General features: G+C 42.0%; 10 protein-coding genes across 22 annotated transcripts; 5 read left to right on the top strand and 5 right to left on the bottom strand.

Annotated features, from left to right (window-relative positions):
• Positions 1-7363: 7363 nt before the first annotated feature.
• kdm1a (lysine (K)-specific demethylase 1a) lies at positions 7364-20041 on the bottom strand. 5 transcript variants are annotated; one of them, XM_076107988.1, is made up of 22 exons: positions 19937-20041; positions 19296-19347; positions 18471-18758; positions 17934-18102; positions 17521-17675; positions 17340-17418; positions 17144-17236; positions 16790-16896; positions 16488-16569; positions 16112-16206; positions 15236-15253; positions 14880-15022; positions 14619-14709; positions 13909-14043; positions 12596-12669; positions 11725-11836; positions 11428-11560; positions 11112-11299; positions 10251-10365; positions 9667-9794; positions 8992-9138; positions 7364-8374 (listed from the first exon to the last, which is right to left on the bottom strand). In XM_076107988.1, exons 2-22 carry the CDS (start codon positions 19338-19340, stop codon positions 8174-8176), a joined length of 2598 nt encoding a protein of 865 aa, XP_075964103.1. In that variant the 5' UTR covers positions 19341-19347; positions 19937-20041; the 3' UTR covers positions 7364-8173. The 5 variants fall into 5 exon arrangements, with proteins under 5 accessions (XP_075964103.1, XP_075964105.1, XP_075964104.1 ...); XM_076107990.1 differs by having other exon boundaries at positions 17521-17654; XM_076107989.1 differs by having other exon boundaries at positions 17934-18099.
• A 676-nt stretch (positions 20042-20717) lies between these two features.
• On the top strand, positions 20718-24514 carry tmem30b (transmembrane protein 30B). The gene is made up of 7 exons (XM_076107993.1): positions 20718-20906; positions 21196-21303; positions 21412-21519; positions 21755-21851; positions 21932-22069; positions 22322-22528; positions 23732-24514. The coding sequence occupies exons 1-7, from the start codon at positions 20718-20720 to the stop codon at positions 23908-23910; spliced, it is 1026 nt and encodes a 341-aa protein (XP_075964108.1). The 3' UTR covers positions 23911-24514.
• A 758-nt stretch (positions 24515-25272) lies between these two features.
• Positions 25273-52132, top strand: dync1h1 (dynein, cytoplasmic 1, heavy chain 1). 2 transcript variants are annotated; one of them, XM_076108594.1, is made up of 77 exons: positions 25273-25647; positions 26587-26674; positions 26868-27041; positions 27151-27406; positions 27528-27714; positions 27803-28074; positions 28187-28414; positions 28552-29205; positions 29362-29784; positions 29916-30095; positions 30206-30355; positions 30488-30634; positions 30836-30976; positions 31186-31362; positions 31466-31576; positions 31709-31828; positions 31940-32179; positions 32354-32509; positions 32601-32714; positions 32803-32913; positions 33006-33215; positions 33359-33505; positions 33630-33796; positions 33880-34053; positions 34222-34576; positions 34675-34869; positions 34959-35241; positions 35368-35468; positions 35649-35808; positions 35970-36210; positions 36388-36571; positions 36663-36875; positions 37068-37306; positions 37439-37595; positions 37684-37908; positions 38030-38260; positions 38392-38532; positions 38696-38929; positions 39062-39268; positions 39400-39521; positions 39643-39808; positions 39972-40135; positions 40252-40381; positions 40506-40639; positions 40726-40840; positions 40928-41089; positions 41218-41432; positions 41526-41730; positions 41817-41990; positions 42161-42280; positions 42472-42592; positions 43507-43702; positions 44071-44188; positions 44281-44496; positions 44590-44802; positions 44897-45024; positions 45164-45317; positions 45430-45576; positions 45768-45918; positions 46042-46295; positions 46454-46588; positions 46678-46772; positions 46892-47066; positions 47189-47264; positions 47397-47557; positions 47645-47756; positions 47857-48041; positions 48174-48287; positions 48423-48593; positions 48704-48921; positions 49025-49128; positions 50054-50262; positions 50477-50630; positions 50805-50947; positions 51080-51248; positions 51387-51511; positions 51670-52132. In XM_076108594.1, exons 1-77 carry the CDS (start codon positions 25398-25400, stop codon positions 51796-51798), a joined length of 13923 nt encoding a protein of 4640 aa, XP_075964709.1. In that variant the 5' UTR covers positions 25273-25397; the 3' UTR covers positions 51799-52132. The 2 variants fall into 2 exon arrangements, with proteins under 2 accessions (XP_075964709.1, XP_075964707.1); XM_076108592.1 differs by lacking the exon at positions 43507-43702 and adding an exon at positions 43133-43328.
• Positions 52133-52305: 173 nt separating this feature from the next.
• On the bottom strand, positions 52306-55324 carry LOC142968623 (uncharacterized). The gene is made up of 5 exons (XM_076108595.1): positions 54963-55324; positions 54773-54828; positions 54557-54631; positions 54109-54192; positions 52306-54009 (listed from the first exon to the last, which is right to left on the bottom strand). Exons 2-5 carry the CDS (start codon positions 54797-54799, stop codon positions 53353-53355), a joined length of 843 nt encoding a protein of 280 aa, XP_075964710.1. The 5' UTR covers positions 54800-54828; positions 54963-55324; the 3' UTR covers positions 52306-53352.
• A 1172-nt stretch (positions 55325-56496) lies between these two features.
• On the top strand, positions 56497-62407 carry wdr20a (WD repeat domain 20a). The gene is made up of 4 exons (XM_076108643.1): positions 56497-56780; positions 58341-58523; positions 58789-60141; positions 61305-62407. Exons 1-4 carry the CDS (start codon positions 56517-56519, stop codon positions 61356-61358), a joined length of 1854 nt encoding a protein of 617 aa, XP_075964758.1. The 5' UTR covers positions 56497-56516; the 3' UTR covers positions 61359-62407.
• Positions 62408-62513: 106 nt separating this feature from the next.
• Positions 62514-68079, bottom strand: mok (MOK protein kinase). 2 transcript variants are annotated; one of them, XM_076108644.1, is made up of 12 exons: positions 67669-68079; positions 66712-66826; positions 66267-66356; positions 66103-66173; positions 65899-65977; positions 65773-65821; positions 65502-65680; positions 65117-65218; positions 64825-64998; positions 64505-64664; positions 64204-64401; positions 62514-64024 (listed from the first exon to the last, which is right to left on the bottom strand). In XM_076108644.1, the coding sequence occupies exons 1-12, from the start codon at positions 67853-67855 to the stop codon at positions 63947-63949; spliced, it is 1482 nt and encodes a 493-aa protein (XP_075964759.1). In that variant the 5' UTR covers positions 67856-68079; the 3' UTR covers positions 62514-63946. The 2 variants fall into 2 exon arrangements, with proteins under 2 accessions (XP_075964759.1, XP_075964760.1); XM_076108645.1 differs by lacking the exon at positions 67669-68079 and adding an exon at positions 67264-67378.
• On the top strand, positions 68079-78116 carry nemf (nuclear export mediator factor). Of its 2 annotated transcripts, XM_076108642.1 has the most exons (33): positions 68079-68248; positions 68349-68417; positions 68863-68965; positions 69255-69380; positions 69507-69667; positions 69795-69862; positions 69998-70081; positions 70199-70272; positions 70361-70431; positions 70544-70619; positions 70735-70875; positions 71070-71278; positions 71369-71542; positions 71633-71696; positions 71872-71960; positions 72092-72195; positions 72291-72353; positions 72459-72571; positions 73012-73069; positions 73192-73250; positions 73331-73451; positions 73538-73796; positions 73929-73971; positions 74476-74525; positions 74740-74834; positions 74871-75001; positions 75467-75544; positions 75732-75950; positions 76080-76115; positions 76654-76760; positions 76848-76891; positions 76975-77054; positions 77296-78116. In XM_076108642.1, exons 1-33 carry the CDS (start codon positions 68190-68192, stop codon positions 77371-77373), a joined length of 3306 nt encoding a protein of 1101 aa, XP_075964757.1. In that variant the 5' UTR covers positions 68079-68189; the 3' UTR covers positions 77374-78116. The 2 variants fall into 2 exon arrangements, with proteins under 2 accessions (XP_075964757.1, XP_075964756.1); XM_076108641.1 differs by having other exon boundaries at positions 68087-68248; positions 74740-75001.
• klhdc2 (kelch domain containing 2) lies at positions 77524-82341 on the bottom strand. Of its 3 annotated transcripts, none has more exons than XM_076108646.1 (14): positions 82191-82341; positions 81253-81551; positions 81073-81152; positions 80872-80989; positions 80631-80743; positions 80298-80382; positions 80027-80110; positions 79853-79933; positions 79692-79750; positions 79381-79490; positions 79223-79295; positions 79015-79102; positions 78883-78935; positions 77524-78792 (listed from the first exon to the last, which is right to left on the bottom strand). In XM_076108646.1, the coding sequence occupies exons 1-14, from the start codon at positions 82270-82272 to the stop codon at positions 78669-78671; spliced, it is 1449 nt and encodes a 482-aa protein (XP_075964761.1). In that variant the 5' UTR covers positions 82273-82341; the 3' UTR covers positions 77524-78668. The 3 variants fall into 3 exon arrangements, with proteins under 3 accessions (XP_075964761.1, XP_075964764.1, XP_075964762.1); XM_076108649.1 differs by having other exon boundaries at positions 82146-82278; XM_076108647.1 differs by lacking the exon at positions 82191-82341 and adding an exon at positions 81802-82137.
• Positions 82342-82747: 406 nt separating this feature from the next.
• Positions 82748-87743, bottom strand: pole2 (polymerase (DNA directed), epsilon 2). Its single transcript, XM_076107937.1, has 19 exons — positions 87600-87743; positions 87204-87304; positions 87026-87101; positions 86871-86948; positions 86629-86722; positions 86438-86512; positions 86260-86343; positions 86116-86172; positions 85963-86011; positions 85802-85874; positions 85323-85495; positions 85138-85227; positions 84968-85022; positions 84467-84526; positions 84297-84374; positions 84006-84114; positions 83238-83414; positions 83034-83101; positions 82748-82930 (listed from the first exon to the last, which is right to left on the bottom strand). Exons 1-19 carry the CDS (start codon positions 87668-87670, stop codon positions 82912-82914), a joined length of 1587 nt encoding a protein of 528 aa, XP_075964052.1. The 5' UTR covers positions 87671-87743; the 3' UTR covers positions 82748-82911.
• Positions 87744-87798: 55 nt separating this feature from the next.
• LOC142968162 (kelch domain-containing protein 1) lies at positions 87799-92930 on the top strand. Of its 4 annotated transcripts, none has more exons than XM_076107938.1 (14): positions 87799-87939; positions 88244-88360; positions 88989-89059; positions 89315-89432; positions 89867-89979; positions 90312-90399; positions 90667-90750; positions 90913-90993; positions 91119-91177; positions 91316-91425; positions 91525-91597; positions 91711-91795; positions 92085-92137; positions 92538-92930. In XM_076107938.1, exons 2-14 carry the CDS (start codon positions 88253-88255, stop codon positions 92674-92676), a joined length of 1182 nt encoding a protein of 393 aa, XP_075964053.1. In that variant the 5' UTR covers positions 87799-87939; positions 88244-88252; the 3' UTR covers positions 92677-92930. The 4 variants fall into 4 exon arrangements, with proteins under 4 accessions (XP_075964053.1, XP_075964056.1, XP_075964054.1 ...); XM_076107939.1 differs by having other exon boundaries at positions 87813-87939; positions 88247-88360; XM_076107940.1 differs by having other exon boundaries at positions 87843-87939; positions 88214-88360.
• Positions 92931-118764: the final 25834 nt, after the last annotated feature.

Raw genomic sequence — 118764 nt, 5'->3', positions numbered from 1 at the left:
TTCCTGTTCTGCATTATCCTTTCCCTTTCTGCTCAACCATATCAAGAAAAAAAAGAAAAGTAGTTTGCACGCAGTGAAATGCAATGCACATGTAGAAAAATGAATAATTGGGGGGGATATTGTTTATAACCTCAAACCATGCTACAATTTCCATGGTGCTTTGTTTTACAGCTCTTGCAACTGTCCTCATTCATGTATTTGAGAGCCATAGCAAAAGAGGAGTTTCTGTCTTTACTGAACATTGGACTTCGGATTACCAGCAAACCTGGCCTGGCAAGGTGGACATTTTTTTTTTTTTTTTTGTTTTTTTTCCCAGTGCTGCTGTAAATACTGGTCTATGTGCCAGCCAGTCATAGGAAGACATGAGACTCCTAATCACAAGGAAGTGACAGTTCAGCTTGTATGTGACTGGGTTCGCCGTGCGAATTGTCCCAGCTTATCTCCGTTTCTTATTTCTGTACAGGTGTATTGTTTTGTCACATCCATAAAATATCAACATGCGGTTGGTATGTTGGAGCAATCTCTCACAGGAGGGGTGCCACTGCAACAATGGGTGGGGGTGGGGGGGGGGGGGGGGGTGCCATAAACCAGTATAGTAGTGGCCAGTAATTCAAATAAGGTGTTTTCATTGAGGTGAATGGTGCATATCAAGGACTTTTATTAGGCTCCTGCTGGACTTTAGATCTGACACACAACATTTATCGCAGTACGACAGGCGATGTCGACGTTGATCCTTCCACAAAATATATGAATGTTGCTACTGAATGCAGCTGAGAATGACCGATGGCTTGATGCCCCGATCCAACACGACTGCACTGTTTATCTGACAGGATCAATAACCATAACTGACAGCTTGGGACACGTGAAATCTGTTCAAGAACTTAAAGCGCTCCATCTGGTTCCTCTGCTGTTACGGATCTCAATGCTGTCACAACCTGCTGGGGACGGGATTTCTCAGTTCTCCTGTATCCTACCAGCCGCCATCTAGCTGTAGTATTTATTAGTCTTCATACATGTACAGGTTATTTTGCTGAGAGGTCGTCTGTCGCCGCTTTGTCACTTTACTGTTTATGCAAGCAGGAGATTATATGCAATCAATAAACTGTCCCCCCCCCCCCCCCCTCATGCAATGTTTGTAACGTCAGTCATCATGCTTTACATACAAATCGGTGATAACTCCAAACGTAACTGTTTGTTTACCTTCAGAATGCACATTTTCACTAATATCTACTTTTACTTTTTGCAAGAAATATCTACAGTATGTTCATCTGTGCCTTGAGATAAAGTAAGAGAGAGAGAGAGCGATTATCCCAACAAATTCACACCTGCACCAAATTGTTAGTCATATAAATAACATGCAATACTGATTGTGAGGTTGACTTTTTATTTTCGAGGATTGTTGTGTGGAACATCGGAAAAGTATTTTTGGTTTAAGCGTAAAAAGAGGTTCTTGGAAGGAACTCCCCCCTGAGGATGTCAGAGCAAGGTTCCCTGAGAAAGAGCTAGTTTATTTTTTTTTTTTCAACCCAACTTCAAAGTATCCTTTTTAAAGAGTATAGACCGCACCGCCCAAAAAGCTATGTCCTTTGGATTTGTCTGTCAGGGTTGCAGCCTCAGAGAGGATTGCCATGTGGCCACTTCATGGCCACTGCTGGCTTTAAGGCTGTTCAGAGCTCCTAGTGCGCGCGCCAAGACTTGATGATCATGTAGTCTTTCTCTGTTATTGTTTCTTCTCATTTACCAAGAGGGAAAGCGATCTTTTCCCCCAATCCCTCATCTTCTCAACCGATTTCTAATTTCCCTTTTAATACGTTAGAGAAGTCAAGTGTCCCTCTTTCCTCTCTTTCTCATACTTGCTTCCTTCTCACTTCCTAAAGGGGAGGCCTAGACCTAAACAGCAGTGCTATGTGTTCAGTTATTTTATTGAAGGCGAGAGGCCCGTCACCAGGCTGTGATGGGCAGCGCCGCGGGTAGCTGAAAGGTCAGAGGTCAGAGCTGCATCTAATCCTGTCTGTATGTCTTGACTCGGGGCTTCTAAATACAGGCGAGAGGGAGACCGACAGCTTGGCAGTGATGTCCACTTTAGGGATAATTAAAACAGACGAAGGTATCGAATGTCCAGCTCTGCCTGAGCTCATGCTGCCAGAGATACACGCGGTGTGGTCGTCCATTGGTGTGTGTGTGTGTGTGTGTGTGTTAATATGTCAGCGAGGGCTTCTCGTTTAAAGCTCGACATGTCAACTGCTGTGTTGTAAGCTGCTGCAGATCCCCGAGTAAAAAAACGTGCACGTGTGTTCGTCAGAGTTGGCATGCAGGGCCGGAGATTGTTTCTTTTTTTGAGGCTGACATCACCGTGGTTCAGGATTACTGTATATAGCAACTCGGTGATGCAAGCGCTAACACGAATGCCCTCCTCAACCTTGATCCTGCCTTACTTCCCCCCCGTGTGTCACCCAGCGAATAAGTCCGACAGTTTCACCCGTCCTTACTACAACTATACTGTGCACCCTCTATCATTTGCTCTTTTACTTTCATTCTCCAACCTTTCTTAACCTTCTGTTCCTGAACCTGTGTAACCCCCACCCGCCCCAACTTCGAGAGAGCCTTTGAATCCGGGGTCCCAGGAAGAGCCCAGCTGTTGAAAACTGTAGGTTTTTATGACACGTTGGAGGGTTTCCCTCCCGGAGACCGGCTTCAAAGACAGCAGGGCTTTTTAAAAGGGTTAAGTTGAAACTCCATCCTCTGCTATGCATGATGCCTTTCTTCCTTACAAGCCTCAAAGCACACTAACACCCGACTGTACATCCACTCCGTCCACTGGAATCTAGCTGGACTCTGCGTGCCGGCATAAAGACCGCTTTAGGCTTCGACCTGAATGTGTTTTGGGCTACGATCCGCTGTTATAGGTCCTATTCGTTGCTCCCAGTGGCAAGAGCCTGTATAGTGTTGACAGGGTGGAATGTACTGACTGGTCATCTGGGACTCAAGTGAAGACTTTACAGGTTTCAGAACTTCTACAGCTTTTGTGGCGTGATAAATGGAGGTGTTGTCGGTTCCTCTCCTGCCTGAATGGTGGCAGTTTTGCAGAACATTGCTGAATGAGAGAATCGGTATGATCGCTGCCCCTGGAGCACGATATTTAGGACACGGCTGTGAATGTCGTAATAGAAAATTCCTACAAGGACAAGAAGTGGTTAAACAGCAGTTAGCAGAAATCCTCTTAAACTCTGGTGTTGTAAGTATAAACATCCATTATTTACAAGTCATTGTTTTTTTTTTTTCCCTTTTATTAAGTAGACTAGAATGTACTTAGTGGAGATTGGAGTGGCGAGGCAGAAATGGCTCTCGGGCCGCGAGCAGGCCCTTGTCCTCAAAAGCCTCCATTGTGAAGCCAGGGTCATGGTGTCATTGGGTGGCGTAGGCTGTAATCTGCACTTAACCAGCACTTAACTTTAAGACCTCAAACGACTAATGCCCCTTTAGTCCCCTTTGTCAAAAAAAATGGTGTCCCAGAATTGTATTTTAGTTCCGTTTCAGTCGCGGTTTGCTGAATGTACCACAGTCGGATATGTTGTGTATTTCTGCACCAGCCAAATTAGAGTATTTCCGAATCATCCCACCAGTTAAAGAAAGGAAATTGGTGTGCACTCAGTGAATGAATAATCTTTGAGGTGTGGCACCCTGTTGTGCCTGCATCTCAGCCTTCTAACATTGTGCCAAAATCATTCCACAGTATTTCCAGTTTACAGTTAGAGACGGTGCCAACGCTTCCCCAGACGGTCACCCTGTCTCTAAGATACTGAAATTAAGGGGACATATTCAATTTGAGGGTTTTCTTTTTTGTTTTCTGTCAATTGTGTTTTGATTTCTTTGTTAAACAAAAGATGTCTTATTTTGGAAGCTATATCGGATAGATTTTATTTAAGGAAACTTGTAATTTTGTAAAGTGGGCCTTATTATTGAAATATATTAAGTATTTGTCCATCTTGATTTTAAGAATGATATTTTTTGCAAGATGAATATCTTCTTCCTCATTGTTAATACACTCCTGGAGAGTACTTCTTCCTGTATTTTGTGTTTGTTATTTTAATGCAAGACATTTCTCACGACATGATGGCACACCACGGATCAGAGAGCGAGAGAGAGAACCCAGGGTTGTGTCATAGCCATTGAAAACAGAGCTATGTGTGTTTTATCAGTGCTGAACAGGTTCGCAGTACTGAGTGATTCACCATGTGTCGTCCCGCTTTTATCAGGGACCATTCAGTGCTGCAACCTCTTTGCTGCTCTGTTCTCCCTCGCTCTTTTAAATTCAGGGTTCGTACATCTTTTTGTAAGTGCGTACGTTTTGTAAGTGCTGCCAAAGAAAGAAGCGTGCAGGCCCCGGAAACATACGTATATGTATATGAATATATATATATAGAGATATAAACACACACAAAAAAAACATAATAGGAATCGAATCATGTAACTGGATCTCTTTTACACACATACATGCACAGATACAAGAATATCAGGCCTGTACAATCAACTGTTATTTTTATTTCTGAGTGTTTATAAGTTCATTTTGTTTGCAGAAAAAGGAGACTGACAGACAGAGGTGTCAAACACAAAACTGTATGCAATGAAATCAGATCAAATGGGTTTTTATGGTTTAATATTGCTTCTCAGTGTGTCGGCATTGCCAGATGGACTGTGTGGGGAGGCTTTTTTTTTTTTTTTTTTTTTTCTGTTTTAGACTTAATACATTGTGCATGTTTTAACCGTACTGTGGCTGGCGCACTCTGCATGTAGGTCTCTTGAAGCTGCCAACTGTACAGCAGACCATATGTATTCCAATAAAAATAAAAACCAACCTGTTTGTAACACGTTTCCATGTCGGAACCTGTGTGCGTGCGTAGCTGATCGTGTGTAAAACCCAACCATGTATGTTAATCTCCTTTATGCTTTTCTGCTGAACAAGCTCAGCAAGGTGTGTGTGTGTGTGTGTGTGTGTGTGTGTGTGTGTGTGTGTGTGTGTGTGTGTGTGTGTGTGTGTGTGTGTGTGTGTGTGTGTGTGTGTGTGTGTGTGTGTGTGTGTGTGTGTGTGTGTGTGTGTGTGTGTGTGTGTGTGTGTGTGTGTGTGTGTGTGTGTGTGTGTGTGTGTGTGTGTGTGTGTGTGTGTGTGTGTGTGTGTGTGTGTGTGTGTGTGTGTGTGTGTGTGTGTGTGTGTGTGTGTGTGTGTGTGTGTGTGTGTGTGTGTGTGTGTGTGTGTGTGTGTGTGTGTGTGAGAAACAGCAGCTGACGGTACGCAAAATAAGCAGGCAGACAAATGAGGCACATTTGGTCAAGTACAAAGAGGAAAACCACAAGCTGTTGTGGAATGCAAAGTCAGCACACAACTTTCTCTTAAACAGCTACGCCTCACTTTATGAAAGCCAGCAATTCTGTCCCTGCAACTGAAATTTAAATCATCTACTCTGCACAATGTACTCTGATAAATTTGACTTTTCGTGTGAAAATAATCAACCTCTGATTCTCAAGTTATTGCACTATCCATCTGTAGTGCTTTTTGCATCTCAGGTTGTTGCTTTGTTTGCCTCAAACTGCCAGATAGGTTTCAACATTACCCAGAAGCATTTTGTGAGACTCCAGTGAACAAGCCTGGACGTGTTGAATTTGGTGGGGAGAGTCCTAGAGCAAAATATCAACCTGTTCTGGTTGAAAACAAGTGACTCCTGGTGCTCAGCTGCATTTCATTCCTGGAAGGCAACTGTTGAATGACGTCTAAATTCAAGTTAGCTCAAGATACTTTAGATGCTTGAAAAGAACAAAGCCATCGTTGTCAGTAACAGCTGCGCTTTACCTACTTTAACAAGTTCAAATGTCTGCTGCAAAAAGGCCTATTTTTGAATCTCAAATGCTTGCAGTCTCGAGGCTTCTTTCAGTTAAGAGTACATGGCACAATAAAAATCCTCACTTTTCATTAGAGCTTTGTGGGTTATCGTGTGTCAATACGGATGAGAGTCAGGGGTTAACACTGTCTCCTGCTTGTGTGGTTTAATCTGTCCCAAGTTCAGATGCAGGGAGGTGCTACCCTAACACAGTGCTGCCCGTTTAGACCCTGGTACTCCTGAGCCTCAGTGTCGATGCCTGACCTGAATTAGTGCTGTGAAGTCAACCATGGAAATGACTCAGTGGCACTCCAGGCGAGCGGAGGAGGAGGAAGATGGAGGAGTGGGAGGGAAAAAGAGGCTTCACTGCCTAAAACAGGTGTCCTAGGAAAGACTGAGGGGGATGTTGATTGTGAGAATACATACAAAGGGTGGTTGAGGTCGAGCCTGCAGCTTTGTTGTATGGGAATTTAGGGTAATTTACTAAGTATTAGTACAGCTGGGACTGACAGTGTCGCAGGTATTTGGTCATAAACCAAAGTACTGATGGTGGCCTCAGTGGAAAAGTCAGGGGGATCAGCAAAGTCTGTTGGATTCATCATCTGGGTACCATGAATGTCTGTACAAAGTTTCATGACAATCTATCAAATAGTTTCAGTCTTGAACATTACCCCAAAAAGCCATGCTGCTAGAATGGCTGAAATACTATTCCGACTTCAAATAAAAATATAGTACTATCTATAGTCACTATCTCTGGATTCATTTCAGATCTTATTATGGATGATGTCCAAAACGCTCGTAGCAGCATGTGCCTACAGGAGCCGTTTGTACCGGTGTAAGTGTACATTCCACCCCACACCTATAAATCCCATGAGATGTGCTCAGACACGCCGTGGTCTCTCATTCAAAGGACTTTAATAACTCCCTATTACGCCTTCTGTGTCGCTGCCTCTCTATCAAGTAACCGGTTGATGTGGGCTTGAGGCTATTGTGAAAAATAACCTCACCAGTCAACATTTACACACCGCTCTGAGCCGACGGTTTACCAGGGAGGTGAAAATACCCGAGCGCTGCAGTCCAAACCCCCCAGCTCAAATTACTGTTACACCAAACATCTCCTTTGGTCGCGATAATAATAACCGCATCTCTGGGGGGGGGGGAAGAGAGAGACAGAGGGGCACAGAGCCCTGAAACACAACTCCACAGAAAAGCTCATGGTTGACCATTTTAATCCCCCTCTCATTCATCAGATCCCCCACTACGTGGAGCTGCTGCCAGGGACACACACACACACACACACACACACACACTGCCACAGAGCCTGGGAAGCAGCCAGACCCGCTATGAAGGCGGGTCATTGGAGGGTCAAAGCAGAAGCAGCCGTGTTTACTGTTGTACAAGTACAAAAACACTACACGACCGCAGGCGATAAGACAGGAAGCACTCTGCATACACATATCACTTTCAAGAAGAACACGCTGAATTCAAGATACAATTTCTGTCTTCTTTTAATAACAAAAACAATTGTCAATATAAAAAGAAAGTATGCGATGATGACCATAACAAAATACTTAAACTGCTATGGCAACAAAAACAGTCACAATTCTTTAATCTGTCTTTTTAGCTTTTAATACAAACTATTTCCACTATACTCTCTGCAACCGTAAATAATAGAAAGTAAACTTAAGAGGCATACAGCTACAGTACATAGCAATGCTTTAAGACAAGGCCTTGAGACTGGGCCACTGAGTTTGTCATCCGTCTCATACGATATCTGGCTCTCGGTTCTGTGTACTTTTAGGATTTAAACAAGGGCACATAAATAGATGTTGGGTTTTGCAGGCATGCTCCACAGGGAATCAAATACACTTTATCACTCAACATAATGCCATGCTTCTGTTTTCAAGACCGGGGCGAAAGAAAACAAAATCACACATTTCTAAAGATGAGTTATCACATTACTATGTAACAAAATTGTGATGTATTCGTCTTTCTTTAGCTTCGCCCAGTCTTTGTAGTAAGTTACATCGGTCTCCATATTTAGCTGGAAATGTGAACAGTCCCAAAATAAGTCTGTAGGAACTGTAATGCTCCACTTAAAGGAATCTCAATTTCACATCATACCTAAAGCCAGAAAATGAATTACTTCAGTAAAGGCAATGATGCAAAGTGTTGTCAGGGACTTCCGAGACCTTTCACGTACAGAAATATCAATAGTTTATGGGTAAACTTTTGTATTTTGTCTAACTGCTTTAGTTGGTCCCACAGTCTTGAGTTAGCAGGAACTGGGTGAGGCAATTTCAGACGCTGGGGGTGGGATGAGCCTGTTGAGGGTTGCTGGCAGCTGCGGGAGTGGCCTGTCGGGGAAGTGTGTACATGGCACCCAGGAACTGATCGGCAATGCGTCCGGCTTCGCGGAGCCCACTGAGCAGCGCGCCGTGAACTGTAGCGGGGTAATTCCTGATGGTGTGCTCCCCGGAGAAGAAGAGACGAGGGACAGGCTGAGAGGGAAAAACGGAGAAAACCACATTGATCGATGTTAGATTGTTACAATATAATAAGAAAACATGGGATTGGTGAGAGAGAGAAAAAAGAAGTGTGGTAGTAAAATGCCAGAACTCATCAGTCAACACATAAATATGACCAAATCAGCATGCCGACAAAAAAACATCTGTGCGGAGAACGAACTGCTCTGCTCTGGTTTGGTTTGGTTGAGTACTGTGGGCGGGCTGGGCAGACTTCTCTCCCTCGCTTTCTCACACACACATAAACTGACTAAACTTAAAAAGGTGCCATAAACGGGATTCAGAGCTTTGATATAGCAGCAAAGAACTATTTGCTGTGGAAAGATATGGTGGAGTAATGTTTTCACTCTCCCTCTGTGTGTGTGTGTTGCTTCTCCTCGCTTTGCTTTGTAAGTTAAGGAAGCGTAGCGTCCACCCTCCAGCTCCCCCTCAAGTAAACACCGTTAGCTCTGTCAGCACTGCTGCTGCTGCTGCTTGCACTGTCCGTTAGCGTCGAGCTTAACCCTCTCCATTCTGAGAGCAGTTCGGAGGCAATAGATGTGAATTCCGTGTTGACAACCTTTAAGACTAAAGATCCTGTTTGTGTACTTTACCTGTGAGGCTCCTGGTATGGCGGGGCCCGGTGTGATGGGTTGTGCCATGAGGTCGTAGTCGTTACCCGAAGAACCTGCTGCGACGTACGAGTAGGAGCCCCGAGCCCAGGGGTCCGCACGCCAACGAGTGACCACGGTTTCCTTTGGCTGCCGTGATGACAAACAACAACACATACTTGTGAGGGGTTTCCACGATGATGTTTAGAGGGACCTGTTAACAGTTGGATGGTGAACAGTTCCAACGCTGGCCTCCATGCATGTGATGTTATCCCGTTTGAAACCATAAGCAAATGATTTATAATGACGGGTGGTTTGGGGAACGACTACACATGTGCTCGCTGTGTAAAGTTGTGCTGGTTTTGGGGGTCAATTCAGGAACGGATTTGACATTCCACTCAAAGTACTGGAAAAACCAGAGAAAACACTAATGATGGAGCTTAAAAATAAAACTCAGCACTATTTTTCTGTAAACAACAAACATGATTAAGTTGTATTTGAAAAAAAATCTGCCAGCTATGTGGAATTGTGTGCACACTGAGTTTGAGGGGAAGAAACTATTTGGTACGTGGACTTGGGGTTAAGTTAAAGAATAACTCAAAGTGAAGAAAAACGAGCAAATATCAAACTGAGCAGCGTGTGAGGGGTTTTGTCGTAGATGATTTCACAAGTGTGTACCTGTGGCACAGCGCTGCTTCCAAATATTCCTTTGAGAATAGCCAGGCAGCGCCCGACAATCACGTCATCGCTGATGTTCTCCATGATGCCGGCGGCCTCCCCGGCCATCAGGGCGAGTAGGATCGGGGCTGAAAAGGGAAAAAAAGGCACAATTTGTTACGGAGACCTTTGATGAATGTATTCAGAGACGCAAAGGGCATATATATATATATATATATATATATATATATATATATATATATATATATATATATATATATATATATATATATATATATATATATATATATATATATATATATATATATATATATATATATATATATATATATATATATATATATATATATATATATATATATATATATATATATATATATATATATATATATATATATATATATATATATATATATATATATATATATATATATATATATGCCCTTTATATATGCCCTATATGCCCTATATATGCCCTTATATATATATATATATATATATATATACACACACAATATGGACAGGGGACATATCTCAATACCGAATCACTCTGCAGTGTGAAAATAAAAAGGATCTCCTGTCACCTTTGTAGAGGTTCCAGAAGAGGAAGAGTTCGCCGCGACTTGCTGTGGTGGAGCCGACATGACCAAACAGGTTGACACTGGGATCCCAGAACACGCGGTCAAAACACAACACCACCTTCAGACAGGAAGGAACACAAGATAAAAAAAACATACATCAATCAAAGTGCTGATTGTGATCAAAAGCTCCATGGCCTGTGGTGCACATTTACTGCCATCACTTCATAGTTATGAACGTGTGAATGGTTGAACGCCATCTGCTGGAGACAGAGCTAGTAGCAGATCAGATTGCATAATAATGCAGTATTCTCTTCTGTGCTGCAGTAGAATTAGGAGATAAACTACTCTGCTGCAGATGATGCTCAGCAACAGAGAGCGAGAAAGAGAGAGAGAGCAGGAGCTGGTGGGCCAGGAGTGACGCAGAATGAGAACTCCCGATCCGATGACCAACACACTGGCAAAAAGCACCTTTCATTCGCACGCCATCGAGCTCCGACTGCCTCTCCACGCCGATGCTCTCCACATTGCCCATGCCGCCCGTTTGATCCCGCTCTCTCCATCCTCCGTCTGAGCCCAAATGTAAACCACGTCATGAAATATTGACGAAGCAACGAACACAATGGAATTCGGAAGACTTGTTTTTCAGCCCTCCGCCACTGAAGGTGAAGTTCCGAGCTTCAGGACACTGCAGCAGAAAGGAGGAGTGGGAGGTCTCTCCAAGGAGCATCCTCAGTGCTGCCAGAAGCACACTACATCATTTAAAACCTCACTAACTCATTTCAAGACACTGCACTGGCCCACATTTTCCTGTATTGGGTGGGGGGGGGGTTAGCGTTAAAGTTTGATAAATACTGAGCACCATACCTTGTTGAGGTTGCCAAAGCCCATCCTCTGTATAGCGGACGTCTTCCACTCAGGCAGCGGGGGAACAAACTGCACAGCAGGGGGCTGCTGCTTCAGCACGCCGAGAGGCAAGGTGCACAGCACGGCGTCACACTTGTATATGAAGGTCTGGGTCGTGGAGCGGGTGTTGACTGCTATCACCTCACAGCCTGGAGAGAGAACAGACGAGGGACTGTTTTAACACACATTGTACATCCACATGAACATCAATAGAGGAAAGTGTGGCCAAAAGCGGCAAGAGACACACACACACACACACGAAGTCCTGTGCACGTACCAGAAGCTGTATACCGGACCTGCCGCACTGCTGTGTTTAGTTTGATGTCCAAGCCTTCAGCCAGGGCCACAGGAACACAAGAATAACCATTCCTTACTGTCAGGTGGCTGCCGGTGAACTCAAAGTCATCATCCTGTGAATAAAGTAATAACACAATGAACTTCCTAATGTAATAAAACAGGATGGCAGAGGTATCTCATGGTTAAACTAGCAATAACTTGTTAACATGGGTTTGTAAGAGGCCGTAGGGCCATTGTCGGGACTACATAACATTTCAAAATGGCTTCATGTACATACCTGATCCCAGTGCTTGAGAGAGAGGGTGGAGAGAGGCGTAGCGTTGGCAAACTCCAAGTTGGCAAAGTGCCAGTCCAGGATCTGCCGATCCCTGGATGACAGGTAAACGTCACTGTGGGAAAGAAGAGAGACACGGTGATGTGTACCGACAGCTATTCAGACATCAGAGGCACCGGTTGACTCGCTTAACTCAAAACGTAATAATACACACTTGAACACATGAGTTAAATGGAAACTTGGACAAACTGCCACAGGACATACACAGGTAAACATCTGTTGCTAATGGCCTCAGGGCTCAAACACCGATTATCTGTTATTACCATTAAGGACGGACCATTTGCACTCCAGCACATGAGGCAATATTGCTTCAACAGAGCCAGCCTAGCATACTTTAGCCTGGATAGCTCCTGATTAGAAGAATAAAAAAAAAAAAAAAAAAAAAAAAGAGAGAGAAGTATTCTGGAGATCTGACATCTCAAACTAACGTACTGATCAAATCCAGACCAACTAGTTGCTGCTGCCTCTGTTCCTCGCTGGATTCAAATAAGTGCTTCATGTAGTTATTTATCACACTGAAACATTTCATACCCTGGGACATTTTTAATTTAGGTTCTCAAATATACTAGTTTTACTGACTTTGACCTGCCCAGGGGCACAGCAACCATTAACTAAACAGAAACAAATGTTGATCATAAATTACACGATAGTGTCATATGACATATATACTGTGAAGGTATCTAGCCATAATACATTGTGATTGAACCATTAAACAAAATAATGTTTGCATGCTAAAATAAAAAGATGGGGGAACAACACCTTCATCACTCCCCACTGGTGAACATGACACGGACTCTTCAGACGGATGGGTTACCTGGGTGGATTGGCCTCCAGCTCCTGCAGCTTCTCCTCCAGCTTGACCTGGCTCTCCACCAAGTCATCGTACTCCTACACAGGGACAAGGCAGACAGCAGGAATATTTATCATGATTAAATGTCCAATTTAAACTAATGAGCTAAAACTTAATGAGAAAAGTAATTGAGAAGCAAAACTATTGTTACACTTTTGGCATATTATACATCCTGACAATTAAGATATATTTCAATGTTACTGGTTTATAAATATTTAACTGACAAATAATTCACAGACTGTTTCTGTCAGACTTAAGGAGCTGGTGAAGAACAGGGTGTGTGTGTCCCATGCATACACAAGTGTGTGTGTGTGCGTGTACAGGATACACACCCAGAGGGTTTCAGGTCATGCAGAAAGGAGAAGCAGTCTTGACAGAAAGGGCTGACTCAACCTGTTCATCAGGTCACCACAATAGAACTAAATACAGCAGAGTGCAGAGTCTGGTAATAATACCACCTACCACGACAGGACACGGCTACACCGAGTCAAGTCCAGACATATTTACATCCCAATGACGCCACCAAGCTGACCTGGGAGAATACTACAAATGGCAAGAATACTGGGAAATATCCCAGCTAAAAACATCCTGACACAGCCTTAAAATCGTGTTGTATGGTGTAGTCCAGTATGTCATGAGCACACATACATAATCTTAAATGTTCATTCTGTCTAGCTGAAAGCTTGTGTGTATACACGCAGACACGCAGACCGTGATTCAAAGTCTTGAAGTGTTGTTTTAAGACAGCGGATGGGTAGCAGACAAACACCAGCTGTGTTTAAACCAAATAAAACCTCCTTCTAAAACACACGCATAGGAGTAGTGGAGGTGATTTATCGGAGGCAAAAATAAAAACGTCAGCGCTCACTCTAATAATACATCCAACTGAGGCATTAAACCACTTAAACACAGCCTGTCTAGTTTACTCAGAGAGCACGGCATTAAAGTTCTCTAAGGCATCCACCCTAAAACATCCATCGTCTGTGCTCCGCGTTTCAATACCGTTACAAATGTTTTGATCTTTAGAACAAATACAATGTTTCTGTCCTGCAATTTGTGGCGGTCAACTTTCTGACCTGCAGGTACACCTAATAATCAACAAAGGAAATCTAATAATACTTCAAACTACAGCAACATACACGATGCAATTCCTCAAACCTAGTTGGGAATAGTTAGCTTTTGAACTTAACTAAAGCATTTTTAGGCCCGCAGGTGATGTGTGAGCTCTATTGTAACCTTCTTCTGATCTTTTTCTGAAATAGGGGGTTGTTCCTCACTTTGCAGAGGGTGGTGAGGTCGCGGTTCTTGCTCTTCACCAGGAACTCCGCTGTGATATCTCTCGGTGGTTTGACTTCACTGGCCTCTTTGTACTGCTGATGGAGCTCCTTGACCCGTTCCTTCGTGGTCACCATCTAAAAAGGAGAGGGAGCAAAAGAGAGCAAGGGGGAAATAAGTCATGACATGATGGTGGATGAAAGAAAAAAAAAATGACTCTTTGGGTTGGTTATGATGTTAAGATTTAACCCCCGTAATCAGCTTCTGAAGGTTGCGTGCCTTACTTAGGGTCAGCTTGCCATTCTGCCTTCCCTGCCTGAAACTTTGCAAATCAGCCTGAAAATAAAACCAGTAGTGATCCGGACTGAAGCCTGCTTTTGTTACCACAACGGCCATTTTGGACTGCCAGATCTGTCACGAACTTAACTCAAAGTGTACTCCATCCATAAGCTCTCTTAGTGAATCAAACAAACAAATATAAGTGACAATTTTCTTCAAACTTCGAGCAGCAATTAAATGTTGACCGTCCAGTTTCGGATCGTGTTTCTTCTACAATTAAAAAAAAAATGGAAAATGAGAAGTTCTCCACAACTTTCCAAGATTTCCCTTCGAGTGCTCTTAAAGAAATAGTTCATTGTTTTAGCAAAAACACGCATTTGTGTGTCTTTCCGTAATTTGGACATAAAGATCAATACCATTCACTTGCACTCACCTTATTGAGAAGATCCCTGAGGTCTTCCTGTGTCTTTACAATCTTCTTCCAGTGTTCTATCTGCTCATCTTTCACATGCTTCTCCTGCAGCCTACACACACACACACGCACACGCGCACACACACACACACACACACACACAGAATAATAGGATTAGTGTTTATGCGTCTCTGTATACATCTCTAGTTTGGATACAAACGTGCAGGATGCATCTGTCACCGTCTCCTGTATGTGAGCTCATGTAGTGTACACCGTACTCACTGAATGACCACCTCCAGGGCCTGTCCTAGAGAAACGGGCTTGTTGTTGAGGAAGTTAAAGTCCAGCTGGTGGCTGAGGAAGGAGGTGGCTTCCAGCAATCTGTTGAACTCTTGCTCCACCATCTCATCTTTTTCTTTCGGCACCTGGATACAGAAATCAGACCATTGGACACCAGTCTCAATAACGACAGCAGAATATCACTCGTTTTGTTTTGATTTAGTTGATGGCATTTATACGTCATTACATAATCAGACTGAGTCTATTTCTTCTCTTACTGAGTGAAGTAAAGACACCGATTCACTGATAAAAGCAGAAGAAACATAGATAAGGAATGTATCACATAAATAAATACATACACTTGTGCATCGTTCACCCTTGAGTAGTCCACCAAACGATTAACATGGAGGTTGAGAAGACAAGAGAGAAGGCGGGGGGGGGGGGGGGGGGGGGAAGAGAGAGAGAGAACATATGAAGTAAACACAACTTTAACGTCAAACAGGTTTGCACAAAAGTAAAAACATGGTCATTTAATTTGCCTTTTCCTGCAAAGGAGGAAACCAGTTACACATGATGTGGATGCTTCTAGAGCCCTGCTGGCTGCTCTCTACTTCAATAGAAGTGCCCCGAACATGAACCTAAACATCCTACTACTGTTGCTGCCACTTGACGGACAGCACAGAAATTAGAGGGGAAAACACTGTTTATTTCCAATTTAATGACATTAAGGCTGTATCTGTTTTCTGGTCTGCTTTGCTCTGAAAGGAACTGGAGCGGTTGTTGATGAAACGCATTCAAGCAGTTAAACGAATCCTCCATTCGGTGTACTTTTTGTGGCTTATGGAAAGCCAGATCCCCGCCTCAGGACAACAACGGGGCTTGGAAAACAGCTATAAACCAAAACACATCGCACTTTTATGCCAAGAGGGAACTCTCGTGCATAAGTAAACATCTTCTGTTAAAAGGAAGTAAACAACACAAGGTCCTGGTTTCAAATGTAATGTAATTTGGATACAGCTGTAGCCAGAGGTTAGCCGCAGGTAGATATATATATATATATATATATATATATATATATATATATAAATATAAGCAGAAAAATACTGTAAGTATTTCATTGCTTTAAGGTATCTCTGGATTCTACCTGTTTGTATGAGAAAACCCAGCTTGGCTACGGGAGGATAATAGACAAGAGACAACTCAATTTACTGATCACGGAATGTCATTATACTCACAGCTTGGCCATTGGCTTCATACAGTGGACACTTCTGTTTGATCTTGGCCAGCTCCATGTTAACCTGCTTGCTGATCACTGCCATTGGATTCCCTCCTGAACAAGCGCGCGCACACACACACACACACACACACACACACACACACACACACACACACACACACACACACACACACACACACGATTGACAATGACACAGCACAAACGTGGACAATAACACCCTCTACAGGTCATTTTCAGTAACTTTTAGAATTTCTATGAGAACTTTTTTTTGACTTTGTCAAAAGCAACTCAAGCCTCAAATCTAGGCCGATGATGATGTGTCATGGTTAGACACTAAAGGTTTATAGGATGCTTTGACTTCCGTATTGACTTACCCAGCCCTGTCACCACCATGGCTCCCAGATCAGCGACATAGTTGCCCTTCCTAAATGTGGCCACTCTGCCTCCAACACGGTCCTGCATGGAAAAAAGCAAAGTAAGTTTAGGTCCCTCGATCGGTTATCATCTGAACCCTTAGAAACATCTGTATTGTATAGTGTATATAAAGTGGCACTATTCTCAAAATGCTATCGATTGTAAAAAAAAATTCTAAAATACAGCAAATGGTTTATAGTCATAAAATGTTTATACCAATAGCTGGTTGAGAGAAATGTGGCTGAAATAACAGATGACCTACCCTGGCCTCCAATACTGTAACATCCATGCCGAAGCTTTGCAGCTGCCTGGCTGCAGCTAGACCAGACACACCTCCACCAATGACGATAACCTTTCCGGTCTTCTTAGCTGCAACAACAAACAGGGAGCACATTAACTAGGTATCCTTACACTACCAGGTCAGTGTCGGATTTTGTCCACAAGCCGGAGTAGCTAGTAAATATCCTCAGACAATCACTTCTTTAAACCAGATTTGTTTTCTTGGGATGTAAATCAAAGACATTTTTGTCTTCAATCCAAAGTGGCTTGAAGAATACATAAATTATACCAGATGGGTAGTGTTACTTCACCAGAGCAATGAATGAAGTGAACTTACTTGGTAAAGGCTTGACCCTCTTGTAAATGCCAAAGTTAATGAGCCCGTGCCTCTCTAAGTAGCTGTGTATTCGGTGAACCAGCACAGCATCACCTAAAGAGAGAAAAAGAGCACATACAATCTCAACATCTGCACAACTACAATCTTCTTGTAAAAAAAAAAGAAAAGAAAAATCATGTTTAATTGAATGTCTCACTGTTATATGGAGCTTCAAGCTGCTGTGCTGTGGCCTCAAATGTCAGCTGGATTTTAGGGTTGTCCAGCCAAAGTTGGAGCTGTATGAGGTTAATATGAATTAAGATACACATGTTTAAAACAATGATCCCGAAAGTCCTTCGTTTTGTAATACAAAGTAATGTGTCTACGCTGGCACTTACCGTGCGGTTGCGGATGAAGAGGAAGACCTTCTGAGTCTGCTGGGGACCGCTGATGATGTCAGGGAAGCAGGCGGCCTCCTGTGATGTCATACGGTCATGAGGAAGACGGCTCTGGAAAGCAGCTCCTTCCACACCTAAAAATGAACACACATATTCTATTAATAGCATTGAGTGTGACTTAGGATCAATTTAAAACAAACAGAGAGAGCATTCATGTGCAATTAACAATGGAATTGGGGCAAATGATCAGACTGTGAAAAGACACAGCCTTCAAGTTAGCATAGAAAAATCTCTGTACTCTTCCTTTAAGAAAAGATCAGGCTTTTTGTTACACATTTTAAATTTCTTTCCTCAACCAAAACATCAGTTTCATGTCACTGCTTTGATATGATGCATCGAGTTTTCAGACTGACCAGACGGCTCCTCTGGTTCACTGTCGTTCTCTTCCTCTGGTGGTGGAGGTGGTGGAGGGATGACCTGCTTCCTCTCTTTCTCTGCCTTGGCGTTCCTCTCCTCCTCAGAGTAATATTCGTCCTCCGACAGATTAGCCAGGCTTTCGTCCATCTCGCGGTATTCCACCTGCAGCATTAGGCACAATAAAAGCATCATTAAAACCAGCGTTGCAGTGAATTTGTTGGTGTGCTCCCAGGTAACTTACAGTAGAAGTGCCAAAACCGTTCTGGAGGTAAGAAACACATACCAGGAACATCACGCTGCAAAGACTATGAGACGTTACCTCTGTTGCTAAATTCCACTGGTGCACATATGCAAGTGAGAACCTGTGACTTCAGATAGAGAGCATTATTAAACCTAAAGTTGTATTGATCCTTGAAAGAAAACAAATATTCATTAAAATACAGTGAAATGTCACCATCAGATAAAACTCATATCAGTTTTGGCAGCTTGTTTTCCTCTCTGAGCGAGAGGATTCACAACCCTAAAATATTTACTTTCGCTCGCTTGCGACGACTCGTTCTGCGGACTTCAGCTGCGTCTTGCTCTGCCCCACCAGGGCCTGCTTGATGAGGCAACGGGGCTCCTCCAGGTTCCCCACTAGGGGATGACCTTTCCTTTTTCTTTACATCCAGAGGGCCTGCAGCTGAGGCTGATGGACCAGTCTGGGCATCAGAAACAGGGGCCCTATCGCCTCCCGCTGCTGCCGCAGAAGATGTAGAGGAGGATGAGCCAGCATCTGACTTCTTGCTAGACAGCATCATGGAGGATGTTGGAGGCCTCTCCTGAACAAATAGGGGACAGAAACTTGATGAAACCCATCAAAATGAAACAAACAGCCCAAGGGAAATGGTTGAAATGTGCCTGTTCAAAATAATGTGATCAATGAAAAAAAGATAACAAAATATTCTTAAAAGAAAAGATGGAAATAATGTGTGATGTGTGGGTGCTGAAAAAAAATATATATAAATAAAAAAATGTTTGTGACCTTTGCGGCATTCCCAAATCTGATTGAAAATAATAGTCTACAACAGTTAGAATATAAAAAAAAAAAAAACTTACACCCATGCCAAATGTTAATGTAACTCACTTACAAGTGGTTTTAACACAAAACTCCTAGTAGAAGTAATAGTTTACAACACTTATGTCAACTGGTCACTTTTCTGCTGGGGGCAGTGAAGGCACCTGCAACAAAAGGCTAACAACCACCATACTGTCTAATCACCATAATGTCACATCTACATCACTGAATGATTTACGTAACGTTGAGCTAATTGTGCATGAATGAAGTAGTTTATGAAAATGAGGGCTCCATGCCTAACCTTTTCTTGTTTTACCCATTTCTCCGGGCACCTGGTAATATCCATTCAAACACTAAGAAATGAAGACAGAACCAGAAATATGGTTACGAACAGGTCCAACTTGCTCAAATCATTGTAACAGAACAGCCGGTATGCAATTAACCTTTACTGTGCCGAGATCGCGAGGAGTTCCCGATTGCCACCCTGAACAAATTGACTTATGGTAACGTTAGCTAGCAAGTTCAGTGCAAAGCTAACAGCGGAATGGTAGCTATCAACATTAGCTTGCGGTAGCTAACAGCTAACTAGCTTTGTTCTTGACAGCTAACGTTACTCGCAAACAGGGCGGATGAATGTGATGTTGTATTCATGTCATAAAAGTGCAGCTGAAGCTGTACTGCAAACAAATATTCGATCGCTTTTACATTTATGTCCTTTCAAATGTATATTACGAGACAATGCTATGCTAGTTAACGCCGCTAACAATGAGAACTGGCTAGCACAAACAGTGGCACAGCAGCAGGTGCGACCGAGAGAAAAATAAAGCTCCGGCCTCGCTTTTAAATAGATATGAATTGATGCACTGGCCGAAATGTTAGGCATAGTCTACTACACACGGGATCGGTGTTTAAAACATTGAATATTGAAAATATGAATATTACCTTTCAGTCCTCCTAAAATGTCAACACAAAGACGGCACTGTAGCAGGTCTCCTTTCAATGAACTCGTTCGTGATTGGTAGATCGAAAATGTTACACGACACCACGCTGCGGAACGATTGGTCGAAATAACTGTCAATCAAAAAAAAGTAGGCAGGGATTTAATACTCAAAACTACTGCAGCGGATCTATTTATTTTTGTTTATGCTTATTAATGCAGTGTGTTTCCGATAATTGTTTTTCGGGTAAACTATAAAAGATTTGTGAAGACAAATTGAGTTTTCTTCTGTTGATGTTCGGGATTCATCTTCCGTTTGTGGAGAAACGACAAAGAATTCTGCTTTGCGTCTGCACACAAAGTGACGTCAGGCTGGAAGAAGAACAGGATGGGCAGGTAAAGGTGGGGGCGGACACATAAAGGTGAGCGTCTCTTTCGCGCCTGCTACTCGGGGAAGCATACCGACGTTTTGTTGACTCCTTCGTCTCTCCATTTTCAGCCGACTGCGTAAGTAACTAAAATCCAAATCTTTAATACATCTTTTTGTGCCTCACTTTAACCATTTCCCTTTACCAGAACGTCTGTATGTTTTGCTCTCGGCTAATCTGGGTGTTGTTGGTAGTTGAGATTCAAGGTTTTGGTGTGTGATATGATGCCTTTTTAGGGATTAGCTGGGCTATTCTGTGTTGTAAAAAAGTCTTAAGTGTTGCGGTTGTCTGCAACGTCCTACATTAATTCAATAAGAGTAAACACTTTTAACAATCTATCCAACAGAACAAAAAAAAAATGGTGAAGGAAGAGCAGGGGTTCGACAACCGGCCTGACAACACTGCCTTCACTCAGCAGAGGCTTCCGGCATGGCAGCCCATGCTCTCAGCTGGCATTGTCATCCCAGGATTTGTCCTCATCGGCCTGGCATTCATTGGCATTGGCGTCGGTCTCTTTGTCACCTCACAGAGCATCCAGGTGTTGGAGGTATGACTGTGCAAAAGAGAAAAGAGGAAGAGATGCAGTACAACATGTGTAAACTGGATTAAAGTGAACTAATCTTAAATAAATATTTAAAAAATCTCTGTTTTCAGTGTTGAGATTAAATACATGGTGTACAGTGCACAACTATACACTGCTATCTGCTCGCAGACTTGTCACTTGTAAGCGAAATCATACTGAGTTTAAAGAGGTCTGGTGTCCTTAACACCCGATGGAGACAGGTGTTGTAGCCGTCAATAATTAATAATAACCTTTTTTGTTCTTTCCAACACAGTTTGACTACACTGGGTTTGAGACAGACTCGCGATGCTTCAAGTGCTCCGATTCAGATGGCAAGCCTTGTACGTGCCAGCTGGACTTCACCATTAAAGAGCTATTTAAGGTTACATTGGAGCTTTGCACAGACACAGTCACACACGTACAAATAGTAATGAAGTTGAACTTTCCTCCTACCGCTGACCCTTGCTTGTGATTCTGTTTTCCTCCACAGGGAACTGTGTACTTTTATTATGGTTTGTCCAACTACTTCCAGAACTACAGAAGGTACGGTGTGTCCAAAGATGATGAGCAGCTGTCTGGAGATCTGGATAACTTTAAGGTGAGTTAACAACATAGGATTTTGAACAAAAAATGTCTCTGGTTTTAACTGCCATGGGGAAAACAAAATCCAGATGATCTGAATTGGAATAAAAATACTTAAAAGATATACATTTTGGTACAGAACCTAAAGCTGCATTAGTGGTACTTAATTCCCTTGCCCATCTGTAATACAGACAACAGTGTCAGACTATTTATTTGAGCAATGAAAACACTGTCCTCTGTCTCTCTTGAAGAGTCCCAGTGACACCTGCTCACCCTATGAGTACGAGGATGACCGCAAAACAAAACCAATTGTACCATGTGGATCAGTAGCAAACAGCAAGTTCAATGGTATGTAAGGACATTTAAAATTAAAGTTGAATTAAGGTTATTTGCAGTGTTATGGAAGTATAAAATCTTTTTTTCAATAGATACCTTCAAGTTGTTTCAGAAGGTCAATGGGTCAAATAAGCAGGTGCCCTTCAATGGCAAAGGGATTGCTTGGTGGACAGACTACAACGTCAAATACAGAAACCCCAGCATCTCACCTCTGAAGCACGCATTCAACGGTAGTAACTTACTTTACTGTGTCTGTCTGTCCTGTTTAAGTAGTGCTGTGGCGCATATGATGCAGAATAATTGTCTTGTAATGAGAGGTTCCCAGTCTGCTCAAAACTAATTGGGTGGCCAATAGGATAGGTATTGTGGATGAAAGGAGCAACTTAGTTTAGTACAGTAAATATGGGGTCCTTTCATATTTTGAATAACGTTAATTTCATGTTTGATGAATCATGATAACTGATTAAACGTTTAACTTCCAGGTACTGTGAAGCCTTTATTTTGGCCCAGACCTGCTTACGAGTTGGACACCTCAGACGCTGCTAACAACGGCTTCATCAATCAAGATTTCCTGGTGTGGATGAGGAGGGCGGCCCTGCCAGATTTCAGAAAGCTCTATCGACGAATCGATGAGGGTGATTATAAACAGGGTCTGCCAGCTGGAGACTACGTCCTTGAAATTGCCTACAGTATCCTTTTATACACGTTATAGATTCTGCTTTGATTTCAAGGAAGGCGCTTTGAGGTATGGGCAGTTGTGTTTGTTTAGCACGAGTCCTCAGTTTAAAGATTGCACTAGCCATTTTTCACTCTGACCTTAACCTTTTCTTTCCTTCACATAAATTATCACAGTATAGCTACAATACAAGACAATGGCCAAAGTACCGTCAAGATTCTCATTTGTATGTAAATATGTCCATCAGAGTGAGCAATCGAAAGTCATCATGCCGTGTCAAGTGTTAAATCAAGAAATGCCTGCTGGCAAGAAAGCTGTCAAGTTGGTAATAGTGGACACTTTTTACTTGTTTAAAGCAGCATATACATCTGGTTATGTTTTACACTGGTCCATCCATAAGAGAAGATTTACGAAGCTTCACATCCACATAAAGGGGTCAGCCATTGAATCGGCCGCATGTTTTTTTTTTTTCTCAAGATAAAGGAACAGCAGGTTAGGCTAACTTGTTTAGCCGGTTGGGTGTGGTTCTGTTTTTACCTGCGCAGAGTGAACACAATGACTCAGGTGTTCCTTGTGTTCAGAAAATACCAGGCAAATTCTCCGACGTAAGTAAATATGCTAGGCAAATGATCTTTGAGAATTGATTGCGGTATTTACATAGGCTTTAGAAGGACGGCAAATACATTTTATTTTTATTTTGGCTCCATACCCCTGTGTTTCCAAGTTTAAATCCCTTAACTACATGTAAATTCTCATTGCAATACATCAATTTTAGTTGTTTTGGTGTATTTTTCCTGTTGTTTCAGGCAGCCATCGTTTTCTGTACACATTGGAAATCTATTCATAGAAGATTGATTGATTGGTTCAATTGTTTGTTGTAAAAACTGATTGCTTTGAAAAGTCTGCACTGCAATAAGTCTTTCAAATAATGCCACTCAAATAGATGATGCAGTTCAATAAAATTGCTATCTGATTTTGATATATTGATGAAATGAATGGAGGCCAATGCCCTGAAATAAATCCTTTCAAGTGTACATGATGAGTAGTAAAAAGGTTAAAACATGCAAAACCACTGGCTGTTTAATACAGTATCTTAATGCAGTTTTGTATATTGAATGCTTTAGTGAACATATTGGCACACGATCACTGTTTTATGTCTTTTGTTGTTTTATGTGTTTCCATTTTTGCTATGTATCCTTAACATGTTGTCCTCCAGACTATCCTGTTCTGAGCTTTGGGGGGCAAAAGAAGGTGGTGTTCAGCAACGTGTCCTGGATGGGTGGCAAGAATGACTTCCTGGGCATTGCCTACCTTGTGATTGGTTCAATGTGCATCTTCATGTCCGTAGTCATGCTCATTGTCTATGCTAAATTCAAGTTTCCTGAGGAAGACTGAGTGCCGGGTCATGGACTTTTGTTTTCTGGTGGATCATATACCCTATCAACACAACTTTTTTTTCTCTTTTTTTTCCCCTTTTTGCTCAATGGCATGATGAGAGCATAGTAAGGTGCTCCCACAAAGAGGAATATAGAGCTAGACTCCATATGAACACATGTTATTGTGGACATGAAGATGTATCCTCAGGAGCAGAAATGGCCTGGTGTTATTTTGCAAGACAAGTTTCGACACTGGAGTTTCCCCCTTGTGTGCAAAATAAGATGATTTACAATATCAGTCCATGTAATTGTAAGAACATCCAGGAAATCAGGCTCTCCTCAGTGCAAAAACGTAGCAAAGTCAGCATTGATTGCTAACGGAACAACTGTACGAAGGGTCTTTTCATTTTGTGTTTTTTATCATCACAAAATAAGCTCAATTTAGCTCAGTAATAACATTAAAGCCATACTTGATAAGCCATATGATACTGGACAATAATGTATACTTGATTGTGTGAGTTTTATTAGCTTGTAAATAATGCTGTAAAATGTGGGAATATTAACTCAGGGATCTGGTGGTGAGGCTATGCAAGCTCATGTTTTACTTGTACTGTGGTTTCAGAAATTTTACTTCATGTTGATATTTATTTAATAAAACAACATTAAAACCATTCGTCTGTCTCATTATGACATGTTGGCTCTACAGGCAACATTGCCATGCTATGTTCATTTATAGCCATTTATGCTGGATTCTATGAAAAAGGCAAGTTTTTATCCCTTATCTACTTTCTTTATTATGACTTAAGAGGTCTTTAGTTTTCGTTTTTAGCACTCAAATGATATTCTGCAAGCTTTGTGGCCTTTGTAGGTCTGTCTTCTCAGCTGACTCAAGTCCAGGCTACAGGTACTCTTTTATACCTGGTGGATGTTTAGCTTTATTTAAAAAACATGTAGAATAAATAAACATGTTATAAAATGCATAATAAATATATGCACTAATGCATCCTTTTGTGAAAGCAGGAATCTGCAAAAAGTGCACTGATGTTAATGCTAGTCAAATTGTGACAAAAGTTGTGATTATCTTATTTAAAATATAACTGTTTATTATCACTGAATTAGTAATACCAATAGTAAAGGCTTATAACTTTGTTAATTTCAACTGTGGAGGATTTATAGGATTTATAGCTGCATCATTTGAGGTAACTCCCTTTCTCCCTCTATCTGTCAGACCGTATTTAACAAAATGAGAAAAGAATAGATTTGTTCAACTGCATTGTGGGTATTGTAGTATTCGGTGTGTGTATTCCAGTGAAATACCAAACCCTTGAACCACAAGTACCACAATCCATTGCGCGAATAAACCTGACGGCCACGGGTGTGGCGTTTTGACAGCAGCAGTCAGCGTCTGAACCAACTCGGTCAGCACCACTGCTAGCTACATAACGTGAGCCTCGTTTCTTTGTTCACTTTCACACTGCTAACGGTCGTCTTCGACCACTTCAAACAATGTCCGACGGTGGGGGGACGGAGGAAAACTCCGGCACCATGGAGGTGTCGGCCGTTCAGACGGTCGCCGATACCTCGGTGCTGCAGAAGCATATGAGAAAATTGGTACCGCTGCTCCTGGAAGATGGCGGCGAGGCCCCGGCCGCTCTGGAGTCCGCCCTGGAGGAGAAGAGCGCCGTGGAGCAGATGAGGAAGTTTCTGGCCGATCCCCAAGTTCACACCATCTTGGTCGAGAGAAGTACACTCAAAGGTAACGTTAACGATGTCAGTTAATGTTTAGCTAGCGTGCTATCTTCGCCACACTGGGTGGGGAAGAGACAACCGAGCCAATGACAACACACTTGCATGAAAGTGCTCAATGTTAGCTAACGTTATGATTTTAAGGTGTGATACTGGTTAAGTTGAACTGCAGTTAATGCATATTTTCGTTTTGTGTAGTGTAGAATGAATGTACGTTAGCGTTTTGTGTTAATGTTGAAATACAGGTTATGTATAAACCACATTAAAATGAAGACTGTGACACAGTGCTATTAATAACACAAGCCCCGCTTAAGAAGACCAAGCACCATAACTATCTAAAATTCAAAGATGATGACTCTTTTGTAAGAACTGCAAGTCATGTGCGCCCCTTCTCGGGGTTTTAATCATGTGAACCAGCTTGTGTCAATGAACACAGGATCTTCAGTTTTCCTCCAGGCGAGTTAATCCTGAGCTACAGAGCCGCTTTGCACTCCCTCATGTTTTATGAGTGTTAAACCTTGATCTCTTGATACTGCACATGCTCAGCCTCTGCGTCTGTAGATTTTGGGTTCCCAGTCTATCCAAGAATACTGATGCTGCAATGCAGAGGGTGCAGTTTCCTTTTCCTACAGTCAATGACCTCACTAGTAAAGAAGGGTGGGAACAAAGATGGATGCATGTCAGATTGCACTGTCATCCTAATTTTACGTGGCTTATTATACTCTGATAAACTTGACTACTGTCTGGCATCCAAATCATTTATTTTTAACATTAGAAGCAAAGTTATTTTGTTGGCCTTACTGCTTGGTGCATGATATATTAATGACGTATCTTATCAACTTGATTACAGTGTGGGTGATTTTTTTCAGTGAGGAATATTTCATGATTTCATGAGTTTTCTGTTTACTTGTTCAGATTGAGACTCAGATTTAATTTGTTCTTCACACAGAGGATGTTGGAGATGAAGGAGAAGAGGAGAAGGAATGCATCACCTATAACATCAGCACTGACATACACTATGGGTTGAAGTCCAACAGGTAAGTGATGCATCTAATGCACTGAATTAGTATGAATTACTATGCGATGACAATAAAACGTATATATTGTGCAGCCCTACACTGTACAGAGGTCTGCTTTTTCAGCCATGTGATTTTAATTGATTTGCTGCATAGCACTCAGCTTCCACTTGAGTTCTGTTAACCGATAACTTGGCCTTCCCCTCCCCTGCAGCTTGGCGTTCATCAAGAGGACAATCGTCATTGATGCAGACAAGCCCATTTCCACCCAAGTTCGAGTTCTAACCTTGAGTGAGGATTCTCCCTATGAGACACTCCACTCCTTCATCAGCAATGCTGTTGCTCCTTTCTTCAAGTCCTACATCCGTGAGTCTGGCAAGGCCGACAGGTAATCTTCAAAATGGGTCTTTATATTTGAATAAGAAAAAAACTGGATCAGGAACTCCGCATTGGAGGAATAATGTAACGCACTATCCTCTCTGTCCTACCTTCTCTAGAGATGGGGATAAGATGGCTCCCTCAGTGGAGAAAAAGATTGCCGAGCTGGAGATGGGCCTTCTCCACTTGCAGCAAAACATTGAGATTCCTGAGATCAGCCTGCTCATCCACCCAATCATCTCAAACATCGCCAAGCAGTTCTATGAGCGCGGGGAGAAGCCTAAGGTCACTGACTTTGGCGACAAAGTGGAGGACCCGACCTTCCTAAACCAGCTGCAATCTGGAGTCAACCGCTGGATCAGGGAGATCCAAAAGGTAAGAGGCTTTCCTATATTTCTATCTCAAATTTCATGTCGTGACAGGTATATCAAAAAATACTTTCTCTTAAACTCGCCACTGGGTTTATTTTTTTTCCTCCACCCGCCCTTTTTATCAGGTGACAAAGCTCGACCGTGACCCAGCTTCAGGCACAGCCTTGCAAGAGATCAGTTTCTGGCTGAATCTGGAGAGAGCGCTCAACAGGATCCAGGAGAAGAGAGAGAGCCCCGAGGTTCTGCTTACTCTGGACATCCTCAAACACGGCAAACGTTTCCATGCTACTGTCAGCTTTGATACTGACACTGGTGAGTGACATCCAGTCCAATTTTTCATTACTGGCAGTAATTTGCTATGGTGTGATTAATTGTTTTATCCTTTCTCTGCTTCTTCCAGGTCTGAAACAGGCTGTGGAAACGGTCAATGACTACAATCCTCTGATGAAGGACTTCCCTCTCAATGACCTGCTCTCTGCTTCAGAGCTTGATAAGATCCGCCAGGCCCTGATGGCCATTTTCACTCACTTGAAAAAGATCAGGAACACCAAGTACCCTATCCAGAGAGCACTGCGTCTAGTGGAGGCCATCTCTAGGGACTTGAGCTCCCAGCTCCTCAAGGTGTTGGGCACCAGAAAGCTCATGCATGTCGCCTATGAGGAATTTGAAAAGGTTGGTGTGGTTGGGTATCTAGCACCCCCCCCCCCCCCCAGAAGTACAGTCTTACTTAAGCTACTCAAAACATTCTACGTCTTTCTAAATATCCCTTTAACTTCTGCTACAGGTGATGGTGGCATGCTTCGAGGTGTTCCAGACTTGGGAGGATGAGTATGAGAAACTGCAGGTTCTTCTGAGAGACATTGTGAAGAGAAAGAGAGAGGAGAACCTAAAGATGGTGTGGCGTCTGAGCCCAGCTCACAGGAAGCTCCAGTCACGTCTGGATCACATGAGACGTTTCAGAAGGCAGCACGAGCAGTTGAGGGCCGTCATCGTCCGTGTGCTGAGGCCTCAGGTAAAACACTGTCAGCATCTGTAATGGCCACGCTTGAACTGACCAGCATGTCTTGCCCTCATTTACTTTCATGTCCAGAATAATATTTGGTTTTGTCCACAGTTGATTGAGATTTATTTTTACATTTTTATCCCCAGGTTTCTGCCTTGCCACAACATGCCCCCGGAGAGACAGTTGAGCCTCAAGATATGAAGGTAGCCGGAGTTCTCTTTGATGCCGCTGATGCCAACGCTATCGAGGAGGTCAACCTGGCTTATGAGAACGTCAAAGAGGTCGATGGTCTGGATGTGTCTAAGGAAGGCATGGAAGCCTGGGAAGCAGCCATGAAGCGTTATGACGAACGCATCGACCGCGTTGAGACCCGAATCACTGCCCGCCTGCGTGATCAGCTGGGAACCGCCAAGAACGCCAACGAGATGTTCCGCATCTTCTCCCGCTTCAACGCTCTCTTTGTGCGTCCCCACATCCGCGGTGCCATCCGGGAGTACCAGACGCAGCTCATCCAGCGCGTGAAAGATGACATCGAGTCACTGCACGACAAGTTCAAAGTGCAGTACCCTCAGAGCCAGGCCTGTAAGATGAGCCATGTCCGAGACCTGCCGCCTGTGTCCGGCTCCATCATCTGGGCCAAGCAGATCGACCGTCAGCTGACAGCGTATATGAAGAGAGTCGAGGATGTTCTGGGAAAAGGCTGGGAGAACCATGTGGAAGGGCTGAAGCTGAAGCAGGATGGAGATAGCTTCAGGGCTAAGCTCAACACTCAAGAGATATTTGATGACTGGGCTCGCAAGGTATGAAGCTGATCATAGACATTAATATAGTGTTGCGTTTTTCTCAAATAGTTAAATAAATGTTCTAGTTTTTGCCTCTTACGGTGCAGTTTTCATTGTTTGTCAACAGTTCTCCTGTTTTTAAATATGTGTCACTCCTTTTCTTTTGTAAATCAGGTGCAGCAGCGTAACCTTGGTGTGTCTGGCCGCATCTTCACGATTGAGAGTACCCGTGCCCGTGGACGCACAGGAAACATGCTCAAGCTTAAAGTCAACTTCCTCCCTGAGATCATCACCTTGTCCAAAGAGGTCCGCAACCTCAAGTGGTTGAGCTTCCGTGTTCCTTTGGCCATCGTCAACAAAGCCCACCAAGCTAATCAGCTGTACCCATTTGCCATCTCTTTGATCGAGAGCGTGCGCACCTATGAGCGCACTTGTGAGAAGGTGGAGGAGAGGTTCTCCATCTCCCTGCTGGTGGCTGGGCTTAAGAAAGAGGTTCAGGCTCTTGTTACTGAAGGCATCACTCTGGTCTGGGAGTCCTACAAGCTGGATCCCTATGTTCAGAGGCTGGCTGAGACCGTCTTCAACTTCCAGGAGAAGGTCAGTATCACTATAAAATGGTTATATACAAGTACAGACTCTCCTCAGTAACGTTTTTAGAATGAAACCTTTAATTGTATAATTGCCCCAAATATATATTCTAATGTTGTTTTTTCTGCTGTATTTTTCAGGTGGACGACCTCTTACTGATTGAGGAGAAAATTGATCTTGAGGTTCGCTCTTTAGAGACTTGCATGTTCGAGAACAAGACCTTCTCTGACATTCTCAACCGAGTCCAGAAGGCTGTGGACGACCTTAATCTCCACTCCTATTCCAACCTGCCCATCTGGGTCAACAAGCTCGACATTGAGGTTGGCGCCACAAAGCAATACAAGGATTATTTGATTCAGAATGGAAATACTTTGAACATTTCAGCCTTTGTTTCTTTTTACATGTGGTTGGTCTTTTTCTTTCTTCATAGATTGAACGTATCCTGGGAGTTCGTCTGCAGGCGGGCCTTAAGGCCTGGACCCAGGTGCTCCGTGGCCAGGTAGAGGACAAAGCTGATGTAGATATGGACACAGAAGCTCCACAACTGAGCCACAAACCTGGAGGGGAGCCCAAGATCAAGGTAGCCATTGTGACTGTAGTGACTCTGTGTTGCGTTATGCCATGTTTTGTTTTAATGACGATGTATTTCTTTTAAAATCTTGAGAAACCATGGATTCCTGGACACGGCTCACTATGATATTTCTTTTCCCAGAATGTTGTCCACGAGCTGAGGATTACTAACCAGGTGATCTACCTGAACCCTCCGATTGAAGACTGTCGCTACAAGCTCTACCAGGAGATGTTTGCCTGGAAGATGGTCATCCTTTCTCTTCCCAGGATTCAGAGCCAGAGATACCAGGTAGAGATTTTTGAATGGTTATGGTACTAGGGCTGAGACTACCACTGCAGAAAGCCATGTTAAGAATGCTTGCCTGATTGTCTGTGGTATGTAAACGTAAAAGGGACAAGCTACTTTTAAACAAAGTTATATTTTATTTTAGTTAAAATATGATATATGGAAGGACATATGAATCTTATTGCACTTGTACTTCCCCACCAGGTGGGAGTCCACTACGAGCTGTCAGAGGAGGAGAAGTTCTACAGAAATGCCCTGACCAGGATGCCAGATGGCCCTGCAGCCTTAGAGGAGGCCTACAATGCAGTTGAAGACATTGTAAATGAGGTGGAGCAGTATGTCAAGGTAAGAGAACTTTACAGTGTGTTATCATACTTACGGTTTACTTCCGAAAGTTGGTTACTTTGTTGGAGGAGCTGCTTTAAAGAAATGAAATGCCAAGTAACTGTTTCCTTCCTTGTATACCAGGACTGTCTTTAATATTATAAATGTGCGTAATATACACTGTCATGTACATTAGTTTGTGCTTATCCTTCTCTTTTCTTTGCCACCAGGTGTGGCTACAGTACCAGTGCTTGTGGGACATGCAAGCTGAGAACATCTACAATCGTCTGGGTGAAGACCTCACCAAGTGGCAGGCCTTGCTGGTCCAGATCCGCAAAGCACGTGGAACCTTTGACAACGCAGAGACACGCAAAGATTTTGGACCTGCGGTCATCGACTATGGCAAAGTAATAATGATTGACAATTATAGATGCTTCATTTTGAAAATATTTCTGAAGCAACAATCTCTTAGCAAAAATGAAATGTTCTTTGTTTTGTGCCTGCCAACAGGTTCAGTCCAAGGTGAACTTGAAGTACGACTCCTGGCACAAAGAGGTGCTCAGCAAGTTTGGCCAGATGCTTGGCCAGAACATGCAGGACTTCCATTCCCAGATCTCCAAGGTAATATATAGTAATAATTTAATATAATATGTCTTTTGACCAGGTTAGTAACATAGATTTCCTAGAGACACTGATCGGATGATTATTCTCTGAATTTCTCATAACCTTTTATTTTTCTGTTTCTTTAAAAAGTCCCGTCAAGAACTGGAGCAACACTCTGTGGACACAGCTAGCACCTCAGATGCGGTCAACTTCATAACTTATGTCCAGACCTTGAAGCGCAAGATTAAACAGTTTGAGAAAAATGTGGACGTAAGTACTCTCAAACATTCAGTGTCCTTTCATTTACTCTTCTGTATCACCGCATGCTGCAGGAAATATAGTTCAGGGTTCTAATCGGATTCTCCCTACTTTTACTTGTAGTTGTTCCGTAATGGGCAGCGTTTGCTGGAGAAGCAGAGATTCCAGTTCCCTCCATCTTGGCTCTACATCGACAACATTGAAGGGGAATGGGGTGCCTTCAGTGACATTATGAAGCGCAAGGATACTGCCATCCAACAGCAGGTGGCCAACCTGCAGCTGAAGATCGTCCAGGAGGACAAAGCTGTGGAAAACCGCACTACTGACTTGCTCAGTGAGTGGGAGAAGACCAAACCAGTTGCTGTAAGAGATATTAGATGATCCTATGTGCAGTCAACCCTATTCTGTACTTTCCATACAAAGCACAGCTGTGGAAGCATTTCCTGTTGTGACTGAAATAATTCATCAAATCTTTTTAAACCGCATGACACTGCTTTTTTTTTTTTTTTATGTCTAACTGATTATGTGTTTCACCAGGGTAACCTGCGTCCAGAGGAGGCTCTTCAGTCTCTGACGATCTACGAGGGCAACTTTGGCCGTCTGAAGGTTGAGAGGGAGAAGTGTGCCCGAGCCAAAGAAGCCTTGGAGCTCACTGATACGGGCCTGCTCAGCGGCAGTGAAGAGAGGGTGCAGGTAATGCCAGCAAACATTTCCATAAAAGCATTTTAAAACACCAATCAAAGACAAAGTAACAGGCAGCCTAATCTTTTCTTTTGACTTGTAGGTGGCACTAGAGGAGCTGCATGACCTGAAGGAGGTTTGGTCTGAGCTGTCAAAGGTCTGGGAGCAGATCGACCAGATGAAAGAGCAGCCCTGGGTGTCTGTCCAGCCTCGTAAGGTAACAAATCCACAATAATGGTTGAGATCATGGAATCGCTAGAATGAAATTCTTAGAATATAACTGTTCTGTTGCTGGTGTTTTGTAGCTTCGTCAGAGTCTGGATGGTCTTCTGAACCAGCTGAAGAACTTCCAAGCAAGACTGAGACAGTACGCTTCCTACGAGTTTGTCCAGAGGCTGCTTAAAGGATACCTGAAGGTCTGGCAGATATACTAAGCACACAATTTTAACTTGCAAGAAAATGTGAAAAATGGCTTATTAAATTCTCTACTTATTCCTTTTGTCACCAGGTTAACATGTTGGTGATTGAGCTGAAATCAGAGGCTCTGAAGGACCGCCACTGGAAGCAGCTGATGAAGCGTTTGCATGTAAACTGGGTCCCGTCAGAGCTGACCCTGGGACACATCTGGGATGTGGACCTGCAGAGGAATGAGATGGTGGTGAAGGACGTTCTCCTGGTAGCCCAAGGAGAGATGGCTTTGGAAGAGTTCCTCAAACAGGTGAAGAGAGATGGCCCTGAAGAACTATAGATATATGTATACGTGATGCTGTTAGGGGGCAACTGGCAGTATTTTTTCTATGATTGTAAAAGACTCTGGTTTGTAGTCCTACTCATAATACTTTTGTGGTTTTTGGTCCTCAGATCCGTGAGGTGTGGAACTCGTATGAGCTCGACCTGGTGAACTACCAGAACAAGTGTCGTCTGATAAGAGGCTGGGACGACCTCTTCAACAAAGTCAAAGAACATATCAACAGCGTGTCCGCCATGAAGTTGTCTCCATACTACAAGGTAAACAGAACTACTTTACTGTTACATTTAGAGTAGACAATACCTTAAGATTTTACAAATATGTATGTTTTTTTCTTTTTAACTGCATCAACACCATGCTCTTCTCCTTTTTTTTCCCTCCCAGGTGTTTGAAGAAGATGCGCTGAGCTGGGAGGACAAGCTGAATCGCATCATGGCTCTGTTTGACGTCTGGATTGACGTCCAGCGTCGCTGGGTCTATCTGGAAGGCATCTTCACCGGCAGTGCTGACATCAAACATCTGCTCCCGGTTGAAACTCAAAGATTCCAGAGGTAAACAAAGTACCCTTATTTTTACATTTTACATTATTTATTTCAACTAGAATTGACTAATATGTCTTGTTTTTTTTCCACAGTATTAGCACAGAGTTCTTGGCATTGATGAAGAAGGTGTCAAAGTCTCCTTTAGTGATGGATGTGCTGAACATACAGGGAGTGCAGAGGTCCCTGGAGCGACTGGCTGACCTTCTGGGAAAAATCCAGAAGGCCCTCGGAGAATACCTGGAGAGGGAGAGATCTTCATTCCCCAGGTGAGACAATGATAGGTGATGAAGGGACTGTGCATTGTTGTCAATGTGCATTTTAAACACAAAACTCGTACAGCTCGAACAAGACGTTCACGGTAATGTTAAATATTTGGAATCACTGTAATTTATTCATACAGTCATTTATTAACTATCCTTAATTGATCTTTCCAGGTTCTACTTTGTGGGAGACGAGGACCTGCTTGAAATCATCGGCAACAGCAAGAATGTGGCCAAACTGCAGAAGCACTTCAAGAAGATGTTTGCTGGTGTTTCGAGCATCCTGCTCAACGAAGACAGCACCGTGGTGCTGGGAATCTCCTCCCGCGAGGGTGAGGAGATTGTCTACAAGACACCAGTCTCCATTACAGATCACCCCAAGATCAATGAGTGGCTGACGCTGGTGGAGAAGGAGATGAGGGTGACGCTGGCCAAGCTGTTAGCAGAGTCCGTCACAGAGGTCACATCATTCAACAAAGGCGAAGCCGTTGACCTGAGCCAGTATATCAACTGGATTGATAGTTACCAGGTTGGTATTGAGAGCATTTATTCTACACACAATCAGTTATTCAACATGATGGAAATCAGTTAATGTAATTTCACTTGATCTGTTTCCTCTCTTCACAGGCCCAGCTGGTGGTCCTGTCCACGCAGATTTACTGGTCTGAGAACGTTGAGTCTGCCTTGACCAGTATCTCAGGTGGTGGGGACATTGACGTCATGCAGGTAGTGCTGTCAAATGTGCAGGCCACCCTCAACGTGTTGGCTGACACCGTACTGATGGAGCAGCCTCCACTCCGCAGGAGGAAACTTGAGCACCTGGTTAGAGGCCATTTTCTTGAATATCATTTTTAAAAGAATGTTGTCAAATGAAAAGTGTGTCTGAAATCCCTCTTCTGCTCTTATCTCAGATCACCGAACTGGTGCACCAACGTGATGTGACCAGGACTCTGATCAAGAACAAGATCGACAACCCCAAGTCCTTTGAGTGGCTAAGCCAGATGCGCTTCTATTTTGACCCCAAGCAGACAGATGTCCTGCAACAGCTGTCCATTCAGATGGCCAATGCCAAGTTCAATTATGGCTTTGAGTACTTGGGTGTCCAAGACAAGCTCGTCCAGACCCCGCTCACAGATCGCTGCTATCTCACCATGACCCAGGCTCTGGAGGCCCGCCTTGGAGGGTCACCATTTGGTAAAGAAGATTTTTATTTTTTATTTTTTTGTACCCATAAGAAATGAAGATGTATGTATGTATGTATGTATATATATATTCATGAAATTAAAAAACAATTGACTTGACTGTTTGTTCTCCATCTAGGTCCTGCTGGCACAGGAAAAACTGAGTCAGTGAAAGCTCTTGGTCACCAGCTGGGCCGCTTTGTCCTGGTCTTCAACTGTGATGAGACATTTGACTTCCAGGTACATAACTGCACACTGATTCTTAGGCTTTTTTTTTTTTATAGACAAAACAACAACAACAACAAACATTGAGAGATCAGTGAACCATTTGCACATCGTGTGACTATAAGGATTTAGCTGTTCATGATACTGTTCATTTAACTTAACAAATCTCTTGTTGACTTTCTTCTTCTTTTTTAGGCCATGGGTCGAATCTTTGTGGGTCTGTGCCAGGTGGGAGCATGGGGCTGCTTCGACGAGTTCAATCGTCTGGAGGAGAGAATGCTTTCTGCCGTCTCCCAGCAGGTCCAGTACATCCAGGTGGCCTTGAGGGAGCACAGCAACATCAACAGAGACAGGAGTATGTATACCATTTGTGGAAACAAAGACAATTCCATGAAATAGCTTTATTCATACTCGAATTAAATAATTCATATTGGGACAGCAAACCAGTTTGTCACCATTTGTTAAATTTAACATGAGAACTGCATTGTAAATACGTACGCATCTGTCTACCCTCAGGCGTGCCAGTCACCACAGAGCTCCTGAACAAGCAGGTGAAGGTGAGTCCAGACATGGCCATCTTCATCACCATGAACCCCGGCTACGCTGGCCGATCCAACCTGCCCGACAATCTGAAGAAGCTGTTCCGCAGTTTGGCCATGACCAAGCCCGACCGCCAGCTCATCGCACAGGTCATGCTCTACTCTCAAGGTTTCCGCACAGCTGAGATCCTCGCCAAAAAGATTGTTCCGTTCTTCAAGTATGTACCGTTTCCGAAAAATTAACATAGAGTGGGAGAATTATTAAAAGGTCTTCCCTCTCTAAATTCATCTCATGATCTCTACTTGCATCTGATTTGCTTTTATGTTTTTATTGTGAAGCACTTTGTAACTTTGTTTTGAAAGGCGCTATATAAATAAAGTTATTGTTATTTCAGGCTGTGTGATGAGCAGCTGTCATCCCAGAGTCACTACGATTTTGGCCTCCGAGCTCTCAAGAGCGTGCTTATCAGTGCTGGAAATGTCAAGCGTGAGCGCATCCAGAAGATCAAAAGGGAGAAGCTAGAGCGTGGAGAGGTGGTTGACGAGAACGACATCGCTGAGAACCTTCCCGAACAGGAGGTATAGATATTACACATCGTAGAACTTGAAGTGACGTTAGAATTTAAGAGGCTCAAACGGTTATTTCACTCGGTCTGTCTTGTTCCTGTAGATCCTGATCCAGAGTGTGTGCGAGACCATGGTTCCCAAGCTGGTGGCGGAAGACATCCCTCTTCTGTTCAGCCTGCTGTCGGATGTCTTCCCTGGAGTCCAGTACATGCGTGGAGAGATGACTGCTCTGAGGGAGGAGCTGAAGAAAGTCTGTGCGGAGATGTACCTCACCTATGGAGATGGTGACGATGTGGGCAGCATGTGGGTGGAGAAGGTATGTAGCTCAATTTAATCAACATATATCTTATTGAATGTGCCCATAAATAATAAGTTATACAGCCCTGCCATCTCCTGAGACACAACAGGGCTAGAGCCAGATCCCTGCATTACAGCACAGTATTCAAGGTGTTTGCAAAGTGAGTAGTTACTCTAATTTTCTGAAACTTTATCATTCATCCACTTCCAGGTACTCCAGCTGTTCCAGATCACACAGATCAACCACGGTTTGATGATGGTGGGACCCTCCGGTAGTGGTAAGTCCATGGCATGGAGGGTGCTGCTCAAAGCCCTGGAGAGGCTGGAGGGAATTGAGGGCGTAGCCCACATCATTGACCCCAAGGCCATCAGCAAGGACCACCTGTATGGAACCCTGGACCCCAACACCCGTGAATGGACCGATGGCTTGTTCACACACATCCTCAGAAAGTGAGTTCTGTTACACATTTCATTGTTAAGGGTATAAATCAACTCGGCTAATCTTTATCTTGCTAAATAAGACTCTTTTTTTTTTTCTTTTTTTTTTTTAAATAACTAAAATATTTTTCCCTTCATTTTCAGAATCATTGACAATGTTCGAGGTGAACTGCAAAAGCGTCAGTGGATTATCTTCGATGGTGATGTTGACCCCGAGTGGGTTGAAAATCTCAACTCAGTCCTGGATGACAACAAGCTGCTCACCCTGCCCAACGGAGAGCGTCTCAGCTTGCCTCCAAATGTAAGAGCACAGACCTTCAAACTTTTTCTGTTTTTATTTTAGTCTAAAGCGTCCTGTATTGACCTGGAACTATTCCCCCTCTCTCCAGGTGCGTGTGATGTTTGAAGTACAGAACCTGAAGTATGCCACCCTGGCCACTGTGTCTCGCTGTGGTATGGTCTGGTTCAGTGAGGATGTCCTCAGCACCGACATGATCTTCAACCACTTCCTGGCTCGCATTCGCAGCATCCCATTGGACGAGGGAGAGGATGAAGCTCACCGCCAGAGGAAGGGCACAGAAGACGAGGAAGAGACTGCTTCACCAATGTTGCAGGTAAAAAGTGTTTTCAAAAAACTAGGCCTCTTAAGAAAGGAAAATGGCAGCAGTTCATTCAAGAAGAACATTTGGTGACATTTCTTCTTTACTGATGTCCTGTTGCATGTTCCTACACTAGATTCAGCGTGATGCTGCAGCTGTCCTGCAGCCTTACTTCACCTCCACAGGCATGGTGATCAAGGCCTTAGAGCATGCCTCCAAGTTGGAGCACATCATGGACTTCACCCGCCTGCGCTGCATGGGTTCCCTGTTCTCAATGCTGCACCAGGCCTGCCGTAATGTGGCGCTCTACAACAACAATCATCCTGACTTCCCCATGCCCATTGAACAGTTAGAGAGATACATGCAGGTAATTGTGCTTCCTGCTCTCCATATAACTGAAGAAAGCACACACGTCTTGTTGTTATATCACCTTAATCACTGAAAAAACACGTACATTTTCTTAAAGCTGATGCATTTTGTCTCATTATCTCTATACAGAAGTATCTGATCTACGCTGTGCTGTGGTCCTTTTCTGGTGACGGACGACTGAAGATGAGGGCTGAGCTTGGAGAATATATCCGTCGCATCACCACTGTACCACTCCCCTCTGCTCCCAATGTCCCCATCATTGACTATGAGGTACAGCCTCTTACTGTTCCTACAGATATTGATCGTTCTCTTGAGTAAATTTAAAAGAAAATGTTTGATTCTTCGTACCTGCAAGTCACTGAGAGCAAACCAAAACTACAGCAGTCTTGTAATTTCAGAAGGACCATTGCATCGTATTCTTTGTATTGTGCAGGTGTGCATCTCGGGTGAATGGCAGTCCTGGCAGGGCAAGGTGCCCCAGATTGAGGTCGAGACCCACAAAGTGGCATCCCCTGATGTTGTGGTTCCCACTCTGGACACTGTTCGCCATGAGGCTCTACTTTACACATGGCTGGCAGAGCACAAACCACTGGTGCTGTGTGGACCTCCCGGCTCTGGAAAGACTATGACTCTGTTCAGCGCCCTCAGAGCCTTGCCTGACATGGAGGTGAGAGACTGGATAAAAACGAATTACAGATCTTTAAAATCAGTTTAACCTGAGCTTGTAACTGATTAAACTGATGATAAAACTGATGTAATATTTTGTAATTTCCAAAATGTTCCTCCAAATCTCTACCAGGTTGTGGGTCTGAACTTCTCCAGTGCCACCACCCCAGAGCTGCTGCTGAAGACCTTCGATCATTACTGTGAGTACCGTCGTACCCCCAACGGTGTGGTCCTCTCCCCTGTCCAGCTGGGCAAGTGGCTGGTGTTGTTCTGTGACGAAATCAATCTTCCCGACATGGACAAGTACGGCACACAGAGAGTCATCTCTTTCATCAGACAGGTATGATTTTTATTTTCCCTTGTTGCATTTTGCAGCAACATCCAGGTGTGCAAACTGAAATCATTGCAGCATAAAACTTGGTATCCCTTCTTGTATGTTAACGGCTCCACTGTGGTGTTTCTTCTTTGCAGATGGTGGAACATGGAGGTTTCTACCGCACCTCAGACCAGACTTGGGTCAAATTGGAGAGGATCCAGTTTGTTGGAGCTTGTAATCCTCCCACTGACCCTGGCAGAAAGCCTCTCACACACAGGTGCAGTAACCAGAATGATTAGAACAATAATATAATTGATACCATGATTAAAAAATTATTGTTATAAAAAGTAACATTGCATATGACAAGCCCTAACAGTGGTCATGTGTGCTGTCTCTAGGTTCCTGCGTCACGTTCCTGTGGTGTACGTGGACTATCCAGGCCCCGCCTCTCTAACCCAGATTTATGGAACCTTCAACCGTGCCATGCTGCGCCTCATCCCCTCTCTGCGTACCTATGCTGAGCCTCTGACTGCTGCTATGGTTGAATTCTACACCATGTCTCAGGTAAAGGAAATCACTAAATGCATATAGGAAATACTTATAGTGTCATAGGAAACTAGTGTACAAACAACAGATAAAACGCATCTTTTATTGATCACTTTTCAGTCCTTTCATCACACTATTATATGTTTGCATATCTTTATTCTATCCTTTTTTTTCCTATCAGGAGCGGTTTACCCAGGACACCCAACCTCACTACATCTACTCTCCCAGAGAGATGACCCGCTGGGTGAGGGGTATCTTCGAGGCCCTGCGGCCACTTGAGACTCTGCCTGTGGAGGGGCTCATCCGCATCTGGGCCCATGAAGCTCTCCGTCTCTTCCAGGACAGGTGAGTGAACGTTTCTGAGAGGCTGAAGAATGTCTCGATATGGTCTGATTTAATCTGATAAAATTGAAATGGTATTTAAAGAATGATAATGTGGCACATCTTGAACCTTTATCCAGGCTGGTCGATGATGAAGAGAGAAGGTGGACAGATGAAAACATCGATGTGGTTGCTCTCAAACACTTCCCCAACATTGATAAGGAGAAGGCTCTCAACAGGCCAATCCTCTACAGCAACTGGCTCTCCAAGGTAAACTAGAAACAGGTTGACAAATGCTGTGATAGTGGTAACGATGCTGACATTTTGAGAACTGACCTCAAGTCTTACGCGGTTAGATTTCCATTTTAACTGAGTTCATCGTTTGTGGATGCAGGACTACATCCCGGTGGAGCAGGAGGAGCTGAGGGACTATGTGAAGGCCCGTCTGAAGGTCTTCTATGAAGAGGAGCTGGACGTCCCTCTGGTGCTCTTCAATGAGGTGCTGGACCACGTCCTCAGAATTGACCGGTGAGTAACAGCCTCTGAAGTGATTGACTTCTCATCTGGTGTTAATATATTGGGAGTTAATTTTAAAATTGTATTTCCTCCTCAAGAATCTTCCGTCAGCCTCAGGGCCATCTCCTGTTGATCGGCGTGAGTGGAGCAGGAAAGACGACTCTGTCTCGCTTCGTAGCCTGGATGAACGGACTTAGTGTCTACCAGATCAAGGTTGGTACAACACAGGCAATTGTAGTGATATGGCTCCAAATATCTTCATGTCTGTATTTAATTATATTTTTGTTTGCGTGTTTTCAGGTACACAGGAAATACACTGGCGAGGACTTTGATGAGGACCTGCGTACAGTGCTGCGTCGCTCAGGTTGCAAGAACGAGAAGATTGCCTTCATCATGGATGAGTCCAACGTGTTGGATTCTGGTTTCCTTGAGAGAATGAACACACTGCTGGCCAACGGAGAGGTACCATTCCCACTTGCTGCCATCATGATCGATGACAATACTGTCTTTAGATTTCTATAAAATATCAATTGGTTGTTCACACCTCATTTTGTAGTTCCTGATATGTTAATGTTGCCTGATCTTTTTAGGTTCCTGGGCTGTTCGAGGGAGATGAGTACGCCACCTTGATGACTCAGTGTAAGGAGGGAGCCCAGAAAGAAGGCCTGATGCTCGACACGCACGAGGAGCTGTATAAATGGTTCACTAGCCAGGTTATCAGGAACCTCCATGTTGTTTTCACCATGAATCCTTCATCAGAGGGCCTGAAGGACCGAGCTGCCACATCTCCTGCCCTCTTCAACAGGTACAGAGACGCGTGCTGAACACTAGCCATGAATTAATCAATGCCACCATTACGATGTTAAAATTACAACATGAAAACGTTTCTTTGAATTAGGTGTGTGCTGAACTGGTTTGGAGACTGGTCCACAGAGGCCCTTTATCAGGTGGGTAAGGAGTTCACCAGCAAGATGGATCTGGAGAAACCAAACTACAAGGTGCCAGACTACATGCCCGTCGTCTATGACAAACTGCCCCAGCCACCATCTCACCGCGAGGCTATTGTCAATGGCTGTGTGTTTGTACACACGACCCTTCACCAGGTAGGAATGTTTCCAAGTTTGCAGTTGTGGTGAATGAGGCGGTTGCGTGGTTGTACTTCATATGTTGTTTTTTTGTGTACACGCAGGCTAACAACCGTCTGGCTAAGCGAGGTGGTCACACGATGGCCATCACTCCTCGCCACTACCTGGACTTCATCAACCAGTATGCCAACCTGTTCAACGAGAAACGCAGCGAGTTGGAGGAGCAGCAGATGCACCTCAACGTTGGTCTCCGCAAGATCAAGGAGACTGTAGATCAGGTAAAGTAACTTAGAATTTTAATACATTTAATGTGCCAATTTTATGCCAGCTATTTCTCAAAACCTGAAAAGAGTTGGGTCTCTTAAACAAAAAACAGGATGGTGTGATATTTGTCTGTGCTGCTTGCTCTTGTCTGACTCCCCGCTTGAACGTGTGCCTCCTCATCAAGGTGGAGGAGCTTCGTCGTGACCTGAGAATCAAGAGCCAAGAGTTGGAGGCAAAGAACGCTGCTGCCAATGACAAGCTGAAGAAGATGGTCAAAGACCAGCAGGAGGCGGAAAAGAAAAAGGTACACAGGAAGGACTTTAACTCTTAGCTCGCTTAAAGAAGAAAAAGAAATCGCAATAAAATAATTTCTTCATCTTTTTGAGACGAGCTTAACCCCTTGGTAATGTTTTAACTTGTTGTACAGGGATCCGAGTGGCCGTGCTCATTTATATTGAATCAAACTAAACTATTCTGTTACTATTGTGATTCCAGGTGATGAGCCAGGAGATCCAGGAATCTGTGTACAAGCAGCAGGAGAAGATCAAGGACAAACAACTGAGTGTCAAAGAGGACTTGGACCAAGTGGAGCCTGCTGTTATTGAGGCTCAGAATGGTACAGTGCTATATTCACTCACAGCTGTCTTTATGGTGCATCTGATTTGTTGTCACCGTCTCGTGCTGCAAGGATGGATTGTCATTCTGTTTACGTAACAGTAGAACAATATATATGCTCTACAATACGTGCTATACTACTTTTTTACTTATTTTTATAGGCCAAAAAAGTCAACGGAAGTTAGCTTTGCACTGGTTCCCTCGACCTGCCGGTGGGATTTTTCAATTGGATTTTTGATTATTGCAGAAAATAAGCTCTGTGGCAAACAGACGCTTAAGATATTTACACATTTTGTTCAGCAAGACAACTTTTCTGAATGTTTTTGTCATCTAACCAAAAACTCATTCAAAAAAACACCATCGACTTTGAGACGAGGGAACCGGAAGTGCAAACTTATTTCCATGACTTTGGACTCATTCCTGCAGCACTGAAATACAATGTTATCAAATACTCACTTACTTGATCTCTACCTGCTTCCTCCCTTCAATCACTGCCCCTTCCTTGTCATAATCCGCATCCTTGTTCACCTGATGTTGATAGCTGTTAAGTCCATTAAGAAGCAGCACCTGGTGGAGGTGCGTTCCATGGCCAATCCCCCCGCGGCTGTGAAGCTGGCCCTCGAGTCCATCTGCCTGCTCCTGGGAGAGAGCACCACTGACTGGAAGCAGATCCGTTCCATAATCATGAGGGAGAACTTCATCCCCACTATTGTTAACTTCGAAGCTGATGAGATCAGGTGAAATAATAAAGAATGTATTCTGCAACTGTTCACTAAAGCTCTCTCCCTCTCTGTCTCTGCCTCCCTCTTACTTTTCAACCCTCGAGTCTGTTTCTTTTTGCCCTCTGTGCTCCCCTTTTCCCTCTCCTCTTTTCTACTTACTTCTTTCAAAACGTTCCTCTTTCCACCTAACTAGCGGTGAGTTCTATTAAGCGGCATCACCTAGTAGAAGTGCGGGCTATGACCAATCCTCCAGCTGCAGTCAAGCTGGCCCTGGAGTCTATCTGCCTTATGCTGGGCGAGGAGACCAGTGACTGGAAAAAAATAAGACAAGTTATTATCAAGGACAATTTCATCAGCAGCATAGTCAACTTTTCCTCTGAGGAAATGAGGTACCGGTGTCTGAACGTCTGTCTAGTCTTTAATGGAAGCACACTTTTTTTTTTTTTTTCAATCAGCATATTAATCAAGTGGCACCTGTGATCAGAATTTGATTTTAGGTTTCTTATCGGTTGATTTTTGCTGAATCAGAAAGTGACTATCCTTGTTTTAATGGATGAGGTCATGATTTTGCACTTCTCGCAGTGAAGATGATAGAAATTGCATCCCTTCTCCACCCCAAACAAAACATAAATGATTTCTGTCCAATATTTCATTTCCTGTGATTCATGATCATCGTTCCACACTTTCACATTGAAGTATTCGACTGTGTGAAGCGCTGCTTTATTCTAACTTCTTGGACTGTTTACACTTTATCCAGTGACTCCATCCGGGAGAAGATGAAGAAGAACTACATGTCCAACCCAAGCTACAACTATGACCAAGTCAACAGGGCATCTCTGGCCTGTGGACCGATGGTGAAATGGGCGATTGCTCAGGTAATGAAGCCTAAACAATATGAAAATGAAGATGATTGTTTTTAAAAAGAGGATTCCTTTTTAAAGTGTACCATGTTCTGCCTCTCCCCTAGCTTAATTATGCCGACATGCTGAAGCGCGTGGAGCCTCTGCGTAATGAACTGCAGAAGCTTGAGGATGACGCCACCGACAACAAGACAAAGGCAGAAGAGGTGGAGCAGATGATCAGAGACCTGGAGGCTAGCATCGCTCGCTACAAGGAGGAGTACGCCGTCCTTATCTCCGAGGCCCAGGCCATCAAGGCTGACCTGGCTGCCGTCGAGGCCAAGGTAACTGATCACCAAAGCCCCCTCTCTCTTTTATCCAGTTTAAACTGGAAGTATCTTGCAGCATTTTTCTGAACTCGTGCTCTCTCCTCCCAGGTGAATCGCAGCCACGCCCTGCTGAAGAGTCTGTCAGCTGAGAGGGACCGCTGGGAGAAGACCAGTGAGACCTTCAAGAACCAGATGTCCACCATCGCTGGAGACTGTCTGCTCTCTGCAGCTTTCATTTCCTATGCCGGCTACTTTGAACAACAGATGAGGCAGAACTTGTTCACTACTTGGTCTCACCACCTGCAGCAGGCCAACATTCAGGTAGTTAAAGCTTGGATACACAAGGCCATCGCACCTACATATCCTAGCCTTTTAGTACCTAAAATGTTAATGGCGTAATTCCCCCCCCCCCCAGTTCCGTACTGATATTGCCAGAACTGAGTACCTGTCAAACGCTGACGAGAGGCTCCGCTGGCAAGCCAACTCTCTCCCAGCTGATGACCTCTGCACTGAGAACGCCATCATGCTCAAGAGGTTCAACAGGTCAGTGTCTTTCTCTTCTTCTGGCGATGTTTTTAAGTTTTATTACTGTGGAGAATACCAAGCATTCCTGAACATCAAGTAGCCTTGAGTTGATTTCACTTCCCGTGTTGATCGATTCTCTACCGTTCCCCCTTTCTAGGTACCCGCTAATCATCGATCCATCAGGCCAAGCAACAGAGTTCATAATGAATGAGTACAAAGAACGCAAAATCACCAGAACCAGTTTCCTGGATGATGCCTTCAGGAAGAACCTGGAGAGTGCCTTGCGTTTCGGAAACCCGCTGTTGGTCCAGGTATGAACGGCTACTTCACAGTGCCAACATTTAGTTGTCACTGTTCAAGGCCTATGTATTCATCAAGGATTTGTTTATTTATAGTAATTTATTATTATTTTTGCCCTTTAAGGATGTAGAAAGTTACGACCCTATCCTAAACCCGGTGCTGAACAGAGAGGTGCGCAGGACTGGAGGACGTGTCCTCATCACGCTGGGAGACCAGGACATCGATCTGTCGCCTTCCTTTGTCATCTTCCTTTCCACACGAGACCCAACGGTGTGTAGATCACTTAGGTTTTAACTATGGATAATGTAAGATTATTACATGGTATTTAACCAATGTTAATGCATAGAAATCCATAAACTACGTCTATCATAAAGAAAAACTGCTTTTGTGAAATGGAGCATTTGCCTTGTTAATATGATTCTACCAGGAAGTTAATCTTTGTTGTATGGTGTTTCTTGCAGGTCGAGTTCCCACCAGACTTGTGTTCTCGTGTTACCTTTGTCAACTTCACGGTGACACGCAGCAGCCTTCAGAGCCAGTGTCTCAACGAGGTCCTAAAGGCTGAGAGGCCTGACGTGGACGAGAAACGCTCCGACCTCCTCAAACTGCAGGGTGAGACAGAAAACGTGCTAACACGATGACGGGGCACAGCTGGGGAGGATGATGAGCACTGCATGATGAAGAGTTCAGTGAAATTATAACGGCAATCAACAACTGTCCTTCTGTCTCTTGTAGGTGAGTTCCAACTGCGTCTGCGTCAGCTGGAAAAATCCCTGCTGCAGGCCCTCAATGAGGTTAAAGGCCGCATCCTTGACGACGACACCATCATCACCACGCTGGAGAACTTGAAGAAGGAGGCAGCGGAGGTGACCAGGAAGGTGGAGGAAACTGATATCGTCATGGCAGAAGTGGAGACGGTGTCACAGCAATACCTGTCTCTGTCCTCTGCCTGCAGCAGCATCTACTTCACCATGGAGTCTCTCAACCAGGTCTGGACACATCTTAATTGCTCTTTCCACTCCTTTTTGTTTAGTCTTCTTAATCTAAATCCAAACACGCATGCACACTAAGCTATGCTTCCTAATACTTGTGTACTAGCCAAACAACCATTTAATATACCAATCTTTTTTTTTGTATCTTGCTCCAGATGCACTTCCTGTACCAGTACTCCCTTCACTTTTTCCTGGATACCTACCACACGGTGCTGTATGAGAATCCCAACCTCAAGGGCATCACTGATCATACACAGAGACTCGATGTCATCACTAAGGACCTCTTCCAGGTTGGAAAACAAGAGACTCCTTTTCTTTCGTAATATGATTTGTTATAGACATAATTTGCTCATTTGTTGTTGTTTTTTTTTTTATTCAGGTGGTGTTCAACAGAGCAGCCAGAGGTATGCTGCACCACGACCACATCACTTTTGCCATGCTGCTGGCTAAGATCAGCATTAAAAGCATCACCAGGTGAGATGCCTCTTTACACTAATGTACGACCAGTGGTCGTATCGCACAAAACAAGGTTTCTCATTAATATCAGACGACGTATATCTTCATGATTTTTTTTGTTCTCCATCTCTTTCCAGTGAGCCCTCATATGATGCAGAGTTCCAGCACTTCCTTCGTGGTAAGGAGATTGTTCTGACGGGCATGTCGCTGCCCAAAGTGAAGGGTCTCACCACCGAACAGAGTGAGGACATGGTTCGCCTCAGCCGCCTGCCGGAATTCAGCGACTTGGTGGACAAGGTTCAGGCTGATGAGGTGAGTAATTAAACAGAAGCTGCACGTGAACAAATGTGTATTTATGAGCATACCTCCTAAATAACTTTCTCTTCAATACATACTGCCTCAGTGATCGTCATTGCTTTCTTTTGTTCCTTCAGCAATTCTTCATGTGGCTTGAGAGCAACACTCCAGATCTGGCTGTTCCTTATCTGTGGTCAGAGGAGAAGCAGTCCAGTGAGTATACAGCTGTCATTTTTTTTTTTTTTTTTTTTTTTTTTACATTGACGTCAAGCAGATATTTAATTATTGATTTTAAATGTATATATTCTGCTCTGCTCTTCCCTCTACACCACTGTGCCTGTTCAGCTCCCATTGGCCAGGCAGTGCACCAGCTGTTGCTGATTCAGGCCTTCCGCCCCGACCGTCTGCTGGCTATGTCGCACATTTTTATCTCAAAGGTGCTGGGAGAGACCTTCATGAACATCATCGAGCAGCCGCTTGACCTGGCTAATATCGTGGATAGCGAGGTAGTAACCAATACTTCTTCAATCATTTTCTCTCCTGAGGCGTTGTTGTTGAATCTGTGGCTGACTCTCCGTCTCTTGTGTCTGCAGGTGAAGCCCAGCACTCCTGTGCTGATGTGCTCTGTACCAGGTTATGATGCCAGCGGCCTGGTCAGAGATCTGGCTGCTGAGGAGAACAAACAAATCACCTCCATCTCTATTGGTAAGGAAGGAATAAGCATTGACACGCAAATAGGATCCTGAAGTCAAAAGTTCAGTTGGGATATTGTTGGTAATTGTTTGTGTTCTTACACTGTCCACAGGTTCGGCTGAGGGCTTCAATAAGGCAGACAGAGACATCAACACTGCTGTCAAGTCTGGCAGGTGGGTGATGTTGGAGAATGTCCACTTGGCCCCCGGGTGGCTGATGCAGCTGGAAAAGAAGCTCCACTCCATGCAGCCTCATGCCAGCTTCAGGCTTTTCCTGACAATGGAGATCAACCCCAAGGTAAACCGCATCACTCATAAAAAACATTTCATAATCTTTATAATGAAGCTGTGAGTAAATGATCACTTCTAACCCCAGAGTTCCCGTTTTGTCTTTAACTCCTAAAATCTCATTACTGTGATTTCCCGGCAGGTTCCAGTCAATCTGCTTCGTGCCGGTCGTATCTTTGTGTTTGAGCCTCCTCCTGGTGTCAAGGCCAACATGCTCAGGACCTTCAGCAGCATCCCTGTGGCTCGCATGTGCAAGGTCACTTAATCCAGACCTACCAATGCATAAACTCACACTTTTCCACCAAAAGCTTAATCATGCCCGTCCATGCTGTTTGCACACATCCTCCATACTGCCGTCTTAATTACTCCCCCTCCCCCCATGTTTCTCCAGGCTCCCAATGAGCGTGCTCGTCTCTACTTCCTGCTGGCTTGGTTCCATGCCGTCATCCAGGAACGTCTGCGCTATGCACCACTGGGCTGGTCCAAGAAATATGAGTTTGGAGAGTCTGACCTCCGCTCTGCATGCGACACCATCGACACCTGGCTGGACGACACTGCTAAGGTTGGAGATCCTTTCAGAAATCATATACAGTCCTTTAAATGTGTCTGCGTAAGAATCATTTGATGCCAATATAAACTTATATCAACAAACTATAAAATTCACACACACAGGGTCGTCAAAACATTGCACCAGACAAGATCCCCTGGGCGGCTCTGAAAACCCTGATGGCTCAATCCATCTATGGCGGCCGCATTGACAATGAGTTTGACCAGCGTCTGCTCAACACCTTCATGGATCGCATCTTCACCAAGAGGAGCTTCGACAGCGATTTCAAGCTGGCTCTCAAGGTCGACGGGCACAAGGACATCAAAATGCCCGACGGCATCCGGTCAGTAGTGGCTTTTCTTCAAATTCCTTTGGTTTATTGATATCAAAAGGATGTTTTTCTTGATGAACTTAACCTGTTGAAATATTATTTTGATATGTCACAGGCGTGAGGAGTTCATGCACTGGGTAGAGATGCTTCCCGACACTCAGACTCCATCTTGGCTCGGTTTGCCTAGCAATGCGGAGAAGGTGTTGCTCACCACTCAGGGTACGCCACAGCCGGTCGTCTTCGTCATCTGTTCTGTCACAGTAACTGGACCACAACATATCCTGATTCTTCTTCCACGATCCATGTTTTCACAGGGCAGATTATTAACCATCTCTCTATTCTAGTGTCTTTACTTTTATTTTGACAGGGTGATCTTATATTTTTCCGTCTGCTTTGGGCAGAATACTGTGTGTGTGGTGGCAGAGAATGTTCTATATATCTTCTCATGGGTTCACGTCCCCAGGTAGTATATGGTAGTCATACAGTTCAGCTGTGGAGTTGTAGCCCAGCTGTGGTCATAGCCATCGTACTTTAAAAGGTGCTCTGCCCAAAGGAAGGGTGTGTGTGTCCTCACCCTCCAGCAGCTGTATTTCACAGCCATCATGTCGCTTTGCTGAAGTATTAGCCTCACCCCACCCTCAGATTAAGATTCAAAGCAACCACACTCCTCCCCATCCCCTCAATCACACCCTGCCTCCCCGCTTCGTCCCATTGATTTCCTCTCCAAGCTTCCACGATCCCACCTGCCACAGAATCCCCCCCTTAGACCACCTGTCCCACTTCCTCATCTTTCCTCAACCTCATTCCTACCCCTTAGATTCTCTTGATTGTTTTCATTTCTTTTACAGATCCAGTCAGTCAAGAATGTGGTTAATTTCATCTTTTGGGAACGATGTTGAATGTTACATTTGATGGGAATATTGCCTGAAGCCTTTTGTGTTTTTTGTCCTACCCAGTATAGTCCTTGTTTGTCCGTCACAACTCTTTCTATGATAAAACAAACCTTTCATTAACACACCCTCAAGGTAAGCGGTTGGTGTCTTTGTTCCACTATTAATTTCTTCTCCCCCTACCTTCCCACCACGGCCTTGTCTTCAACCTCCCTCCCCGCTCACTCCCTCCCTCCCTGCGCCCGGCTGCGCAGGCATTGACATGATGGGTAAGATGCTGAAAATGCAGACGTTGGAGGATGAGGATGACCTTGCCTACGAGACAGAGATAAAGGAGCGCACTTCGTCCACATCTGATGCCCAGCCGGCCTGGATGAGGATCCTCCACACCACCGCCTGCAACTGGCTGCAGCTCATGCCTCAAACTGTCAATCCACTCAAACGCACAGTGGAGAACATCAAGGTAATGGCAGAAAATTGAGGAAAGGTGGAGGCATACAACCGCCAGGTGGTAATTCTAGTTTGTTTTATGACTTAATGTAGACTCATGAGGTGAAATGAAATAAGACACAGGTTTGAATTTCAGCAGATAAATATATATATATATATATACTTTCTTTTTGTTGCGCCCTTCTGTATTTGATTTCATATCTTTTGTTAAAACACACAAACACCAGGACCCACTGTTCCGGTTCTTCGAGCGTGAGGTGAAGATGGGCGGCAAGATGCTGCAGGAGGTTCGTCAGGATCTGGCCGATGTGGCGCAAGTGTGCGAGGGCAAGAAGAAGCAGACTAACGACCTGCGCACACTCATCAGCGACCTTGTTAAAGGTAAAACCATCATCTTTAACTGTTCATGTAGTTTTAACTTGTTTTGAAGTCCGATAAATTAATATAGGAAAATCACTGCACACTTAAACACTCCTCTTCGTCGGTCTTGACCAACAAGATGTCTTTGAACAGATTATATTATGACGGAATAAACCTCTTTTTCTTGCTTCCCAGGCATCCTCCCTCGCGGCTGGTGTCGGTACACAGTTCCAGCCGCCATGACTGTGATCCAGTGGGTGGCGGACTTCAGTGAGCGAATCAAACAGCTGCAGCAGATCTCCCAGGGTTCTGCCAGTGGGGGTGCAAAGGAACTGAAGGTACGTTTTGGTTAACTGTTAGTGTACAGCATCAAACAGCTTGTACCGAAATAGTATGTTAGTTTCCTTGAACGTTGACAGAGCCACTCGCAGTACTGGAAATGTTTGCTTTTCTATCTCTTCCTTCTCCAGAGCATCCACGTGTGCCTCGGCAGCCTGTTTGCGCCAGAGGCTTACATTACCGCTACACAGCAGTATGTGGCCCAGGCAAACAGCTGGTCTCTGGAAGAGCTGTGTCTGGAGGTCAATGTCACCACTGCCCAGGGTGACGCGCTGGATGCCTGCAGCTTTGGCATCAAAGGTCAGACAAGCAGGGTTCACACTGATTCTGTAGCGACCTAGTCAAATACTCACAACTGTGACAAATGTGAATCCAGTTTATTGGTACCAATAGAACTTTGTGATCTAATATATTTTCTTGCTCACGTTTTTCTCTCAGGTCTGACGCTGCAGGGAGCTATTTGTGCCAACAACAAGCTGTCTCTGTCCACCTCCATCTCCACTGAGCTGCCTCTCACTCAGCTCCGCTGGATCAAGCAAAGCAGCGCTGAGAAGAAACACATGGTATGAACAAGATATGAACACACACACACAAAACTATTCATCTCTCTAATGAGTAATCTATACAGTCAGAAAATTACAAAAAATATATAGAATGCTGCTGGTAACTTTTCTAATGATTTTGGCGATTAATCACATTTATTTTGTTCTTGTCCTTGCAGGTGACTCTCCCCGTGTACCTGAACTTCACCAGGTCTGACCTCATCTTCACGGTTGACTTTGACATCGCCACCAAGGAAGATCCACACAGCTTCTATGAGCGCGGCGTCGCTGTCCTCTGCACCGAGTAGACGAAACATTGGTCATTCCTGAAGACCCGAGTCTTGATTATTAAACTACACATAATCACTTAAATTCATTACTTATTAATAACAAGTTAAGAAGTAGTTTGTAGCCTGTTGCATTCCAATATAAAACGTAGTTGTCAACATTCATGGAGCAGTGATTAAATAGTAATTCTTAGTGTTTCTGGAAAGTGTTTAAGAAGATCGAGAGAACGTTGTCAGGTGGTAAATGAAAGGGACGAAATGTGGAAAAGGAAAAGTTGAAAGTAAAATGTTTTTATGAAGGAAACTATGTTTTTAGATTGAATAAAGCCTGTTGGAATGAAATTAACTGCAATAACAGTTTCAGAGTGGTCTTTGATGATGAGGTTTTGAGCTATGGGGTACGGAGCATGGGCAGTGTAACGAGCTGCGTTGGTGGGTTCCCGACCTGACAGAAGTTTTTGGTATGCTCGACTGGATGGCGGCCAATAAACAATAGAACGTTTCAAATAAGCATTTGTTAATCTTTTATTTAAGATCTTTTCAATAATTGCACAATTGTAATTGTCAAACATGAAGCAAGCTACTATGACACCCACCCTACGGACGCCTCAATGAAACAAGTTCATCATGATCTGTGATCAGCTAGTGAGCCGTTTGGCAGCTGCAGACCAGATTTTGAGCATGTTGTACCTCAATGATATAAGTGACTTATTTTAATCCTCCTGGACACAAACAAGGAAACTGATTGTCCTAATTAAAATGTCTGACACTTCTTTGAGGAGAATCCCACTCTTCTGACCTCAAGACCTCACGCCACAAACAACTTCTTTCCATCTGCAGTCGGGCTCATTAACAGAGCCCGGGACCCCCACTGACTGTCATTCCCACCGGTCACTTCCCTGCATCCCTTCTATTACACTCGACACTTTTACACTACACTTACATCTCACTTGTTTATAGTCCTGTCATCTGTGATTTTAATATGTTTCTACTTGCACTGATTGTTAAATGTTTGCACCTCCCGTCACGCCAAATTCCTATGTTCATACCATGGCAATAAACTGTTCTGATTCTGAATAATTATGTTCAGCAAACTGAAGTAGTGGACAGCATCACAGAATATACCCGATTTTCAAGAGTTTGCAGAGGAGATGGACATTTCTTGTTAGCCCAGACCACAGCACATATCAGGAGGTGCTCAAACTCCAGTATAGCAGATATGCGTTTAGCTTACATGGACAGAACTCCTTTTGAACGTAGGCTTTTCTTTAATCGGCAGATGGGGAAAATACAGTTTAATTACCAGTGCATAGGTTGTCCATTATGGAGACTAAAGTCTTCCAACAAAAATCACAACTGCTTCAAGACAATCGATACATTATGTGACACATTTGAGACACTCAATAACTGGAGGTACAAATATAAACCCTCAGGTCTCTACACCGTTGTATCGATACATAAGGGGAAAAAAAGTGCATTGCCAAGTAACTACTTATAGTCCTTTCTACCTTAAATCGTTTAAGGCATTGAAAATGACTGCAGTACTTCGGTCTGTCAGTCCACGATTAGATGGCTCTAACATGGTTCAGATGCAGAGTCCCTTTCTTTTTGTTCGTCATCCATGTTAACAACGCGGCGCCTCTTTCTTTGACCCAGCTCCACCACTTCTGTTTCAGAGAAACCCAGCTTTCTCTTGTAAATCGATCTGAGGTTACAGGGGCAGGGGGATGTCTCAGAGGAGCTGTCCAGCATCTGGGACAAACTCCCTTCCACCGGGGTGACAGGTCCAGGGAAGTAGGATGCGGAGGGCCTTGTAGCGTGCAAGCCTGAATCATCAAATTGGCAATGCATTTCTATGTCCGTGGTTTGGCTGTGCATTGTTGAATCATTGGCCATTTCTTCTGTAAGATCTCCACAGCCATCCCTGTCACTATGGGAGGGCATAATGTCACAGACACACAGCTCAGAGTCACTCCCACATTTCATCTGGACATCCAAAAGATGTTGCTGCTGCTCCGTTACGGGGTCTCTCATCCCATTTTTCGCCACTTCTCTGAGGGAAACAGAAGCAGGGTGATGAAGGATAAATCTCCTGCTCCTGCCCGAGAACCGACAGCCTCCTCCTTTTCCACAACCACCTTTTCCCTGCTGCCTCGTTTGCCTGCTGGAGACACCCACATCAATGTTTGACTCGTCAGACTCCTCAGAGCTCCCATCGTATGGATCCAAAAACTATAATCACAAGCACACACGCATTCATTCATAAAAATATAGAACAACAGGATGCTTTTGTGGCAGAAATGGGCGGAATAGACAAAGGACGGTGCTCACCAAAGAATAACTTCCTGCAGGCTTGTGTGTTAACGGCAATGTCCGCCGAAAAGTCCCACTCTCTGGTGTACTGCTCACACATCCCTGCTCAACAAGGAATCAAGTGATTCTTCCATCAACAAGTGATTCATTTAAACTGCTGGAGCCCATTCAATGTCTTCCCCTCCTAAATGATGTTACTGACACCACAAAAGACAAGACTGTGGACGTAGGAAGGTGTATATGTTTGGAGCCAAGATAATGAGCATGTGGAGTCAGTTTCTGGGAGAGAAACTCAATTTGATCCCATTTAAAAAAATAATTCATAGAGATATCCAGTGGAAAATGTCCTACGTTTGGGATTGGGTGCAAACTCTTTTCAAGCCATTTAAAATACATGTATACAATATGTTCACATATGTGCTGATTGTGTGTGTAATGTTCACATTCAGAAATACCATAGCAATACCATAGTGCTGGTGTCCGACCACCTTGGACTGATCTCGGAGTCAGAATCAGTGCTGGACTCCACTTTGCACAACTCCTGACAGAAAACAGAGAGTCACTCCATCCACATCGTATATGTCAAAGCAGGAAAACAGTTAAATGCATGTGATTTAGAGTTGTCAGGGGGACAAAGCACTCTCAATATGGTAAAGAAATGCGGCTAAATGATTTCTCTCACCATATATTTGAAAGCCAGCTGGTCCATGTTGTTGGGCACATGTCTATCCCTGTGATCTAATTAGAGAACAAATATTAATTCGTTGTGCAACAATGCTTTTAACGACACCAAACATACTACATACTACAAATTCAAGTTAGTATTGTAATGTTTTTAATTTTGCAAAAAATATTTATACACATATTGATACCTGGAGTTGTCGTCTTCAGAGTTGTCGTCTTCCACCATATGCCATGACATTTGCCGCAAACTTATTTGCACCGTGATGAAGTAAAAGTAAGTAAAAGATGTGTTGTGTTGTCAGGTTAATGGCCAATTAATCCACCAGCAGAGTGCCAGGTGCCTTTGATATGATGCAGCAAAATGTGGCCACGGGTGAACTGTCTGTCTACACGAGTTCAAAGCGTCACTTAGTTGGCTAATTAAAAGATTTTAACAAAATAATACGTCCGGTGATTTTTTTTTCAAAATAAAACCCGTATTGACCTCGTTGCTTTTGCACTGCGGTCAGGTCAGCAGACACTCGGATCTCCGTGGTCAACCCAGGAGACACTTACATTTTAGTGCGCCTATATGCTGAAATTCACGGTAAACGCCTTCAAATCAGATCGGGAGCGAGCGAAGGACTTTGCAAAGTTAGCGGAAAGATTAACGTGAGAAAACATCCGGTTTTCAAAATAACATGTCTGAGTGGCACCTTGAGGTGGTCCGCTATTAACCTGTGGTGAAATTATTTTGTGACTATGCACCATTTCCTCTTAAATCTCATCTGAAACTAGTCAAATTGTCTCATGAATGTGATTTGAAGTTAGCTCACGAATGAGATTTTGAAGGGCTTTCATTTTGAAACGCTACATCAGAATGTGCTGGTTCTGTCTGAGTGGCACCTTTAGGTGGTCTGCTATTAACCTGAAGTGAAATGATTTTGTAACCATGCACCATCTCCTCTAAAATCTAATCTGAAATTAGACAAATTGTTTCATGAATGAGATTTTGAAGACATTTTGAAGAAATCAAAGAATAAAGACACTTCATGCACAATTTAGGTGTATTTTCCCTTTGACTCACGAGATGCAGGTAACATGTTTTGTACTTAATGTGAATATTATTAATTCAATCTTATTTTCATATATGCAATATGTATATCCACTTTGTTGGCATCATATTCTGAAAACAGGATGTGCGTCTGAAAACCGGATGTTGACTCACGTTAATCTTTCCGCTAACTTTGCAAAGTCCTTCGCTCGCTCCCGATCTATGCCGTTTGAATGCGTTTACCGTGCATTTCAGCATATAGGTGCACTAAAATTCAAGTGTCTGCTGAGTTGGCCACGGATATCTGAGTGTCTGCTGATTTGACCGCTAATGCACGACAACCTAAATGTCAGTTTAAATCATCCTGACCACCTTGTCAGTCTGTTTTTTTATGTGTATTTTGTAAAATGTATTTTAAGAGTTTCTAAATCCACATTAAGCTATAGCTATCAGTTTACCACGAACGCACATATGTATCTTACAGTTGTATAACTTTTCTTTTTCGACATGTAATATAAGTAATATATGGTTTGAAATTCAGTTAATACTGCGATGTTTTAGAAAAGTTCAATGCTGTGGTAAACTTGTTATTCTAAAAGTCGTGTGCTCCTCCACCAGTTCCCCGGCGAACCAGTTGGGGGACCGGGAGAGTCCGCTACGGCCCGTTCCCCCCACCCTGCGTAAGATCCGGCCTGGGGGAGAGGGATGAATGTTAATTTCAAAGATGGCGGCGGAGGGAGGAGGGAAGGAGATGAACGAAATTAAAACTCAGTTCACCACTCGGGAAGGCGTCTATAAACTCCTCACTCACTCCGAATACAGCCGTCCTAACAGGGTGCCTTTCAACTCACAAGGCTCTAACCCCGTCAAGGTCTCCTTCGTGAACGTCAACGACCAGTCGGGCAACGGCGACCGGATCTGTTTCAATGTGGGCCGTGAGCTCTACTTCTACATCTACAAAGGCGTTAGAAAGGTAGCGTGCTAACGCGGCTAATATCAACGGAAACCCGTGATACTGAATGTCAAAAAACCCACCACTGCTGTCCTAGCTGTTAGCTGAACTTCGGGCTTGTGTTGGATGTGTTAAATAACTCTTGACAGGCGCTTGACTTTGAAATTAGCTCGCAGCTAGTTAGCTTAATGCTACGATGAAGCTAACGTTAGCCAACGCAACTAAGCTAACGTTAGCGGCTAACTTAGTCCCGAGGCCAGGGGGCTAATTTCCGTCCCCAGTCTATAGTTGACCGTTTGATTTGATTTAAGTTGTCAGGGTTGTCATTGCTGCTGTACCGGTTAACGTTATAGCGTTAGTTTGTTATGACAGTGACAGTTCGTACGGTGCCACCCGTAACACCTGTCGACGTCTTTTGACTGACAGGTGTCGACAAATCTCAATGTGCCGATTCAGTGTCTGGACAGTCGTTTTGGCTCGTCACCCTTTGACTAATGGCGCTTAGCTTGCTCTGCTTGTAGGGAAATGCTGACGACAAATATGCCAAAAGAGATAACAAGGTGGATATCAGCTGTTGCTGCCCCAAGTTACATTCAACAAGAACAATAAATCATAAAGCAGTCATATATGTTTTGCCACTAACTCGACATCAAGTGGGTTCAGCTAACAGCTGATCATCTGATTTCTAACTTGAATCAATGTGTCATGGCGTTATATTTATTCGCACTGAAACATGTGCATGTCATGTGTTTCATGTTAGAAAAGTTAGAAAAATCACAGAATTTGTAGTAAAATACACAATTGTGTGGTGCAGATACATGGCTACATGTTTTTTTTTTTTCTTCTCATATGTAAAAACTATCAGATCACATCGACCTGTTTATTTTCTTTATGTGTACATACTTTACCTTCTTACTTCGAAGTATCCTTCACCACTCTTGACTAGGCTTATTATCTAACCTTTTTGCTGATATTGTTAACCATCAAAGCACTGTCTTGATATCATACATACTGTACTTTGTCGTAAGAGCTTTGCTTATGACTGTAGTCTTGGTTTTGGATTGTAGACATGGTTTGACATTTGGTCACTCTTGAGGCGAGACAGAACCACTCAATGTCTCATCTAACCACTGACTCATTATCTTCAACGCATTTTTCAATTCTTCCAGTAGTTTAACTGTCAATCATTAACTAATGGAACCGTTATGCTGGTTATCTGCTGTATATACCCATGGTGTGTTGTTCACTGCAGTAAAATAACGTTTACCTGACATTAAAAAACAAACTGTTCATCATACAGAATGATTACTAACATCGATCATCTACAGAGAAAAGCATACCTCTATACTTGTGTCCTTCCTCTTTTTGCTCAGTGACTGTTGGCTATTTGATGTGTTGCTAAAGGACGTACAGAACTATTTTGAGTTCAGATGCCACTTCTTGTAAACTTTGGTTGCAAGATGCTCGACTTAAGAAAACTTTGACCGACTTGAATTAACATTGTCCCTTCAGCCTTTGCCATGCAACAAAGTTAAGTCATTTTAGACATTTTAAGTGTGCATTCACGCTTTCTCTCCTCAGGCTGCTGACTTGAGCAAGCCCATTGACAAGCGCATCTACAAGGGAACGCAGCCCACCTGTCATGACTTCAACCACCTCACGGCCACAGCCGAAAGTGTGTCCTTGCTGGTGGGTTTTTCTGCCGGACAGGTACAGCTCATTGACCCTATCAAGAAGGAGACAAGCAAGCTCTTCAATGAGGAGGTAGGTGACTTGAGGGACGGAGGTTAGATTAACAAGAGTTGTGTGTGAGTAGAGGGAATATTGTCAGATAGAGATCTGCATATTTTTGTCTGCCATTGCAGGTGAAAGCGTATTTGTTGTTGTTGCATCCTGTCAAATCCCACATAGACAAAATTAACTTTCAACGTAGTTTTCTTGATGATACTATGCTGATATTTCTTTTTCTCCCTCCTCTCTCTCCTGCCAACTGCCTCTCAAACCTCAACTGCCCCCCCTCTCCTGCCAGAGACTAATCGATAAGTCCAGAGTAACCTGCGTGAAATGGGTGCCAGGTTCTGAGAGCCTGTTCCTGGTCTCTCATGCCAGCGGGAATATGTACCTGTACAACGTGGAGCATACTTGCGGCACCACGGCGCCACACTACCAGCTGCTGAAACAGGGAGAGAACTACTCTGTACACACCTGTAAGAGTAAATCCACGCGGAACCCTCTCCTTAAATGGACAGTGGGTGAGGGGGCTCTGAACGAGTTTGCCTTCTCTCCAGATGGGAAGTTCCTCGCCTGCGTCAGCCAAGACGGCTTCCTACGAGTCTTCAACTTCGACGCGGTCGAGCTTCACGGCACCATGAAGAGCTACTTTGGCGGCTTGTTGTGCGTGTGCTGGAGCCCCGACGGAAAGTACATAGTTGCGGGCGGAGAGGACGATTTAGTGACCGTGTGGTCGTTTTTGGACTGCAGAGTCATCGCCCGAGGTCACGGGCACAAGTCATGGGTTAGCGTGGTGGCGTTTGACCACTACACCACCAGCGTGGAGGAGAGTGACCCAATGGAGTTCAGTGGCAGCGACGAGGACTTCCAAGATCAGATGATACACTTTGGACGAGACCGGGCCAACAGTACGCAGTCTCGACTCTCCAAGCGCAACTCCACGGACAGCCGGCCTGTTAGTGTCACGTACAGGTTTGGCTCAGTGGGCCAGGACACTCAGCTGTGCCTATGGGACCTCACCGAGGACATCCTTTTCCCCCATCTTCCTCTCTCACGGACACGGACACACACTAACGTGATGAATGCTACCAGCCCCCCTGCGGGTGCTACAATACTCACTAACACCTCTAGTAACACTACTAATGGAAGCAACAGTGGTGCCACTACTCCTGGCATTAACTCCCTCTCTACTGCATTACCACGCTCCAACAGCCTACCCCATTCAGCCAGCACCACAACAACTACGGCAAACAATACCAACAAGGCCGGCAGTGGTGGTGGTGGCGGCGGCATCGGCAGTGGTATTATGGACAGTGCCATTGCTACCGGTGTGAGTAAGTTTGCCACGCTGTCACTCCACGACCGGAAGGAACGCCACCACGAGAAGGACCACAAACGCAATCACAGCATGGGTCACATCAGCAGCAAGAGCAGCGACAAGCTCAACCTGCTGACCAAAACCAAAACGGACCCCGCTAAGACTCTGGGCACGCTGCTGTGCCCGCGCATGGAGGACGTGCCCCTCCTTGAGCCCCTCATCTGTAAAAAGATAGCACACGAGAGACTGACTGTACTCATATTTTTAGAGGACTGTTTAGTGACTGCTTGTCAGGAGGGATTTATTTGCACATGGGCGAGGCCAGGCAAAGTGGTAAGTTCTTTTTAATGTAGGAAATGTGTGGGGGGAAAAGTGTCTTTCAAGCTTAAGCTGTCCTTAAGTCAGTTGATGGGCTGTAACTAATTAATAGCAAGACATATTCTGAAAGCATAAAATATATTTGGAATATCATTTTTAGCTTTTATAAGTCGCATTGTCAATCTCTGCGGGCAGGCGAGTAACATATCGGACTTGTTTAATGTACATCTGCTTTGCTTTCCGATGAAAGACCCATTATGCCTCAGTCTATCCACTGATATGGAAATATTAGTCTGGTTATATAATACACTCTGATAAGGAGGATTTCCTGTGTGGACCTGTGAGGGTGGAAAAAAGACGTTAATCCATATGAAGTGTGTTCATTGGTTCATCATAATCATCCCACAATGCATAGCAGCATAGCCAAGAAGTCATCTGCATACACTTTCACATTTCAGCTTTTAATGCAAAATGCTGTGTATTTGCCCAAAGAATCTCTGCGGTTCCTCACATGCTTTCAGCTTTAACGTGTATACTTCCCTTTATACTTCCCTTTTTGTCTGTTTTGAGAGACTTTGTCGGAACGAGGCACATGATATGTGAGGGATCTGGAACATACAGGCAGTCTGAAGGCGAGTTAGTCAAGAGAGATTGTTACATTAACAGGTAGTCTGTCCTCAAACAGAACACCGACAATGTCATGATATTGAGGAGTACACCAGCAGCTGTAAATGATGGCACCACACAGTGGGAATACATTTGGATAACTACTTAATACAATAAAAGTAGAGTTAAGAGTTCAGTAATAGGAAAGAAGTTCAAACAAACCTAATTGTTTGTGGTTAATAGCTGAAGTGCAACACAATGTAATGCTTAACAGTTTTCCCTGAAAAAAGAAAAGGACAGAAACTTCCCTCGAAGGTCTGGACAAACCAGTTGATAATCTGGTGCTGTACAGTAGAAGTGCCTTCATCAAGCAGACCTTTCAAAGAGTCTTTACACCGTGTGCTCGGCCTCCACTTTGACTGCTCTGCACAGCCTTTTGAAATGCAGGGGACCGGGATGTGGAAAGAAGAGGCTGAGTTTTGATGAGCTAATGTTGCTTGATTTTTTTTTATTTTTTTTGCTACAGTGTGTCAACTTTCCCAATGCAAATCTCCTTGTTTTCCTTTTTCCAGGGTTTATTGTCATCCCAAAACCAAGCCAGCTCTCCCAGTGGAACAGTAGTATAGCCACAATATTTCTGCTGCTAAAGAACCCTGCAACCCAGAGTCTGATGCTGCTCTTCACCCTGCAAGCATTGCAAGTTTTCCTTTTCTTTTATAACCCTCCCCTTCCCCCCCCGATTTTGTTGATGGCTTCTCTGTTTTTCTTTTTGTTTGTTTTGTTTATCACTCACTTGACCTAGAGGAGGAATGAAGCAAGAAAAGGTGTGGTGCAATTGTGGACTATTGCGCTAATGTACTATTGTTCTCTGGAGCTTTAACACATTTTAGATTCTTTCATTTCAAATCACATCAGACTTTTTGTCCCCTCTGGAAATGCAGCTTTGCTTTGTTAGATGTGAACCAGACAATTGTGGCTTGAGGTTAAAGGGATAGTTCATGTCATTTTCATAATCTGTGTGTACTCTTAAACCTCTGTTAGCCTTGTGGTGTAGCCCAGTCCTGGCTCAGGGTTACGTTACCGACTGATTTTGGGATGAACTATCCTTTTACGACCAAGTGCGTAAGCATCTGAAAATGTTTGCATCCATCCACATTCGCCCACCCCTTCTGTCTTTCCTTGAGGAGAATCTCACCATCAACAACTTTGCACTGATTTTGTTATTGTGTTTGTTTTTATAACTTCTCTAATGGAACAAAAGAACGAGGGTTGAGGACTGCCTTGTTGCACTGGGCTTCATCGTCCTCCGTCTTTAAATCTCAATCTATAAAGTTGGATGCTGCAATCATAGTCTTTTTAAAGAAAAACAAATGTTTGCACTTAATTTAGTTTATTAGAAGGAAATGGCTTTACATTTTGGGTGTGCTCAGAACTCACAGATGGCTAATAACAGTAGGTGAAGACAAATGATTAAAACCTTTATCTATTGAGCATTTATTTTAATATTATTTCAGATTAAAATCTGCTTTGTATCATAATGTGCATATTGCAATTAATTGATTTGATGGGGCCCTAAGCAAACTACCATTACTCCGGTGGAAGTTTTGTCATTGATAGTTATATTTCTAAAGCCTAAAGTATACATATTAATAATATTAAAATAATCTTGAATACACCGCTTTCTGTTCCTTTTTTTTGTTCACCCACATGTACTGTATTTACATAACAAAGCTGTAATGCTTTCTGGTGTGGAAATCGCTGACATTGTCAAGGAAGGAGCTGTGAAGTATGGAGTCTTTGAAGCAACGATTGAATCTCAAAACTGATACAAGCTTGCATTATGCCTCAGATTCTCTTAAAAGAAATGTAACAAAAGCCAGATGAAAGAGGTCAGTTAAGAAACAACAGATGGCTCTTTCCTGTTTGACACTATTGTCGTATTAATGTACTTTATTTTTTTGTCATAAACAATCATATTTTTATGCCATGAAGACTTCAGTGACCTGTTTGTTTCAGGAGGTTGTACCACCTTAATGATGACATCATACAAATGACACTTCACTTTTTTTTTAATCTGGTAATCCTTCACAATAACCAACATAATAAAGTGCAGGCAGAGTCAGTCCACTTCACTGAGCTCTCAGCTCTGGATTAGAAGGTACTTCTTTTAAAGCCACAGTGCTTCAATGGGAATAACTGGCTGAGCTACATTCTAAACAAAAACATTTTTTTAGGACTTTCTTATTAAGGCCATATAAAATACAGATCACATACATCATCTAAAAGGAAAAGTTATTTTTCCTTGACTGTTCCAAATCTGTTTTGCTGTTTATTTACATTACAGTTCAATGTGCCTTTAAATTACTTCTCCAAAGGCAATGTTGTGGCTCAGAACGCTTTGTCCCGAGGAGTTCATTCGCAGCATTTGGAAAGAGACTATCACCAGTAAACAGTGCCTAGGAAAAGTATTCAACCCCACCCTTGGTTTATCATGTTTATTGCTCTACAACTTCGAATCCACTTAATATTTATTTAAAAAACCTGGTGTGTCACAGCTAGAGGTGAAAACTTTTAATGTTTTAATTAAATGTGTCGTTCAGTTTGTTGACATTTGTTCTGTTGTGATTTAGTTAATTTATCATTTGTGATTCAAAGTTGTCAAATAAGACCAGACAACCAGAACAAGTCCAAGGGTTGTGACAACTTTTTAAAGGCACCCTGTTGTCCAGGAAGTTGACCATGTTACTCATCAAATATGTTCCATTTCATTCAGAAACCATAAAAAAAGACACGCACAATGGTAAATGTCTTTCCACGTGTCGTATGTTATTGCTTAGCTTGTGTAATAGGCTCAGATTGAAGTATATTTCTTAACCGTTGTAAATATGTAACACCTGACTAGGTCACGTAAAACTGAGGTCATAACTAAACTACACACTCTCAATCCAGCGTTATATTACAGACTCTAATATTGTTTGTTTGTGTAGATATTACATTGAATCGTACCATTGCAGTGAGGGTTGAACAGTGTGATATCTGGTAATATGACAGGCATGGCGGTCTTTGTTGCATTTTTCGTCATGTTTGTGTTGCTTCATAGATTTCAACGTCCGGCCCGTCCAAACATTGTCCTCTCGACAATTTGTTTAACAGTAAAGGTCTATCCAGTTTTTAGAGGACATTTTTAATAATACAATGGAAGTGTTTTTGATTCTCAGTAGCCTCCATGTTTCCTATCCAGAGGTGGAATGTAGAAAGTCTTCAAAGCTGCACGGTGGGACTCATCCCGGGGCTGTGAAGAGAAGAAAATGCCAAATCAAAGCCCTTAAAGAAAGCACTATGAAGGCACTTGTTTAGTTATATTAATGTGACGTACCTCTTGCATTTTTAAAACATCTGATATGCAAGACAAACCTGTCGGCTGATTCAAATATTAAAAGTCAGATGTCTGTGTAGCACTCCTGTGTTTACCTTTGCCAAATGCGACTGGCACTTTTTCAACGTGATGGTTGGCAGAGTGCCTCGGTGGGTGACGGTAAATGCGGGCATAGTGGAGACCGGGAAGGAGATCTGAGGTCCAGGCACAACCATGTTGATCTTGGGTAGCTCTGTAGGAATATGAGGGACGTTCCGTCGGATTAGGGGCTCCGCTACGTGTTTCATGTTGTGCTGGAGAGGGAGGAAGTATCGGATGGTACCAGTTGTATTCATATTCATTTGGACTCATGGGACTTTGGACATTTCACTCCTGCTGACATGAACGTTGACTTACGCTTATTAAAGGGGTTTGCCTTGTGTGTCTTCCCCTCAGCTGTTTGCCGAGTCTGGCTGGGCGCCAGATGTGGTCTAAGGAGTTGTGCTTCCCGCCACTCTCTAGTCCATCCATAGTCCCAGATACTCTCTGAAAAGTCTCGGCTTTCTTCTCTGCCAGCCTGAGAAGAAAGCAAGCAAGATTTCTATTACGAATGACAGGATATGAGTATTTAAAATGAAAGCTCTTTGTCTCCAGTGTGTCTAACCAGCAAACCTGGCAATTGTATCGTCTAAATGTTATTTAATAAGTTGCGAGGTGATTCATTGATTTTGGTTTACCTGATTTCCCTAAAGTACGTGTGCCGCAGAGCTGTTTCTGCAGTAATGCGTTCATCGGGGTCATAGGCGAGCATCTGATAGAGGAGTGACAGAGCTGGAGCCGGGCAGCGAGGGACTAACCGGGAGATACCGCTGCCTTTTTTAGGGGGGAAGTTGAATTGTATCGCTCTAGACCTGCCAGACAAACAAGAAACCAAGAGAAGGCTTTGTTTTCTAAGCACATAAATAATTATATTCACAATTTCTGTCACAAAGACGCTTCAAACAACACATTTTTAGGAGGAACACCTACTGCTTTAACTTTTGGAGGATACTTTGATCTGGTGTCCCCAACACGTCATGGATCTTGGCAACCTGGTCCAACTCATTGGTTCCCGGGAAGAGGGGACTCAAACTGAAACATACAAGTATCTGACTGCCACAACAAAGCTATTTACATAGCATTTGTTTGACATTTGTTTATGCCTCTGGTGGCAGACAGGATCGAACAAATAGAGCGAAGGAAAACTACACGCAGACATTAGTAACATTGTAATTACACATGTAATCAAGGACCACTCTGTGAGATGACTGTGTATAACCTCATAAGAGTATTCCTATCCTGTCTCATTAACTCATGAACGGTTGTTCTATGGGTATTACAGATGAGATGTTGTGCCCTTCCCTTTCAGACGTACCTCATGATCTCAAAGAAGACACAGCCAGCACTCCACATGTCCATCTTTAAGCCATAGTAGCCATCAGTGAGGAGGCACTCTGGGGCTCTGTACCAGCGTGTGGAGATGTACTCTGTATGCGGAGGCTTGGAGTACACGCTCCGACATGAGCCGAAGTCGCCAAGCTTCAGACCGTTTTGCTGCAATTTGTACAAATACATTTTTTTTAAACGTGTATGAAATATATATTTTTACCACTGTTAAAGCACATTGTGATAATGATGCATCTCACTTTGATGAGAATGTTTTCTGGCTTCACATCTCTGTGAAAAATCCCACAGCTGTAAAAAGAAAAAAAAGAGTTAATGTTGTGTTTTTGTTTACTGTTTAAGGTGAACTGAAGTTTTTTCATAACTACCTGTGCATATGTTCAAGTGACTTGCAAAGCTGGTACATGTAGTTCTTTATTGTATTATCAGGCAGTGGTGTTTGTCTTCCTGTAACGGATGAAGAAGCGATATAAGCCCATAATTTACCCAACAGTTTACAGAACCTCTTCATCTTCATGTTCCCGTTCATCCTTATAATTATGTATTGCACTTGTTAATACTTGCAGACTCACCTTGTATGAACTCATAGATGTTCATCTCCATCAGCTCACAAATCAAAGACACAGTTCCAGTTTCTTTGTCACTGAAACATTGTGTTAGATTAATATGCCGCGCCACATGAAACTAGGTTGAGGCAATACAATAACTTTATGATAGACAACACTCTAGTACTCACAAAATCAGTTCATGTAGCTCGATGATATTTGCATGTGGGCTCAGCCTCTTCATTGCCTGGACTTCCCGCAGGTTGTTGGCCTGCTCCAGACTTGATGACCGAGAACAGATGACATTTGCGCTTTTAAATTTGACAGGTGTAAACATGCAGCATTGTTAATTGTAAAGAAAAATAACTGCTGCACTGTAAATGGACAATGTGACAATTTACACAAGAAAAATGGCATATTTAAATTGCAAAGTTAATGCTAAAAACCAGTGCACTGACAACTCAAATTTCAACCACAGACATCTATTGTTACCTCATCACTACAAGTTGAAAGTGAAATAGGACACTTAAGGCATAGGGGGTGTCAATCTTCTGACTGTTACAATAGAGTATGGTAAAATGCCCCAATGATCGCCTATGTACAGGACATGTTGTCCTGTTGTTGCAGTATACATACCTGTTAATTGTCTGCTTCATGGTTTTACATGCGTAGAACTTCCCATCTTTCAGGCTCTGAGTTTTCAACACCTCTGAAAATGTGCCTTCCCCAATTTTCTTGATTGTTTTGTAGCCTGCACAAATAATAAAAAAAAACAAAGCTAAAATGACTGATAAAAGGGAAAGTTAAGCATGAATACACAATTAAAATAATGTTCCACTGCCAGAACTCCACGCTGCCAATGCAATTGAGCTAGTGGCTGACATGTTGTTAATGTTCACCATTTTCGGGAACAACGAGCCAAAATATTAGTTTCACAAAAAAAACAACTAAGCGTAAAACAAATATTAAAATATGATTACAAAGGCTATAACGTCATGTCAAAACCACGTATATGTTCTCAGTTAGGTGGTTAAGAGACACAATAAAGTCCCAGCTAGCTCCTCCAAAGATTAAACAGCTAACAAACATAAGAGAGAAATCTTTGAAGAGAAACTTCCACGATGGACGACCGTCGTGTGTCAGACCTGTCAGCATCACGCTACTCACAGCCGTTAGGTCACAACTTACAATGCATTCCTTTGTGTCTTAGCCGCCGCATGCACCTCGATCACTCATAACATAGCGTATCCGGACAGGACATGTCAACGGTTTTTAAATGTACGTTTTTTTTTGCGCATCGGAGTGTCAAAGGGACACGGAAACTGGCTACACGGGTGTTAGCCTAGCCCCGCTAGCATAGCCCTGTTAGCTGACCGTCGCCTTGGTAACGGAGCACGCCTTCGCCCTCCTCTCTGACCTGAGGAGGAAACGGGAAACTCCGGTTTGAATGTTTCACTCTCTCCCGTCCAACCGCGGAAAACAATGGAGTTTAAAAGCAACAACCATGTTTAAAAAAAAATGTCAGTCAAGCCTTTTATTCGCTGCAGGCCCAGATATTTGACGCGACGTTGTTTTTCCCCCCTTCCCCCTTACCTTTTTTCCAGAGGTGGGTCATGACCGTTAGGTCGGATGTCTTTCCATTGGGCTGCGGATTGTTGTTCTGCATGTCCACATTCAACGTCCCCCTTTTGTTCCGATCCATGTTAGGTGGTGTTTTGCATGCATTTCGAAGGCTTGCCCTGTTTTTTACGCCAATAAGCCAGCTTGAGTAGTGCATCATTAATGCACTTTAAATGCTAAAGAGCCTACCATGAGCATACAAATATCTAGAAACAGTCCCTGCAAGAGCACCACCGGTCCACTGCATTCAGGTCATAGCATAGAAGTTACCAAGCACCAGTGTATCCCACACACAATCAATTCATCCTATTCGCTCATGTCTGGTGTGTGGCAAAGGCGTGGACTTGCTCGTTTTTTGCTCCACGCCGGCTTCCGTAAAAACTCGTCATATGTGCGCATGTGCAGTAATTCACTGCATGTTTTCCTAGCTGGTGTAGCTGCTAGAAATGTGAATTTTCTCAGTGTTTCTAACTGTGGTCAGCCTTTCGGTCACCATGAAAACAAGATTCACCACCCTGGATATCAGGGCAGTTATTGCCGAGATCAATGCTAAGTAGGTGATACGTGTTATGAATCTCAGCCGAGTGGCTAAGCTAACAAGCGTTCATGTTGATGTGTCCACAGATGTTGATCATGCATTTGTTCTTTCACAGCTACATTGGCATGAGAGTGAACAACGTGTATGACATCGACAACAAGACTTATCTCATCCGTCTGCAAAAGTAAGCACAGTTTAAAAAAAAAAAAACTCCACAAGTTTAAGTGTAATGGTGTGTCCCATGTCATAAAGCTCTTCAGTAAAGCAGCAATACCACGATATAAAGATTTATTTATTAAACATAAGAAAGCTGCATTCAAGTTTTTAATTCATTTTAAGTACGGAAGTGTTTTCACAATAGGATTCAAGTAACGTTCTCAAAATAAAAGTTGGAATTATGCAATCGCTGTTATTCATTAGCTCACCATATACTTTGTAATCTGATGTGTCACAAATGTGATGTAAAAAGTACAGTACCTTCCTGAGAAATGTAGTGGAGGTGAAGTATCATGTGTTCAAAATTGTACTCAAGTACAGAACTCAATAAATATACTTATGCTTTACTTGTATAGGTATATTCCACCACTTTCAGGCATCATGTATAACTCTGTGTCGTATCTTTGTCCCAGGCCTGACTGCAAAGCTATTATCCTGATTGAGTCTGGGACTCGGATTCACTCCACAGACTTTGAATGGCCCAAGAACATGATGCCTTCGGGCTTTGCAATGAAAGTAAGAACGTCTTGTTCATTGAAAAAGACTGACCAACCAAAAATCATTACTGTTTAATGTTTCACCATATTGTCGGCTTTTATGATATTTAGATGTATGATTCAAGTGAGATTTCACTGAGAATTCCATTCAAACCATTGTTTCCTTGACATCAACCAGACAAATGTTTTTTTTCCTCTCCCTAAACAGATTTGATATGTCAATATCAGTACACGGTTCCTGTTATTGTGATTTTCCTGTATTTGCTTATTTATGTATTCGTTGTAATAAAACTGAACTTTCTCCGTAGTGTCGAAAACACCTGAGGTCACGGCGGCTGACCCAGGTTAAGCAGCTTGGGATTGACAGGATTGTTGACCTCCAGTTTGGCTCAGATGAGGCTGCCTACCACTTGATTATTGAACTGTATGACAGGGTGAGAAAACATTGTGAGACGCATATATCAAACTTCTGATCTTCTCAGCCTGGATCCAGAACCATGACATTGATACATGTGTTTGCGTGTGTGTGTGTGTGTGTGTGTGTGTATTTGCATCTTCAGGGTAACGTCATTCTCACAGACCATGAGTACACCATCCTGAACCTGCTGAGGTTTCGTACAGCAGAGGCAGAGGCAGAGGCAGAAGATGTTAAGATTGCTGTAAGAGAGCGGTACCCTGTGGAGAGCGCCCGACCCCCTGAACCTCTCTTCAGTTTAGACCGGTAACTACATCTTTATACGTACTTGTTGAGTTTGTGGACTAGATGGACTTCCATCAGAATTCAATAAACATTTATTACTATTTATTTACCAGTGAAACATAATGTTATCCTATCGCTTTTCATGCAGACTTACTGAAATCCTCAGCAAAGCAACAAGTGGAGATCAAGTTAAAAAGGTCCTGAACCCTCACCTTCGTAAGTAGCAAGGCAACAGTTCTGAAATGTTGCCCTGAAACAGACACACTTGAGGTGAAATGTCCTAAAAATATTTGATCATGTAAAATGAACAAACTGAACTTTGTTTTGTGTCTTTTCCAAACACCCCTCCAGCCTATGGAGCCACTCTGATAGAACACAGTTTGATAGAGGCGGGACTGCCGGGCTCTGTCAAAGTTGACACTCAAGTTGATGCAGGTATCGTAGAGAAATAAAGGCTACTGGTTTATGTAGTGGTTCTATTTTACTATTAGATTTTTTTTTATTTGTAATGGTTTTCTGTAAATACAGTATTTGTTCTGACTGCTTTTTCAGTTGCACCTAAAATCCTGGAAGCCCTGCAGATTGCAGAAACGTATATGGAAAAAACAGAAAACTTCAGTGGCAAAGTACGGGACCTTTCATTAGCGGTCTTTACTTTGAGGATCCTGTAATAGATTGTTATACTCACAAAGTCTCTACTCTGTTTAATTCAAGGGCTACATCATTCAAAAGAGTGACAAGAAACCAAGCTTAACTCCTGGCAAACCCAGTGAAGAACTGCTCACGTATGTCCGGTTTTGTTTAACACACTATTTGTGACTATACCCAAGTTTTTCCAGCGTTCTTTTATTTTCACAATATTGTTAATTAATATACGTCAATGATGTCCACTTTCAGATATGATGAATTCCACCCATTCCTCTTTGCCCAGCATGCAAAGAGCCCCTATTTGGAGTTTGATACTTTTGATAAGGTAAACATTGGCAAGACTGCTTATTTATTATTTATTTGATCCTTTCTTCTTTACAATGTGAATTCATACTTCTGCCATGAATGTTATATGAATCCAATGTGATCCTCTCACTCAGGCAGTGGATGAGTTCTATTCTAAGATGGAGAGTCAGAGGATTGACATGAAGGCCTTGCAGCAGGAGAAACAGGCTCTGAAGAAGTTGGACAATGTTAAGAAGGACCACGAGCAGAGATTGGAGGCCTTGCACCAAACCCAGGTCAGTGTTACCGCCAACTTTTAGGTGTGTCTGCTGTAAATGCTGCACAGAATGGCTCCTGCTTTCCTATTTGTATTTGTGAAACATTAATGTTGGTGTTGTTGAGAAGAATTAACTGAAACTTGCAAATAGAAGTTCAGTCGTTTCATCTCAAAATCGCTGAAATGTATGAAATGTGGTCTTGTGATTTGCAGGAGGTGGACAGAATAAAGGGTGAACTGGTGGAGATGAACCTGTTTGTGGTAGAGCGGGCGCTGCAGGTGGTGCGCAGTGCACTGGCGAATCAGGTGGACTGGACTGAGATCGGCATTATCGTCAAAGAGGCGCAAGATGCCGGTGACCCGGTGGCCTGCGCCATCAAGGACCTGAAGCTGCAGACCAACCATATCACCATGCTTTTAAAGTGAGAACTTCTGATACAGAAACTCGAGTCCCACAGACCGCTCTGATTATTGTAACACCATTTGGCTCATGCGTATCTTTTTCCTTCTAGAAATCCATATATTTCTGAGGAAGACCAGGAAGAGGAAGAGAAAAAAGATGTGGTGGAGGAGAAAGGGAAGAAAAACAAAAATAAAGACAAAGGGCAGAACAAGAAGTTGCAAAGGAACAAGCCCACGTTAGTAGATGTGGATATTGGCCTCTCAGCTTATGCCAATGCCAAAAAGTAGGTTGACTTGTATTCCTTTAGACATAGAATTAAGCATCATGTGGTGTTGTTTTTACAGCTGATGGACCCTGTCACTGTGATTTTTAGGTACTATGACTTCAAACGCAGTGCTGAAAAGAAAGAACATAAAACTATTGAAGCAGTAGGCAAGGTAAGAAAGCTGTTTTATTGCAGTTTAAAAGTTATGGCGACAAATAATTGTATGATCAGCAAGGAACATCGTTCAGATCAAAGCAAGTATTTGTGTTTCTAAGGATCATTGTTTATAACCACTGTACTGTATACTGTTAAATGTTCAATGTTCTTCTACTTTCATGTCATTCAAGGCTATGAAATCTGCAGAGAAAAAAACACAGCAAACACTGAAAGAGGTGCAGACTGTGACCACCATTCAGAAGGCCAGGAAAGTCTACTGGTAAGTAACACATAACCATTATGTGCCGAATACATAGTCGGACTCGGATACAGTATGTTTTTTATATTTACATGACTTGCAGTGGAGCCTTTCATCCTCTCAACCTCGTCCTTTTTTCCCTCTTTTGGCAGGTTTGAGAAGTTTTTGTGGTTCATCAGCTCAGAGAATTATCTCATCATCGCAGGAAGGGATCAGCAGCAGAACGAGATAATTGTCAAACGCTACCTCCGTGCGGGTATTGAATGAACTTATATACTTCTACCTTTTAAAAAGTAAGTTGCTTCAAAATGGATCTGGTTTATCCCCTCATTTGTGCCTTTCCTCTGTCAGGTGATATTTATGTTCATGCCGACCTCCATGGAGCGACTAGCTGTGTCATCAAAAACCCCTCAGGTAAACCTGCGCATTTCCAGCCACTATTTCACCTGATGTTTTGTGAACATACTTGATTTTTTACTTGTTCCACTTTGTCTCTGCCCCTCTATCTTCCTGTTGCAGGTGTCCCCATCGCTCCTCGTACCCTGACAGAAGCTGGCACCATGTCTGTGTGCTACAGTGCTGCTTGGGATGCCAAGATCATCACCAGCGCTTGGTGGGTTCATCATCATCAGGTAAATCATCAATATCAGGCAACTGAATTTGCCAGCTCTTCATGTTTATATATATATAAACATATATATATATTTGTACCTCTTACACACTGACTACTGATACCATTTTATGTACTCATAAGTAGTATCTAAAATGCAATGTATTTCTCAGACTGGCCATTATAATTAGACAAAATGATGTATGGGAATGATGTACTCTACCATGTTCCATACTTTTAAAATGAAATGACTGGTTCAAAGGGGTTTCTAAAGCTAGGGGGGAAACAAGGTAGCATATTTGCTGCTAACAAGCCAAGAGGCAAAGAATATTTTCATATGTTTCAGATATCAGGGAAATGAAAAACTACAAGCAGTAAAATGCTTAAATCATGACATTGATATAGTAGAAATATCGGCATTATTTATCATTAATTAGCGTGATATCTTTCATCTGTGTTCAGGTCTCTAAGACGGCTCCCACTGGAGAGTACCTGACCACTGGAAGTTTCATGATCAGAGGTATGACACACTAACATTTAAGGTGTATACATTTTCTAAGGCACCAGAGCAACATCTGAGAAGTGTAACTGCAAATGATGGCATCTAACAGAGGACCTAACATTTGACGTATTTCTCTCCAGGAAAGAAGAACTTTCTGCCCCCCTCTTACTTGATTATGGGCTTCGGATTTCTCTTCAAGGTAAATACCATCGTGAGCTGTGAGTGCATGTTTAATTCTTTGTCTTCAAACAATTAGGTTTCACGCTCGTCTCTGTGCAGGTCGATGAGCAAAGTGTGTTTCGGCACCGCGGGGAGAGAAAAGTGAAGACCGTAGAGGAGGACATGCAGGACGCCACATCTAGAGCTGCCGAGCTGTTCGTGGAGGAAGAAGAGCTGATGGGTAGCAAGACACAACATGAACGACTGGATTTACTGTGTAGGCAACGACTACAATCGGGTGTTGTAGCTAACTCTGTTGCTTTGCAGGTGATGACAGCAGTAATGAAGATCAGGGTGAGGAAAGAGCGATAGGAGATGGAGGGGTGGAAAAGATGATCAAGAAGGTGGTTGGGGGGAATGATGGTGTGAATGGAGAACTGGCCGCTGTTCCTGAGGAGGACAACCTGGAGGCAGAGAAGAGTGGAGAGGAAGACAGCGAGGAGGAAACGGAGATAAAGAATGAGGAGAGTGAAGAATTCAGCTTTCCGGATACAACCATCTCCCTGTCTCATTTACAGCCCAGCAGGTAATATTACCATTACGATGCTGACACTGTAAGAATAAGAAGGTCTTGCCCACCTTTCTACAAACCTAATGGTTCAATCATTGCACAGAACAATGAATGGTACTTAATCAAAGTGTCTCTCCTGATTTCTAGGAATACTCACAACCCTGGTTTCAAAACGGAACGGAGCACTCAGGTAAAACCCTGGACTAACCTTGTATTTCTGTAAACAGCTTTACTTTAAGCAGCACGTCTGTTAATTCCAGCTTGTTATAGGCATAGTTGTGCACTTGACACTGAAACAGGAACCTGTTAAATCTGCACACATTTTAATGTTAAGCTTCCCGTTTCCTTTTCAAATCTCTGGTGATTTCTTCTCTTCTTAGTCATCTGTTGCTCAGAGGGATCTTCGTCTCTTTCTGCCCTTTCAATTGTCAGTCGGGTTGAAAATGATTCAGCGTTTTGTTGCCCATGAACGAAAACATGATTTTTTTTTTGCAAACCCTTCATACAAAATAACATCCATTTGTTAAGAAGACCGTCTACAACCTAAAAGCATGACATACAATTACAACATAAAGAGTAGTCCTCTCAGACCCCAAACGTTTTAGCGGTAGTGTACATTACAACAGTTTCATCTCGGTGATATCATAAAGGCATAACACGTCGTACTCATGTTGATTCATTCATTTCTCTTCAGGTTGAGGTAGACGCACAGGGGAGGAAACACATGACTGCCAAGCAAAGAAGGTAATTAAATACATTAACTTATATTCAACATGTACTTCTTCCTGTTAAGCTCCTACCATAAACCTGAGAGGCTTTCAGCAACAGGTAGTGTTGAGACATTTGGTTGGTTTAAAAAAAAAAAAACGTAACAGGCGTTATGTCGACTTTATTTAATCAATAACTTTCTAATCGTCCAGTTATTGATACAAACAGGTGTTTTTTTCTTTCCCACTAGAGAAGAGAAGAAGAAGAAGCAGAAACCGGAAGGTTGCGACACTGAGGAGAAGACTGAGGAGAAGACTGAGGGGAAGACTGAGGGGAAGACTGAGGGGAAGACTGAGGAGAAGACTGAGGAGAAGACTGAGGAGAAGACTGAGGAGAAGACTGAGGGGAAGACTGAGGGGAAGACTGAGATTTCGTCTGCTGGATCAGCAGTCGACCAGGGATCCAAAGGTGGAGGATGTCCCTCCCAGCCGCAACCGAAGAGAGGTCAAAAGGTAAGAGAGGAGTTTGATAAGATAAGATGTTCTGTTCTTAGGTTGAAATGGAAAACAAAGTCATACAACTTCAGCAGTACAAGTATGAATTTGCAAATCTTTCCTGGAGAGATACAACTTAGAAGAGAACAATAAATTCCCAGACTAAAACATACACTAAAAAACGAATAAAACCAGAGTAAATGTACATGAGATTAGGAGACAAACAACATCAGTATAATTATTAAAAGCACGAGTAGGAACATATCTTTCTTTTCATAATCTGCAGCGAATTGAAGGCTGTAATTTGTTTTATCACCACTCACGAAATGGATGGATACAGTGTCAGTTCTTCTGACAATACCTTACCTATTGTGTTACATGTCATAGTGAGTCTATTTGAAGGATCAATCTTGAACCTTAAATGATCCTATACTTCAATCTGTGTTGTTTTTGTGCGTATATCTTCCCTTGTTGTCACCGCAGAACAAGTTAAAGAAGATCAAAGAGAAGTACAAAGACCAGGATGAAGAGGACAGGGAGCTGATGATGCAGCTGCTCGGGGTGAGGATGAATAAAAAAAAAAACGACTCTCTAAGCAGTCATTACTATGTTCTGTCCAGTGACACTGCCATCACAACCAGCTGTAACATTTTTAGTAGTAACTGCTACTCGGGTCAACACAGTTGTCATGTGCACAGTCGTTGAGGCTGACACCATGAATAACGGTGTAAACGCTTTTCTTCCGCAGTCAGCTGGTTCCACTAAGGAAGAGAAGGATAAGGGGAAGAAAGGAAAGAAGGGGAAGGGGAAAGTCGAACCTGTCAGGAAACCAGCCCCTCAGAAACCACCCCAGAAACCTCGTAATGAGGAGATTGCAGCAAAACAAACAGAGCAGACCGTAGCAGGGGAGGGTGATGAGGAGAGACAGCCTGGAGAGGAGGGAGCTCCTGCTGAACAGGAGGACAAGGTACGTGACACAATGAAGCTCCAATACCAGTGTTGTCTGAAATGTACTGTATGTGTGGTGATGTTAACAAAGTTACCGTTGTATCGTATATGTTTTGTAATCCCTTTTGAATGGTGTTCTGTCCTTCAGGAAGATGATGTGGACCCGGACAACCCCGGTGCAGAGGTGGGTTCTTAAAGTAAACTTGAATAAATAAATACTTCTTATAGTTAATAGAAAAGAAACAATATTCCCTCTACGATATATGTGGAATATTTTAATAATTCAAAGAACATGTGGGGGATAAATGAGTGTTTGTTAAGGGACAGTGTGCAGGATTTAGTGGTGTGGTTACCCCTCCGCTCACTCCTCCCTTCCCAAGCCTGCGGTAGCGCGAGCCACCGAATGCAAAGTCAGATGGCTGCTGGCAGAACCACGGTTTCAATACTCCGGCTCACGTTACCGCAGTCTCACAATTGAGAACTTGAAAGGCTCTTTCCAGAGTGGTGCAACACGGGAGACTCTGTGAAGCCCCGCCCCCTATGTAGATGTGAAGGGCTCATTCTAAGCCAACAAAAACACAACAGTTCTTAGTTTCAGGTGATTATGATGAAAACCTATTTATGAATATTATATTTGGTTCCTGCGAATAGATCCCTCACAACGCAACACTCAGTTTACTACTGCATTAGTTTAACTTTAGTTTTCCTGTGTGCCGCCCCAGGAAGCAGAGGATCTGCTCACCTCTCTGTCGGGCCAGCCTCATCCTGAAGACGTGCTGTTGTTTGCTGTGCCAGTCTGTGCTCCATACACTGCCCTTTCCAACTACAAGTATGTGCAATTAATCTGGTGGTGTTTAAGAGACAAAGGGAAGCTGGCGGTGGCTGAATAAGTATTTTTTTTTTTTTGTAACCACAGACACAAGGTGAAATTGACACCAGGTTCTCAGAAGAAAGGAAAAGGTAAGAATAGTGATCCATTCTAATATTCAGAAAGCCTTTGCTTAATGCTTTAAAAAATTATTGTTATTCTTTGTTTGTACCAGCTGCACGCACTGCAGTTTTCAGCTTCATGAAAGCCAGAGATGCCTCAACCAGAGAGAAAGATCTGTTCCGCAGTGTCAAGGTGAAGAAGCGAACTGGAACTTTTTTTGCCAATTTCTGACATACAGTACTATACTATAATTGTTTAATGACATGCTATAGTACAATCTTTATTTCATTATTTTATAGCAGACTATACTCTTTTTGTGACATCTTATAATATAGCTTCTTTGATGGCATATTATACTGTTTTTATGACATGCTATACTACGACATATATAACAATTAAACTGTATCCCCTCTGATATCATCCTGTGTTGCAGGATACTGATCTATCCAGAAATATCCCAGGCAAAGTTAAAGTGTCTGCTCCAAACCTGCTGGCTGTCAAGAAGAAATAAGAGACGAGTGAACATAGAACTGTGGGACTCTGCCGACTTCATCTAGATTTCAAGCACGAGCGTAACAAGAGCTGATCATCACAGTACAGTCTGAAAATCAATCATTTCAGCTTAGATATTGATTGTATTTGTTGACCAACAAAACACAACTAATGGTATGTGTTTATTCTTTGAGTACGAATGAAAATTATGCATTGTATTCTACAATAAAAAACACCAAAGGGAACATTGTGCAAACCAGGCAAATACAAACAAAGCCCTACTGACATTAGGCATTTCAGTGCAAAGTGGCTCAACATCCAATACACTCAACGTATTTAAGTTATTGATTAAACAAAATTGAAATGCTACCGGAACCACTCATGACAATCTAAAAAGGCTTTAAAGGCCTCTTTCAGAATAAAGAACTCACACATTTCCTCACAAATATATAAATACATTTTTATATAAATAAAAATTAACATTTCTGTGGCTTCAGAGGAGATAGTCTTGAGTAACAAAGCACTAGTTTTAGGTCTGTGAGAGCTTATACTATTCAAGATTTAGTGAACATCTGCATCAAAGATCATGCCAAACGTAAGTTATATCAATCATTGAAGCAACAGGCTCCCTAAAAAAAAATCTGCACTGTTAAAGCAAACCTGTTTCAGCCTTGCACCACTGTGTTTAGTGTTAAGACAGACTCATATTTTAAGTTGTATACATTTTTGAGGAAAACCAATTAAAAACCACAATTACAACAAGTGACTGGCATGTTTGTTTTAAAGGACTAGAACTGTTTCCCCGACTCTTGGTCATACCTACAGGATGTGCTTTAATATACATATGTCATTTCTGCCAAGAGATCCCCCCCCCAACTGCTACACACTGTACCTTTTAAAACAACAAAACTCCCCAGAATCGTAAACAGAGAAGCACTGTCACAGCTTCCCTGAACTTGCAGTTATCAAGTTGTTGTATCCAGTACAGAAGTAGCAATTCATTAGTCTTAGAACACAGAAATAACTACAATATCATATTTAAGCTTTTCAGATGGAGAAATGAAAGAAGTCCTGCTTAAAATCAGAACATAAACTAACTCAAAAGTAGTGCAGGACCTCTGCTCTCTTTCTGTCAGGTCCCATTTCCAACAGCTCCACAGCTGTTCACTATTGCTCAGAGAATTATTTTATGTGTCCACACACATTAAACGAATGCTTCAATAGGACTACCAGCTTTGAGAGCAAAACTCTTATCATCCATACATACACATTCTCCTGTAATCCTCTGAACAAGGTTGACGGCTTCCTCTAAGCCTAGGAGCCCAGTGTGTTGACGCGCGCCATTCTCTGTTTGAGGCTGTGCAGGAGGTGTTTCGGCAAGCAGTCCCAGTAACTCGACAAACGCTCCCTGTGCTGCAGAACGGCCTCCATACAGAAACTGCCGAGTGGGGAAAAGAAAAATATGAGAACAAAATAATAAAGAAAGGAGACCATCTCAGCTTCAGGTGTAAAATAAATTCACACTCACCGAACTAGTGATTTGGGCTGAACGTTGAAAACCAGTAACTCGTTGCTGTGAGCCTGTCGAGTAAAAAAAAAGAAAGTTGAGTTAAATTCAGTAGAAAACATTTAATGTATGTTATATTAAGATATGACTTACAGCTCTGTGATGAGACAACAGGTTGTTGGCACATCCTCCAAACACAAACACCTCTCCATCAGGACCAGAGCTTGCTGTGTGCCACAGTCTGAAATACACACAGCACAATGTCAAGAATTGTCCAAATACAATACGTTCCCTCAACACACCCAAAACTTAATGTGAGCACTAATGTTCGTTTGCTTGTAGATTAAGATGCGAGGATTACCTCGGGCTCTCCGTGTGACTGTGTTTAAAAGGCTTCCATTCATTTTTGCTCACATAGTACAGCCAAGCATCACCTGAAAAACAGATAACTGTTAGACAAGCGATCATTTTGAGGCGGCGAGGAATTATTTGTTACTCCAGAACAAGTGTCAGGCTCACTCAGTGTCTCTCTGTCTGTGGTGAATCCTCCAAATAAGAAGATGTGGTCTGGTGACACAGGAGTGAAGGAGTGCCAAGACCGGCCCACAGGACCCTGCTGGGGAACGCTCCTACAACAGGGTCAGAGAAGACACATTAGAGAGAATGCTCAAAAGTGACCATGTTCCAATGGAAAGGGTGGAAGAAAGATGTATAACTTTTGAGGCACATTAGATATGCAAAATTTGACCTGATATTAAGCGATTTATAACTATTGTCTTCGCAGATTATTCTGTGGTTGGACCTACATGAAAGAAAAGACCACCACTTACATTTCATGCCACTCCCATGTGTCCAGGTCAATGTAGTACAGGTCATTTAGTCTGTAGTTCTGTGGAAGAGATGGCAGTTGGAATTAATCATTATTCATATGAAAATAATTCACAACAAGGTTTAAGACACCCACATCTTGAATTTGTTTTAATTTCCTTACCTTGTATCGTCCCCCAAACACATAGCCTCTGTTACCAACTGTAGCGCAAGCATGAGCTGCTCTGGGTGATGGGGCGTTTCCCTACAGCGGAGAGAGAATAGATCATGTCAAATATCTTTTTCACTTGCCAGTGAGTGTGCGAGGTGAAATTGGTCGTGTCGTGCATGCGTTTACCCTGGTGTTGGGCTGGCTCCATGTAGATGTCTCCAGGTCCAGTACGTGGATGTGGTTGTTCCAACCTCGTCCTGGGCTGTCCCACTGCAGCAGCAAACAAAACTATATCATCAAATGTCTTTACAGGAAATAGACACTCCTGCTTTTTTTTTGTCTAACTTGCGATGAAATACCTTTATTTAAACTAACACAGTTTAGAAATAAACACAGACGAAAAGATGCGAGTCAGTCAGTGTTTGTCATGTGAAGTTTTTTTTGTTTGTTTACAGACCACAAGTGAAGACGATTCATCATATTCAAAAGTCCCTTGATGAAGCCCTTGTACAGCATAGCCGTAGCCCCCAAAGAATATAAGTCTGTGGAAACAATATCAGACAAAACTCCCTTTAAATATCTCTCCCAAGATTAACAGTCGGTGACTTCTCTTGTGCATTTATTATTTCGTATTAAACAATTATATTAGGGTTAATGTGATCCCATGGCTTACACTTAATAGCCACATTAACATGTTCTGCACATACAGTCTATGGTTCTGAAGTGTGCATGATGTTTAACCTTAATGTTAACTTCAAAATCCAGAAGAAAAAGGGTAGTCATCCCTCACCTATTTTTCTGAACCCAGCACCCAAGCTTGTCCTTGCAGGATGGAGGAAGTCCTTTAAGATCCCTCATTTCCTCCCAAACAAGGCTGGGCGCTCTAAGGGGCAGGCGATAGATCTGCAAAGCACAGCACAAAATACAGGTGTTCTGAAATATAATCGCAAACAGTAAACCTGCTTCAAGGTCCTAATGAATAAATATGAGACAAGTGAGGGTGTTAAGAAATGTGCTTAATGTAACTGTACCCTGTTAGTGTTTCCTCTGGCGTGATGACCTCCAAATAAGTAGAGAACTCCATCAACACACACCCCACAGCTGCCTGACATGGATGTGTGCAGGTTGCCTCCAGCTACATGCTTCGTCCTGTGAACATTCGGGTGTTTTTATTTGTCTACTTTGCTGAGGACAATGGCATCAAGGTGCAACTTAAACACAACAGGTATTACCATACTCCAGACTCCATGTTGTAAATCCAGATCTCATTTCTCGGCAGGTACAAGTCAAAGAATCCGTGGTTTTGAGCATTCTTGTAACAGGGAGAATGTATTTTAAGTAAATGTGCAGAAAAAAACCACAAATATACTGAAAGTCGATTTTAGGAGACATGTATCTAATAAATGTCTTACCTTATATCCACCCCAAACATACATGATGTTTCTGTCAACCACTGTTATGTGACCACTGCGCTCAGCTGGGGTATCTAACTCAAACAATTCAGGTCCTTCAGTGTCCAACAAGGGCTGTTCATCCTCCACCTCTTCCTCCTCCTCCTGCTGCTCTTCCTCATCCATATCGTCATTTACCATCCAAGCAAACAGTCTCTCATCTTCATCTCTGTCTGAGTCATTGCCATCCTCCCCGGCTGGCAGATCTCCGACATCTTCCTCCATCTCCGCCAGTCTCTCTGCCATGTCTCTACTGTCTCCTGTCAGGGCAAGAAGCGAGAAAGACAAATCACCTTGGTTGGTGCTGATAGGGTTAATTGATTTAACCTAGCTAACTAATCTTTCCAAAAAACTAAGAACAACAAACAGAAAACGACCCACATTCTTCAAAACACTTACGTTAAATATGAGGAAATAATACAAGTATCATCAGTGACTTGTCAGCTGTTAGTTTATGATAATGAACACATAACTGTGTAAGTTATAAAGTTTCTACAAACATATCCTCACCTTTAACTTTGTAGTCCACCTTTAGTCACTTTGTTAGCGACAGCTATCGTTAGCTAGCACAATTACTGTTGACCTACTTTGCTAGCTTAACTATTTAGGTTACTAAATCAATGTTTGTTGTTAGCTTAGCTTTTGTCTTATACTTAGTCTAACTGAAATATTTGATTGAAGTTCCCTAAACTACTTAGCTGGTGAATAAAGCGCACACATCATCAGCTGTTCGTCGGTTGACGCAGTTAGCTCCAGAACGTTGGTAAACTCTAATATACAAAGAACTCCAACGATACAGTGTGAGAAATGCTCTACAATTATATTCGTCACGCTGGTGTGGAGGCTAAACCTACATGTAGTTACAGTTGTGAGTGGAGTTGAATCGCACCCGTCGTTACCTTGTGTTTTCAAATGTTTGTTTTTCCTGCAAATTTCAAAAAGCGGTATCCTACGCCATTTGTTTGAGGTCATCACAAGCATTCAGGGGGCACGACCGGAAGTTGTCGACGTCCTCAATCCGCCATCTTGATAAGGTCGGAGTAAAACATAAAAGTAGACCTCCGTACATCCGTAACAGAGGGGGAAATACACCTGTTTTTATTTGATACCAAATGGTTTTTAACGCCACCCAGGTTGTCGGAGCTTGTATAAAACAAGTTTACAGTCAAGTCATCCATAAAGACTCCCCCAAAAATTAACTACGAACGACATTGACAACGGATTTTCAAAGTAAAGGTCTTTCCTTTGTTAACCACCTTTGATAAACAACCGTGTATACATCAATAGTATATTGCTTGCAAATATGGAAAAACAATATATATATTTGAATAAGTGCAATTTCATTCAAAACCTAAAACTCTAGGCTGCCTTTGAAGAGATGTAAAGTAGATTACACAGTTTTAGAGATTGCTCAAAGTAGGGCTGATCATTGTGCATGCACAAATATGTCAGACAGTTCTGTATAATGAATAAAACCTTTATTATCCATGACAGTCATACATACAGATCTATGATACAGATACATACAAAATAAAAAAAACAGCAATTTAATTATCAATCAATTTGAAGCATACAGTATCATACATAAACCATGTACAACATCTTAATCCATGATTTTCTTTAGAGTCCTTGAAGTTTGCTGCAAACACAAAAACACAATTGATTAGTACGATAGTTGAAACTACAGGTGTCTGTACTGAATGACGTGGAGAGAAAAGTGAAACCTCAAGAACACATCCCACCTGTCCTCAACAGTTCTGTTGGATGGGTAGTACACCTTAAATGTGAAGCCACTTTTTGGGAATGAGCCCTGTAAAAATAAATTATTGACAAATACAACATGAGTACATATTGAGACAAGACAATGATATACATTTAAATAATTGCTTATCATATTCTGTCAAAGAAACATTTTTAGAGCCCTCACAATGGCTTCCGTTTCTTACCGGGTTGACACAGAGGCAGTCTGTGTTTTTAACGCTGAATGGGTCGTATTTGTCTGCAAAGACGATGACATCAGGGACTGGGTAGACACGCAGGGAGTAGTCGTACGCCCAGAATACAGGACTGACATACAGAGGCAGTGGAGTCAAGTGACCCTGGGATAAGATGGTCTTAACAAACTGGGAAGAAGAAGAGGAGGGTTAGGACCAAGGCCGAGTAGTTTACCAACATCTTTTCAGCAAAAGTCATTTTTTAAGGAGTAGGGATGGGACGATATAAGATTGTATTGCAGATCGCAATAAAAATCACTCACAATAAAATGATCGTGGTGAACTTCTATTATCAGGAATATCGTCACAAGTGACTTGAAAAAGCGGTCTAGCTCGCTACCATGTTAGAGGAGTGAAGAATAGAGCCTCATTTTAAAGTATTTATGCAGCATTGTCAGTTCCATTCAAAGGCGAGCGAGAGCTTGTTTTTTTTTTTTGCGACCAGTGAGCGGAAGTGACCATATTTGGACTGCAGAAAAATGACGTTGAGTTGGGGGAGGGGGTCTCTTTGGATACAGACACTACAACACACTTGTAGTGGGTCATAAATGGTGATTGAGAGGGATTATTATCGTCCATACATTGTTTACCCTACTTAGAATTTATGCCAAAAACTGAAATTACTACGTAAAAAGAAAACTAAAACCTCTGACAACTCAACTAATAACACAGAGGAATTTCCCTCAGTACATAGGTTTGTTCAGAGAAGCTGAAACTCACATGGTTTGGAATGTCAAGATTGTTACTGGGCAACCGGACGCAGTTCCTGCACATCTTGTTGACCAGGTCTTCCCTGATAATGACAATCTCTTGGCTGCAGTACTGGATCCTGACAGAAAAAACAAATCAGGTCACTTTTAGGTTCTAAGAACAAAAATACTGCCAAAATGTCCTGATTCCAGTGACACATTTGTCAAAGGCTTACAAACCAACCTTGTGTACACCACAACCCCGATCACTCTACATAAGAAATACTTTGTGATACTTTTTTAAATGCTTCTTATGTTTTACCTGCATGGGTTAGTAGTGAACACGGAAAATGGCACCCTCTGTCTGAACTCGTCTGTGATGTGATCTGCCAAAGGAGGCCTAAGGAAAACATGTTAATCCAAATTTGTCCAAAATCTATTAAACGGAACTCACACAATGATGTTAAAGAGCAGTTGTCTCTGAATGTTTACCGTGGCAGTATGGTGCCTGGACCAGGGTCTTCAGGGCCAGGAACAAACACAAAGCGACAACTGCAGGATCAGGGTGAACAAATTTAAGTCAAACACATGGACATTGAATAGTTAAAGGTGCCCTGTGGAGTTTTCACATTAACAAATAAAACGTATGTTTACATTCAGTGTTGCTCACAAACATGTTCAATGTATTTGCTTCCTCATAAGTCTATTTTAAATCCAGAATTGTTGACAATTGTTGAATTCTTTGCCTTTGTTGGAGCATTGCAACATTTCTTGGTACGTTACTGCCACCCGCAGATCAGTGGAATAGTGTGAACCCATTGACAGGAGTATATTGTGTCACCTGCATGTGCGCCCTCATCTGCACTAGATGAACACAACAGGAACTTACTCATCTTACTCACAGCTCCACAGCGCTACCAGAGAGAAAGAAATGTGCAGAGAACCCTTAATAAGACTAGAACAGAGAAGACTACAGTAACTATCACATCCTACCTGCTGTGAATGCTGGGGTATGCACATATAGCATCGGCAAGAACCTTCAATGAGTCTGAAAGGAGAAAAAATAATTAGATTCTGAAATGCGGTCTGTTTATCCCGTTATTACACGAACAGATCTCAAAATCTACAGTAGGTTATGAGTGATGAGGACCCCAAAGTGTCACCTTTGAGTGATTTGATCTGTGTTTTTCCATACGGGGCAGAAGAGAAGTTTCCACACAAAATGAAACAGGTAGGAGGCATCGAAGCATAGCCTGTAAGAAAAAACAAAGCAAAGGTTAAAGGGATTGGTGTCTCACATGTTGCATTCAGTTTAGACTTTACAGGTTGAGATTATGCACTACCAGACCTGAGAACATCATGTTGAGCTTTTCCATCACTTCAACACTGTCCAGCCAAACATCAGAGACAATTACAAACATGGCATCTTCATTCTCCTCCTCGAGCTGCTTCAGCTTGGCTGAAGCCTTCACCGAAGTGGTGGATGGACCACCAAAGAAGTTCAGATCGCCGTAGTATGCCCTGGCAATAAAGCGAAGAGTGTCAGTGACTCACTCTTCTTTCACATGAAGCTGTGTCCTTTACAAACTAAATAATTCTTAGCCTTCATGCTACGTCAATGACATTTTCTTTGCATAACAACAAGGTAAAACAACTTCAAAGATATGAAAATAGATTCTCCCTCAATCTTTGCTGTAATTTCAACCATGAAAAGCTAAAGACTTTCTCCAATACCTTATGTCAGATTGCACATATCGCTACACTGACAGCTCACTACTTCAGCTTGCAATAAAACTTGTCTAAACTCTTTTCTTCCAGTCCACTGACCTTGTGGCTGATGGCGACTCCGTTGGTGGAAACCCGAAGCCATTAACGTGGAAAACAGAGTCATCGTACCAACCTGCAGGACAAAACCATCACTGTAATATCTGTATGTAGTAATACTTTATTGTTATGATCTTATGATGTAGTATTAGTAGTTATCTTACCCTCTGCCAGTACAAAGCAGGATTCTGTGTACAGGCCATTATGAAACTGGTGAGAACCTAGTTAAGGAATACATCCACTTTGAAAGCAACAACATATTGTATGATATAAAGTAGCTTTTGTTGACCCGCTCAAACAAACATATGAAAGGATATTGCTTTGGACATCTCGAGCTGTACTGTTCCACTTGGGTCCTCCAGGTAAAATTTACCCTGAAACAAAAATGAAGAAATGTTTCAGAAACTAGATATCACATTGAGTGAAAAACGGGAAAGCTTCCGAGATCTTCACTAACTCACCTCTTTCAGTTGTGTGATCATCCCTAGTACAATCACTTCTCCCAGTTTAGCTGTGCTACCAAGCAGTGCTTCAATTGTCTTGAGCTAGAAAAGACAAAAAAAAAAAAAAAATCTGTTAGTCTAATGCAAAACAGTAAGATGCGTTTTGTTTTCAATTGTGTGTTTTAAGTTTTGTTACCTGAAATTTGTTTTGACCCTCTTCAACAGCAGCTCCTATTGCAGGTGGGGTGAATAGCTGGTGCCGATGGATACGCTGCAAAAAAAATGTCAGAATAAATACGACAAGCTACACGTACTGTAAATAGCAGCGAAGGGAGTGGGTCAGCACCACCCGCTTTGAAATTCAACAATGACCAGAAAGTCACTGACCTGTTGTAAGATGGTGTAGCGCTCCCTGAAGAGTTCAGCTTTGTCTTTGGCCAAACCACACAGACTGGGTGCCGAATGGCTCGTCATGCTAATGCTGATTTAAAAAAATCCAAAATGAAAACTTTATCTGCCGTACATGCAAGTGTATTACCTGGGTCTAACACCAACAACAATAAAACAATTCTAATTGACATCATTTGGGGTTGATTTTGACACAAACAAGAAACAGTCCCTTTACTTACGGTACAAATTTCTTCCGCTCCATGCTGTAAATGTATCGGGGCACATCAAAGGCTCCAATAATGTTAAAAACATTATCTCTGGAAGAGAGTTAAGACAACTTTTAGCATAAAATAATTCAACCTCGCAAAATCGAGTGTCTAATTGTTGCACTTACATGGTTTCATCACAAGACTGAGTGCAATCCTGAACTGCACTCTCCACCACAGAAAGCTCTATCATAGTAGAGGACACTGTTGGAAAACACACATTGTGGTCACAACCTGCAAGCATGCTTCACAGAAACGCATTAAGTGCTGCATACAGCAGATTGTGCACTATAGTGCTCTACTCACATGGCTGCTTTTCCACTGCATCCAAGACCTTTTCAATAACATCATCCAGTTCAGAGGCATTGACAGACTCCAGGACCTCCACAAGGTATCTGCTGGCCTCACTAGAGGACAAAACAAGAACACAAGCACATGTTGTTATTATTTCTTCCTTTTGACGCATGTGTGTGCTTACATGTGTGTGCTTACGTGGAGGGCAAAACAATTACGAAAACATTCAAATCTACACAAAACCACAGCCTGCTTTTTGTAACAAAACTTAATATTGTTTATTTCTTGCCGCTATCAAGACTGTCGCTGCCTTGGAGGTGTTAGCTTTCTTGCTTCATGAAGGGCAGTAACGTTACACCATTAGCAAAACACATTACATCAACGGTCAGCTATTATTAAAATACATACGGTCGTAGTATAAGTCCCCGCATCTTGAAGCCAACGGACACTTTTGTCTTTATTTTGCCAGCAACATCCATGGTTGTTGCTGTCGGACTCAAGATTTGGCGCTAAACGTCCACTTCCGCATGTATTTCGTCACTTCCGCTGAAGAATCACGCGCTACTCCCTTTGCTCTCTAGTTTTGTCAGGAACCCCGACAGAAAGCTTTTATTTTGACAAGCAAAAAAAGGACCGGAAGCTGAAAATGATTCTGTATATGTTTTGACGCAGTTTATGGGAGCGAGACATTTTTTGCTCTGTTTTTCACACGATGAGGAAAAAAACGTCACGATAACTAAAAGCGAACGTGAGTATGTTTAGAAGTGTTTTTGTGGAAAAATAGGCTCATTTCTGTAATGTGGACACCGTTTGTTTACCTTCCATTCTGTAAGGTTAGCCCTCCATAATCGCTAGAATACTCGTATGTACACATACCATAACATGTACTAATGTTTATCTTAAACCGAGGACAACATGAGGAGCCTGGTTTGTGTCTGCATCAGCTCGCACTTGTTACTTCTCTCACTATTACAACTGCTTAACCTGATGACATTTTTAGACAGATTTCATTTTTTTTAAAGGCTCAAAAGCTCGGTTCTTTCTATTAATAGCAGCCAGTCATGGACTCCGCGTTTGAGAGGCACTGCTCGGAGCTGGTGGCCCGGGAGAGGAGCGGACACACGGCTGTGGTCCAGGAAGACCTGCTCTATGTGTGGGGGGGTTACTTGGTGAGCCAAACTAAGTAACACAAAAAAGAAAAATGTGCCAAATCAGCTGTTTTACGTGTGTCAGCTTGTACTGATACAATGTCATGTTAGCATAAAACACCACACACAGAAATCAGTCTTAGGCCTCCTATGCTTTACTTTTTAGAGCAAAACATAGCACACGATCAGCCTGTGACATATGATCCATGGTTACAGATAAAACTACAGCTAAGATGCTGTTTACATGTTGGTGCACAATTAATAATACATTAATAACAATCCAGTAATGGAATATATAGAATAGTATAACACTGTGAAATGACTGAGACTGTATGCATAACACTTATTTTTACTTTTGATACTTTAAGCACATTCTGCAGATAATACTTAAGTACGTTTGCTTTTACTCAAACATTTTAAACGTAGAACTTTTCTCACAGAGTATTTTTTACAGTGTGTTATTACTACTTTTACTCAAGTAAAAGGATCTGACTACTTCCTTCACCACCGTTTATGCAGCACCCACACTACGAAAAATACATACTGAGCAAACCAGCATGCTAATATGGTTTAGAGCACATTGACAGACTGACATATTGCCACCGAACCTATTTATGTCATGATAATATACATGTTGTATCCTCTACAGTCAATTGCTGATGGGGAGGTTTTCCTTCCCAACGATGAAATCTGGGTGTACGACTTAGAACAAGGTGCATGGTAAGAATACAAAACAAATTCCAAATGTGGCTGTTTGATGTCAAAATTTCCCCCACAGTAACATGAAATCCTCTTCCTCTTTGCGGGGAGTTTCATCATTTTTTGACACTGCACAGGCACGTCACAATTATCTTAAGTTTGAAATGATAAGGACTTGCCTGGAATGATCTGCTGTCTAGCGTTGTTGTAAAAATGTGTCATAACATAAGTGAATTTAAGTGGTTTTATCAACATTCTTTTTTACTTCTTTTGAAGGGAAATGTTTCACATGTCAGGGGAAGTCCCTCCCTCTATGTCGGGGACATGCGGCTGCTCTCTGAATGGACACTTGTACATATTTGGAGGTTGTGATGACAATGAACAGACCAACCAGGTGAGGCGGATGACTGATACTCCACACAGTTCATGACACCTTAATTATGGATTACTTCACATATACGACACGTTTTTATTATATGTGTTATTGTGTGGTTAAATAATCACAATAAGTAGGGCTGGCAATACTTCAATATGACAATTTATTTCCTTTCGTGTTGAAATCAGGTATTAAGATATTGTAATACACAATTATCTATTCATTGAACTACCAGAAAACATGCTTTATCGTGATATATATATCGTCATGAAGATATGAAATGACCTTTATTCTGATAGAAGATTTTGGCCATATCGCCCAGCCCTACATCAAGCTATGTCTAAAATGTCCTGCAGGGTGTGAGTACACTGACACAATGAATCACCCAAATGTCACATCTTAGACTGAGCAAAGTTGACAAGAAGAAGTGATCACTGTTTGCCTTCAAACAGATTTATTGTGTCAACCTGACAGATGGTAAATACATGTGGCGGAAGATCGTGCATGAGAGCGGCGCTGCTCCTTCACCTCGAGACAAACTGTCTTGCTGGGTTTACAATGAAAGGTGAGCACCATGAAAATGTGAATTTTAACTGTTTGAAGTTGTACCTGTGACTTTATGAACTACTGCTTCATTATTACCCGTCAAAACACACATTTGCAGCTATGAATTTGGTTTCCGTATCCTCTCATTTTTAGTTGAATACTGATTGTTTTCATGCCTTCCACGTCAAAACGTCGCACTAATAAAAACATATAGGAGCTCCAAAATGTCAGTGTGCAGAGAGCCTCTCCCTTCCCTCTGTTGCTGTTTTTTAATCACTGTGTTACCAACTGAACCCATAATCTGCGCTTGCATGATAGTAATTGTGATCATCTTTGATTAATGTTCTCCAGGATCATCTACTTTGGAGGATATGGTCGCAAACTGCTGACCAATATTGATAGCAGGAACAGAAGCTTCATTGTTGATGAAGCATCATGGGTAATATTTTGATTGACTATAAATCTGTCACATTTGCTATCCCAACAGTGCAGTGAACATATTTTTAACAGGATATCAGTGACACGGGTTATTTGGAGTTCTGTTTTCTCTTGTTTCTTTTTTCGTTAATTTTTACGAGATTTTGTTCTAAAATGTGTCAGGCCAGAGAGTGATAGATTTCAGCATCTTGTGACAAAACTGACCAATACTACTCATAAACAGCCTCATATAGATACGAATAATTTCATGCTAAACATGTGTGTTCAGATGGAAGATGTCCTCTGGGGATGGAACAACGAGGTTCATGTATTTGACACCATGAAAGCCAGTTGGAGTGAACCACAGACCCATGTGAGTCAGTTAGTCACAGTGTGATTTGTGCTTTTATACACTCAATGCGATGATTAGATCACGAGTAGTGATGTGAGATTTAAGCGATAAGGGAAGTTTAGCAGTATTGAGAACAATTTCAAAATTCTCACATGATATTACAGAGACAGTTTTTGTGTGCAGGGCCGTGCTCCAGCCCCAAGGGCCGCCCACGCCAGTGCAGCAATCAGCTGTAGAGGATACGTTTGTGGAGGCAGAGTCATGGTGGGAGCTCTACATGCTTTTCAGTTCTTCTCATATGTTCACATCAACAAGAAGTCATCGGTAGCAGCAAGCAGAGAAACACAAATCAAAGTCTGCATTGGTAACTTCATCTCTTTTAAATGCAGGAAACCAGGACGAGTGACATTCATTGCCTAGACTTTAAAACATGGACGTGGTCAGAAATGTACGTATGTGTTGTGATCGATGACAAACTACAGGTGCCCAGAAGACGTCTATCTCAACATTGTCATTGATATTTTAAGGCAGGCTCATCTGTTGATAGGTTTGTCTTTGACAGCGTTGTGCAAAACCTGTTTTCCAGAATCCCAGCGTCCACCTCTCCAGTGGGTAGATCGTGGCATACGCTCACCGCTGTATCAGACGGCGGATTGTTCCTGTTCGGAGGTCTCAGTGTAGACTGCAAACCAATGAGTAAGAAAATGTACCCCTTTCTTCACTTTTATTCTCCTTGTTCCTTTGGTCAATTTATGTTCTTGTCTTTTTTGTCAATAACACGTCTGTCTCAATCAGGTGATGGGTGGTTGCTTGATGTTGAAACAAAGAAATGGAGAGAAGTTCAGCATCCTTTTAAAGATAAGCCACGGTAGCAATTTATGAATGTTTACAAGATGTGCAACCCTAAAATTACGAGTTTTTCATTTATTATTCTGTGCTAGATTTAAAGAGTGTGGCTGTAAATTGTTTCCCCTGTCCAAGGTTGTGGCACACTGCGAGTCCAGGCAAAGACTCTGATGTCATTGTGTTTGGTGGAAGCTGTGACTCTATCCTCCTTGTTGACACCGTAAGTATCACAGAGACGTTTTAGAAGCTGAAAAAGAGATGTGAGATTCTAATTTTACAGAGCTGAAATCATCACATGACAAACTAAATCTCTAAAAGCATAGCACATTCACACTACCACAGTTGCAACTCTGAAACTATGTGGAGAGACATGTAAAGTAACTCTCAACAGCTCTGTAATGAAGATGTGTTCAGTTGCTGTTTAGTGTCCGTGCACTGAATAACACTTCACAGAAAACCTGCATGAGATTCAAAATAGACCCTTACAAATCCTGCACATTTCTTTTCAGGGTCACTGCAATGATGCACTTGTTTTCCAGACGCAGCCATATCCTCTTTTCAGGTAAGAAAGGTCTTTATTTAGAAAACAAAGAGATCATTTTATAAACCACAGAAAGACGAATCTAATAATTTCATAGCAGAAATAGACATTCTGACTTGTCAAACAGGTGGAATTGATAACATCAATTAATGATGGATTAAATTTAGGTGTTAGCTCCATAATGTGCATGCTGGCTTACTGGTTAGAGCCATCATTAATTATATTAGATTCCCTTGTGCTTCTCCTGTTCTGGTAATTAAAATATCTGCATTTAAAAGGTCATGTTTTAAATATAATGTATTGTATCAAGATAAACCTCTTTAGATGTATCATTTAATTTACAAGGGTTATATTTACTTTGCTTACATAATCTTTTTCCCAAAATAGAAATGAGAAAATGACGGTCTTTTTCTTCTGACAGGATTTGCGAGGATTATATTGCAATGAATTTGAGGAACAATGAGACGCTCAGATATCAGCTTCCTCTCCTTCCTCCCAAACTCCTGACGGCAGTACAGACGAGGATGTCTTTCTACAGGCCTACCAAGAAGCAAAGATAGTCGTTCAAAGAATGTTATCATTGCCAAAAACAATGCAATATCATACAATTTCTTATTTAAGTACTGTACTTCCTTCAGTGTGAACATTCCAATCACACTGTGTGGCAGCGTTTTTATTTTTTAAATATATTGTGCAAACATATTTATGGTGTTTTATTTTATGATTTTAGAGATGCAGATTTTATTTTGTACAGTCTGCCTGCTGAATACTCTTACAACCTGTGAGGACTGTGATAAATGGCACATTGAAGTGTTTTTGCCTGATGTGGATTATTAGACTAGAGAGGAATATAAAGTATCAGTAAACTAAGGCAACACACACCAATTCACACATGATCAAAAATACAATAATCATTTTTTATTTGCAATGTAAAACAAAATTACAAAACTCTTCTTTTACGTTTCTAATTGGGATTTACCTTTCGTTAAACTGACAAAATTCAGATTGTTGACACATAGTAATCACATCAATGGTCAAGTGTGTGTTCATGCACACAACTTCTGTGTTCCACCACTAAGTGGCAGCAGGCCTTTACGTTTCACTGTGGCTGAAACGCAGCTGGGTCAAACTGAGCCTGACTGAGAGTCTCTGTTGTCGCACATTCCTTCTTCATAAGGGTGGAAAAGTGCAGGAACTGCGGCCAGGAAGGAAACCTCAAATAAACAGTACCAGCTCATACCTTTGCAGGGTGTCCACTTCTGAAAAACGATACCCTGGCCTATACATTGCGCTGAATGCACAAAACTGCTGGTGGAAAATGTTATTTTTGCATATAGCCACAAGAATGTGCGTTGACTGCTATTTCAGTTTTAGAAACCAGGGAGATATCCGTGCTCTCTCCTTAACTTATTAACAGACAAGTAATAGGTAACAAATAAGTATAGGTGTTCTCTGTGGGAGGCCTGCAGTGGGGGGTGACAGTGACACCAGACCACTGCAGATAACAAACCGGGGAGGCTTCTGTCAGACCTGGTCTGTGAAGAGAACCTCCTGGCACCGGTTGAGGTTGGTGTAATAACTCTGCAATTACACTGCTTCATGTTGTTAAATAAGACTTCGGTAAATGCAGAGGCATTGAGTGCAGAAACACAAGCAACGTTAAATTGGAAATCCTGCTTAAATACAATGAATGTAGCCTTCCTTAGTAGCAGGAAATTGTCAAAAGAAACCCTGCTTCCCTTTCTATTTTATTTTTATTTCTTCTGCAAACTGCTGTATGCCATGAGGGCAGCTGGAAAGGACAACGGCTTTCCTGCAGCTTTCTCAGCTGGGGGTCAACTAAACTCTTTCTCAATAGTTTCCATCAGCTCTTCCTCTGATCCATCGTACAGGATGACTGGCATGGTGAGAGAGGAGCTATGGCAGCTGCCAAAAGTCCTGGGGAGAGTTGAGAGACATGATGTCAAGAACATGGTAATAAAAACAGGAATTGTAAGTGATACTTGATATTTTCACACCAGATGTATAGATCAACCCACAACAACATCTAACAATCAACTGATGAATTTCCAATGTATATGATTCACTAAAAGGCCACCAAGGGCCAGTATGAAATATATTTAGTAAAGTTGTGTTTGAGGCATGTTATGGAAATATGTTGTTTTTTGAGCGCCCGGTTTTCACACAAACCTCAAACAAAGCAGGAACAGACAGACACTTTGTTTGTTTCTGTCCTGCTTGCAGACGTCTGACTAATCTGATCTGCCCTGAGAATAGTGGGTTGGTATTTCGATCCCTTTAAGGTGAATTTGATCTGGCCCTGCTCGGTTTTTACTCCTCCACTGAGCTCAGAAATCCATTATTTATTACAGCTGTCTTACTTACGATTGTTTTTCTGATGTGGGAACAGCTTCCAACAAAGCCCCTCTTGTCAAACAGCCCTGAGAGGAAGACTGACATAAACCAGAGAGGACAGAAAGGGTAACATATGGGTTTTCATCTTAGACTCATTGTTATTCAAATATCATCACGCTGTTAATGATATATAATAAACTGTTATGATTAGATACATCCTGTGCTATTCAACAATAATGATAAAATAGTAGAATTTAAAAGTCCTTACACTGCACTGACTGGGGCAAGCAGGTGTGAAAGTATCCCCGCTCCTCTTGTTTACATCTCTTGATCCACCGCGTGAGCCACGTGGCTCCTCGGCTCGGGACCGAGGAGCTGAGCTGAGATCCTCGTCATCCTCCTGGCTGAAATGACACAGTCCGTATGTTTTGGATCGGATGACCGTCTTCTTCGGATGATTTGTCTTCACGGTAGCTCTCCCTCGCTCCTTGCAATCTGTGAGAAAGGTGTCCATCTCTCCATCAATGTCATCATCATCCCTGGAAAAGTCAGAGTCGTGTCCCTCGCTGTGGCAGTCCGGTTGCGCACGGTTACGCGCGTTGCGCAAAATCGCATGGATTTTGAGAGGCTTGAATGGACGGCTGTCCTGTTTGGGGTAAGTGACACCGGCAGTTGTTTGGGTCACGTTCACCTCGCTGACACACGCAGGTGCAACTTTCTTCCCTCGGCTGGTACCGCTGCCCATGGTCGTCCGTCTGGCTGCTTTCAAAATCTAAATGCAAAGTCCCATTTCCAAATTCCTCATGCGCACCAGCAGCTTCCAGAGTTGAACATTAACCAACAAAGATCCTGGCAGTGTTTAAGGTCAGTTTTCAATTAGGTTTACGGCTGTAAGACAGCTCTTTGGCTAAACATCAGCTCGAAAGGCCAATTTTCTTAAAAATGTCCCGCCACCGATTTGCAGACGCATGTTCTCCATGTTCACAGACCCGCTGCTTGCAAACTTTCTGGTAACTCCACATCAGGATGAGGAGCAGAGTGTAAGTTACATAACACCAGTTTGGCTCAGGACCCCAGTGAGAAAACTCCGCCTTCTTATAGAGGGAAACGCACACCCTTTATGTTTCCATTATTTGTACTGGACAAAAGTAACTTCCACTTTTACTTCAGAACCTCTGTTACTGCTCATATTTTCTTATTTATCTAAGAATTTAAACATTTTCAGACAAAAAAAAAAAAGCCTGCATTTAAATATTCAGCCATTCCCAGGATTGAGAAAGATGTTACATAAAGACAGTATTACCATGAAAAGGCTAACTGTATCTGTATCACATCAGCAGCAATGACCAGCCTTTGGCCCCTCTGTGTTCAGCTAATAGATTTTATTGAGGCAAGTGAGGTCAGGAGTGAGTGAGTTCCTGGCCGCCCGCCATGTCCAGGAGGCCCCCAGTTCAACAGCCCCTCCGGTGACTGATTAAGACTCGAGCACTGAGCCTCAAGAGTAGAGGGCATTCCTTTCCAACAGCTTGGGCTTCCCAGAGATTCCTCAATACGCTTTTGTTTGATCCACTTGCACATACAAAAGACACAGCAGGAGCATCTCCCTGCCAGAGCTGTCCAACAAGAACCCAGAGTCACCGGAGTAAAGAAGTTGTTTGCTATCTTTCATTAAGTGTCTCTTTCTCTCTCTTGCCTTGCTTGTGTGCACAGTGTACACATGTGTGTGTGTGTCAGACAGCTGTGCAACCTGTTCTCTCTGGAGGATGACCAAGTCAAAGACACCTGCTTTTAAACAACTAGTATATTCCAAACTGTGAGTGTGAGTGTGTGTGTGTGTGTGTGTGTTTTGCTTTTGTTGAGAGAACATGTGTAAGATGTCGGGGAAAGATCTACACTGTTGTTCCTTCACTTAAATGTTACTGAAACAGAATGCTTACGCTGAAAACATGTAGCTCGTTTGAAGACTACTCTCAGAAACAGTTACTTATTGTTTTCATGAAAGGCCCATTGTGGTATCCTGATTTAAATATGAATATCTTTATAAAACCATTCCTCCACCGCTGTCCAAACAAAAATGTTAATTTTTAGTTTTTTTTACATTTTCTCAGAGATTGCCTTATAGGGGAAAGAGCTTCCGAGCAAAACTGGAACATCCTCCCGATTGGGCAAGGATTGTATTAATGTAAACTGCAGTTCTTGCCTCTCCAAAAGTCAAATCAAATCTACTTAAGTCCTAATTTTAGTTTGTACCCAGTACTTCCACCCTTGCATCTCTTGGAGTCTTGTTTCTGTTGTTTTTCAAACCTTTATTTCTGTTATTCTCTGCCTGTACCAGTCCATCGTTAAAAAGATCAGGCGGCCACATCTGGAAGAGAACTCAACAGCTTCCAGACGAGGGGGAGGATCTGCCACGAGAAGGAAGCCGCAGCCCAGCTCCCTGCATAACTGTGGCTTCTCTGACTTCTCCAACATTCACGAATATTCCTCCTCCCATAGACCGTGACTTGGAACTCTTGTTCTGTAAATTGTATGGCTTTTTGTATCAAATCCTCAAACTATGTGAATTGAAATGATTCTGGGACGGCAATCAGACAATATGTGAACTGTTTTTCCAACGTATACAAATGCCCTTTGCTCTCTTCCAACACCAACAAAGCATGTGTAAGAAATTTCAATTATTATGACTCAACTGCTCGATTTGAAGGGCAACAAAATAAACTTCAAACTTATTGTTGACTTGTTTTAGTCAAAGACACATTTCTGCCATAATGTCTGAAGAAACCAAATCTCTGGAGAGCATTTAACAAGCCAGCTGCCTGCTGATAGGCATTCCAGTAAAACTGTCTGGGCCTCTTATCCCGCCAGCATGAACATGACAGGGTCAACAACAACACCAACATAAACACTCATCACATCCTGTAGCAACATTTTTCAGAGGGTCTCCTGTACATGATGAGGCTCCACTCAGACCAACACCCTAAGATTTAAAAGAGGATCTGTATTCCTCAATAATCCTCTCTCTTTATACTGTACATTTTCAATTTCCCGGAGAGGACACCACAGCTTCTTCCATCCATTGAGACACTACACAAACTGAGACAGAGGGACATTGTAACTCTGACACGGTGACATAAGGTTGTCAGGACAGCAGTCAATGCAGTTCAACTGTTCTGTTTAACTTTGAGCTATCCTTCTTAAATCGGCTGGATTACTGAATGTAAATTAAGGGTTTCGCAGTTGTGTTGACATTGAAAGTACGTCACAGAGATGAACTTATGACCTCTGTGGGAGGTTTGCGGGAAACCTTTTCATTGCTCCCTGCAAACCTTATACTCTCAGTCAACACAATTATAAAGACACACCCATCATTATCATTGACAGCTTGCTGTAAGAGTGAGGCATCAACCTTTGTTGTGATCTCATGATTTAGTTTACGTTGCCCAAGCAGCAAATTGTGAAAAGAGTGTTAAGCTTATAACCAGCAGATGGAGCCAGCATTCAAGAAACACAAACCGCACAGTCTCTCTGTTGATTCCCACCAGTAAAGACACTGAAAGGTCTGTGAACTGGACAATGGTAGCTCGCACTGCATCTGCAAAGACAACTTTGCTTTCCAGGTTTAATAAATTAGGGTGTGGGGTTTGCAGTTGTAATAAAGCAAAGGAACCAAAACTGTCAAGACATTTTGAGTCAAAATATGCTCTATTGATATTGTTTTGAATAGTAATGCAAGAGAAACATTATACAGTAGGTTCATATCTTTTTACCATGAATTGGTAAAAACAAAGGACTAATTCACGACAACAATAATCTAAAAGGAAGCACACTGTAACCATTAAAAGCCACTGAGAAGTAAAGCGAGATGGTTGCGTCTGCAATTCCATACTAACATGCGATTTAGTGCGCTAAAACAGTACATGGGATTTTCTGGTACGTCTGAAAACTTTCTTTGAAACCAATAGTACGTGAATTGCATACTATTTCGGGTGAAATATTACAGTATGCAAACACTGGAGACTATGCCGGCATAAATATCCCACAATGCAATGCGGTAGTGATGACAGTGTTCATAACAGATAATGGCAGACAGCTCTTTAACTTCAACAATGCTTCAATGTAAGTGTAAGTATCAGATTCTACTTTGCATATTGGCTTTCCGCTCACTCTCCCATGCTTCTGTGCACCGTGTGCTGGTAGGTCTTCTCAGACCAGTAGTCTGTGGTCACTACTGCAGTGACCCTTTTTCTGTCAAAAGGCCATGTAATCAACAGAAAACAATTACTGCTTCTCTCAGGCGCTGAAAGCACTCAATACCAGCATCTGCTCACTTCCTAATTACCTACTAGGTAAAAGCTTTATTTAGAGAGGACCTCACAGCAATCAATACTTGCATTATACTTGGCTTGTTTGTCAGCATCCATATGTGTCGGATTGGAAGTGTCAGATCTGTTCAGTTCAATTACATTTGATTAACTTTACCTATACCTTTTATTTATATATAATTTTCTTGCATTTCTTAGTAACTTTTTCCTCTTCTTACCTAATCCACTGTAAACGTTTGACCTGGTTTCCTGGTTTACTCCTTAGGCTCATTTTACCCGTTAGCTCCCAGGCTAGTGCTAACCTGGTTTTGCCTCCACAACCAAGCGTTTTAAATACATCCCCTTTGTTTAGGGAGTTTTTATTTTTATTTACCTCTAGCTATTCAAGATATCTCCTCTGGCAGAAATGTCACGTCAATGAGGGCAAGTTGCTGTGAAGCGTTGGCTCAGTCAAGTTCTTAGCTCCGATGTTGATGTGGAAAGAATGCACCAAGGTAAAACTGTAGCCGTTTCTCAGAAATCCTTTGTGTTCTCATTGGTTGCATTGTGGGTCTTTGTGCATTTGAAATGGTGTGTTACAAAAATAACCAAGCCTTTAAGGCTGGATAGGAAGAGTTTCATGAAGTCTAAGAAGAAAAATATGTGTATGAAGTTTTTACTTGCTTGTAGTGAAGCTAGCAGTGTGGCAAAACTAATGACATTGCAATCAGCCTCAGCATTACTTTGCTAATTAGCGCTAATTAGTAAAGCATGCTAAAATGTTAAAGTACAATGATAAACATTATACCTGCTAAACATCAACATGTTAGTGTTGTCATTATGTGTATGTTTCCATGCTGAGGCAGACTCTTAAGTCTGATTGGTCTCTATCTACTCGTGCTCTAAGCAATTCAGCTTTCAGTCAGTTACCCCTTGGTTACACTGGAAAAAATAGAGTTGGAATAAAGCAACTTCCTGAACAAATTGCAATCGACAAGCTTTCAATTGATTTTAGTAACTGAACTAAAATAAATCCCAAATCTTGACTGGCTATAGACTATAAATCTAACTGTTAAAAGATTTAAAATAGCAAGCAAGCAAATCAACAAAAATATGGCCAAATAAGAAGCTATGCCGCTAAGTTGCCGTTTCCGGTTTGATGTTGTCCATGGTGCTGAAAGGCCACTGATGACACTGCATATACAATTGTGCTAAATACCTCACTATTTAATTGATAAAGTCCTGAGGTATGTGAAGGATTTTGTGCAGACCTTCTCAAATCTACAAGTCCTTTAAAATGATTTTGGATTACAATAATCTTATATAATTGAATTTGGAAACCTTCTGCAGTAGCTCTGTGCAACTAAATCTTTCTTTTTAACTGATTTGTAATAATGAAACAGTTGCCAGGTAGCAGAGCATGTTATAGGCTGTAGAAAGTGTGCTTTCCCTTACAAAAACAAGTGTGGATGCACTTCGTGACATACAGGAACACAGCTCAGTGTTTACTGTGTATGGGAATGCTTGTACCTGTCTGCCAGATATGGGAATAAGTATAGTGGGCAGTTGAAAAAAGTGCCATATATGTGCACACCCCTCTCCGTGTTACATAATGGGACTGTTGATTGCTGGCATCATTACCGCCCCGTCTATGCCAGTCTAAAAATACGGTTCAGGACTGCAACAGTATGTGGCATTTATGTAACTGAAAAGAACAGGAGAGGGGTTTGAATCACAAGCTGTTTCTATGACAGTCCAGAGCCAATGTGACAGAGAGGGCGGACGAGGAGGAAAGATCCAGACTGTTGTAAAAAGAGGAAAGGAGGAAGTTGTCTGTGTGTGTGGGGGGTGTTGAGGGAGTAGTGGCAGAGGAGTGGAGCGGAGGAGGTGGAGGTACCTCAACTGCAAACCTGCAAGGGCCACCTGCAAAGAAACCTTCACTCGTCTGCAGCATATTTCTTCAAACTGTGGTTCATCTTCTGCTAATGCAACATTATGTTACATAAACAGCTTAATGCAGGTTCATTTTACTAGTGCAGTGCCCGTTCGGAACCCCTACCCTGAACAGTGATTGCCAAGTCGTAGCACAATAAGCGACAGGCTTAGTAAACAGTCAGTTGATGATGCCTAATACCACTTATTTTTCTCTAAATTTAAACATGATTGTCATACATATTTAATGTTATATAAACAAACGTCAACGTCTCAGTGTGTAGGCAAGAAATCTACGCATGTACCATTTAATTTCCTTGTTGATAAAGTTTTTTTTTTTTACAAGAGTCTCAGCAAGGGAACACCATTTTGCCTCTTGATCACCTCTGGAACAAAAAACGTCAAAGCCATATCAACACTGTTTTGTGACGTTGTAAACATCCCACATAGACCTTTACTATCAGGTAGCAGCATCTGGATGTGTTGAGGTAATACCTGGTTTAAAGTGCCGCTATCCTCTGTTCCCTCAGAAGTGTCCTTTTACTCACAGATCAGACTCCAGGGAGGGAATCTTCTCAAGTGTGATTAGAGCAGCATTATTGGCTAAATGTTTCCCCTAATTAACATCCAGTTAAAGTCAATAGTAAGACCTAATTTTCATTTGCAGCATCCATAAGCCCTGAGGGTTTTTCCTGATACATTTCCAACATCCTGGCATATACAGTCAAAAGAAATACATTTTTATAAAGATATCTAGCATGTTGCTAGCTTAGTGTTTAGATTATAAAGGACATTTTAGGTAACGAGCCTCTGATTTGTCTCCTAATTGACTTATAGTGTGTGGAAGACATGGAAGTGCTGTTTATAGTCATGGAATCTTTGCATAAGTATACATTTGCATCTTTGTTGTATTTCTTAAACTTTCCAATATTATCATTAAACACTGCCACATACAATTTGACTTATTGTACATCTGTATTCACTTGGCAGGCAGTGGTGGAAGAAGTAAAAGTAGCAATACATGACATGAAAATGCAGAGGAGCAAAAACTTAAGTATTATAAGCAACAAGGACCTTTCATTTTGTGTTTCACTAATGGAAGTATTGAATGTATAAATTATATACATAAAAAGTACAGCCACAATATGTATTCTTACAGTGGCTCATCAAGGTAAAGCAAGTGTATTGTATTTTACTTCTATCTATATATATTGTACATCAGGTGTTTTGTATTTAGATATCTATTTGCAAAGTACAGTTGTCAAGCAAATGTGGGGGAGTAAAAAGTACAGTAGTACTGTATGAATATAAAGAAGATTAAAAGGTGAATACTCAAGTCAAGTACAAGTGAAAATTGTACTTTAGTAATTGAACAAATATATTTAGATCCACCACTAGAAGTACACAGCGATCTAGAGCATATACATCTTGGAATTGACAGTTGAAGATTAGGATTTGTGTGTAAAATTGTACAGATCTCAAGGATCATAATATTATAACACAAAATACTGGCGTGCTATTGTTAGTGTGGCATTGGTTCTGAGTAAAGATACCTTGTATTGTCCTGTCTCGGTCTTGATAACAACTCTGCCATGGCCTGATGTAGTGATGCCACACTGAACACCAAACCCTAACGGCTGCAGGGAGCTACTGAAGCAGCAGCTTGTGCTCTTTTTTGAATAGAGTTACCCAGTCCTTGACAAATTACACCTGGTAAGCAAGTCTGAAACACGTTACCTCAGTGTTTATAAGATTTATGAGCACGTCTGCATGCACACCTAATTCACTTGAATCTGGCAGACACGGCAAAAAGACCATGATGGGGAAAAAAAAGGAGATTTCCTCAACAGTTTTTTGTGAAGACGTATGCACTTCCCCCGTCATTCAAAAGGAGCTTGTAAAAGTTAACAACCTCTGCATATAACAGAAATGCAGTAAACATACTCTGACATATGGCAGGTTATGCTGATCAAAGCCTTACGATGGGGTTTAGATGAGGGGTAAGCAGGAGGGGGTTGACATTTCAGCATTTCTTCACTTTACGACATTTTCTTATCTGTAAATCTGAAGAAAAGCTTGTAACAGAGTGCATTTGTTAAAAAATATGTGTAACACATAAAGATGTTTATATGATTGTATAATAAATTGGCCTACAAAGCACAGGAGTCCTTCTTGAGCCCATGTAACAAAAATGCCCAACCATTCGTGACATTTCTTCTTTTCATATTTCTCAGATTTAAAAAAGGGAATGAGGCTAACTCGGGGTGCGAGATATTACCCATAAGCTCTGATTTGGCTTTCTGGCTGTCTTGCACGGAGCTCTACGCTGCTGTTGTTCTGCTTGTGTTATCAGAGCTTATCGGACCAGGCTGAATAATTCAATGCTCACCAGAAGAACCTCTCTCACTCAGTCACTGCGCCGACCTAGTTTACATCAGGAGTTTACAGGTCGGGCAGGGGGCTGGAGACTTGCAGCCCTGTAGCCTTGGCTATCAACTCTGGTCTGGAAAAAAAATAACTCCACTATATACAGTACAGGATCAGCCTTTGACAGTATTGGATATTGAAGTTAAAATGTATTGAATGTGTCTGTGTGACACCGTAGAGCTCTAAATACATGTTTGGTATTTGCCCTCTGCTATCAGTGTCGATCTAAAGATGACAGTCACAGCGGCACAAGTCAAACAGGACTTAACTTTGAGCTCCTTCCAGAGGCACAGTGTTAGTTCAACCACCTGCCGGGCTGACAAGGAGAACTGTCACGCCTGTTAAACAGACCAACAACATCTGAAAGCTCAGCTCAGTGACAAGCTCGATGGTGCTCATAGCACTCCTTTGACCTGCCAAGACTGTTGAGGCCAAATGAGCTTAAAATGCAGCATGAAACACAAGCTGTCGACGCTCATCTGTGAGTGGGAGTCTGCACACCACAAGCTCCAGATTCAAGAGTTGTTGAGAGGTGACAGTACAGATCCGTCACGCAAAATCATGTTTTGGAACACAAAGAAATACTGAACGCACTGCACTTCAGCTGGAAAAAAATAGATTGGCTTTTCCCATGTTTTCCTTTTAGTTTTTTCAAGTAAACTAAGGGTGGAGCAACAGATGCCAAGCACGGGAGAAAAGAGTAAATTAAATTGAGTGAGAGTGAGAGAGAGACAAAAAATCCAACCAAGAAAAATTGAATTGGGCAGCCTCAGGTTCAGGGAAGCCAAGGTTAAGGAAATGCAACAAAACAGCGCAGTGTTTTCATTGAAAATCAATATGGTGGTTCTTATTAATGTCGTCATACTGCTGTGTGGAAGACAGGTCAGATTTTTCAACATGCAGGGAACACTGAAGGAATGAGAGTGCAGTCTGTGTCAGTATTAGAGGTCTGTGCAGACACTTGACGGTCAGGAGAAAAACAATGTTTCTGGAAATACACTGAACTCTATTTTGCCATGAAAGATTCTGTATTATTTCCCCCTTTAAAAGAGCTCTTCTAACCGAAAGGTTTCAACAAACTGAGTTCAGTTTTCAGAGATACTCAGGCAATCGCAGCACATTTCCTGCTTTCCTCTGGCTGACCTCCCATTAGCAACAGCTATCACAGTCTGACATGGATATCACTGCTTCAAGTCAATATTCAAACCACACCTCGGATGCAGAGTGGCACCCCCCCTGCCAAGTTTCTGTTAATCCATTTGGGGCAAAAATGATCTCCCCATTTGCCAAAAGAACTCTTTCCTAAAACACTTGCAAGATGTTTTTATGGAATACTAATTAGAAGTGAGAAATTAGTAATCAACTGAAAACCTCTTTCTGACGGACTTTCAAGATGTTTGATTTCTGGAATACTGAATTCAAAGTGCTTCACATAAAACCATTCAAAGCATCAAAACATGAGGCAAAAGAAAAGGAGATTTAAAAACAATTAAGCACATTGATTGAAACATTAAAAACAGTCATTAAAACACTAAAAAGCAGTGTCAGAAATAAAATACAGTAGTATAGTAAAATGCAGAAATTGATTTAATTGGTTTACTGGTCATTTTCACTGTTTGGCCATAATGGACAACATCCCTGTTGCTAATAAAGACAGCTGACGGTCAAGCTACTCCTTTTACCTGCATCCCAAAACAAATGACTACATATTACCTCTATAAGTGCTCCCAACAATATGTCACAGTAAATTAAATTTCTCCAGCACAAAGACTGGAGCTGCTGCTTGATCCCCTCAGAAACTGACCTCTCTCTGCTGGTCAGTGCACTCAGGTAGGAGAATGAAGTGAACGAGCCCCGGCCACAAAAGGCCATCCCTGCTTAGCTCGTGATCTGCACAGCCAGAGCTGACATCAGAGGTGTTATTACCATATAAATGAAATAAGGTCTTTGGTGATTGCTGGCTGAAATTAAAGCCACACAGTCATGCGCTGGAGACAGCTTGTCTGCATGGGGAAGGAAATAATGTCCTACAGTAGATTGACTTGGATTTCCTGAATGAATGTATTTTTAAAAGACAATTATACTTCTTTATGCCACATCTATTGTCTTTGTTGAAACAAAGTGTGATAAACAGGCAGAAACCTATGATGGCATCATGCAAGGTTATTTAGTTATTTTTCTAAACAATAGCCCTAATGAAACATGCCTATAAGAGCACGTGAAAACATCAACATTAGCAAACAGACGTATTTAGAATCCTGTTAATCCCCTTTAAACTATCTGATTACAAAGAGCACTAAAACACCAGTCCCATAACAAATAAGTCCTAACGTTAGCAGCGGGCAAATTAGATTTGATAACTGCTGCTAATTACATCTGCTGTGAGGTGTGTGTGTCATTCGCTGATTTTTACGAGTGTTGCGCCGTATCATGTTATGGTTCTTTGGTGCTGAGTTAGGGGCAATGGCATTTATTAGTTGATGGAATAGCCCACCTGGGATAAGAGCAGCCGTGACATTTCAGCAATGGAGCAGGGCAATTACCCCGGGCGTCAGCCGCAAAAAGAGCAAGCTGGCCTTCTGTTGTAGTTCAACTCATCTAATGCTTTGATTTGTATAGATTTCTCTGGTCAGACATTTAAAAATGACAAAAAAACATCTGTCTTTATTCTTTGGGCCAAAATGTAATGTAGTGTTTTCAAACCAGAGGTCGCAACCTAAACATTGACTATAAGATTATTTTGGCAATGCTGATATTAGTCATGTCAGAAAAAGATACCAGGATATAAGCCATCATTATAAGATATTACGCGTTCGTTTTTTAACCATCAAATCTAATTGTATGTCTGGCATTACTGGGACATTTTAAGTTTACTTGAATTTGAATTTACCAAATGTCTTTGAAGTGATTTATTCTACAGTTTGCTCTCTGCTTATTCTGACCAAGCAACAGCCGATCACTTAATAGACTTTTGAAATAATGCCTGCTCACATCAGAAAATGAAATTGTGCTAAATGAATCTGCAAGTAGCTGTTTTGCTGTGTTTGGTGCACGATGTAAAATATGTCAGTAAATACCCCTCCTTTGAATTTTAAAGCTTTTATGCGTCTTAAATAAATGGCTGAATGAGACATCATCTAGTCATCAAGCCGGCTAGCTTTTTGTTTGTAGCCTACAGCCTATGTTAGTGTTTTACTTCTGGCGATTGTATTCACGTTTTAAAAAATCATAAAAGTGGTGCTCATTTGTCAAGATTACCTTCCTGAGCAAAACCTGTCAGTTATCATAGACGTGTGCCACAGAGCTTTCTGCAATAATCCAAAATCCAAATCCTATTGGCTATAAAATGTGCTATCCCCACAGCATGCATGGGACAACAGGTTTACACAGTGTTTGACTCTGAATCCGGCTGCATGACAAATTCACAACGCTAAAATGACCACGTTGTCTCACATTATGGATCTGGTTCAGTATTTCTGAATGCAAGTACACAAATGGTCACAATTGGAATATTTTGGTCTCAGACTCTTAATTTTCCTCCTTGAAAAATGAAAACGGTTCTGCCTGCATTTTACTCAATCTTATTTTATAGTGTTTGCCTCTGGACAATGGAATACATAAAAAAACATGAGAGAAGAAGCCAGTGTAGTCAGACTGCATTTGATTATGTCTTGATAAGGAGCAAGCTGGGAACTATTGATTCCTTCAAACTGTGATAACATGAACGGTTAAAAAAACACCAGCTGCGATAATTCAAGGGATGATTTCCTTCATCTACATTGGTTGTAGTTTATAAGATTTTTTTTATTTTTAAATCAGGTTCATTGAGTGCTACATTTATCTTAACTCATTCTTTTGCAGTCTTTGTCACATGTGCCACCAGTACATGCTACAGCAGTGCAAGACAAGATCAAAATGAAATACCCTGGCTTTGTTATGACCTTTCACTATGAAAGTCATGAAGTCACGAATAAGAACCTCCACTAATTACAGCACTGTGTTTCAATTACCCCCACATCATAACACGAAGTCCTCTCCTCTTCCCAGAATGCCACTGCCTGAAGGTGATGGCAGCCTTTTACTATTGCATGCTGTCTAGGACTTTCGTGGTTGACCTTTCGCTGTCTGTCGCTTCACAGGATAACACCAATCACCATGCAAGGATTTGATTGCATGCTAGGTTACATCATGAGGTCCTGGCCCATGTTTTGTACAGTATATTGGTCATGTAGTTTACGTTCAATGTTGGGACTGTCATCTTGTCTGTTGTGTTGAATAAAGACACACGGAGAATGACAGAGAGAGAGAGAAAGAAACGGTATGAAAAATAAAAAGGAAGAAAGGAAAAAGACAAGAGACAGTGATGACTGATTCGTTCCCGACAGGGTCCTCTCATTAATCTTTTACATCTCGCCTGTAGTTATCCTTATTAAGAAAACCGTCAGGCTCTCTCCCCTTATTTTGACAGAGACACTTACTTTCATCTTCACGACAAGAATAGAGGGGGTTGTTGTTGTTTTCCAATTTCTCACCCACCTCAAAAAATTCTGCAGTGTTTAGCAAGTCATCCTCTGAGAGACATATCAAGGCTGACGAGCATCTCCATTTTTTTGTTGTTGAGAAAATGTGAACTACAGCTTTTAGTGCTTGATTGCATAAGCATGTAATACTGCAACAGTCTGTCCTGTGCAAAAATCTCAAACTGCGTTAACATAAGTGGCAAAGTGAGTTTTGTTTTCCCATTTATTATTTCCATTAACGAAAACTAGCAATTTTCTATCTTGTTGCATGATGTTCAGACATGTGCAGCCAGTAATGAGGGGTCACAAGCTTTGTACCCAGAGTTCAACCAGGCAACATGTGATCCAGGGATGTTAATGCTTTACCTTGTAACGAGAGTTCAAGTAAAGTAAAGTATGTTGCAGGCATACAAACCAAAACAAGTGGACACAAAATAAAATGACAGAAATAGAAGTCTCAGCATACTAATATTTAAAACTAAATTAAGTCAGTTACTATTAGTGGATAAATGTCCACAAGCTCAAGTATGTGGGCCGAAAACCACCAACAAAAATGAGATTTTCTTTGGTAATGCTGCATGTTGCACTGAGGCATAGGACAAATTAAATGATCTCGTTTGAAGGGCTGGCACGCTTTAGAAACACGGTCCACTGGGTGAGTTTATTGTAAATATAATTTATACCTGACACTCTTTGCCACTCTGTCACAGGGAATCTCGAAAAGCCGAGCTGGCGTCAGCCTAATTACTGGGAATAGTGCCTGTCAGGAATTTAGGGCAGGACCTGCACTATGGCACAGACATTAACATAAAGGATGTTGAAAGAGATTTAATGGGATTTTCAGCTTTTTTGGTGAGCAAAATGACAGCAAAACAGTCGTCCATACAAGAAAATGCAGATGTACCGCAGTTATTCTGGCAACAAATCAGCTCTATTTTATAGGTGACTGTAAAGCCTAAGACGTGCTAATTCACTCTTATGAATATATACAGAGTCAAAGACTCAACCAATATACATATGCATTCACGTATAGATAGACACACTTTCCTGCATCTTCTGCTATTGTATAGCCATTTAACTGCTGAATAAATTCTCACGTTCACAAATGCCACTTTTCTGTAAGCAGACATCTGCTGATGCTACTAGCCTCCGCAGGGAGTCCTGCTTTGATGCCAACAATCGTTTTGAAAGAGTAAACGATGCTTTGTATGATGATGGATATCTAGTTTTGGAAAGTAACTCTTTACGTAACTAATTAGTGTATTTGGCTCTCCTGTGATTGCATGCTGTGTGGTAAAACTCAGACCCAGCTGAGGTCCTTCATGTGTCAACATTGGAGACCAGATGAGATCCACAGTGATTCCTTGCTTTCTGCTCAGCTCGACGGCCCTGATCTGGGTCATCTGGATCATCTGGATCTTTCACAGGACGGCTGAGGGCCAGGAAAGAAAAACTCCAAACACAAAAACAAGCAGACCCACAATCTGTAATTTGAATGTGAAACAGCTGTTAACCTCGCCAGAACTACTTCATATCGACTTCTTATGTGTGACACAGTTTTTAAAAGAAGTCCAGCTTCAAACAGCGTTGCATTTAAAAATATGATTGGATGTTCTTCACATTGAAGAAGTGGTTTGCCAAGGTTTGCTCCTGGAGTCAGAGAAAATCATTAAATATTAAACCACCACAGACTGCTATGGGGCGAAGCTGTGCTCTTGCAATAACAAGAAGGCTGCTTACTTCTCCTCATCTTGCAGTTGAGAGCTTGATTTTTCTTTTATTATTTTTGCTCATAGATGTTTGGAAAAAGTGGGACACTCTAATTGAAATACTCTTTTCATCTGGAGAGAGGATGTGCCAGCTGACATAGCATGTCCATCACTGTGCACTTTGTTGTATTTTTTGTTTTATGCATCAGTGGTGTAAAGTAACTGATTGCATTTACTCATGTACTACCCTTAAGCACAATTTTGAGGTACTTCAACTCCGTTATTGTACTTGTTAATCCACTGCATGTATATTAGCGTTAGTAACAAGTTACTTTATGTAGGCTTATACAATTCAAGGCTCTGTTAAAAAGAAACCTGTTCTTAACATTTTTGGTTTGTGACCCGTTCAGATGTTTATGAGTTATCAGTTCCACCAAAGTGGCATTTATAGATATATAACACTATTAGTTTTATTTAATTTGGCTTTACTATTCGTGATAGTGGATCCTTTTTTTTCCCCAACATGCAAGACATATATCAACTAGTACAATAGTTGGTAAATGCATGATAGAGCAGATGCAAACACATTCAATGAAACCCAAGAAAAATATAATGAAATTTAAATTATAAAGTGTGAATAGCTACAGGGGCTGCAGCTAAATGAATTCCTTTAGGGATATAAAACAGAGGGTCAGCTGTTGTGTTGCGCATCAACAGTTCTGGGTAAAAATGAAAAAAGATTTCTACTTCAAAGAGGATCTTACATTGCACCTAAATGGATTCCCCTACAGGGACAGGCAGAAGATGCTAAATTGCATTTTCCCTATTTTGAGTTTAGCATTAATTAGACATAGTGAATAATGAGCCGAATGTATAAAATATTTCCTTGGTGCCATTGTGATACTGACCAAAGCGGAAAAAATGTTGGCAGGAAGACGGTAAAAATAAATGGACTGGATAAGGAAAGGTGGTGATGCATGTACTATAGAGCCCTTGCCATGTTGGAGGTGTTGACATGGAAGCAGTGTAGCAGTCAAAAGCTCACTTGTATGTGCTGTAATAACTTTTTATTATCTCCCATTTGGTCCCATTGATGGGCTACTGTCTTTGAGCTTTTTGCCTCCCCTCTATGTGGCATTTCTCAATAAAGTCAGCTTTGTTCTATAACCAGGAACACCATCTGCCAGTGTGTTATAAATGAATGCAAGAGGGCATTTAACTGCACCCTGCTTTGGATTTAATGGCGTTTTAGTAAAACTGGAGAAAGAGACAGAAAGATAGAAACATGATGCTTCGGGGCTGCAGAGCTGGTGAAGCCACTAGAGACAGAAATTCAACAACTTCAACACCACTTCGTTCCAGACTGAAATACCTCAAAAACCACGTTCATGTCCCTCTCAGGATGAATTGTAATAACCCTGGTGATCGCTTTACTTTTTAATCGAGCACCATTCATCAGACTATCCAATACTTTACGGTTTACGACCAAATACCTGCAAGATTATGTATCATTCCCATGTCAGTCTCAGCTGTACTTTGCACATAGTGCGAATTACTAAATGTCATCATGCTCATAAGCTAAACTAAGATAGTGAAGTTGATAAATGTTATACCTGCTGACCATCAGCATCTTTGTCATTGTCTGCATGCTGATATTAACATTTAGTTCAAAGCACCAAGGAGCAGCCTCACAGAGCTGCTAGCGTGGATGTAGACTTGTGTACTCAGATAGATAGATAGATACACGCACACAATTCGATACTACATACAGATTCTAAGCAGGCTATGTTGTGCGTACACACTAGAAAAGTGACAATAAAGTGTATAGCAGTGGTGGGCCGTCAGGGCCAGCTAAGCCTTCTCTGCTGGCCTCAACAGAATCACAAAGTTAAAGCTATTTTATAATTTTTCACAAATACACTACATGTATTATAATTTTTGTTCCTATTGCACAGCTCCTGTCTTCCTCTGTTGCTCTGCTTCCAGCACAGCTTGTTTTAAGGAGAGCTTTTGTCCAATCAGATTCGGCCGGTGTTCCGTTCGAATGACGAAGCATCGCGTCATCGCGGGGTTATTTCGTTTTTTTGTTATTGTTCCGGGTTCAAAAGGTCACACATCCCGTTGTCTGTTATGTGAGCGCAGTCCACCGAAAACATTATATTTCCCACAATTTAAGCTTCTGCATTTTCCAAATGCAGTAGTATTATTCAAACGTATTGTTCGGTTCGTAAGCCTCGTACCAAACGGTTTAATACGAATACGTGTATTATTACACCAATAGAAACAAATAACCGTAGCTCAGTAGGACAGCACAGAAGGCCCAGGTATAAAATGCACGGCCCGCCACTGGTGTATAGTAGGTAAAAGCAGACAGATTGTATACAGTTGATTTGCGGTGTTGTTGATCGACACTATTCTTACAATGTAATGCACCAAGCAGATGAAAGAGCCGCTCATAGCTGGAAAAAATGTAGTTGAAAGTTGTGGAAATAGCTTCAGAAAATTTGCATTTGAGCTGCAGTATCTTTCCAAAGTTGCAGTTTGATTGACACCCAATGTAACACATACATACACATGGTGTATTATGACGATTGGTGTGTAGTACTGTACATATAGCATTAGTATGTAGAATGGACACAGTGATTGTCTTGAGGAAAACTTAGGAATCTATATCATGCTTTCCACGTATTTCACTATAATGGCACTGAAATTGAGGATGGAAAAGATGTAAGATGCAAATAAGAATTGCTCCTTTTGAAAACCTCATATCCATTGTTCCTTAAAAGCACTGCTGCAGTTGTCCGTTGTTGTAAAGAGCTACAACTTTGCCCTATGAGATCCTTGAAGCCCTCTTAACTAAATGTTTGTATTTTTTATGTCTCTGTGCCAACCTCTATTAGTATCATCTCAATAAGTGCCCTTGACTCCAGTCAAGCAGCGCTGTGCCTGCTGCTGAGGTCCGGGTTGCATTTACAGTCTAAAACACAGCTCTGCACAGCGCAGGGCAGATGAATGATACCAACTCCTCCATGACTGAATGATATTTAGTTATTCAAACTGTGTTGACCTGCGGGAGAAAGTGAAGTACTCACCATTTACATATTATAATATATATATATATATATTTTTTTTTAATGTAGCTTTTATATTAGGACAGTGAATGTGGTCGCCTGCTTATACTTTAATAGTACAATGTGTATAATACACTATGGTACATTGCACTAATATTAGTAATACCGTTTAGATGTTATTATATCTTGATGACAGACAGCTTTACTTTACATCGAGCGCAGCCTATGATTCTTTATAACGTCACATTAGCTTCTGGGTGAAGGTTTTGTGGGGGCAGCTGAATCACACAGAGATTATATGTGCAGGTTCATAAAACTATTCGACCATACATTCATGTCATTAAGTTTCACGATTTCACATGAGAGTGAAAGATATACCCTCCAAATATTCATCACAGCAGTAGGGAGGTTTTCTCTTTCCTTGGTGGTTCATTGGGCAACTTTCTGACCTTACAGCAGGAAGTAACCAGCAGGATTTGATTGCATCCGACAGAAAATATTAGTAAGTAAATACTGTAAATTATGACTTCTGTTAAATTATTATATTCAATGAAGACTGTTGGTTTTACAGTACAGCATTACATTCAAAAGCTACAGTTAACGTGTAGCAGAGTTGAGATTGTTGGTAAATGCAATTATGTGGTGAGGTGTACACTCACTCAGTCACGGACGCACACAGTCACCCACACAACCAAACACATAACCTCTACCCAGGCTTACGCCTGGCAGAGTCACTATTTATTTTCTGAATCAAGATTTTACAATTTAAAAAAAATTGATAAACTTTCAAAATACAGAACATTGTTTACAAAAAGAGAGATTTCCATTGTAAACTTCTCAAATGCTTTAATTTTAATAACAATTCAAGGTTCAAGGAGGCTTATACCCTTTTATCACCAAAATGAGCATGTGTATGCAGGTTTTTTTAAACATTGGTGAACCCGCTTTAAGGCGATACACTCCTTTCCCGTTGCCAGCAGACAAGTATTTCTTTCTGTTTTTGTTTCTGGGGTGTCACGTTCCGATGTCATGGACATGCCAGTTGTCATGTTTGTAAATTACCAAACAGTGTTTCAAGTTGAAACTAGCAACACAACCAGCAAGCAAATGTTATGCATTTTTGCAACAGTATAAACAATAAGTGTAACTTTATCTTGCAGCTTGTACTGTTACTTTATTTTAATTTTAAATGCCGAAATTCTACTTGAAATGCAGTATTGTTTTGTACTGGTACTTACGTAAAGGATCCGAGTACTTCTAGCACTGACAATACAGTTTACAGAATCTTTTCCTGCAGTATCACAAAAGAGAAAAGAGCAATACGTTCATGTGTGTAAGCTGCGGCTCAATGATTTGTGTCTGCACTCCACTTGAGTCTCCACCCCGACTGAGCTCTGCTTGGAGCTCGAAAAACCAGCCGAGAAGTGCTGTGGCGTCCAAACACAGAAAACCTTGTCTGTTGGACCCAGAAAGATGTCCTGTACTTGGGTCAGCAATCCTTCTACCCCCTAAAAAGTGCAGCCGGAGCCTCTCTAGAAAGATTAATGACCATTGATCCCAGGCACAAGCCACCAGGGCAGCGGACCACAGTTTTCCTCCAGTCCCCATGAGCAGTAAAATCCTCATTACACACTTTCTGAGTCTTTAGGTTGCCCCTCTGCCCAGCCTGAACCCAGCCCAAGGACTGTTAGTGTTTGTTTTGTTTAGCGAAGTGTGTTGATGTTTGCTTATTAGTGCATTTTAGTAGTGCGCTCTATTGTGAATTCTATAATGTCTATTTTTATGTTTACAACATGTATTTTTTAGGTGCACAATGTAGAAATGCAAGGTGAGAAAGAGCAAGCCGCTGATGACCACTGTGATTCAGAGAAAACTGCAGTCCGAGCTACATTTGTGAAAGAGACAGTGTAGTCTAAATAACAAAGTTGACTAGTCCACACTCTGCTGCAGGCCGTCTCATTTGCAGATGAAACAAGAAGCTGATTTAATCGCGTGTGTTCTGAAGAGCGTGTTCCCCATTTGTGCTTCTTTCTGCATGACCTTCCTGATCAGATGAGCATTTCAAAAGCACAAGGGGCAGAGGGTCACTGCCAATACGGTGTCTGAAAAAGCAAATTACCTTTCGGGAATATTTCTCCAGTAAATCAGCACCCAGTTTATTTTGATCTGTTAGTAACTGTCTAACTTCTGGCCCAAACACCGTCTTTGATGTTGAGAGAGGGTTTGAAGTAAGAGTGATTCAAATATTACAGCTATGGGTTTGTACACACTGTAAGCAGGTCTTCTATGCAGGAATAATTTAGCATTTTTTAAACCATTTAGTTTGAAGCTAACTGTGTGCTTTCATTGGAAATCAATATTCGAACAAACAAAAAGCCTAACATGGGTTGATCGTGACTAATAAATTATATCATTGTACGTTGGATATTACTGATTTTTGCCTCCTAACTTTGTGAGACACAACCTATTCTCTGATCTTGACTAAAGGCCGACAATGTCAAAATCTTTCCCTCTCCACCTTTCATGCCAGAAATTCAGAAGTAAACGACACATGAAAGCTGTTTATATATAAATGACTTAATGAGCAAATCCTACACCTGACATTTAAAAGAAAATATCTGAATCTTTTACAGTTTTAGCTCATTAAATAGGTTATTATGTTTGGTTTCCATATTTAGTCTTTTATTGACCTTTTGACATGACAGAATTACGCTGACCCACCAATATGTGACACAACCAGGCAATATCCATGGGACAATTCTCCAAAACCTCAGGGTATAAAAATTGGATATAAAAAAACACATTTTCAAACATTTTGAAAATTCTCGCTTTCTATAAGGCACACGGCAACTATGGTATGGCTAAGATTAGGAAAGAAAGGGCAAAACACATGCCAATCATGCTAATCAGGGGTGCTGAGTCCCAGAAGTTTACTGTGATTTCTGCTTCCCTAAGACCTCACTATAAAAACTAAATTTCAGTTCTCATCATTAAGACAGCCAATTACCAACCAACATCACATATATCCTTATAGATATTTGGTTAATTTCAGTCACTTCATGTTTCAATTTAACATGCACAACTTAAAAATCATGCTTATTCAGTCAAGACAAACTTTCCATATCATTTAGTATTTTCAAAGGTTTCATTTTTCACTTCACAAGCCCGGCAGGTTTAGATGAGTCTTTGAATTTAACCAACTATTTCGTCCTCAGTCAGACTCTCAGAGATGAATTTACTGCCAGCCTTCCCACATATTGGATAAAATATGCATATAAATAGTCTTTGGTGTAGTGCTTTAAAACACTGTGTACTGCTGCCAACCTATAAACTTGCACGAGAAGAGGTTTTTATGATGGTTCAGGGAGACACATGTCTAACAGATTAGCTCTTGACCCAGCATCTACCTCGGCCCAAGGAATTCAACTCTCTCTGACTTTTGATTTCCTCCGTGGGCACAAGAGTAGGTCAAGGGGAGGTGAGAGCAACAATGTGCACTTTCTTCAAACCCAGTTAAAGATATGTAATGTATAATCTAATTTAATTATTTTTCTTTTGACTAACTGGTGTGGTACATCTGTTCATTGTCAGGTAAAACACACGATGTATATACTGATGTTGCTGAATTAATGATGTTGTTCTCTGTGCATCCAGATGAGTTGATAATACCCCACTACACATTATAAATTGACCTACAGCGCTGACATCAGTGATCTGGAACTGGTAATGGTGTGTGGATAAGTTGCACATAAAACCAGAATGAGGAAACACGCTGTCACAGCAGCCCGATCATTAGAACACCAAACAAGGAAATGCTTCGATGGACGCTAATCATTCAAGATCAAATGCATTTCAATTAACCAATAACATCTGCTCGCACAGCCATTCTGTTGATTTCGCCATTTGTTTTGCAACCTCAAAGTTGCGATGTAGAGAGATGGATGTGTGATGATCTGTTGCCAAAATCAAGAAAACTAACAGAGAAGATTGAAATCCATGGATTCTGATGATTGTCTTGAACATATGTGACTGGGAAAAAAAAAGAAGATCCTCAAATGTGACTTTGAAAGGCTCAAACTTCTAGGAATTAGCATGAAATTGCGTCTTTATCATTTTTGAACATACAGTTTGACAGGATTGGATGGCTGCCCAGTCATGGAGATACTTGGATGAGCTGATAATTCGCAATCTGCTTTCCCATATGGACACCCGGTGTTTTAAGAGTTTACCTTGTACAGATGGGCTAAAAAAAACATTTTAACAAACAGAGAATTTCCACTCTGTGAATCAAAACTTAAGGATACGATTTCAACACATGCCTCTCTCATGTAATAACAAGCAAATCAGATTCATTCATTTAAATAATTGCATTTGTTCCCGTTTTTGTCCCAAGTTAATTAGTATTTTTCGCTCAGAGAAAAAAAAAAAAACTGCTCTTATTAAGTGGGATAAACAGGGGCTATCAGCACATCTTTACAAGTCTTATGTGTAGTACAAATAAGCGTGGCTGCTTGTAGGTGCCGTAGCTCCGAGAGGCTTTTCATCCATAGCTGAACAATTTTCTGCTCCTCTGGGATCCTTTGCATCAATTCAATTTATTTCAGTAAATGGACCAATTCATCAGGGAAATTTGGTATGTCATTTGTGTTTTTCATCAAGCGATACCTTCCTCCTCTATTTTCACAAACACAAATGGATTAAAAACATTCTGTGCAGATATATTGCATCATACATCTGTATGAGATGTGATTGTGTGCCGACAGCATAAAGGAGAAGAGATGAGTGCATGTATGGAGGCATTGTAATAATTTGCATTATCAGGTGTTTACTGCTCATTCATTGAGAGCTATTGATTGTTGAGTTAGGAGAGTAAACACATTTCCTGATATTGCAAGCTAATTGGTTTGACTTAAATTGGGTTTACATTTAATTTAATCAGATTCGAGATCAGCTTGAAATCCAGACTCAGGGAGCACACTTTGCTCCCCCCCCCAAAAAAACAAGTTACATAATGGTGCTCCACATCGTTCCAGATGTCTGTGTGCGATACGCTCCTCCCTGCTGGCCCACACTGACAAGCCCATGTCGTCCCTGTGACATTTCCAGAGCCTTCACATTTCATCAGGACGATAATTAATCACTGCCAAAACAATGTGGTGGCCTGGAACACCGGGGCTGCCACGGTGCTGAGGAGGGGAGAGAGCGCTGCCAGGGGCCTCATTGGCACACGGCAGGGATGCGATAGGCAAAGGCGTTGCCATGGAAAAGCCTCAGTAGCATCGGGGATCATCATCCCACTGTGACATCTGTTTGTCATAACGGGCTGTAACTCTAACCTACGAGCCGGATCTAGACACTCAGGCTGCTCCACGTCTGCACAAATGATGGCAATAACCAGATGTGGAAATCCCTTTTCCAAATACACTCATTAAGAAATCCTAAACTGTGACAAGAGGAGAAAGCTTGCAAGGATAAGGCTTATAAAAATATTCTAATAATATACCATTATTGTCATGTGAACCCTTGATACTTCAGGTTTCTAACTCCTGAATTCTACAACTCTCATACCTATGAAAGCATTTCCAAGAAATCCACATGCCACATCCAGTTTACTGATGTTATGTTGCAAGATTTAATGCTACTGCAGGTAAATAATTGATAAAGTTATCCATGTTGCAGCTTGGAGACGCTTGTGCTAAAGTCTCAAAAGTTGTGGAATCGAAGAAGAGGTTTTCTGTAAATGTAATTAGAATCACTTTTATTTTATGGAAATGACTGTGTTGAAACCAATGCAATTAACTTTTTCTATTTTTTTTTTCTTTCTTTCGGCAGCTAAGGTTAGTCACTCTCATAAAAAATCTGCACAGAATTCTAATACCATAACTTAACTAGATTTGGACTGAATTTTAGTCTAAAAAGTAAAAAGAAATGAATTAACATTATCAACAAAATGTGAAGAGGTTACAGTGTTGAAGTTACGGCCGAGCCCCTCTTGCACAGAACTAGCAAGGGACCTCGTGTGATTTAGAAATGTCTCAAATGTACTGACATTATTCCCAAGATACGATGATATCTTATATTTTGTATCTTAAATATTATTATATAGGCCTATGAAGGTTGATATATAATTTGCAAAGGCCTCCTTCTCCGGTGCCTGTGCAAATGGGTCTTCATACTGTGTAGCGAGATGAGCCTCCTGAATTTGCACCCAAAATGCTGTCAAAGCTTTCATTTATAATTGCCAACGCAGCCTCCATAATTCTTGTACCGGGAAAGAGGCAGAAAAAAAGAGGCAGGGAAAATACCACCCTAAAATCAGAGTTACCGATTCGC

The sequence above is a fragment of the Anarhichas minor genome, unplaced genomic scaffold, assembly GCF_050575085.1.
Source record: "Anarhichas minor isolate MPS153535 unplaced genomic scaffold, ASM5057508v1 ptg000040l, whole genome shotgun sequence".
Classification (NCBI taxonomy): domain Eukaryota; kingdom Metazoa; phylum Chordata; class Actinopteri; order Perciformes; family Anarhichadidae; genus Anarhichas; species Anarhichas minor.
Note: the sequence above shows the minus strand (reverse complement) of the source record. Positions and strands in the feature narration are given on the sequence as shown.

Coding starts and splice junctions, on each gene's coding strand:
- kdm1a (XM_076107988.1), bottom strand. CDS start 19,340: ATGGATATTACCAGGTGCCCGGAGAAATGGGTAAAACAAGAAAAG. Junction 16,897..17,143: donor GAGGGTCAAGCCTTTACCAA/GTAAGTTCACTT, acceptor TTGTTGTTGCAG/CTAAGAAGACCGGAAAGGTT. Junction 8,375..8,991: donor CCATACCAGGAGCCTCACAG/GTAAAGTACACA, acceptor TTTCCCTCTCAG/CCTGTCCCTCGTCTCTTCTT.
- tmem30b (XM_076107993.1), top strand. CDS start 20,718: ATGGTGAAGGAAGAGCAGGGGTTCGACAACCGGCCTGACAACACTGCC. Junction 20,907..21,195: donor AGAGCATCCAGGTGTTGGAG/GTATGACTGTGC, acceptor TTTCCAACACAG/TTTGACTACACTGGGTTTGA. Junction 22,070..22,321: donor TCTGAAGCACGCATTCAACG/GTAGTAACTTAC, acceptor TTTAACTTCCAG/GTACTGTGAAGCCTTTATTT.
- dync1h1 (XM_076108594.1), top strand. CDS start 25,398: ATGTCCGACGGTGGGGGGACGGAGGAAAACTCCGGCACCATGGAGGTG. Junction 36,876..37,067: donor GCAGCATGTGGGTGGAGAAG/GTATGTAGCTCA, acceptor ATCCACTTCCAG/GTACTCCAGCTGTTCCAGAT. Junction 46,773..46,891: donor AGCATTAAAAGCATCACCAG/GTGAGATGCCTC, acceptor ATCTCTTTCCAG/TGAGCCCTCATATGATGCAG.
- LOC142968623 (XM_076108595.1), bottom strand. CDS start 54,799: ATGGACCAGCTGGCTTTCAAATATATG. Junction 54,632..54,772: donor AGCTGGCTTTCAAATATATG/GTGAGAGAAATC, acceptor GTTTTCTGTCAG/GAGTTGTGCAAAGTGGAGTC. Junction 54,193..54,556: donor GGTCGGACACCAGCACTATG/GTATTGCTATGG, acceptor CTTGTTGAGCAG/GGATGTGTGAGCAGTACACC.
- wdr20a (XM_076108643.1), top strand. CDS start 56,517: ATGTTAATTTCAAAGATGGCGGCGGAGGGAGGAGGGAAGGAGATGAAC. Junction 56,781..58,340: donor TCTACAAAGGCGTTAGAAAG/GTAGCGTGCTAA, acceptor TTCTCTCCTCAG/GCTGCTGACTTGAGCAAGCC. Junction 60,142..61,304: donor GGGCGAGGCCAGGCAAAGTG/GTAAGTTCTTTT, acceptor TCCTTTTTCCAG/GGTTTATTGTCATCCCAAAA.
- mok (XM_076108644.1), bottom strand. CDS start 67,855: ATGATGCACTACTCAAGCTGGCTTATTGGCGTAAAAAACAGGGCAAGC. Junction 65,681..65,772: donor CAGAAAACATTCTCATCAAA/GTGAGATGCATC, acceptor TACAAATTGCAG/CAAAACGGTCTGAAGCTTGG. Junction 64,025..64,203: donor GCCAGTCGCATTTGGCAAAG/GTAAACACAGGA, acceptor TTCTCTTCACAG/CCCCGGGATGAGTCCCACCG.
- nemf (XM_076108641.1), top strand. CDS start 68,190: ATGAAAACAAGATTCACCACCCTGGATATCAGGGCAGTTATTGCCGAG. Junction 69,863..69,997: donor GGTCCTGAACCCTCACCTTC/GTAAGTAGCAAG, acceptor ACACCCCTCCAG/CCTATGGAGCCACTCTGATA. Junction 70,432..70,543: donor CCCAGTGAAGAACTGCTCAC/GTATGTCCGGTT, acceptor GTCCACTTTCAG/ATATGATGAATTCCACCCAT.
- klhdc2 (XM_076108646.1), bottom strand. CDS start 82,272: ATGCTTGTGATGACCTCAAACAAATGGCGTAGGATACCGCTTTTTGAA. Junction 81,153..81,252: donor ATGTTTGGGGTGGATATAAG/GTAAGACATTTA, acceptor CCCTGTTACAAG/AATGCTCAAAACCACGGATT. Junction 79,296..79,380: donor CACAGACAGAGAGACACTGA/GTGAGCCTGACA, acceptor TCTGTTTTTCAG/GTGATGCTTGGCTGTACTAT.
- pole2 (XM_076107937.1), bottom strand. CDS start 87,670: ATGGATGTTGCTGGCAAAATAAAGACAAAAGTGTCCGTTGGCTTCAAG. Junction 87,102..87,203: donor TGCAGTGGAAAAGCAGCCAT/GTGAGTAGAGCA, acceptor GTTTTCCAACAG/TGTCCTCTACTATGATAGAG. Junction 86,344..86,437: donor AGGGTCAAAACAAATTTCAG/GTAACAAAACTT, acceptor TGTCTTTTCTAG/CTCAAGACAATTGAAGCACT.
- LOC142968162 (XM_076107938.1), top strand. CDS start 88,253: ATGGACTCCGCGTTTGAGAGGCACTGCTCGGAGCTGGTGGCCCGGGAG. Junction 91,426..91,524: donor TGTAGACTGCAAACCAATGA/GTAAGAAAATGT, acceptor TGTCTCAATCAG/GTGATGGGTGGTTGCTTGAT. Junction 92,138..92,537: donor CAGCCATATCCTCTTTTCAG/GTAAGAAAGGTC, acceptor TTCTTCTGACAG/GATTTGCGAGGATTATATTG.